Source organism: Tachysurus fulvidraco, chromosome 19 (genome assembly GCF_022655615.1).
Source record: "Tachysurus fulvidraco isolate hzauxx_2018 chromosome 19, HZAU_PFXX_2.0, whole genome shotgun sequence".
NCBI classification, from domain to species: Eukaryota; Metazoa; Chordata; class Actinopteri; order Siluriformes; family Bagridae; genus Tachysurus; species Tachysurus fulvidraco.
The window spans coordinates 7,567,897-7,712,075 of NC_062536.1; the positions used below are offsets into that span (position 1 = coordinate 7,567,897).

Genomic DNA, 144,179 nt, shown 5'->3' on the forward strand with positions numbered 1-144,179 from the left:
TTCCTCGTCTTATATCCAGATCCCTTATTTAAATGCATTTCTTCTTAATAATGCTTTATTGTTATTTATTTATTTATTTATTTATTTATTTATTTATTCATTGTTTGTTTTAATTTGTATTGTGATCTTGAGTGACTTGAAAGGTTCCTAAAATAATAATAATAATAATAATAATTATTATTATTATTATTACTATTTTTATTACTATTATTATTATTATTATTATTATTATTATTACTACTACTAGTATTACTATGATGATGATGATGATGATGATGATTAGATTAGATTAATAATTACCTTTTTTTTTAACTTAACTAAACTACCAAACAGTTTAGCAGTATAAAAAAATGAAAGGAATATGCCTATATAAGTAAATCCATACATCCATATACATTCATATATTTTAGTTTTAATTTGTAGACTATATTCTTTACAGGTTTCTTAAAATACCTTCATCACTGCAATATTGATGTGTCACAACATTTCACCAATATCAAGACTCCATTATCTCCAGTTAAAACAACATTTACAACAAATAATTGTCTAATGACAATACCAATTAATCACATGGGCTCTGCAATTAAAAACATAATAAAACTCTTTCACACACAGATCCACACATACTCAGCTGGATTTTTACATGTTAGTACACTCAGAGCTGAAACGAATTCTATAATCCACATGTGCATGCATACAAATTGCATGTTTTTATTAGTGCAAGTATGTGGAATGGTTTAGACAACCTACAACATCAGATAAAGCTACTATAGTATAGTACTTGCTTTACAGATTTTACTTTATTACATGTCATCTGTGAGCATGCGTGTGTGTGTGTGTGTGTGTGTGTGTGTGTGTGTGTGTGTGTGTGTGTGTGTGTGTGTGTGTGTGTGTGTGCGCGCGCACATCTTTCAGGTGTTCTTAAGGCGAGCCATTCCAGGGTTAATAAAGGAGAAGTTCTTGAACATAGTCTGGTCCACACTGTTGATGAGCGTCCGATCGGCACAGGATAGCCGAGGCTTCTCGTTAATGAACTCCTTATCAAAGTTACTGCAGTCACTTGGTGATTTCTACAAACAGAGAGTAACAAGATCATTAACATTTGTGCTATCAACTGCTGTTGTAGTGTAGTTTGTAGTGTAAACTGTTTATATAGGGTTGTTCAATCTTGTCCACAGAGTGACTGTGTGGTTGCACCCTCCAGTCAAATATAGTCAAATTTAATTAAAAACTATAAAAGAGCACTTTGACAGTGCAGATAGCCTTTAGGCAAATAGTTCAGGAATGAGTCAGTATTGACTTTATTTGACTAAGTACTGGGTGCTTTTCATGATGGCTCATGTCAATGCGATTGGTCTAAAAAGTTTTGTTCACTTCTATTATCTTGTCCTTCTTGAGAATTGAAGTGATACAAAAAAACATTAAAGCAGTCTGGGACCCTGTATAACTGTAAGGAGGTATTAAATAAAATCAAGGTGAATACAGAGACTAATTGATCTGCACAGTGTCGTCGGCTGGCAGGTTTGACACAGGTAGGGCCAGCAAGTTTCCTGATATTCCGCTTACTAAAGAGCCTGAAATGATATCATCCAGCTTCACTGAGTGTGATGGTTGGGTGGAGGGAGAGTGGAAGGTGGTAGATGTGATTGGGGACTATGCAAAGTAGAGATCAATGAGGGAAGCACTACGTATGGACTGTGGCATTGCCTTTTAGTGGGAGATTTACACCTGCATACAGCACTTACTTAGTGACTGGGCACCAAATGATAGACTAATTTACTTAATTAATATTAATAATTTAATATAAATGTAACAGTTTTAAATACGTTTTATTCTCCAAATGATGATGATAGACTGGATATTTTAAAACCCAACTCCATCTTCTTAACAGAATTATATAAATAGTCTATATAGTCTTAAGGAGCTTTAAGCTTACCACAGTGGGTTTGAATGGTGGCTCTATTTGCCGTTTTTCTAGTGCATTCCAGTCGGTGTCCCTAAAGAAAAGATGCTGTCGAATATTTCCCTTCACACCCAGTCTCCGCTCTGGCTCCCGAACGAAGAGCTGTAAACAAACCGTTAAAAAACAATCAGAGAGTCATTTCACCCTTCTTCCACCACTCATGTCAAGTGATTTTTACCTGTGGCATGGTCGGTGTTGCAAGGTGGGTTGGTTAAAGTCACAGTTAAATAATTGTCTAACAGATTTCATTCTTCCCCATGCTGGTGTTTAATGTAGAACTATTTCTTAAACATCTAAAATTATATACATAATTACTGACAGTTGAGTTTAACAATTTTAATACCTTAATGAGAATATCCCGAGCATCTCTGGTCAGCCAGCGTGGGTAACAAGGGTCATCAGTGCGGATGGACTGGAACAGTTCCTCCTCATCATGCCCGTGGAACGGTGATTGACCAATCAGCATCTCATACAGTAGGACTCCAAATGACCACCAGTCCACCGAGGTGCCATATTTCTGCCCAAGTAAAATCTAAAGCAGGGCAGAGTAAACAGTTTTTATCTGGTCTGTTTACCTGTCTGTTTTAACTGAATTGACTATTAGGTATAATGTCTGTTTCATTCGGATTAAAAACCAGCAGCCCCAATGGCAATTTGATGATGCACCTGAAGACATAATGCCATAATTTAATTATCAATTGTAATTGATATGACATTAACATGACATTTCCAAGCACCACATAAACACACACTGTGACAATCTTAATGGTAGAGCAACAAAGGCATTCTGGACAATTCTGTGATTCCAGTTTTCCACAATTGTGTATATTTAGTGTATGAATACATGTTCTTATCTAGAGCATTAACAATATATAAACACTACTAGTGGCAAGATGAGGCTTCACCTCTGGTGCGATGTAATCCGGAGTTCCACAGAAGGTGGAGGTTCGAGCTTCCCCAAGCATGTTCTCCTTACACATCCCAAAATCTGCAATCTTAATGTGACCATCGATATCGAGCAGAATATTATCCAATTTTAGATCCCTGCAAAAAAAAAATAAATAAATAAAATAACACAATGCTAAATCCGTGTGCATACTCTAGATCAAACAGTTTTAATTCTGACACATGACCAAGTTTATTGTGATTACCGATACACAATGCCTCTTAAATGTAGAAACTGCAGCCCACAGATGATCTCAGCAGCATAGAACCTAATATTGTGATGAAAGAAAGAGTAAAGTAGAAATGAAAAATAGTTATGGTGAATAGTGAATTTTTTTTTTTTCAAGTGTCTTTGTGTACGTATAGAATAAGCTGATTGTCTCACGTGGAGCGTGGGAGATCAAATCTGTGGCAAGCCTGGATATGGAACATTAAATCTCCTCCATTTAGATACTCCATCACAAAGAACAGATTCTCCTATTTGGAATTTCCCCAAAAATGAATAGATTAATATCACACATAAATCTACAGTGCTGTTTGACTGTATTTATCGGTCTTACCTTAGTCTGAAAGGTGCAGTAGAGGTGTGTGAGGAAGGGATGTTCCCAGGCAAGAGACAGAACTCTCCTCTCGACCATAGTGCACTCCACGTCATCGTCCATCAGGACCACGTCTTTCTTTAGAGCCTTGACTGCAAAGAACTTCCCTGTGGTTTTCAGCTCGGCAAGAAACACCTACGAAAACACGCACAAAGACATCAAATGTAGGTGCAAATTTAAAGTGCATTCAATTTTTTTTTTATTAAACATGAAACTCATACCTCAATAAAATCTATACATATACCTTGCCAAAGCTGCCCTTTCCTAGCATCTTGTGCAGGGTGAAGTCGTCCAGAGAGACTTTGTGGTGCTCTTTGTGTGGGACAGCATACAAGGGCTCTGAATCTTCACTGAGCCTCAGACTATTGCCCTCTAATGGAGCATTCCAGGCTATACCCTGCTGCTCTGTATGTGGCACACAAATATCAAATCAAATCAAATCAAATCAATCAAATCAAATTTTATTTGTCACTTACACATACATACAGGGTACGATATGCAGTGAAATGCTTTATGCAACTGTTCGGTATAAGAATAAAAAAAAAGATATATAAAAAGTATAAAAAAGCAAGAAATAAAATAAGAATAAAATAATAACAAGTATAAACTATATAAGAAAACTTTATAAAAATATGAAAATATATATGAAGAAATAATGTATATACATATGCATAATATGCATATACTGTACATAGATGTGTATAGTATTTGAAGATTGTCCTTAAAGTGTCCAGGTGCAGTATGGTGTGTAAATAATGTATAAAGTGGCACTGTGCTGTTTACTCGTGTAATGCCTAATGAATCACAGCCTTAGAACATTTCTTATTTTACTATCAGTTTGATTATTTTTAGGCGTTTGAGTTCTCCTTATTAAATTTTAGGCCGTGATGTATTTATTCTACATTCACAGGAGTCACTTTTCAACAAAACTATCCCTTAAACAGAAAAAAGTGGTGAGTTGTAATTAGCTATCATATTTATTATAAGTTAAATTTACTTAACTGAAACTAAAAACAGGTAAACCAGATTATAAATACTTTTCCCAAATAATATTTAGAAATGATAAGCTAAATGGAAAATAATTAATTTTATTTTATTTATTATTTTGGGTTTAGCTATAATTTTTTCCTAGCTTGTATTGAGAAAAAAAGTCAATTTCCACACAAAAAAAAAAGTCCACACAAAAGTGCACATCCGAATGAGTGTTGTATCGGGGGCCGTCCATCAGGAACAAAAGATTTACAAATAATCTACTATGTGGATGAAAACAAGTTGAATATTAAAACACTAAATGGCTAAAGCAGGAGTAAGATTACCTGACCGAATATTTTACTTTGCAAAAGAATGTGAATGGCTCAACATTCTACGAACTTTTACACATTATTGCTTTTGTTGTTTGTAGTCATCAGTGATTTAAGTATGAGGAAGATCATGTGAAGGCATGATATGACATGGGTAGATCTCCTAAAGGGAATTCCCCATCTGATGTGTAATTCAGCATAAGTGGTAGAAAATACAGAAGCTGGGTGTACAATTTGAAAAACAAAACAAAAACAAAAAAACAAAAACAAACAAACAACAACAACAACAACAACAAAAACAACAACAAAAAATGAAAAACACTTTGGTTTGCTTTTCAAGCTCGGGAATTAGACAGAATTTTTTTGCCACATATCTAGGTCTCAGCATTAAACCTCCTCCAGTTTCTCTTCCTTCTTAGATTCCTAATAATATATAACTGTCTCATGTGGTATGAACTCTATATGTATTGCATTGCGTTACAAAAAACAGATGTAGATTACCGTATTCTCAAGTGGAAGTAAAGTTGTGTAATAATAAGCTGGTTGTGTAATTTAGGCTGTGTGTAGTTGTGTACTGTATGTGAACACTTGAGGGGAGTGTTTCTCTCACATGAAGGAAACAATAAAAAAAAAAAAGATTTTGAATCAAAATAATTTTTCAAAATTAACTTTGTTTTTATTCTTAAGTTTCTGTGTAGTTTATATCTCCACGCTACACATGATGTTGGTCAGCATAACGGTTATCTTATGGGTATATGGGTATGCTGTAACACTGCTGCTAATTTTTCTACCAGGTGTGTGTTACCTTTGCGTGGCAGTGGTGGTGCTGGAGCAAGGGTTGGGGTATGGGTTGGTAGAGGTGGCGCAAAGCCCGAGGGCTCTCTGACGACTCCGGCTTGTCCTAAACCTACCGGTCCCTCACGCCCTATTATATCATTATCTCTGGAGCTTCGGGCCTGTGAAACACACCAACACATACAGTATTTATTTATTTATTTATTTATTTATTTATTTATTTATTTATTTACAGTATATAATTACTCACAATGATATTTAGATATATTTTTAAGTCTGTGTAAAAAAAAATGAAGTGATGAAAATTAATATAACGTTCAACCTGTTGAGTGCTCTCAATCATAGCCAGAGCCTCGGCCATGAGCTTCTGGTTGACGCCACACAAGTTTGCCACTTTCTTTTGACATTTGTGATGAACATTCATGCCACATTCTGCACAGAAAATATACACACAATGACAATATAGCGTGTAATATAAGATTTATGGCATTTCTGGCTCACAAACGTTTCTCTGTTCTCCTTTTCTTTGTGCTTTTACTTACAAATGTTCTTAGTTGTTTATGCAAATCACCTCTTAGAGCTGCTTTAAAAAGTCCAAATGAAAGTACATTCTGATCGCATTCCAAACCTATTCCTAAGAGGAATGACTGTGGAGTGATACACCAACGTAACTCAAAATTTAACTTTACGAGACAGAACGCTAAACTGAAACATTTATTTAAACCTTACAACATACTTTAAATCAATATAAGAAGATTGTCTTCTGCTTAATAAATACCACTGGTCATTTAGCTGACGTTTAGCTTTACGTTAAGCATTTGTTCAGTATTGCTATAAAATGTAAAGAGATGTCTATTGCTATATAATGAAAACAACAAGAGAATGAATAGTTTTAGTGTCCTCTTAGTTCAGTCTGACCCTAAGGGGTCACATGACTGAGATTGTTCTGTGGTGTCATGTGATCTCTCACCTTCACATTTGAGGCCTTGGCGTGCCAATCCCCAAAGCAACGTGCCACAATGCTCACAGAAGGTCGGGCTTTTATAGTTATACACTTTGAAGCGGTGTGGCATGTCGATCTTAAACCGCTCTTTATGGATCTGAAACAGACACAGATTGAGTGCTAAGATTCACTGGAAATTCTTACATTTTTATCATTTTACTTATGTATTAAATAGCGCATATTGTGAACCACAACACTGATACATTTCCAAATATGATGGTGATGTTGTTTAATTCTCTATAACAGCATGGCATTCGTTTTAGTTGTCATTTAAATGCTAAGGTTTATTTATCAGTCCATAGTAACAGCTCATTCACAGGGACTTGTATAGCGGATGCTCTGTATAATCAAAGACTAATAAAAAAAACAATTGAAAAAGCAGGTTATTAAACCATCAAAATGTTTAATCATTGATTTGAAAAAGCTATTTGTTATGTTAGGACTTTATGCGTTCGTCAGAGTCTACGGTCAACACATTTTTACTGCGGAAGGGTTTTAAATTAGTGGCTCAAACACTTAAGGGTCTAAGTTACTAATGAAGGGTCAAGGGTTTAAACCACAGCTTGTACTGTTGAGCAAGTTTGCCCTTGAACAAGACCCTGTGCTCTGAGCCCAACTTTCTATGCGAAGCAAAGAATTTCACAGTATATATGACAAATAAAGGCTTCATCTTCTTCTTCATCTTTTCTTTTTCTTTTATTATGTTAGATTGTTATATTAGGAAAGAGAACAACTAAGCTGCTATGAAGCAATTAATAAAAAAGTCACACACACACACCACCCCACCATGGATTATTTTCCTATTACAGCACACCATATCATATTTTATTCCATAAACACTTTTCCTTCCCCTAACAAAGCTCTCATAGTTGCAAACACATGATACAACTATGCTAACTGCAGATAACTATGACTTCATTTTACAGGATGTGAAACAAAATTAATCAACAGACCATATTCTGTTCTCCATTAACTGAGCTCTGGAGTCATCTGACTGAAGACAGAGGTCTTAATAAACAAGCAGATTAAACTAAATGAATAAAAGAATTACCATTGTTTCTTTGCTGTTAATAGCTGAACCTGTACATTTGGCAATAACTTTGTCGATGCACTTCTTATGGATGGCAGCGTTGCATTCTAAAGAACATTATAGAAAAAAGAGAGAGAGAGAATAAGAGTATTATAAAAAAATCTTTATGAAAGTCTATTAAAATGCAGAACGCACTGTATACTCACGTCGACATTGATATCCCTGTTTATTCAGACCCCTGAGAGAGAGAGAGAGAGAGAGAGAGAGAGAGAGAGAGAGAGAGAGAGAGAGAGAGAGTAGAGTGCAGGTTATTACTGCTAATAAACATCCTTCTGCCCTTGACTCACAATCGTTTTTCATTAATTGAAGCATGGATCATCCATCAAGTACCGTCTCACTAAACAGTGTCAGACCGTAAAATTATTCTAAACATTAACCAGTTATTTAACATGCAATAAATAAAATTATTTAACTTTTATCTTCATTTTTCTTCATAACTGTGCTCCATCACATGCTATTTCACTGTAAATGAAATGATGAGAGAAAAAAAACATAAGAGATTAAGATATCAGCCATAAAAAACTAAACAAAACAAAACAAAACAAACAAAAAAAATAAAAATAGATCAGCACCCAGTATGTGTCTCTTTAATCCCCAGCTAACTGCATTCTGATTGAGGTGCATACACATGCTATTTTATTTAATTGAGTCTTTCCTATTATTAGGCTGTCCATTGCAGCTATATGCTACTCCATCAAGTGGTTTCTAACAATGTTTTATTTAACAATCGTTAAAAACATTAGACACACTGATACGAGATACAAATGTGTTCTTCCAACTTTATAGAAACAGTCAGTGGCCGTACCAGACAAACTCCTTGCAGACCGAGCAGAAGGTTGGTTGTGGGAAAAAAGTGGCTGTGAACTCATGACATTTCACCATGTGGACTTTGGCTTGTTTGATCGCACCACGACGTTGATGCAGCGCAAACATCCCCTCTCTCTCTTGCTCAGGCTCTTCATCTCCATCTCCCTCACCATGCCCTGCATCTAAAGAAAAAAACCCATACATTTACACACTCATACAGTGAGACTATAGGCTTCTAAACTAGAAATACACAGCTGCACAATAAATTGAGCAATCGACAATAAAAAGATTACGGATCTATCTATCTATCTATCTAGTAACTAACTATGTTAGTTCCCTGAGAAGGGAACTCGACGCTGCGTCATGGCTGACGCTATGGGAATGCTTTTGTGAGGAAGTTGCGTCTGAAGCTCTGTGTGCACACACGCCAATTTAATGGCTCGGGAAGGACATGTGATGAAGTGATTACGCGCGATGTGATTATTGGGTAGGCACTCTCTGGTCTCTCCCTTTCTGCGTGGTGTCAGGTGGCCGAGGCCTTCCTGTAGACCGCACCTTCCTTCCTGGGACCTCTCTGTGGTCCTGAAGGGGCTGCTGGAAGCCGCCTTTGAGCCCATGGAGCCAGCCTCTGAGAGGTTTCGGACCCTGAAGTTGTCTCTGCTCCTAGCCTTGGCCTCTCTCCAGAGAGTGGGTGATTTGCAGACCTTGTCGATCGCCCCCGCCTGCCTAGAATTTTCTCCTGGCATGTCCAAAGCTATTCTGTATGCCAGGGCAGGATATGTCCCTAAGGTGTCCAGGATGGCGGGTTGTCTAGTCATCCTGCAGGCCTACTGTCCCCTGCCCCATGAGTCGGCGAAACAGGAGAGGCTGTATTTGCTTTGCCCAGTAAGAGCCTTGAGGACTTATGTCCACTGCTCTAGCTTGTGACGTAACTCCTCCGCCCTTTTTGTCTGTATTGGGGGCCAGAATAGGGGTAATCCGGTTTCCAAACAGTGCCTAGCTCAATGGGTAGTGGAGGCCATTACTCAGGCTTATGAGGTGCGCGGTCTTGCCTCGCCTTTCGGCATCAGGGCTCACTCTATTAGGGGTATTGCCTCGTCCAGTGCCTTGGCCAGGGGTGTCCCCCTTGAAGATATTTGTGCTGCGGCAGGCTGGTCCTCTCCGCACACCTATATCAGGTTCTATAACATGGACCCCACTCCAGGGTCCCAGGTCCTGCAAGGCCATTGATGGTCTGTTCCCAGTCTGCTCGTGCTCTCTCACAGCCTCTGGTCATCGACCGGTGTGTGGCGGCATGGGTATTGGCGTTCCCATAGCGTCAGCCCTGACGCAGTGTCAAGTTCCCTCCAAAGGGAACTACACCAGGTTACATATGTAACCCAGTTCCCTGTGAAGGGAACGAGACACTGCGTTGCTGGCCACACCCCAGGCGTCCTCTCGCACTTCCTTCAGACAAATAGAAGCTGGAGTAATGAGACGTAGATGCCTTTATATGGACTTACTGGCGTGTAAACACTTTGTCACATGTCCTTCCCGAGCCATTAAATTGGCGTGTGTGCACATAGAGCTTCAGATACAACTTCCTCACAAAAGCATTCCCATAGCATCAGCCCTGACGCAGTGTCGAGTTATTCAGATTTCTAATCCACTAGGCGAGTATGTATAGGTACAAAAATTTTGGGTACCAGACAGACTCACCCTTTTTTTCTAGGAAATAGCGTGCTTCCATCAGCAGGCGACCCTGTGGCTTTAGTTCCACCTTTATTAACACAGGAACATCGTACACACAGAAAAAAAAAATCTGGAATTACTTTGTAAAAGCAGTTTTTCTAATTACAGTATGCAAATTATTTCCAATAATTGAACTTGATAATTTGTTCACAAAATATTAACATTTTTCATCTTAAAATTGTTCACAGAACTGCTAAGGGGAAAAAAGTATCTCTGTCACTCATCAGAATGACAAATTTGACCTTTTGTTAGCATTTCAATCCTCTTTACACACACATACACACTCACACACACTTACCCAGATTTCAAGCTTGCCATTCTCCTTTTTGCAACGGGACGCGAGTGTGTCCAGCATAACGGTAGCCTCTGTCTTCAACTCAGCTGTTTTGTCTTTCACCACCACGTGCATCACTCTTCCTTTGTGAACATGGGCATCGAATGTGCTGCTCCACGGAGGGTACATTGTGGGCCGCTTCTGCTTATACATCTGACCCTTTTCTAAAGAAAACACATAAACAGTAAATTAGCACATCTACTATTTGTTATAACAGTATTACAGTTCAGTTATTATTTGAAGGTCAGTCTTGCCTATGCATGAAAAAGACAAGAGATTATATAAATAATCTCTTTTATATAATGCCCCATGTCTTGTATTTATTTAGGTTGTATTCAGACATACAGATTATGTGAAAGCTCAGATTCAAACTTCAGGGTTCAATGCTCAGCTTGGGTTACTGTCTATGAGGAATTCCTTTGTATGTCCTTGTCATGTCTTCGGTTCAATTCCGACTTTCTTACAACATGGTAATACAGTAGGTGAATTGAATATGAACTACACATATAATATAAATTACACTCAGGTATGTGTGTGTGTGTGTGTGTGTGTGTGTGTGTGTGTGTGTGTGTGTGTGTGTGTGTGTGTGTGTGTGTGTGTGTGTGTGTGTGTGTGTGATGACAATGACAGGCTAGAAGAAAAAAAATCACGTTTCCACTCATGTCAAGCAGTACAGGCTGGTTGTGTAATGGTGTGGGAAATGTTTCCCAATACTGGCATATACATTAGGCCTGTTAATAATAATGTGCCATAAAACAAGTACATATCATCTCAACATTAAAAATAGGAACCATGAACTGGATGATGAGAACTTGTGGACTCCCCAGTAATCTATCTATCTGTCTATGTATCTGTATATCTTCAAATGATGACTGAAGTCCTACATTTTCTGGAACTTCTTAAACTAGCACTTATTTTCCCTGTTTTATGTGTATATTTTAAGTCTGTATCCTTGTGAACCAGTGTTAATGTTTTCATGATAGAGACTTTAAAGCACTGTTGTACATTGTGCTGGATATGTGTGTCTGCCAAAAGCTTTAAATGTGAATGTAACTGCAATTAAGTCTAAATCCTATAGAGCAGGGGTGTCAAACTCAAATTCACAGTGGGCCAAAATATAAAACTGAGATAAAGTCACGGGCCAAACTGAATATTTATTGAAAAATTAACTGCAACTGATATGTAATGTTCATCATTTTTCATATGGAAACAAACTTTAGTTTTGCTTAAATACAGGATTTGGAACAACCAGAGCTTGATATTACAAACACATAAGAAATTAAATTTGAAAAAAAAAAAAAACACAGTGGTGTTCATTTCGCAAACTTTGACCATACACTTTTTGACAAACTCTCCCTCATTAAAGGGCCGGGCAGATTTTGCAATCTCTGCTGCCACAATAAAGCTTTACAGCCTTTACTGCAGCTTCACTTTTTGATTTTGCTTTCATGAACATATTCTGCCGGGAAACCAGACTTATTTTCATCTCCTCCGCCTTCTGGAGCTTCTGCTTTACGTCAAGGTCCTTATACTTCTCATAATGTTTCGTGTCATAGTGTCTTCTTATGTTATATTATTTTGTTACAGACACATTAGCTCCATTAGCACACAAGACAAACAGGTCTGTCCTTTATATTCGTGAACAGATAATCTGCCTCCCTGTCTTGAAAGCTCCTATTGTCCAACTTTCGTTTGGACATTTTTGTGGAGGGTGAATTAACTTGCCCGATGTGACTGTAACATGGTTGTTAACGACTGTCAACTGAGAATAAGGGGCGCTTGCTGTTTGTGACTACGCGTCAATACAGTTGGAAGGCATTCTGGGATTTGCAGTAATAGTGGAGTATGCGGCTAGCCAGCTGTAATGCACATTTGATATGATCTCTCGGGCCAAATATAATTACACCCGCGGGCCAGAGTTTGACACCCCTGCTATAGAGTAATTATGATATGTAGTAGAACGGGAGATTCACGGCATAAATGTATAGCTGATGAATCTAGAACAATTATACAAAATACAATTACGTCAACATTTAATAAATGTCATGGAATCCATGGCATGGTATGGAAATGTAAGCTTTTTTCTTACATGCAAACCTATTGTAAATCCACACAAATTCACATACAATATAAACTGTCTCAAGAGAACGGGGGCACAGAAGCCTTTATTATCGCCACATATACATTACAGCACAGCGGAATTCTTTTCTTCACATACCCCAACTGAGGAGTTTGGGGTCAGAGTGCAGGGGCAGCTATGATACAGCGCCCCTGGAGCAGGGAGGGTTGAGGGCCTTGCTCAAGGGCCCAGCAGTGGCAGCTTGGCTGTGCTGGGCCTCGAACCCCAATCAACAACACAGAGCCTTAACCAGTTGAGCCACCACTGCCCCTCTCATTGCTTGATGTCCCCTTATACTAAACGTAACTTTTTTCTCTCAGTCTAATTTCATTGGTTTCTGTCACTTGGCTTGTTACAGCATCAAAACAAATATCAAAATGCTGAGGCTGACCTACTTTGACTTACAGGGGAATTTCCCAAGCTTAGGAGTCCCTCTGAGTCTCACTAATATGGAATATTTCATCACCTGCGGTTAAATCAGCTAATCTGCCTGTTAATCCAAATGTTTTTGTGGAATATTGAATTCAGCATGAGTATATCTAGTGTGTTCATTTTCATGCTTTAGACTTTACAGTTTTAGGTATATCTTTACACATGATGTAAATAAAATGCAGTGGTGTCAGGAAAGAGATGTGAAGGTGGATACAAACAAGAAAGAACCATAAAACAATCCAAAAACAATGACTAAGAGATAGGAGAGTGGTGCACAAGATAAACACCATGACAAGATCTTGACAAGGAAACAAAGAGAAACCAGAACTTGAATAGGAGCTAGTGAGGCGTAACATGAAACAGGTGTGAGTGATCAGTGACCTATCACGAAAGACATGAAAAAGGGGGAGGAAAAGTTTTTGCAGATACCAGCCTTTATTCAAAAATATGAGATTTTATTATTATAATTCTAAGACCATGATAGATATTTTCATTGTTTTGATATGAAAAGCATTCAGTACTTTTATACATTTTATATTAATTTATTGATCAAACCAATAGATAGATAGATAGATAGATAGATAGATAGATAGATAGATAGATAGATAGATAGATAGATAGATAGATAGATAGATTTCTATCCATCGCAAGAGAAAGTTCTTCATTTGTTATTTTTTATTAATTATTGTAGCCAATGAGATCCATAAATGTTTAGATTTTATTATTATTATTATTATTATTATTATTATTATTATTATTATTATTATTATTAGTAGTAGTAGTAGTAGTAGTAGTAGTAGTAGTAGTAATTATTATTAATATATTATTATTAATTTATTTGTTACGAGCTTACATTTGTTGTACAGTGCTGGCATCCAGTTCTTTGATGAGAACAAAGTATTAATATTGATAGAAACAGAGTCAGTATTTTATCAAGATAATGCCTGCTCCCTGTTGAATATCTTGTAGCAGATTTCATGTAGCCATTGCAAATAAAATTTAATTATAAAAATAGCCAGAAAAGGAGGTTATCTATGTTTCTTACTTATTTTAAAACTAAACTTGAAACCGATATTTGATTGTTCCCCATCCCCCTCACGTTGGTCATTTTCTAATTTCCACCCACAAGTCAACTTTCCACATCACATGACAGATATGTGTCAGCAAGGGTGAAGCCTAACTCATGCTTCCTCAGAGGGATGTGAAGCATCTTTTCAAACGGCTGCTCATGCTACATCACAGGACAGTTAGACAGACTTTGAGGAAATAGAAAAGTATAAAGTTATATAGAAAACAGAAAACCAAGAAGATGCATTGGCTGGACCTGGCTTGCACTTCTGTTGCAGATAGATTACAGAACTGAAAAAATGATATGTTCATGTGGGTTTAATATACTAAGAAACAGAAACTAGCTGAACCTAGGTCCATTCAGTCAGTAACGGGGGCAAACTCTTTGTATGTGCTGCCAAAAACAAACAAACCTGCAATTTATTTACTTTTATTATCTATTATTTTCTATTATTGAGCCTATTTTCATTAGGTTTCATGACAGGGATAGATACAGTGGACTTATCATTATAAAAATGTATACATGCAAGTTGTGTGTACACAAAATCTACAGACACTGACATATAAAAGGAAAAAGAAGCAAAATGTGCTCAGCTCCTGCTCCATGGAAGAACTTGTACAAGTCTTTGCAGCTGTACTGGATGGATGGATAAACACCATTCTGTGGATGACATGCTCAAAGCCTCTTACATCACATTTCCCCCCACCCGATTTAATGTTGGATATTAAAACTGGATAAGTATAAAATGAGCAGTACCTATTGAAGTGGCTGGAGAGTATATTATATTGAAATAACCTTCAAACCACTCAATGAGCCCTTGTATCCTAAAAATCAGTGTACAGTATACGTCCTTATATTAGTTTCAAAACTCAAATGCACACTCAAACACACACTTTAACATAATTATAAATGCAGCTATGTCTACCTGTAATGCTCTATTCATACCGAAGTCTAACATTAACAATTGTTGACCTTAGTTGTGAAAAATAGGTCTTTATTTGGTCACAATCTAAACTTGTGTACACACACACACACACACACACACACACACACACACACACACACACACACACACACACACACACACACACAGAGTCATACCTGTCTCTACAGACTCCTTCATGTAGACAGCACAGTATGGGTTGAGCACCTCCTCATGGTAAGCGAGTCCTGGGTCCATCTCGAAGCTGGAGAAGCCGATCCTCAAAAATGGAGACATGATCTCACACACACTCACCTTCTCTCTATAGCATTAAATAGTGTGTATTTTGTCAAATTCCCTTAGCAGAGCAGATCACAGCAGTGCCCTTCAAATAATCTTGATGATGGCAGTAAAGTCCATTCCTGGATTTATGTAACGCAAAAAGATTCCAGCAGAAGATGAAGATATTTTTCGAACAACTTCTTAATACAGTAAAAACACCTACAAGAGAGTGTGTGGGAGCATCTGTGCACATGTGTATTTCTGAGCTCAGAGAACTGCCAGAGAACCGCGACCCCTCCAAAAGTAACTCTTACCCTGGACTGGGAGAAGGTGTGGGTGTGTGCATGTGTGTAAAGGTTTATAAAATGTCAGCTTCTGATCCGCCTCTGTGCCCTTCTGTGTTGGGGAGATTTGTGTAGAGAAAGGGATGGTCAGAACACTGAGGAGTAGCTCCACAGATCTCAATCCACCTTTCTTTATGTGCAGAGAATCCTGAAAAATGGGAAAATAGATTCAGTGTTGTATTGGGCTTTGTAATTATTTTTAACCATAATAGAACATTACACAATAACAATATGCTTATAGAGTTAGTATCAGATGTTAGTTGCTTAAAACTTTTGCTACAAGATGTGTATACATCGAGTATGTTATTACATATAGAAAAAAAAAAGAAATTAAGCAAACGGTTTGCAAACAGAATATTTATATATATATCCTTCATAGAATTCATATTCAAAAACTCTCACTCATTTTCTCAATCATTTTCTACCGCTTAATCCGAACTTCTCGGGTCACGGGGAGCCTGTGCCTATCTCAGACGTCATCGGGCATCGAGGCAGGATACACCCTGGACGGAGTGCCAACCCATCACAGGGCACACACACACTCTCATTCACTCACGCATTCACACACTATGGACAATTTTCCAGAGATGCCAATCAACCTACCATGCATGTCTTTGGACTGGGGGAGGAAACCGGAGTACCCGGAGGAAACCCCTGAGGCACAGGGAGAACATGCAAACTCCGCACACACAAGGCGGAGGCGGGAATCGAACGCCGACCCTGGAGGTGTGAGGCGAACGTGCTGCCCACTAAGCCACTAAGCCACCGTGCCCCCTACTCAAAAACTAATTAACTTAATTTTTATATAAAGTGTACGATTCCACTGTATATGAATAAATCATTGTGAGGCAGCTGATCAACTGATTCATATGATGTATCATAGTCTACATATATTTAAAAGTTTGGCAGCAATATATATCTACATACTATATGATCTACTAAATATCAACAGGAAAACAAAAGGGACAATATAATAGTCTATAGATCATCTAGTAAAGTAAACAGTCCTAAAAAAAAGACACAAGTTAAAAATCTATATAATGTGTATAGAGTTAGAAAGCAACAGTAATCGTAAACCGTTAACATATACTGTAACTTAAAGCTAGTTCATGAGATGATTGCCGACAGTCGGCAAAAAATAACTGAAAATAACTGTAGAAAATAAGTGCTACCGTTTGCTCTTAAATAAAAGTGCAGGTTTTTGTTTTAATCATATCTTATCTGAATAAAGGAGGATCCTCAAGTATTACAGTCCACCTTTTGCAGTGATGTGAGGGAGAGAAAAAAACATTTTCACATGATTGATTGTCATATACTGCAATTTGTATCCACCTTATTATGAACTTTTATTATAATCAGATTGATAACAAACAACTAATTTAATAATTATTGAATAAGACCTTCATTATATCAGTAAATTTCAAAACCTGAAATGACAACAAACACGCATGGATTAAAGGGACCAGAGAATTCAGTCACAGCTACTGCCTTTTTTAATGGAGTAAACTGAAGTCAGGTCTCTACGTGAGATGGTCTTATATCCATGCCACTGCTCGCAATACTCCATTTTGTTTTGTACTTTGGATGGTGACTATAATACTGACAGAGCTTACAAAAAGTTGGTTATTTATGTTAGTAGAGTAACTAAAAACAGCTCATCCAAAATTTTCCTACATATGGATTTGCCAATAAAGTGAGTTGGCAAGAAATACTGCTTATTTTCTAGTCTTACATTTGCATTTCTGTACATTGTTTTTTTATTTCTTTTGCATTAACATTGCACATTATTTTATAAAACAAAAGAGAACACTTTTAAATACTATATTTGAAATGTAAATTGTACAATGTACTTCCAGCAATCCAAACAAAAGACAACATAAAGTACAACTAATATGACACGATTCCAAATATAATAATCAACTGAAACAAAATTGTGAAGTATTTTTGATCTTTTGGACTCAATGGATGACATCCTACAGTGTTAAATTGTAGGTTTTTATCCCTTCGTTCGGCATTAAAAAATGTAAACTAACATTGCTAATCTGCTTAAAGCCTTGGAGTTCTTTATTTGTAACAGTGCCGCAGGAACAGGAACAGTAAATTTCACGACGACAAACATTTAACAAACAAAAGGACAATTCTAGATTACCTTTTAGAATGACTGCATACACTGTCCATGTATAAAAAACCATGCTTGCTTCTCCCAAATAAAGCACACAAGGACATTATTGGTTGATTAATGATTGTAAAGAGCTTACCTATAAAGGCTGATTAACCCTAAGTAATATGTTGAAAAATCTGCTTGGTTCATTGAGAGTGTAACAGAGAATACAGGTTAGAAAGTCAGCAGAGAGAGAGAGAGAGTGAGTGAGAGAGAGAGAGAGAGAGAGAGAGAGAGATATTTATAGAAGTGTAATACTAAACTACCACCCAGACTAAAGTTTGCCCTTTGACCCATCTAACTTTTTTCCCTGCACAGCTGTGTATGCATGACTACACGTTATCCTCTACACACACCAAAACATATACGGCAGTGGAAATGTTTGGTTTACATTTAACACCCGAATGAGCACGATGGTGTTGAGCTCTTATCTAGTGATCTATGTCACCTAATTTCCCTCCATTTGTATTAGAGCATCAGGGACACACAACCACATAGCTCGGCAATTAAAAAGCAACCAAAAATAAGATATATACCTTTGGCACAAATGCAGCTAATTACCCAGGGTTCCTTTTTTGAGTCCAGACTTTTTTAGTTTCTACTCATACAGGTATGGAAAAAGTACTAAGATATTATAATTAAATGAAAGTGACTTCTGTGCAAAAATATTAAAAGTGAAAGTTTCCGGCTAAAATGCACTCAAGTGAAACTAACATGCTGCTACGTTTAAATGCGTTTTTTAACTCATGTCTATTGCTAATGTAAAACTGTTATAAGGAGCTGTGAAGTTTTGCCTGAAAACATCATTTAATATCTGTAAGCTTGGTGATCATGAATAATGTAAGTAATTTGCTATGAAACGACCATTAGCATTAGCTACAATTTGTCTTGCTGACAAGCCAGGTATGTTAGCTAGTGGAATAGATCTAATGTTACATTAACAAACAGGCTAAATATAGTTAATATAAGTTATTGTTAAATATATATATTAATATATTATATATATAGAACTATATATTTATATATAGAACTAAGTATTCCATTTAACCAGCACTAGTAAAGTATGAATTCTTCAAAATACTACTTACAGTAAACATAATAACCTATGCATTATTTTACACACACACACACACACACACACACACACACACACACACACACACACACACACACACACACACACACACACACACACACACACACACACATACACACACACACACTATATCTAGCTGCTACACCAGATATCGGCTCAGTGGTGAGGACTCAGGCCTACTTATGAAGCAGTAATCTGGACCATTAACACTCACCTGCTAATCTCAAAAGTTGTTTTTGATAAATAGCATTTGCAAAAAATAAAAAACATAAAAATGTAATATTCCCAAATCTAGCCAGGTCCAGACACCAGGCTGGTTATTCTATTATCCACAGCACTACTTTGTTCGTCTCTGAACACCTCACGTATATCTCCAGGGTATTAGCAGTGAACTTCATACATTACATTAGACTGATAATCCCCAATCATACTAAGCTCCCTAAATAGTTGGAGGATGTGAAGAACAGAAATCAAACACATACGCACAGTAGTATGTACTGTGTGGGAGTCTTGGAGGCTCACAGGCATTAGCACCCACACACATGCAAGCCCATACACACACATTCACACTTTCTGTGGGTGGACTACTTTTTGACTTCTCCAACTTCTGACATCTAATGTGGTGCTCAGTTTATTTTACATATAGATGGTTTGCCTTGTATAACATTTTCACGCTGCGAGACCATATGTGTCTTGATGTGTGCTACTTCCTGTCTTAATGCAATAATTCAAAATACACACTTCCTTTGCCAGACAGGCACGAATATATTAGATAAGTGATTCAGAGGTGGAGCGGAAGAGAGAGAAAAAGAGCAAATAGGGGCCATAATGTCATGGCTCTGTAATTAGACCTTTTCCGCCCTTCTCAGTGCTATATTCAATATTTCATCAAATGCTTTAAGGTGTGTGAAGTCCAGCACTAATCCTCCAGGTCAAATGTTCCAGTAGGGATCAAACACCAATAACCTCTTTCATCAAATAACAAACACTCATACGCAAGCACACACATGCTATTTGGCCTATCACAACGTAACCTTGCTTCTCAGAATATTAGTTACTTCACTGAAAAATAATTACATCAGACTTACTTAGTAATACTTTATTTTTGACTTTCAGAATTCTTTTTTTTTTGTCATTTGCATTATTGTGTAATATTACAAATGGAAAAAATAGACTTCCAACCTTTCATTTTCCAGGAATAAATGTTGCAGAGTATTTATATAATGAAACTAAAGAGTTTTTTTTTTTTTACATGGGCATGAGTAAGCGCTCAGACACAAATATCCAAGAACAAACAAAGACCATGCTGTGTGATGCTTTTACAGCAATTATTGATAACATGCTTTATTGACACAGTGCCGCCATTACTATCAGTTGTTTTTTTAATAACTCTTTATGCCATACTTTGGATGTAAATCTACACACCCAGCTGCGAATATTTCTGGGAGCAATAAACAGAATAATACAGAGCAATATCCATAGTGCGTAAAGTTACATAGTGTAATTTTATGTGTGTGTCAAGTCAATTTATCATCTTCTCCATATACAGTGTTCTCCAAAAAAAGATATTTAATTTAGAATTTGAGAAATGTATTTATATAGGAATTATTTGAATAGGAATAAATAAATAGGAATTTATTTACTTATATATTTATTTCATGTATAAAATTTAGTATATACAGTACTGAATTTCCCACTGAGATGAATAAAGTATCCATCTAGCTATAGTTATGTATACAGTCTATACATTCAAGACACTTCATTATTTCTAGCTCAAACCCTAGATAGATAGATAGATAGATAGATAGATAGATAGATAGATAGATAGATAGATAGATAGATAGATAGATAGATAGATAGATAGATACTTTAAATCCCTAGCTATATACAGTACATAATATTCAAGACTGTGCACTATTTCTAGTTCCATGTTTAAATGTAAGCAATGGTGTGATGTCTGACTTAACAGCTCAGGTTTTCTTTATGTCTAATCTCTTATACTGAAGTGTGTGATCAGACAACACTGATGGATTTGATCTAAATTGGTTTGAAATCCATACCAACTCGACAGTACACTGTCATTAAAGCACAAATAGGACGAACCCAGTCCTAAGAAATCGTTGTATATAATGTAATTTGTAGTGAAAATTGTTGCATTAAGTTAGAAAAGAATATAAGCATTTTCACTATGGCTCTCTGACTTTCAGACTCCACTTTCCATACAAAGTGCCAAGGCTTCAAAACAGCAGCTTTAGTAGAATATTACATGCAACACATGCAAACTACAAGCAAGAACAAGAGTGGCATCAAGACTCAGTAACTGCAGTCTTGTGCCTGTGTGGGTGGATGTGAAAGAGAATTGGTTTTTGCTACATTTTCAAAGTTTGTGAGAGTGTTGTGATGGAGTCAGCGGTGTGTCAGCTCTGCCATAAAATGTCTCCACTTTAAAGCTACAGTGTGATCATGTTACTCACTGTGATACAATCATAAGATGTTTTGACATATAATGTGTGAGAGACTTGTGAGTCATGCTTAGCTTACTCTGACCACATTCGATCACATCAGCACTTTGTGTACAGGGTAACGACTTTTATTCTATTAGCAGTAAACTATAGGTAAAAACACTAATATAGAGGTTTGCCATGGTACCATGGAGATCAAGAAAAAATACAATTTGATGCACTTTAAACATGAATTAAGAATAAAGAGATGCAGGTGTGTTGGAGAAAACACTTACTTATTTAAAGTTTGAGGGAAAAAGTGGATGGAAACTACGTTTGACCTGCTTTGATGAACGGTTTGAGAAATGGATTGTTCCATGTTCAAAAGTTCAAAGATTTTTTCAAAGGATCAAGACGCAGTTCCTGATGAAAAGCGACTCAGTTCTTTGAATAACACTTTGGGCGAAAAAAATATACATAAATACAAAGACACATTTTACATTCATCAATTTGTTTTTAAGTTTAAAGAATCTGTGGAGATGCGTAAATGCTGAAACTGACATGAAAATATCCTTTTACGTACCCAGGCTGAAATATATGTACTAACAATGTCATGTTACATACGTAAGTGAGTGTAGCAGAAAGATCTAATTCAATTCAGACAGACAGACAAATATTTATATTTATCTACCTTAACCCAAACTCAACATGTTATCATTTCAAAAACAGTAAATAAACTTGGATGCAACCTGATAGATGAACATCCACTGAATAAATTGCATTGCATTGCATTGTCATACACTGTAAATAAACCTCCACCTGTCATTTTATAACGTGCATCTCACTAACATCTGGTGCGTTCTCTTGGTGGTGTCAATAATTTGACGATTTGAGATTAAGGGAATATGGATATTTTACAAATAATGTTTAGGAAATTGTTATACATCCACATTTAGGATTTCATGATGAACCTTGTTATATAAATAATAATAATAATGTTGTTACAGATTCAGTGTTTAGTCTGTAGGAATGTAGCAAGGGGGTGTAATAGCAAACTGTCTAACTGTTATTTTGTGTAGTATTCTAGTTGTCTCTTGTTATTTTGTCTAGTATTCTAGACAAAATATCCAAGATGCAAGTTGCTTCTTTTAATAAGAACACAGATGATTGGGTCTAAGCGTGACCATACATCTCACCCAGATAATTGTTTACAATTAACTGATAATGACAAAGATCTTGGTAAAACAGACAGCCACACAGCACAAGTTGTATCAACTAGCACTTCTTTCCTTATCTTTTGCATTTAAAAAAAAAAAAAAAAAAAAAAAAAACCTTTGACACTTTTTCATTGTAACTTTGAACAAATGTTTTAAACTCATGGTATCTTAAGTATCTCATGGTATCTTAACCTAGTAAACCAGCATTAATGTATTCAGTGTTAGAGATTTAAGCACTTATGTACGTCGCTCTGGATAAGGGCGTCTGCCAAATGCTGTAAATGTAAATGTAAATGTAAATGTATCCGTATGTCTATTTTACACAAGTTCTATCAATACGTCTCCACACATAATCTGCTCTTTGTCTTGACACAGCATTCCAGAAATACAACATTTTCAGGATTTTAAAGATAGAATTTCCTCATGGAGAAAAATAAACCTGATGGTTAAGACTGAAGTACACGTGGAAAATCTGGACTTCTTGTCTTCCTGAGCTCTTGAGCCCTGTGTTTTAAATAGCCCACACTTACAGTGCTAAATGATTCAACCTGAACACTTTACAACTCAGTTAAAATGTATTCACTTCTCATATTAAAGACAAAGCAAAACATTTCAATATAAAGAGCATTTATGATGTGTTATTCTCTTTAAAACCGATCCAGTTCATACACATCAAAGACCACAAGACCATTGGAGTAATGAAGCTTTTTTTTAAGTTTTGTGATGTTTATGTGGTTTCCTGCAGTTTCCTGTAAGTGATGCTGCTGGAGAGAACCTGCTACATATTGTCTGCACTTAGCTGCCAGCTTATTACTTCGACTGATACAACCAAAAAACGTGCAGATTTTTATTTTCCCAATAACATTGAATTCTAACTCAATTTTCTACACAACACAAAATGCCTCTACAATATACTTTACACTCAGCATTAATTCTAACAGTCATCTAATCTCTGTTTGTAAGCTGTTCGTACAAAATTATACAGTGCATTTACAGCACTGCAGATGAAAATCCAAAAAAAATGGCAAACCAGTACTTACCAACAGGAATGCTCTCTGAGAAGCTCCCAGTGTTTTGGAAAGCTGGTGAACTTGTCTTGCACTGTGTGAGGCTGAGTGAGTTTGTGAAGCCTGAGTGCACTTGCACGTGTGCAGAACTGGAGGAGGAGTCAAGAAGTACATTTCCTCCAAACACAACAGCATAAACCATGCAAAATATCACTCGGCTAAAGATGAAAAGTATTAAAATCCAAGTAGTTTTTGCAGTGTAACTATCAAAGTATCTGCATTGAAATAGCACACGGCAACAGAGATGTAAGCACACACTTATTCAGTTACAAAATGAGATATATTTAAACAGTTAAGTAATGATTATTTTTACCCTGAGGTTTGTGATCTCTTACTACACCTAAATAAACATGTAAACTAAGTACACAGTGTTTATATGTACAGGATTTACAGATGTACACATAGGAAAAGCACAGCCTCGATTCTAAAACATATATAGATTTAAAAACATTTTATATTAAATGTTATGGATTTGTTCTTATTTTACTGTTTTGCAAATAAATATGCATCAATTCTTAACCTGAGAACATGGACATACATGTGTACACACATATACAGCATAGAAACATGCACTCACACAGCTAAAGGCATTTATTTCAATCTTAGCACCTTTTACAGTCTAACTATCAAAGTTAAATGTAAATTATGCAAAAAAAAAGGACATATAAACACACACTTACACAAATTAGGACTTCAACAGGAAAATTTATAGAGTTAAGCAAAACTTGAGACACGACCACATGAAAAATAGCCTTGAATGTTGTGGCTAAATCACAGTAAGAGCATTCCAAGAAGGATTAAAGTTGTTTTGTGGCCTTACTCATTATTAGCCATTAAGATATTATTATAGCTTTATTTTATGCACACTGTGTTTTTGTTTTTGTATGAATTGGGTTACTGGGTTATTTGAGTTTAGCGGATTAGACCTAGACTTTATTCACCTACAAACGTTTCTTGAAACTTTCTGTTCTCTTAATAAAGTAATAGTCTTTCACAAAGGTATAAATCATGGCAAAATTACTTTTAGAAACTATAATGAATTGTCATAAAAGTGTTGCTCCTTTTAATTATGGTTCATACATAAGTTAAGTTCTGTATATATACTGTACAGCACTGCTTCTGGTCAGTAATGTATTTATAATCTTGTGTAGTTTTTTACAGAATCTCTAGGCTGAAGTACTCTGTGATTTTTCCACTGTGCTTGCTTTCATTTTTACAGTTTCTAGTCACAGTTGTAGTTACCATGGTATCAATTTCAATTTCATTCATTATCACAAAGTAATTTTAGAAAAATCAGATGTGGACCCTTAATGAGGAACTGGGGGACAACATCAGCAAGGGGAACTCTAATCAGAGGAAACAATAAAAGGAAACAAGTGCAACTGATCCTCCTTTGCGTGACATCTGATTGTACTTCAGTGAAATGTACTACAGTACTAGCATTAGAGCAAAGAGTACTATTATACAGTACAAAATGACAAGTTTGTTTCTTATATACAGTAAGTATTTAATTAATAGTATAAGTAATAATTCCTAAAGTTTTGACAGAAAATCATCTTTATTTTCTATGATATTTATTATATTTATTTTCTCTCTCTCTCTCTCTCTCTCTCTCTCTCTCTCTCTCTCTCTCTCTCTCTCTCTCTCTCTCTCTCTCTCTCTCTCCCTCCCCATTGGATCTTGTCTCTTCCCATTTTCAGATCACTGCCACTCATAGAAACATAGAACCTTCCTGACTCCACCATCCATTCATATACAGGTGATTGACCACGCACGACCTCTACACACCTCAAACACCCTAAACCTAAAATGTAGGAAGCCGGGGATTGTAGTTTCAAGAAAATTTCTGACCTTCACTGGCAAGAGGCCAACCCTGTGAGAATAATGAGACATCTAGAGATGTAGCAGCTCCAGTTGGATTCCTCTTCATGAGGATCTTGAACATTTGAGGAGAAGATGCCAACTCCATGTGGTATTTTAGGACAAAAATCAATCCTAATCAATACTGTTAGAGTGTATATAAATTTAGAAAGGACATTATTCATAATAACACACACTGGTGTTAATAACATTTTATAATCACATCCCCCAGTGTCACCCAAATAAGGCTGAGGTTCCCTTTTGAGTCTGGTTCCTCTCAAGGTTTCTTCCTCTTCCATCTAAGGGAGTTTTTCCTCACCACAGTCACCTTAGTCACCTCAGGCTTACTCAATGTGGATAAATACAAATATATAGAAATATGTCTAATATTAATCTTGAATCTTTGTATACTGTTAAACTTTTTGTACTTTTTTGTAATATTTCTTATGATCTGTAAAGCTGCTTTGAGACAATGTACATTGTTAAAAGCGCTCTATAAATAAAATTGAATTGAATTGAATTGAATTGAATTGAATAGAGGGGGGCACGGTGGCTTAGTGGGTAGCACGTTCGCCTCACACCTCCAGGGTCGGGGTTCGATTCCCGCCTCCGCCTTGTGTGTGCGGAGTTTGCATGTTTTCCCCGTGCCTCGGGGGTTTCCTCCGGGTACTCCGGTTTCCTCCCCCGGTCCAAAAACATGCATGGTAGGTTGATTGGCATCTCTGGAAAATTGTCCGTAGTGTGTGATTGCGTGAGTGAATGAGAGTGTGTGTGTGTGTGTGTGTGTGTGTGCCCTGCAATGGGTTGGCAATCCATCCAGGGTGTATCCTGCCTTGATGCCCGATGACACCTGAGATAGGCACAGGCTCCCCGTGACCCGAGGTAGTTTGGATAAAGCGGTAGAAAATGAATGAATGAATGAATTTGTTACCTACAGGGAGTAGTTCAACCAACCGCAGTCCCCTGTTGTGTCCCCAGTCCTCTCACCAAACGTGGTCCTGATTCAAGCAGTCTTGTTCATGCTTATCTCATGCAGCGCTCAGTCATGTCTCCATACAGTCGCCTCTGTTTGCTTGACTTGGGTGTAACCGAAGAGAACCACACCACTGGAACAGTTCCATAGTGCTTGTAACCATACCGATACCCTTCTGTGTGGATTTTATAAAAATCAAATCATGGTTGAAATTTGATATTCACTACTATGCAGGGACAAATTACTCAACTGGACGCAACACACAGTTCTGGATTTAATTAAGATATTCTCCTGATTCTGATGTGCAACACATCTATTCCAGTTTGGGTTACACCAGTTAGTTATCAGTTTCAGTGTCATGTTTCAATGACAAGCATACATGAGAATTCTAAATCCTCATTGTTTGTATGTCAATACCTTTAACCTCCTAAGACCCGAGCTTTGGTTTGGCCTTGCATTTTAGATGCAGTGATGTCCACGTATGTGGACACCAGGTCGTAGGAGGTTAAAGACAAAACAATGATATACTGTAGAGTACGGACTGCCAGTGGACGTGCAAAACCCGAAGGCTGTCCTGTGATACTTGAGACAAACAGAAGTGTTGCAATGTCTTGTTTTGCTCTCCCATCTGGAGATGGACACCTGGACAGTGTCCCCAAAAATATATTTAAAAAAAATATATTAAAAAAATATTGTTTTCCCCCAAAATTGTTGCAATTACAGCTCAACATCATGTTTGCAGATGAGATGCTTACATTTACACCCAACAGAAGCCTTAATAATGCAAATAACAATACTCTCTACAGAGATTCTTGTAGGACATTATCATTTTTTATATCAAGAGTAACTTTATTTGCATTTGTACATGAATAGCAAAGTAACATTCCAGTTTCCAATGATATTTTTAAGCCTGTCCAGGAAGGTTATATAATATATATATATTATAATATTGGATATTTACAATCACACCCTTCAGTGTCACCCAAGAGGTTCTCTTTTGAGTCTGGTTCCTCTCAAAGTTTCTGACCTCAGTCACCTCAGGCTTGTTCAGTGGGGGTAAATACAAACACATTTAAATATATCTAATATTAATCCTGAACTTTTATATTATATTAATCTTTATATTAAAATGTTTTATGTTTATGTTCTCTAAAGCTGCTTGGAGACAATGTCCATTGTTAAAAGCGCTGTACAAATAAGATTGAATCAGTAGTGATGTTTTTACACTATGATAAGTTCTAAATACTGAAATAATGATTGTATACAACCCCAATGTTTGATCAATCTCAGGTGGGTTATAACAATGATTTCTGTCTACCGTGAATGTAATGATAATAAGATATACATGTTACTTAAAAACCTGACCGATATTGTGACTGAACTGTGAATTTCAAATGAATGTTTCATTTATTTACATTCTGCCAATTTTAGTATGAAGTGCATTTTTGAATAAAGTAAAAAAAAAAAAAAAATCGATAATTGAAAAAATGGCACTCAAATTATTCTAACAGCAGATGGAGCTAAAGTAACAAGTAGGTAGAATACAGGCCTCAGTAAAGGCTCAGATGTAACACTATCATTGTTGAGCCATCACTTATCGTACTTAATTAACATGTCCAACTTTACATGTTGCAAGTTTATTACCGTCTATATGTTGAATTAACCATTACATATAGCCATAAAGGATCGATTATCTTTAAATTAATATTTATACCCCATGGTTTCTCAAACATTTTGCTAATATTAAAAACAAGGGAAATACTGTAAGAAGCAATAATGAATTTATTCAAGCGATAAGATGTTTTCTTCCTAAATATCGCTGTTTTAACATCACAATTTAATAATATTTAATATTTCTATATAATATTTATTTATTTATGTTTAGTTGCCTGGTTATCAGGTTTATATGAACCAATTTCTCTTAAAGTGACATGATAACTCGATAATAACAATAAGAACATTTAAACTATTTGAGCAGATTGTAATTTGATTATAAAAACAATCAGGGAAGCCATACGTATACTGGACATCACCTGACACCAGTTTAGGTGGCATGGAGGTAGAAATGATAAAATATATTGTTAGACTATACATTATACATATTACTGTAATTTACATATACAGAAACATTTTGATTAATACAGTATGTACGTGATCTGTTTCTGTAATATAATGTGAATTTACTGAAAGCCTTTTGCATCAGTGATGAGTTATTTGATTGATGTGAACTATTGTGAAAGAATATTTTCTCTTCAGTTCCAGAGAATGTTAATAAAAGGAAGAAGAATGAAAACAGCATGGTGGGCTCAGCCTACAGAGAGAGAGAGAGAGAGAGAGAGAGAGAGAGAGAGAGAGAGAGAGAGAGAGAGAGAGAGAGAGAGAGAGAGAGAGAGAGAAATGTGCCATTGCATGAGGGAATGTTCCTTCACTTTTTCTTTCTGTTGCCAAGGAAACCAATGAGATGATGACTATTTGGGAACATCCCAGATATCGCTCTCTTTCGCTCTCACTCTCACTCTCACTCTCACTCTTACTCATTCACACACACACACACACACACACACACACACACACACACACACACACACACACACACACACACACACACACACACACACACACAGAGAGAGAGAGACATGTATATAGCCAATTTGAGCATATCAGAGTAAATATGATACTAATTATCTGAATGCAATAATTGAAATAATCAGTTGTTTTGGCATTAACGTGAAGAAATAATGTGTATTGTAGCCAATCTCATGCCTTCTTTCATCGTATGCTGGTTCAAATGCATCCTAATTAACACATTTCCCTGTTTGATTATATCTACATGTAATCATTAATTTTCTCATGGATTTAATGCTACATTTAGCTTGATTTAAATGGGCCTGCTAATTAGACTAAAATAGGACGTGTACACAGAAAGATTTTTTATTCATTTACATGTTTATTTGTGACTTGGAGACCCTTTTCGTGGTAATTACATGAGATTGTATCATGTTTTTATGGCGCTTGTCCACTCTCAGGCACATTTCAACAATTTACAGATAATTTCAACTGCAATCAGTGTCATATTTGATCAACTGTATAAAGAAATAATGAGATTATGTTTAGAATGGGTTTAGAACCAGACTGGGCATGTTTACATTTGGTCGATTCTCTAGTGTGACTCATATGTGAGGCAGATTTTCAGCTGATATGAAATAGTTAAATGCAACAATTACTCAAACATTTTCCATCCTAGTCTGGATAGAGCACATAGTTATGCATAGATGTGTGCAGTTAAATAAATTTCAACGCATTTGCAACTTTGAGATGAGAGAAGAAAAGAAAGAGGTTTTTCCCCATAGGTGTTTTCTAAATCTGGTCAATTAACATTTCAATACATGATGTGAAATCTGCAACAGTCACTCTGTAACCAAGAAGGTCTCAGGAAGAGCAGAACGACTTCTGGAAGCTTGTCCACCAACGGTAAACAGCTGAAATGTACACAGGTGTGTATTATATAGCAAAAGCAAGAGATATTCGGAGCACATGGGATGGGTTCTCTGCATGGTTTATTCTGAAATGAATCTTTCACACACATAAACAAAAGGTGCAATAAACCATCGTTTGTATTCACCAATAGTGACTAATTTCAAAATTTCCATTAGAATGCTGGAGCATTCACAATTAGAAGGAATTGTTTCTATTTCTGTAGAATTGTCAACAGCGATGACATGAAAATGAGGTATAATGTGTGCTCGTGATATTCTAACAATAGAAATAATAAAAAAGGTCATACGTTTACTAATAATAATTACTAAAACTGTAATTATTAGTAATAAAAATGTAAAATGGATATACATGTAACTCATAGCAATAAACCAGTAATGTTTTACTGTCTTTAATACATTTTGTATAATGAAATACATAATGCATTACACAGTATACTTGGATGGATTCATTAATGATCCTCTTAGAATTTCCTCTCTCTCTCTCTCTCTCTCTCTCTCTCTCTCTCTCTCTCTCTCTCTCTCTCTCTCTCTCTCTCTCTCACTCACTCACTCACTCACTCTCTCTCTATTACATTTGCATGAACTCTAACTTGATGTACACACAATTTCTTATAATCTTCTTATAATATTTCTTTTTCTTGTGATCACATTTTTTTTTCTTAAATTATACAGAATTTCATAATTTATGAGGAAAACAGTGCCATAGAAAACTCCATGAGGTAATAATGAGAAAGCTTTAAAAGGAAGCAGGACTCTAAAGGCAAGCCGTCCTTTTCAGGCATAATGTAACTGTAATGGATCGCTAATGTACATACTGTTTGCACTAACACAACAAATGATGATGAGAAAAGAACATCAAGAAAGACACTAAGGACTAATTAACTACAGGTCATCCTCCACACCAGCCTCTCACTTAGACATTCATTAATTCATGCATTTTCAGTATAGAATAAACACCTAGGCGTTGTTTAATCCGTACGTTTGAGTTAAACATGTTGAAAAAGATACAAGAACAATCATTAAGAATTCATGCATTTGAATTCAGATCAAAATATACGGAGAATCAAAACACACACACACACACACACACACACACACACACACACACACACACACACACACACACACACACACACACACACACACACACACACACACACAGAGAGAGAGTTTAGACATTTGGGTTTCACAAAGCATTCCTTTCAAAATGAGTCATCTTAGTGAAGTGTGTCAAGAATGACTCATTCCTAGAGGCTTTTTTTTATTTTTTTATTTTTTTATTTTAAACACATATTTCAAGTTGATTTGAAATTCCAACAAAAGTAGTTCTTTACTTTTATACTGGAGATTTGAGGTTATTGTAGGTACCAAGTGATAGAAAATGCGACCTCAATGAATGAAGCACTAGATTGTCATGATGTACGAATACACTTATCGTATCCAATTATCAAGGTGTAGTTAGGTGCATTCATTTCCTGTGAGCCAAGTGTGTGCATGCAGTTCAGTGTTCAGTCTCACAGATTTCATCAGATTTTTAGTGTTAGCACTTAAGATTCACTTTAGATTAGATTAGAAATTGTTAATTGAACACTTCAAAGCTGGGGCTGTTGATGTGGAAATAACCACTATCATAGTTTATCTATAGTTTAGAATTATTCTCAACCGTCTATCAATTCACTCTATCACTGCAAAACATGATATCATCACAAGTGAAAATTACTTGAATAGATTTTTTTTATTATTATTGTAATAAGATTAAAAGAAACCATATAGAGGATTATTATGGTATGGTATGGATACGGTATGGTTTTGATCATGTTGTAAAAGAAGCCAAAATTATCTGCCAGTAGAATAAAAAAAAAAAAAACATTGAAATGAGAAAAATGAACTAAATACCGGCTGGATGATCTCATACTACAGTAGGAATTGATAGAAATATCCAAGAAATATTCATTATCTCTTGTTCTGTTTTGTGTTTTCAATGTACAACAGCGAGAGATACTCACAAACTCTCTCTCTCTCTCTCTCTCTCTCTCTCTCTCTCTCTCTCTCTCTCTCTCTCTCTCTCTCTCTCATGCACACTATATTGCTATATATATATATTGCTCTCATGCTATACACTGCTATAATAAACAACTCTATTAATATTACTATAATATAATCATGAGAGCGTTTAATACATGCACACAGCTACATACCCCAGTAAGGCCTACCAAGCAACAACTCATCTAACGTAAAGCTACTATTGTGCTGGAATAGACAGTCTATCATTTCAGCTGATGTGGCTTGTAACTGACAACACACATCATGTCTTGTACTGATACTGTAGTGAATTGTAGCTTATGGCATTCATCCTGTACTGCACCGAGGTGTATTTATGCATCCATAATGAGAGAACTCGTAAGTTTCTAAGCATTGGATTATTTCTATAATGTTGTGCATAGTTAAAGCAATGGGTTTTCTAGTGCACATTAAAGTCACAGGTTTATTTAATATAAATGTTTCTCTACATGAAATCTATTTATGTTTACACAAGGGGCAATAATTGCTAATCTTGCTTGCACACTTATTAACATTTAAAAAGTGTTCAGTAAGGTTCTTGAGTCCTGTTCATGCAATTTGATTTTACAGAGAAAAATAGACTGAATAATGAGCCATTATTGAAATATGAAAGCATGAAAAGCCTCATTCAGAGTACAAGAAGAAATCAATACAGCTTATTAATGCCACATTCTCTTTTTCTAAATATAATAAATAATCCTTTGTTTGACTTATAGTAGAAATATGCCTAGAACAAATAAATGCATGATTACTATGGACTGTGCCTCTGCGTGAGAATGTGGTTTAACCTTTCATATTCATTGTGGTGAAGTTCACAGGCCGGGTTTTGAGAGTAACCTTTGTTGATTTCCGATATGCATGCAATACTTCAAGCAAGCATTTTTTAAACAGAAAAGAGCCTTAACGGCATTGACTTGTTCCTCCCCTTTTTCAACCCAGTTTTAGGAATCAGTGTTCATCAATAAAGGTATCTTAAAAGGTAGCCATTTGTTCTTACTTAGCTTCCAGTTTAGCCTTGCACATGCCTTGTTCAACATTCTACATAAAATCTGGGCTGTTTGAAAAAAAGATTTGGAAAAATGTCATCTGGTCTTTCTGTCCAGTTCGGGTGAGCCTGTGTCCACTATTTCTTGGCTGTCAGGAATGGAAGGTGATGTTATCTTCTACCGTTGTACTGTCTAGCGTTCCTGACAGTTCTATCCAGTCTGTCTATTCTCCTCTGACCTCTCTCGTAAATGAAGATCTGACACTCAGTTTTTTTTCATACCATTCTGGGCAAACACTAGAGACTGCTGTGTGTAAAAAAACTCACACAGACATTAGCAGTTTTTGACAGACATTACCCAGCCTGTCACTAACAACCATGTCAGAGTTAGACTCACTTGTTAGATCACATTCTTCCTTGTTTTGATGAACAGTATCTGAAGCTCTTGGACTGAATGAATAATTGCATGAACATATGCAGTATTACTACAAAAATTAATGAGCACCTGCGGGCCTTCCCCGCTCACATGGCTAGTGCAGGTACATTAGTTTTCATGAGATCTCACTGTAAGATCTTTGTTTCTTACATTACACAAGATCTTTGAGAGTTTGTTGATAAGAAAGCTCTGAAACATTGCACAAGATAAGTAGTTTATGTTCAGGGTTTCATATATATGGCCAGATGCACCAGATTACAGCTTCATGTGGCCCAGTGTGCATGCTTTCTGGGTTTGTAATATTCAGTGACAAAGGCCATCAAAGTGCACTTAAAAAAATAAAAAATATCAGCAAGAAAATGCGAAACCTCCTCTAATTCCTAATAACACCCCTTTAAACAGTAGAAAGTATTCCTGCCTTTATTTTTATAGACAATATTTGTACTGCATTTTTTTTTTAATCTTATTTCACTTGGAAGTCTCAATTTTCACACTGTTACGATGTTCACTTTTCGTTTGGCTAAGACACCCTGCATATTATACAACGTGAGTACACAGAGGATTTCAGATTTCAGAGCGTGTGTGCTACAGGATGCTACTTTAACATAAAACTGTAAAACATTTCTCATCAATTCTATATAAGTGGACAGCATTACTATCAAACCCTTAGACAGCGAACCCGAAAAGCATGTTGCCTGGCAACGGTATGATGTAGCAGAAGGACAATTTTCCCACAACTTGATTGAAAAAATAATGAATGGCAACACACTCAAGAAAAAAAAAAAAAACAGCTGGAATTCTATCTCTGGAGCAAACTCAGCAGAGTAGAGAGATGACTCAGCCTTACAGTACATACTGGCATTGCACACTCTAGTGCAAAGTGTTAATGAGATCTACTGTGATTTTTCCTGACCAGGATAAAGCAGTTAATTAGAATGAATGAATGAATGAATGAATGAATGAATGAATGAATGAACTTAACTCGTGTGTTCAAAACCATTAAGACAAGCTAATTTTTACCAGTTATCTGTAGAGATTTTTAACCAGGTCTTATGAAAGGAAGTAATTATAAATAACTAAACCAGGTTTGAGCACAAACCAATTATCTTCCATTCATGCCATACCTTCCCAGACTACCTTAACTATAGAAAAACATTTTCTTGTTTTTATTTGACCTTTTCTTTGATGGCTTCAATAATTCTTATATCATGAATGAGCTTATGAAACATCTTATGATATTACTGAGACAAACAATATCGAGTGACGTGATATAAATTAGAAATCAGACGCTACACATGCATTGGTTGATCTGCTTCAGTACATAAGGGGAAAAAGAAATAATGTGAATGTTCAAATTTCGGCTGAGAATAATAAATACACTGCATTCACTTTTCTGTGTGATCTAGATACTCATCTGTGCTTGTTTGTTTCAGCTTATTTAGCGGTTAGAATATTTGGCTTACACCTTCAAGGCTGGGGTTCGATTCGCATCTCTGCCCACTGTGTTCTTAGGGGTATTTCCTGTAATGTGTGCATGGTGATTGTGGCCTGTGATGGGTTGCCACACCCTGGGATAGACTCCAGGCTTCCTGTGACCCTGTGTAGGATAAGCTGTAGAGAAAACAGATGGGTGGATGTTGTGTATCTTTATTACCATATTGTGCTGTATTTTTATGCACCAAGCACTACAGGGCTAGAAAAGTCACTTTTCCTTTATGAACTTATCACAATTCTGCTGAATTTCCACTGCGACAGATTTAGATTCCTTATGACTCAGTACTCAGAACTATCAACTCTATTAGATGTAAATAATTCCAAAGTATTTCTTCAAAAAATCTTGCTTAGCCTGCTGTTTATTTTGCTTTCTGCAGTCTATCATGCGTGTATGAACTTTGAATAGTGCTGTGTCCTGTGAGTCATTTTTAATGTAATATAAAGGACAGCATTTAGTCATTTGATTATTTTAACTCTGGACAGAATTGAGCTCTCCATAATTTAGCCTGTAAACAACAACTGACTGGATTTTTATTAAATGCAAGCCATAAATCATATTTATCATAACAATTCTGTTTTTGTCATTTCCTTTTGTTAACATTCTTCCTGTATATTATTTAGATAAAAAACATCTCTAACCTTTTTTTCCAGAGCAATCTGTATTATATAACATTTTTGTAAGCATTGTACATTTGAAATATTTAATCCAATAATCCTGCATCAGAGAACCATTCGACAGGTGATTTTTACTAAATACTATTATTGCTTCTACATACCTTCACTGCATAAATGTTCAACTTAACTAATCCACAAGTAAGTATGTGACTGTGAGTAAGCATGTGAATGCAACGTTTTAGTTGCATTTAATGCGGCAGAATCTTTTCCTTAAAGGTATCGTTACATTAAACAAATACAATATCGTCATGTGAATACAAAGTCTTAACCATGATAAATTTGTTTAATAAAAATCTGACATAGGTATCTAGCTACATAATCTATATTTTCCCCTCCGAAACTATCGGAACAACAAGGCCAATTTATTTCTTTATGCTATACACCAATGAGAGCAAAATATGGATATGAGACAAAACTTTAGATTTTCAGCTTTTATTTCCTGGAGTTTATCTGTAAATGTGTTGAAAAACATAAAATCTTTTGTATCAGAACACCCAATGTTTAAGTGCCCAAAATATAGTAACAAATAAGACTTGAAGTCAATTCAAATAAATAACACTTAATATTTGGTAGAATATCCCATGCTTGCAATAACTGCATCAAGCGTATATTTCTCCTTTTGTGATGCTTTTCCAGGCTTCTATTACAGTTTCTTTCAGTTGTTTGTTTTGGGGGGTTTCTCCATTCAGTCTCCTCCCCGGAGGAGAAATGCTGCTCTATTTGGTTACGGTCTGGTGATCGACTTGGTCAGCCTAAATATCATTTTCCCTGATAACGTTCTCCTTTGTATTGGCAGTATCATTGTTTTTCTGCCCGATGACGTTTGTCCTAAATTCATTTGGATGCATTTCTCTCTAAATTGGCACATGCCATGACGCTACCACCACCATGCTTTACAGATGAGCTTATACAGTATGGTTTGGATCATGAACAGATTCATTCTTTCTCCTCACTTTGGCCTTTTTTAGAGGTTCCTCTTTGTTTCAGAACCTCTGTCTTTCTGTTAAAATTCCAATCTGGCCTTCGCGATTCTCACTGGTGAGTAGTTTATAGTGTGGTCGCTGTGTATATTTCTGCTGTGAAAATCTGCTTCCAATGGTTAATTGTGACACCATGAATTATGACACGGTCTCCTGCCTCACCTCTGCCCTGTGGAGGTTGTCCTCGAGGTCGCTGACTGTTGTTTCTGGGGTTTTCTTCACAGCTCTCACAATGTTTCTATCATTAACTGTTGTCATGTTCCTGTTTTCGCCGACCTGTTCCCATGTCCGTTTCTCAGTACAACACTGGCTTATTTCAGAACATGTCTATGCCCCAATGCCTCTGGCTGATTTTCCATCTTTCCTCAACTTCAAAATGCCTTGCTTTTCTACCACAAACAGGTCTCTGAACTGACTTTTTTTTTTTTTTTTACATCAAATGCAGTCTTGATAGGTGAAACTGAAGGCTAAAACCAAAAGTAAATGTTCAGATCTATTTACTGTTTAAACAGGACACACCTTGATAACAAGAAACACACCCGTCAGTCACATTTTGTCTAAAAGAGGAGGGGTCCGATACAAAATGTGCAGCCATTAAAACCATCTATATATAAAACCTGAAATTCTAAACTTTCCTCTTAAATTTATCGTTTAATCTCAAACCATTAAAGCTTCAGTCTATAAAAAAATAAACAGTGAATTGGCTTTAAGACTGTATATAACACAAACACTTGAGGTTGTTAAAGAAAAAACTCCATGTTATCCAAAAAGGTCTTCACTATTTTTCGGGCAGTTAATTATTTGCAGCATCATTAATCAATTGTACCATTTTAGTCACATGTGTAAATAGCCACAGGATATTTGGATTTCTATGCCATAGTATTGTTCTTGTTATAATGGTTCTACTTGCGCTGACCTTTTTTTCCCCATTTGGTAATTAGGATATGTTCTGTTTCTAGCATATAATAATAATAATAATAATAATAATAATAATAATAATAATAATAATAATAATAATAATAATAATACATTACAAAAGGGAAATTCCCAGCTCCTTTTTTTCAGTGCATCACAATGTTGTATTAAAATAGTAAAATCTAGTTAGGTAATAAAATTAGTACACAACCTATTTACAAAGAAGTTTTAAAGGAAGCATCATATCATACAGCAAAGTAGAAAAAAATGACCATAGGAAAATTCTTGTTTTTGCATAGATCATATTTCCATACAGTGTCCACTGTTTTTTTTTTTGTTTGTTTTTTTTTGTTTTTTTGTACAAAGCATTTGATACAAACAACAGTGAAGCAATTTGTACTTTGCCATTTTGGAATAAAAAGAAAAAAAATCAACAAAATGAAACAAAAAAAACAAAAAAAAAAAACAATCCAACATGAGAGCACCTGTTCATCAGGCCAAAATAAATATCTCAAATATATTATTTAATTGTATACACTGATCCTTCGAGTGTAAATACACTTATAAATATATTGTTTGTTCTCTGAAGGGGAAATGCAGACAGAAGTGGTGGTGAATCACAGTTTTTAACAGGAATATTGGGTGTTTCTCAATATGTGTTCTTGTTCGTTCTTGTGTACTGCTGTACGCCATGCTCCACTGCTCAGTTCAGTTCCTCTCGTGAAGTATGTAAAAATGTTTAAAACAGCTGGGTGCTTCCCACAAATTAGTGATTCATCAGCTACATGACTAACTTGAATGAACTGAGAGAGCTGTAATTTATTGCAATGCAGTGATGAACAGACATGGCTCAGCTTAGATCAGCTAGCTAGCAATAAAATCCTGTGAAATTAGGATTAGCCAATAGGCTCTTAGAAGTGTGTGTGCATACTGTAAGTAAGATGGTTGGCACACATATTCTGCATTCTTACATCACGTCGATTGTGCACATCCGAAAAAAATATGTGGCGCAACACCCGTGTGAATGCTGCAAGTGTCTATGAATGTGAATTTTCTCTAAAAGATGGTGTTAACAGCTGTATATACAGTTATTTTACCTACTATAAGGCTGCTTTAATTTTTTTTAGAGTATGTTCTGCTTGTACTCTTGTTGTTCAGAACAAGAGGAAGTGGTCAGTGGCTATTGAGGTATGATTTGGCTTTGACGTGGCTCCTAGTGGAAAGATATTTAAATCCTCTAGAGCGTGTGTGTAGTCGTATCCAGAAAGGTCATGTGTAGGTGCAAGTTTTTTTTTAACCAAGAAGAAACCACAGCCAAAATCAACTGATGAACAGGTGGAACTGGTGTTGATTGGAATGAAAACCTGCACCTGCATCAGCCGTTTGGACACCCCAGGTGTAGTATGTGACTAAATGTGCATTGCATTTGTGCTGCATTCACACTAGGATTGTAAATCTCAGGCATGCACGTGACACGATTTGATAAAAATGTTATATTTGACTATGTCACTGAATCTGAAAGGAAACGATATGATTAGTTTTAGAAGACTCCAATCGATATGTGACTGACTGATGATGATCAATGTCACCTTGATAGCCTATTTAAATCATTTACCCTTCAAAATGTGCATTATTTTTACACCTCGGTAAACGTCTCATTTTTTTGGATAATAATCCATTTAAATTATCAATTCAAATTAAAAATGCTTGATTTATGATTGCCTCAGGTCATTTCTGTTAGAAAAAAAAAATAAATAAAAAATTTATCAAGCCACTGCACCTGATTGTAGTGTAGTGCACACAGTCATGACACCAATCTTAGCAAGCTTTAATTTCATGGCTTAGGATGCCAGAAGCTGTAAGCGCTAAAGATGAGCACGCAGAACGTCAAATTGACCCGAGTGAGTAAGATATCTTTGTGAGAATGCTCTCATCGAGAGTTATCATATCTGTTATTGAGAAACACCCTGTTGTCCCGATACTGCTGTTTATAGCAGAAATGATCCTTCCACGCATCTGCTTCAGTAACCTCAAACAAACACGCAGAATATCTGTACTGTCACTTCTTATTTCTTCAAGAGCTGTCATCTGTCGTCCACCCTGACATCCCGTTTCATCCATTCCTCATAAACAGCTGAGGGGTTGGAGAAGTTCTTCAGCAGAAGTTCAACAGCAGGAGTTCTTCAGGAAAGCACTGTGCTTTCAGCTTTGCAGCATATGGCCAGTTGTGTATTTTCATTTATTTATTTATTTTATGACAGGCCCTGAGCACTGTGTATCAAGTGTGTTTATCCACTGAGAGAAATAGATGTTAGTCTGTGTTAGCTTAATTAGCATACTGGGAGTAGAAGGCCACTTTAACACGCTCGATCTGGTGACAGAGTTTGATAGCAGGGCCGAGTTTTAGATCCATACACTCCTGAACAGTAGGGAGGGTCAGCAACAACAAGGCCTGGCCATCGATGTCCTATAAAGAGAAAGAGGCAAAGACAATGAATCTTCATTGTACACACTGTATTTCACATGTGTGTGTGTGTGTGTGTGTGTGTGTGTGTGTGTGTGTGTGTGTGTGTGTGTGTGTGTATACCTGTTCTTGGAAAATCTTGGCTAGTGAGGCACAGTCTGTAGACATGATGAAGTTGACTACATCTGACACGCTCCACTCCAGAGGATTCTTCTCTAGAACCAAGCGGCTCTCTTCCTCTTCTGCATGCGTCGTCTGTATACACACACGCACAAATAGTAATTATATGTACAAGTGGAAATCCTTTTAACGAATGCACTGGTCATAAAGACAGATTGATATGAGTACCAGTATGTTTTTTTTCAGTATGGATGTTCCTCTATGTGGAACTTATTTATCCAAGTTTAATAAAAACTGTGTGTACGAATTGCAGGCAACACACAAGTTACTATGTTGATAAATGCCATTTGTGAAAAAAAAATAAAAATGTGTATGGAACAGCTGATTATTTTTAGTGACAGGCACAACACTCCATAAAAAGCAATGAAAATGACAAAAATGATGAATACAAGCTGAAAGCTGCTTCCTAAATGTGACATGAACTAAATCTTGTGGCTGTCAGCTACTGTACCACAGACACCCACTATTTTTATCTGTGCTATTTCTTTCGAATGTCCTGTTGAGCCCACAACGTTCATCTGAATGAAGTGAATTTGGCATAAATGCTCCAGCTAATGAATTAATCAGTGATATTGTTTCACAAATGTTGATAGTGCAGATAGTTGTCTCACCTTTGTGTGTGTGTTCTTGGCTTCCTGGTTGTGGGTGTAAGAGTGTGAGCGCGTAGATCTGCGCAGCGACGGCCTCTCTGTGGACGTCTCGGTTCCGGGCAGCGTAAGTGACCTGGGTCGGCCTCGCCGTGTAGAGAAGCTCACAGGAGCATCTTCACGCAGCTCTAAGCTGGAGCTTTCCCCACTGTACGACTCCTCCTCTTCATCAAAATCATCAAAATCATCACTGTCCTGTGAGCAGAAGAGCAAAGTTACGAGAATGATTTTCGATTTTCTAGATTTTAGAATTTAAACATTAAATATTTAATTAAATTAAATATTTAAATACTTATTCTAGTAATTAGGTCTAATGATCACATCATCCTTTTAACTATGAGAGTTAGGACTTTAAAATCCATTAAGTTGAATAGAAATAAGAAGAAATAAGAAGTAACAGGATATGATGTGCAACAGGTTATAGGTTACAGTGTAACACAAAGGTTAATACTAATCAGTAAAGTGTACGGATGAACTGTAATAGGCATTTCAATCCAAAAAAAAATAATATTACAATCTAAAACAATTGCTTTTAGTGAGCAGAATGTGAGGTTTGTGTGTGTGTGTGTGTGTGTGTGTGTGGGTGAGACCTGAGCTGACTCCATGGCGTGGTATCCTGTAACAGTAGAGCGCCGCTTCCTCTGAACAAAGACGGCTTTACGTTTTTTTCTGCGACGGGCCGGTTTGACCGTGTCGCCATCCTTGGTGCACTCTCCCAGACTGGGACGGCCCACTTTCCTCTTCTTTCCATAATTATAATGTGCTACAAAACACAGGCATTTTAACTAGAACATTTAAATACTAGAGATGGCAGTACACGTGTGTACGTGTTCAAGTGAGGGTCTTCACAGGAAGGCTGCACAGAAAATAAAACATCGAATCGCAGCATAATTTCATGTTATTTCAGTGTTAATAATATATTTGTAGTAATAGTCCATATAAATGAAATGTCCACAAATAGTCAGTTACTACAAGTCAGCAGGTCATTAGTTCTAGATCAGATCAGAGTGTTTTACTTTATTTCTTCACACTAGACTAGAGCTGATTCTATGCAACTAGACCTTGGAATTTGATTACATTTTAGTGAGTAAACAGAGTAAATATCTGGTAATCTGTGCAACAGATAATACGACATACCCGGTAAAATTTTTGAGAAAGAGATGGTAAAAAAAATCACCTGATATGAGTAGAATAACACACTCCATACCATGCAGTTATTAAAAAAAAACAACCAAAAAAAAAAAAAAATCCACTTCAGGCTGTTTACAGTCTTACACCATCGCAGTATGGATTATTTTCCTAGAACTGCCTCCTTGAATAATGTATATAATTCTTGAGCTGAACTTTTCCCTTTGGAGACATTTGTTTCTACTTTACATAAGAAGTCCCTGGTATCAGAGCTTGCTTCTAGTAAAAGGCAAGTAGGAATTTCTTTAGGACAGAGGACTTCTTAGTAAATAAACTGTCTTATTAACTTAAAGACGGAATAAAAATGGAGGCTGGTGAAGGATTGACAGTTTAAAGCTGTTTATAGCCAAACTTAGAAACTTATGTATAACCTAACAGGACGTTGTTTTGTGGACTTACATGCTCCATGTGTTGTTCATTCATAAATAAACATCGGTAGCGTTTGTAATAATAGTTGCTGATATTCTTTCTGAATCAACACGTCCTGAATCCTTATGCAATATCATTGAACGTTCTATATAACATGCATAATATCATGTGTATATAAAATATATTTACTCTAGATTTGTTTCTTCTTTTTTGTTTTTTCCCCCTCTGTCTCAGTAAACAGCTTTCCTCTCTACTCTCTCTTTCCCTCTTCTCATATCTGTCTATATTTCTCTCTTTCCTAATATATCTGTCTGCATCTGTCTCTCCAAAAATATCCTGTCTCTCCTTTCCCACTCTTAATATGCATCTCCTTCTCTTAATAGTTTTTGTCCCTTCTCTTCTTTCCAGTCTCTTCCACTTAACATTTGTTCACTTACTAAACTTGGTCTTGGTGTGTGTGGAGCAGTTCTCTGGACACTTCTCCGAGATGAGTGTGGGACCGAACAGGTATGGACAGCACTGCAGTCTCGTACACACTCTACGGCAGAAATCTGTCACCTGCTCAGCCAAAGACACAATCCTCACACTTGCGCGATAACTCTTCCCTTTATACCTGCAGGAACACACAAAGCCACAAATCCACTGACTGCGTCCCCAGTATGCTAACAAAGCCGAGATGGAGAAAAAAAAAAAAGCCTGTTGGAAAATTTTGCACTGCTCAAGTCTATTAAATATGTGCATGCATGAGTATGCAAATTGGCTTTCTGATTATGCAAATGATCCTGTTCATTAGAAATACTGTGTTTCTATTCTCAATTTTATTGCACACAGAGACCTACTGTCATGTATAAATAAATATGTTGCAGTGTCTCGAGTGCAATACTGATGCATATTAGTATTGTGTATTTTGTTTGTCACGCCATAGAAATGCAAAGCCCTTAACAATGAAGCCTACTGTATGTGAAACCCAGGACAATTTGTTATGTTGCTTGCTGCATGCTACATAGATAAAAAATAAAAACCTAGCATTTTTTTTTTTTTTTACAAAAAATGCTGAACTGCTAAAAAAATTATATACAGCTAACATTTTAGGATGCAATTAATGTAAGTTGGATTTCCTCTGCCAAACAACAGGTGAGATCTAATTTGAGATCTTATCAAATCCTATAAGCTGAAAAAGAAAAGACAAAAAGACTAACTCTGTACTCTCAGTACAGTAGGAGGCTGGCAGCTTGATGTGATGTGTTTTTATTTGTGATCAGATATATATAGAATCAGCATGCGGATGTTAAGGTTATAATAAGACAAGGCAGTGAGTTAAGCCTGAGGCAGGGTTAGGGCTGTGGTAGGGGTAGGATTAGGGCTGTGGTAGGGTTAGGGTTAGGCCTGAGGCAGGGTTAGGACTGTGGTAGGGGTAGGATTAGGGCTGTGGTAGGGTTAGGGTTAGGCCTGAGGCAGGGTTAGGACTGTGGTAGGGTTAAGGTTAGGGCTGGGGTACAACTGAGCAGACAATTTTCATAATTTCTCATTTCTTTTGATCTTTCAACCAATTTGGCTGTAAATACACTCAATGCTAAAAATCTGTACTTTATTGACTTATTTTATCATGTGATAGTCAGCTGAAATGTTCAAAAAATCTGACAGCATGTCTTCTGTGTGTGTATCTGTGTCGGTCCGTACTTGGCTTTAAGGGTTTCCTCCAGACAGTTCCACTGTGGATCGACCACCAACTGTAGCTCTCTGAGAACACGGCTAGGCTTGTAGGCCGAGTTGATCAACATCGTGAGTACCTGCACAACACACAGCACACAAGGCTTTCTGAATGAAGAATCTCACTATGTTAGCTTATCTCACAAGTGCGCGCGCACACACACACACACACACACACACACACACACACACACACACACACACACACACACACACGTGCACACACACACAAGCAATAAGAATCAGCATGCAGACTTATATCATAACATATATCTTTGTTTATCTCTCCATTGCTGTTTTCCTCTTTCTGACAATTTCATACTATACAGATTCTCTTCCTCTTTCTCACACTCACACACACACACACACACACACACACACACACACACACACACACACACACACACACACACACACACTACACCAGGGACTGCCACTCTACCTCCTTAAGGACCAGTGTACACTTGCCAGGCCCCACAGCTTGTGGTAACTCAGCGATTCTTCCCTTGTTGAGGTATGGCCCAGAAAAACAGTGATGATTCACAAAGATCTGAGAGCAGCAGTACTTTCCATTTACTGAAACTGTAATATACAAATGGCACACATTACAATTCTAAATAGGACTAGATCTGACATGCAGTACATAGATATTATTCTTTTTTAAAATAGAGCAGTAATCAATAACAGAGAGCAAAAAAAATGACTATTGTTCAAAGAGCAAAAAAAAAAAACGCCATTTTTAAGGTTGGGAGAAAAAAGTGTCTGGTCAGATCCACATGCTCACTGTGCATAGGCTAAAAATACAGTAAGAGACTGCATGCGAATCCGAACTAGAGCAAACTGTTTCTTTGCTTTGATGAAATGTTTACTGTCATTGAAGTAATGCAAATGTCAAGGGAAGTGTGTACATATTAAATAGAAGAGGAAATAAAGTTTGCTGGTGACACCAGGAAGTAGTGCTGGTAAACAAAATGGTCTATCAGAGAACGTCTGAAAAATGCTGATCATAAAGAAGGAAAAAAGTAATGATCTGCTGTATATGAAAATGGGTTTCAACTAATTATTATAAAAATAGAATCTTGGGTCCTTAATATACACAATACAATTTTTAATTAAAAATCAGCTTGTGCAAAAGCTGCAGTTTTCCATAGCAACATACATTTACCTCAACTTCATTTATCATAACGACTTTTTTCCAATTGTTTGTTACTTTTAAAAGAGCGCAGCAGTCTGCGGAGACGTGGTGCGTGGTGCTTCATTTGCTATGCTGTTGTTATAGTCATTTCTAAACTTATTTGTACTGTATGTTCCAACCACACACAAGTCACATTCCCTAAATCTAAAACCCGCAAGAAAAAAAAAAAGAAATCACACTTGGCCACACAGACCAACTGAGACACAGATCTTGACATGATCTTCATACAAGGAATGTTTTAATTAGTTTAACTCACACAGTTAGGGCGAATCATACTGTAAATACCTTCCTGTTCAACAATTATCCACTTTACAGTAGCTAGGGCAAACCTATAAGCATTGTTTGTCACTTTACATAATACAATAGATGAACTGATTAAAATTATGAATAAGTCACATAAAAAAAAATCTCAGAGCTAAGAAACATGGGCAAAAAAGACAATCTGGACAAGTTTTTACGAGTGTTTACGAGTTGGGAAGTAATTACGACATCAAGGGTGTTTAAATCGCTTCAGTTAGAGCGAGTTGGAGGTGAAACTTCTCTTAATTATCTTGAAAGAAATGTTTTTATTTCTACTATTGGAAAATAAAGACAGAGAATATGAAACATCTTCCCTCCAATAGTTTCCTGAATGTTAACCAGTTTGCTTGGATTCCTTTAACTTGCTTCATAAACCAAACACGTAACAACTGAAAATAACCGAAATCAGCTTCTGAGACAAATAAACTTGTCTCCTCACTGACACACCCAACTTAGAAACTCTGAGCTCAAAGAAAATCCAAAGCTTCCTACTCGTAATTACAACTTTGTGGTGTCATTAATGTGGCTTCAACTCATGAAATGTGATCCAACATGACTTGAAACACGCTCTAAGATTCAGAAGTGTTTCCCATCAAATTCACGAGACTCTAATTAGACAGATCTTTCCACTTCTACAACACTGTCTTATAACAAATGTCATGTTTGAAACATTAAATAAGAAACAACCTGTGTCCATGGAAACAGACTGGCAGTGGTCCAGAGAGACGGTTTCTTTGGGTGGAGGAGCTAATCTGCAACACAAACAACATGATCATTAACCACCATCCTAACATACTATTAACTAATCAACATCTTTACATTAGCACACGCATTCACAAACCTGTCTGACATTAACATACTAAAGGTGTAAAAAAGTTTATGAAAATGGTTAAACGTTTCCGGGGAGTCCAACTGCGTCTGGGTTTTAGACTGAAAGCAAAAAGCGTCATATTTTTGATTGAAAGCAGAACGCTAGTGTCTCCTGCTGTAAGCGAGTTCGGAGGCCGTAGCATCGAGGGGAAATGAAACAGAACGGTGTTGAGACTGGGATGACTCCGTTACGTGAGCACAGATGCACAGGATTAAAACGCTGATGTCTCTGCGCCATTAATCTTGTAAAACTTAGCGCAAGGGTACGGAGAAGTGGAAGAGTATAAATTATTTGGATATAAATGTAAGCAGAGACGGAGTCTGAACTTTCCAGTTAACTTACTGTTTCTCCGGCTGCACCACAGCAATCTTCTTAACAGACTGACCTAAAGAATGTGACATAAAAGCTATTACATGCATATAAAACATTAATTGCATAAGAATTCACCCCCTCGAACACCCACATTGTGTAGTGGTACAGCCTGGATACGTGCTTGTGATACTTATTATGTCATTATGTGCTGGTCACTCATGAGTTGTTTGTTTGCTTCTCCTCTGCTACCTCCCTTCTTTTAGTAATGAAAATAAAAGTGCTCTACTGGAAGTGCAGACAATTTGGATTCGAATAACCAAACCCTTATCGATACCTTTTTTAAAAAAAAGTTAAGGTTCCTTATTTTGCACGGTATTTTCAACTCCAGAAGTGTTTATATTGAGATCATCTGACATTTTAATTGCACGCAAGTAAATGTTACGTGACATTATGATGGTATGGACTATTATAGGGCTTTCAAAGAAATGAGGGAGAATACTTATGTGATCAAAAGTTGTAGTGTACTTCGATATTAGGGGCAGTGGTGGCTCAACTGGTTAAGGCTCTGGGTTGTTGATCGGAGGATCGGGGTTCAAGGCCCAGCACAGCTAAGCTGCCACTGTTGGGCCCTTGAGCAAGGCCCTCAACCCTGCCTGCTCCAGGGGCGCTGTATCATAGCTGCCCCTGCACTCTGATCCCAACCTCCTCAGTTGTGAAGAAAAAGAATTCCACTGTGCTGTAATGTATATGTGGCGATAATAAAGGCTTCTATTAGGATGGAATTCAGTGTAGATTCATGACATCACAGTTAAGTTCAGTGGGGGTGAATACTTATGCAAACCATTGTATAGTGTATATACTGTCTGGTCATTTTACAAAAGTGGGTGATGGAGGGACAGGAGACCTCCAAAATTTATGATTAGGAGAGAGAGAGAGAGAGAGAGAGAGAGAGAGAGAGAGAGAGAGAGAGAGAGAGAGAGAGAGAGAGACTCTGAGACACTAAAAGGAGTAGAGATACATCTCATACTCACACACTGCCTTGCGTAAAGGTGTTAGAGTGTACACATTAGCTTCACACCAGCCCACAGGAAAGATATCCATACTCTCAACATCCACTAAACACTCAGCTAGGGGTTTGTTCAGGCCTGATGTCAGAGAAAGAAACAAGAAGTTAAAATTAGCTAAATGAACAAACAAAATTATATATATATTCAATGACAATGAATATATATTTTTTTGCACTGACTGATATCCAGTACAGAACAATAAAAAAACGAACTCATCCAGGGAATGGAGCTGTGATCTTGAGTTAGCATTTTAGCGCTTCCTTTTCCAAAGACAGTGAGGTTTTATTAACAGGTTTTTGATAAATGTCTGAAATAAGGTCTGTGCTTAACACAAGCTCAAGATATGTTTATGTTTCATTCTGCAACAAAAATACACCAATAATACTTATAAGTATAAGTATATATAAGTATATATATAATATATAATATATAAGTATTACATATAAAATATATGAGTAAAATATATAAGTATTACATATAATATTATATATATATATATATATATATATATATATATATTTATATATATATATATATATATATCTATATATATATATATATATATATATATATATATATATATATATAAAAATATGATTTATTATTATATTATATATATTAATATTTATAATTTTACAGGTCTTGAAAAGGCAAAAAGAAAAAAACAACAACTCATTACTACAGCCTCATTGGGTTTATATTCACACTTTATTTATGAACCACAAAAAGAGCACAGAATTTTCTGTAAATGTTTGATGGTCATGGGGCTTATTTAGTGTAATATTCCAAAATAGAAAAGTACTACTGACTTTTTGTCGAGGAAATGAGCAGAGGGACAGTGGTGGGAAGTTGATTAGTGGATCAGGGTTCAAGAATTTCACTATGATGTAATGTATATGTGACAAAAATACAGGCTTCTAGTGAAGTGAAGTAACATTCGGCTAAGTACGGTGACCCATACTCAGAATTTGTTCTCTGCATTTAACCCATCCAAAGTGCACACACACAGCAGTGAACACACACACACACACCGTGAACACACACCCGGAGCAGTGGGTGTGTGTGTGAGTATTCTATTCTATTCAACAAAAATACATCATCCTTGCAGCACTCAGGAATGCATATGTACCAACAAGAACAAAACAAAACAAACAAACAAAAAAAAAACTTTACAAAATTCTGTAAAGTGCAGCAAAAAACTTTAATACTAATCTCAATCTAAACAAAAGCACTAACTAACACAAATTACCCAGTTTACCGCAGTGCGTGATGTTAGCAAAGATGACAAAACAAGTCAGAAACTGGCCTGCTGCCTGCGTTGTTAAGATAAACCCTTTAAATTCTCACTATGTCGAGTGCTCGGTCTGATAACATGACAGAAATACACAAGCTTAGTACTTCAGATTTGTTCATAAACAAACACAGAAGAGTGATTACTGCTTGTGTGAAGTTTTAAATTTCCTTCTGTGTCCATGTGGGTTTCCTCTGAGTTTTCTGGCTACATTCTACCGCTCATAAACATTAAAATACTGTTTAAAAGGCTGGAAAGCTTCTCTCATAAACCCCAGGTTTGAGAGTTGTGAAGAGATGAAGGAAATGGTGCAACAACTGACATCAGTGCTTGTGTTTCATATTTACAAATCAACAGCCACTTTTAGTTCATTTCACATTATTACTATAAAAATGACCCAAACAGTTAACACCAAAGAAAGCAGCAAATATAGAGAATGACACACACATACACACACACACACACACACACACACACACACACACACACACACACACACACACACAGACACACACACACACACAAAACAGCTCTTACCTTCATATCGTAGCCAGAGTAGCCGACCTTTAACCTGAGTGATGCGTGCAACATTGATTTCAGCTGGCTGAAATGGATTTACAGCTTCCAACCATGTGTCCTTATGGAAGCCCCGACTCTGTGACGCCTACACACACACACACACACACACACACACACCAGACATATATGCAGGTAGGAACACAAGCCCCACACACACACACACACACACACACACACACACACACACACACACACACACACACACACACACACACACACACACCAGACATATACGCAGATAGGAACACACACACACGCACACACACACATACACACACACACACACACACACACACACACACACACACACACACACACACACACACACCAGACATATACGCAGATAGGAACACACACACACACACACACACACACACACACACACACACACACACACACACACACACACACACACACACACACACAGGAGAAAATGGAATTAATAGCAGTATCAAAACAAAATGATTTCTGGCAAGACTTAATTACTCATCCTGAATCAGATACAAGAGAAACACAATAACTGTTTAGAGGAATTGGCAAATAATTCTAATTAAAAAATCGAAAACACTAAGCCTACACGTTCATAACAGACCCACGCACAACACATTTGAAAATTGTTTCTTGGGAAAGCACTTGTGGAAAAATGACCAGGCATGAAGAGTGTAAATAAAAACTGTGCTCAAGTGTAAGAAATGAAAGCAAAAACCCCCACCGAGCTATCAGAATAAGATCTAGTGTATTGTCAGAGGTCAGATTTGATGAAGAAGAGTGTATAAATAGAGGTATACAGAGGTGCACTGTGGGCCAGTAATAGGGGAAATCCTCAAGCATCTTTATATAATCCCCAAAGTCTAGATGAAAATAAAACACACACACATATATAACACATCACAAATATACTACTACTACATGTCTCTAGTGTAGGATTGAGGCAGCTAACAAAATGGGGTCAGCTGTAAAGTTGGATGAACCTGTTAAACGAATCTAGATACAAGTTGGTGTAAGTGATAAAGCAACAGCTCTGTGTGTGTGTGTGTGTGTGTGTGTGTGTGTGTGTGTGTGTGTGTGTGTGTGTGTGTGTCAGAGAGTGTTCTTACATTGGGGAAACAGGCATCTGGGGCAGCCTCGGTACCTGTGTGCTTTAGATAGTCTGCCCAGTCAAAGTCCTGAGACTGGACACCTGAGAGAGAGAGAGAGAGAGAGAGAGAGAGAGAGAGAGAGAGAGAGAGAGAGAGAGAGAGAGAGAGAGAGAGAGAGAGAGATTATAATTTCTAATTTATAATATGTTTATATGGAAACTCAACCTTATAAGTAATTGATTTGTTATTAAGAGTTCTTGTCTTTGCCATAATGGTTTGTCAATACTTTAAGTATATGGTCATGGCAAAAAAGCTTAGGAAAAAAAAAAGTGTGTGTGTGTAGGGGGGACAGAGACAGAGAATTGCACACACACTCACATTTGAACAACAAGAATAAATTGACCAGCAATTAATCTGGGCTAAATGGCAGTGTGGACTCACCCCTAGGCCTCTGCAGACTAACACCATTCTTTAAGCACCACTGGATTGGCAGGATGCCTGGAGAATCGGCATGACACAGCACCGAGCAGGGCGGGGCTTCGCCGCTCAGGTCGTCTACAGTGACCTGGAAGTAGTACTCATTATACACCTAGGAGATTTATGAGAAACACAGAGGGAAAGGATAGAAGCTCTTGGTTATTCAGTTCTGTTACAACAAACCTGATTACTATGTAAATGATCATATTTTATTCAAAGCCTATTCAAGTTTATATGGACAGGGTGAAGTTGGTTTGGTGTTGACCCTTGTGGTCGAAATCTCGATGGTATGCCGTGTAAAATTGCACACGAAGCATACGGAGGAAGAGAACGGCTGTCAAATTGGGTATAACAGGTTAACTGTTTACAGAATTTACAGTATTTACCCTGATTTACCTTGTATATTTTGTGTCATGAGGGTAAAAAGGTTAAAAAAAAAAAAGTTGATGTAATGCACCTTAGAATAGAGATAAATATAACGTTTCATCTGAGATAGTGTTAAAGTACACAGGGAATCTAAAGAGACTCCATAAATAGGGAAAATGAACAATTTTTAGCAAAAAAACTCCCAAAATTGTTGAATAATTTATTTACTGTGTATATTATATAGCTTTTTTTCAGAATGCCTGTGACAAAGTAAGACAGTAGCAAAAATCCTTCTTATGACTGGATCAGGAAGATGTCGCAAGGTTGCGATGAACATAGAATTACATGCGGAACACCAGATGTGTGAACACGAGTTCATCATGCCAGGGAATGACGACTCTGTGTGTAGGAGAACTGTTTATCAGACCCACCCCAAAGATTAATATTTGAATGCATTTGAATGTTTTGGAATGTATTATAAATGTTACTGTGTGTGTGTGTGTGTGTGTGTGTGTGTGTGTGTGTGTGTGTGTGTGTGTGCGCGCTCACTTTAGTAACTGAAACAGGGCAGATGTGGAAGGGTTCTTGTGGTGATACCATCTCCAGCTTCATCCCCGTTTTGAATGAGTGTTTACGTAAATCGGCATGATCCTGTAACACACACATGCACATACACACGTTCATTTTTCATGCCTGATGTGTTCACTTCGTTTAATGCTGTGATGTATTTCCTGTCATTTCCTCATTTCTTCTCCCTCCACCTGACCACTAACAGCTCCCAGATGCCTTTTCCCTTGTGTCTCCCAAGTCTTCATTGTTATGTTCATCTGTTGTTCATTACACTTTGGATATATACAGTATACTGTACACCTTGTTAGTCAGGTTTTACCACTTTACTTTGAATTACTCACTCGTGTGCTGTCTTTTTACAACTTACCTATTAGTCATTTAACGGACACTTATCCAGAGCAACTAACAAAACATGCATTGAGGCAACAATGACAGGAAAATCTAAAATAATTTAGTTTCTGAATGATTAGAGACTAATGCTGACACCACCACTAGTGCTCAATTCACCATTACATGCAAAAATATTCAGAAAAAAAATCATGCTGAATTGATTTGCAGATTCTGAATGAAATGGTAATTATCCTGAACTCTCTGCAGAATATTTTCATTTATGTTTGTGTAAAATGTCAACCAAAGTTATGTGCAAGAAGCTTGAATAAGGTTAATGTGTTATTAATTTAATTTAATTATTATTTTATTTGTTTGCAATGAGTTTGAAATAATAATAATAATAATAATAATAATAATAATAATAATAATAATAATAAAGAACCATTCAAGATTCTGAAAAGAAACATCAGTCGATAATCTATGGCTTATTTCCCTACAAGTGTACATGCTCAGCTACCTTAAAGACCTCCAGAGGCAGGGGTCTATCCAGGGCTTCAGATGTGGCTGTCTCTATAGCCTCAGTCCACTCTGTAGTGCTCCTCAGGTCACGCAATTCTGCAGAGGAAATAGAACAACACTGAACATCTACTACTGTGCTTAATCTATTTTTCTATCACCCCATCATTAATAGTATATTTCAGACCTCGGAGCTTTCGATTTTTCAAATCTGATCAGAAGCCTTTATTTTTTTCTATAGTAACAGTTCATTCGCATAGTGAACTCCTGACATTATTTATAGATGGTTTAAAAACATGCACTGTTATTGAAGAAGACTCAGATGTCAGTGCTTTGTAACAGCTATAGGAAACGCTTCACTAATTAAGTAAGGTAAGTAAGGTAATATAAGTAAGGGTAAAAGAGAGACCCCGGTGAGCGAAAGACTCTTCATAGCCCTTATAATGTAAGCAATAACAGGAACTTTTTGCTTAGCTTTGTGACTATACATAACTATACACTTTAAAATATTCTTTAATAAATAAAAATAGTTATCACTGGTAAATTCTGTTCATGTATCAGGAATAAAACACTTCTGGACTTGCTGTTATAGGTAAATATTCAACTTTGCGAGGGTAAAAGCACTGTAATTACTTACATTCCTGTGACAGCTGGGTTTTATTCTATAAATATATGATATATTACAGTACATAAGGTGGATATCTAATATTATCCAAGATTTTGGTCACAGTTATAAAGAAGATGAATAAAGATCTGTTTTTCAGAAAAACAAGAGAATGACTCACTCCCACACCCACCCACTCACAGCACATGCACACACACACACATACACACACACTCACAGTGCTTTTGGTGATTTTCTCTGAATGTACAGAGTCACAGCAAACTGATTTTCCCCCTTCAGTTATAATGTAATGTGCTGTAGTGCTTATTTCGACAGAGCAAGAGACAAACTAAAGGATTGTGCATGGTGGGAATGGAGCAGGGAAACGCTAATCTAATAAAAGTTCACAGTCTAACACTACAGGGCTATTAGTTACAATTCCCATAGGAACCATAAACTACTGTATGGTATATTATTACCCAAACTAACTGCATTGTATTTACGGTAATTACTGCAAGTGCATGAGCCAAATACATGAAAGCTATTATCGAGTGAGTAATGAGGTTAAGAAACAATAAACCTCAGCACATAACTATTCATTTGTGTAGCATGTGTACTTTACACCTAGACTCTGTGAGCATTTGTCTTGAGACGATAAACATCAACGACTGATATTCCAGGGAAATTTATGCATGCCTTAAAATCAGTCTAAAATAATCTATGGCTTATTTCCCTACATGTGTACATGCTCAGCTACAAAATCTGATCCGACACGTTCATGATTTTAAATACTAAAAATCTTTCGTGGCTGAGGATGACAAGCTGATCTTTTGACAAGCTGACAATTGCTGTGGTATAAGAGGAATAACACTTGTGTTATTATTTGAAAATGATAGACTTTGAGGTGGTAAGCTATAAATATTCTTACCTTTTGGTGGTTCCATTTTGAGACAGTTCTCTTTGGCCCAGCCCAGCGGACGAAGCCTGACGTCAAGGTAGAAAATCCATATGTTGAAGGCAGGCTCTTCCAGTCCCACATAGCTGAGCCAAAGACGTCCACCGACGTTTCGCTGCACTCGCACTGCCCAGTATATAAACGGATCGCTGGCATCACGGATCTCTAACACACACCCAGGCACCATTAGATCCACAGTGTTCTTACCCCTCAAAGGCTGCAAGAGAAAACAAAAACACGTGTTACTGCCATGCAGGATTTTATAAAGGTTTGATCAAAATTAGTTATTTAGTCTTATATAGGTAAATAAATTTAGAAAAACTGATTTTAGTTCATCGGCTAGTTCCTGCTTCAGCACTGATACTTTCATGTAGCTCGGGAAGTAGTGGAGCTTATTATACTGACTGTTGGTTGATGGGTCAAGTGCAAGCTTCATAAAAGGACCAATTTTATTCTACTATCAAGTGCAAGCTTCATAAAAGGACCAACTTCATTCTACTATCTTCAGCAAATACAAAGGATTCTTTGATGTAGGAGACGGCACAGCAAGAACAAATCAGAAAATGAGATCTAATTAGGACTATAACTCTGATTATAATATAATATATTGTATATTATATTATAATATAATATGACACGAGCTTCTATGCTTTCAGTTCAAGAAATAAATTCAGCTGAGTTACTTTATCCATATGAGTGCATTTTAATAATTGCCACATCCTTAATTAATGCAATAAGGTAGACAGGTTTATTATCGTGTACATTTACTGCACTGAGTTAGAGTAGCCTAAAAAGCATTAAAATACAATTTGTTGCAGATTATTTACCGTTATTTTGGCAGCCTTTTTCTCAACTAATAAAACCTAAAATGACAATGTCCTAAAACAGGTTTTGCTTCAAATATGAAATGACTTTTTTTGACTTAATTAAAAATTAATTGTCACACAACCACTAACCCTTAACAAGAATAGTCTTTTTAAATCTTTCACTCTATATATATGTACTGTATATCTTCTGTATATCCTAAGTAATGTATATATTAAGCCTCCACATATACAAACCCCTTCAAGCAGGTTAGCTGGTGCTGTTCGTGAGCCTGTGAGTTCCTTGACCAAAAACTCAGTCCAGTCGCTGTACTTCTCTTTAATAGCTGTGAAAGAGATGCAAAGTTAAAACCTCTGACTCAGTTACTGCGAAAAGTAGTTTATGTGCATTTGTGTGAGTGGGGATACATTTCAGTATAATCAAACATCAAGGGACATGTTCTTAACACGTAACGCATGCATGACTCTCGTTCGCATGATTGCACAACGTATTTCAGCCACTCAAACAGCTGCAAACCCATAAATCAGCTCACTTTTCCTTCTGCTTCAACCTCTAACACTCAATAGCACACAATAATCACCATGGGCAGCATGGGTGGATCATTCCCAAACTACAGACTGTCAAGCTCAAGGCAGCTGTTGCAAATTAAAAATCATTACCATGACACTTTTAAATGCAGAGTTTGCTAATCCTGATCCTGTCCTGATCCTGACCCCTCAATGCAATGCTCAGTCTTGCAGACATGGCATAGAAGAATGATGAACTGCTTTCTTGTATCATGCTGAAATAACCAGCTTGTAAATGTTTTACAGCCAATAGTACTGTCAACTCAGAGCACACAGGCTGTTCATAATAATGCAGTGACCCACCTAGAGTACAGTACAGTACAGTACAATAAAGAAATATACTTTATTAATCCCCGAGTGGAAATTTGCCACAACACAAGAGGGAGGACTAAGACTTAACAATTCACAAGGCTTTAACAGTGCACAGTAAACTCACAATACACCACAAATAAAATTTATATATATGAATAACTATGTTATTTACAAACGTTTCTGTACAGATTAAGTATACAACATATATTACAGGTTGGATGATGAGTTGTGTGTCGGGGCATTGTGTATACATTAGTCAAAAAGTGAAAAGTCAACTCATAAATAAAATGGCTTGTCCATCTTCTCCAGTGTCCACTTGGTTCCCCAACTTCACTGTTGACTGTAGAGAAGAAAAGCATGTCTTCTTGTATTTTTTTCTGTTAAAGTAAGGTTGCCCAAGTCTACTGGAGAAGCACGCTTTGCCATTATCCATGATTTTATATTTTATATTTCTCAATTTTATCCACCTTCTGCCTTTCCATCAGCATCCCCAGGGTTTCCAGTCCTTTCTCGATTAGGACAGCTTTTCTGATTATCTCATTCAGCTTTTTTGCCTGGACTGGTCTGATGTTGTTCCCTGAGCTAATTACAAAGACTATCGTACTTGCGACCACAGACTGGTAGAGTGTAGAGGATACACGGCAAACACTCCTTATACAAGCTATACAAAACACTGTAATGTCTAAAACACATTTGAGAAAGTGTTTCTCATTGATTTAAAGGTAAAAGCATTTACTGTATAGTCGAGAGGCTTAAATCCTTGTATGCCCCGGAGTCCAAAAGACCATAACTAGGTTGTAACTATAGCATTAATCTGTCTGTCTATTAGAATAATTCTAGTCACTTGTGAATACACAAGAGGGCAGTTAGTGTCTCCTTCAAGCATATTTATCTTTAGCATCATTGCTCCCCAGTTCACCCATCATTCGCTAAATCCAGCAACTGGCACTTGCTTGATAAGTTTCCTTGCTTGATACTTATATTTATGTTCTTTTTTTCCTTTTCTTTTAACTCCATGTACAGCACTTTGGCCAACTCAGGCTGATTTTAAATGTGCTTTATAAATAAAATTGAATTGAATTGAATGGATACAATACTAAACAAAGTCCAAGGACACTGTCCAAGTATGCCAGAGGTCGGAATCCCAGAGTGTCCGATTCCAGTATTCACTCCAAAGTATTCAACTAAACTCTGAATATGGCCCATAGTCAAGAATCTGTCCTCATGACAAAGTAAACTTTGGTAAACTTTTCTAATGCTCTTTAACCATGGACCTTTGTTTTCCTTACTTGGCTTTTGGGAATTTCATCCACAGTATAAAAGTCATCTTTTTAATGTAGTTTAACTGCTGCAATTCTAATAATTCCTAATTGTGAGCAAATATGCAAGTCAGTCACAGTCGATATCTCTGAGTAGGAATCATATGAACAATAATGCGCCTTAATTATTATCCCATATACATTACAGCATAGAGAAATTCATTTCTTTTCATATTCCAGCTTAGAGAGTTGGGGTCAGTGCACGCGGTCAGCTATCATACAGCACCCTGGAGCAGAGGGCAAGGCTCTAACTCAAAGGTCCTACAGTAGCAGTCTGGCAGTGCTGCGACCTGAACTCTGACCTTCCAGTTATCAACAGAGAGCCTTAAGCACTTGATCCACAACTGCCCTAACAGGAAAGGGAGTAAGTGAGCGAGAAATATGCAAACAAAATACACATATAACACTTTGGGAAAAATTCACATCTAAACCTTGGGAAAATTAATAGGACTTAATATTGATACAAGATTTGAAACCGATCACTCAAATTGTACCCAACAATAATTACCGCTAACACACGCTCACATTCACCTCTCATGAGCAACGGTCTGGGGAGATAAACACATTGTTTCTCCACATATGAACTCCTAGTATCACATGACAGCATTTACAGGGTGTGCCCTGAGAGAATGCGCTGGCAAACAAATACAAGAGGAAGAGGAAACAGGAACAATGACTGGACTTAATTTGTCATGATGACTTCTGATGGTGCTCTGGAAAAACTCAACATTTTAACACCCCCCACCCCTACCCACCCAATATTTTGTGCATTATGCATGAATTTGGAAGAAAAAAAACATTTCAAATCTGTCATTTTACAGTGGAAACCTTCAATATTAAAAACATTAAATGTCTCTCTCCGTCCTGTCTCTCTGACTAATTTCTTCCAGACCCAAAAAAAAGATCTAGTTTTCATACATGTACTTTACAGCAGTCATCAAACCCTCAATAAGCTCTCAACGCTCAATTTACTCTGTATACCCCTACCACTTGTTTAGTTTTGATTGGCAGTGAGCCATTGGCCTATAGCTTCTGTCACCATGACTACTGCCTCCACCCCCACTTCCACTTTCAGCATTTCTCTTCAAGCCAATTTTAAACCTGCATCATATTTGTTTGATTTTGATTTTCTTCTCCCCTTCCAACCATTGATCTGGACTGGCTTTAAAAAATGCATCATCTTTCACCTTGCGCAATGCTTAGACGTCATTCTTATTTGAATATTCATTATGAAAAAGCACAGGTGCTCCAACCAACTACTGGAAGTTCCTTGAGGAGAAGCACAGTTTTAAAGGGATATAACTTTTTTTTTTAATCACTTCAAGGAACGTGTTCAGAATAAATTTTGGTTCAAAACCGTTTAATATTGAAAAAATGCAGAAAACACAACACCTCCAGAGAAACAGGAGCACTAAAAGCCACTATAGTCTTAGAAGCACTTTGCTTGCACAGATGATGAAACTTGATAAAACACAGATGACGATCCTGTTTCTCTGCAAGTGTTGTGTACTACGTGGCATTCTTCCTACACCGCCTATTCTAACCGAAATACACTACTGTCACTTTCTATATCTGCTCACTGATCACTTTATGAGGAACACCTGTGCACCTGCACATGCTTGCCATTAACCAAGAATCAGCCAGTTATGTAGCAGCAGCAGGGACGAATAAAATCACAAGCAATACACGTCAAGAGCTTCCGTCTCACAGATTGACAGACTGACATATACTCTACCCTAGACTGGTTTGATTATTTCAAACTGCTCATTTTGTAGGATTTTCATAACCAACAAACAAACAATGTGTGAAAGACAAAAAACAAACAAACACTCAGTCAGTAGCAGTTCTGTGTGTGTTGTTAAATCTGTGTGTGTTGTTAAGTCTTGTTGATACGTAAGGACAGAAGAGAATGAAGAGGCTGGTTCGAGCTGACAGGAAGGATACAGTAACTGAAATAATCACTATTTACAACCGTGGTGGTCAGAAAAGTATTTAAAAATGCATAACATTGGCTTCTTCTCCTGTCAGAAATGAACAGGACTCTTAGGCTACAGTGAGTGAACACTGGGAAAACCTTTTTTTTATCTTCAACTGCCCAGTTTCTGTCATGATAAAGTGATTACAGTGATCACATAAAGTGATTTACTGATTATAGTAATAAGTCTAGTCGGATAGTGGAATAGAATGAATGTGAAATTGAATTGAATTTTGTATTCTGTGGCTGTAAAATCCAGGAATAATAACTTTAGACGTTGTTTATTAGCAAAAATGTTCCCAAAAGGTCTAAGACTAGTAAAAGCCCAATGACAGATTTTAATTTGTAAAGGCGGTTCATGAGATACTCATTTAAAGCTGCAGCTGATAAAAGCTCTACATTCACAAACACACTTTGCTTGGAAGGCTGAGGTTAAGCTAATAAGCTGGTAAAAGGCTTAAATGTATGAAATACAGCAGACATTTCTTGCTGTGGATTACATCAATATGCTGAATTACTCACATTCATAAGGACTGAAGCGCAGGAGATTTCATCATAATATATTTTTTTCTTATTGAAATCTTTTGCTAAATAAAAGATTGTGAGTTGGGGAAGGGACTGGGAAAAAAATACATGTTTAAAACATAAACAAAATTTCATTCCAAGAAAATAATAAGGACTGACGGGTTTAAACGCCATCTGTAAGGCTGAAAGAAGGCATTTTTGACATGCATTAAAAAATGCTTTACATGTATGCATGTGACTTCCTGTCCCAGAATGCCACAGTGTCACTCAGCTTGTAATCACCCCAGCACATGTGTGTGTGCGAGCAAATCACTTAAGCAGCAAGGCGGTGGGAGTGTGTGGTTGTTACCATGCCAACAACCCCCTGCCTTCCCCAGCAGCTAAGCATTCTGGTTAGGCTTTGTGATTTGCACGCTTAAGTAGAACATGATCACTTTATCACATTAGCTCAGAATAATACACCATGCGTGCACACACACAAACACACACACAGTGGCACAAGATATTGGCCAGTTTAACAAACTGTGTCAGCATGTGAATTTCATTTTTTTCTTTACAGAAAACTACAGCTTTCATTGCTTTAAAAATGCGGCCATAATGCATCAAAAATATTGGAAATAAATATGAATTCTAAAAATGATTCCTATGACTAGATTAAATAAACTTGGCTTGAATTTTGCCTCTTTCTGTTATTGCCACTTGCACCTCTATAGCTGCATTTATTTAGCTGTTTTTTGTTAGTAGCACCATGTGTCTCTACACATTCATCACAATGTCAGCTAATAAGGCTCTCTACACTGTAATTACACACTGTAATTCTTAGTCCGTAATCTCTGCTTGGCTCTGGTGCAACCTTCCATTGCCAAAAGATTAGAAATGTATTTAAGTCACTTTTATGTACAACGGCTAGGACCGGCTCAAGACGTTTGTGGGCTCTTCTCTTTTTTGTCTCAGCACCATTCCGAATAAAGACTAAAATAGTGGTAGAATAAACAACTAGAGATCAAATGCTCAGAGATCCCAAATAATCATAAAGGAAAGAAAAAATAGCCCAGGCCTTACAGATGAAGAATGCAGTGTTCAATAAACAGTTGTTTTTTTTTACAACCCACACAGATATTCACCACCAGTGAAGCTATGCAGCTGGACAAAATAACATAAAATCCTGTGGTCTAATGAGTCCAGAGGAAGAAGAAGAAGAGCAACAACAGCAAAAAAAAAAAAAAAAAACCAAGAAGACAAAGATGCAGAATTATAAGGAAGAAGAAAGAAAGAAAGAAGATAAAGTAGAACAACAAAAAAGAGCAAGAATAATAAGAAGAAGCAGAAAAAGAAAAAGGAACTTCACAAAAAGCAAGAAGTAAAATAACAAGAAGAAAATTAAGAAGACGAACAACAAAGAGAGGTGGAAAAAGAAACTTTATTGCCAAGTGTGCTCACCCAAACTGCTCCACTCACACACACACACACACACACACACACACACACACACACACACACACACACACACACACACACAGAAACTCGATTTAGTACATGAAGCTTCCAGTACATACACATAAACTAAACAGAATTATGAAAAAAAAGAAAACATGTATAGAAGACATAATAAAGGCAGAATAAACATATGACAGATGCTACATACAGCTATGCAAAGGGCAATGCAATGTGGTGAAGGGGAGAAATATACAGGTGATACAATAAAAAAAAGCTCTGATTAAAACACTGTATTGAACCTGCCATGTGAGCTGATACTAGGCTGCACTAGGTTTCTCTCAATGCTGTGTCAGAGCCTTCAAAGGAGCCATGCAGGCAGGCTGTGCTATTCACCCAAACCAGTTTGAGTTCAATGACCAAAACAGCACGATATTACAGTCAGTCAACAATGATAAATACCAAAGACATGCTTCTTCCATTTTAATATTGAAGCTATACATTCCTACATTTTTAAGATATTCTAAAGAAGGCCAGTAATTTTAAGGCAATCCATAAATGCGGGCAAATAGACAGCATACATGTTGCACACGAGTCCATCACAGACTTGTACACTGAAATCCACAAATATTGATTTGCTACTATTCACCATTTGCTGGAAGACCACTTCACTTTCTCTGTCATGTGATAAAGAAAAAATACCTTTTGAGAACCAGCTTGTACTGATGAAAATGCCATCAAAATACTGTTGTAGCCGACACGGTGCTTTAATCTGTCTGAAGCTGTGGATTTCAATCGGAGAAATGTGTTCTGTTATACAACATGTGAAATATAATATAATATTCTATATAATTCTTTTAGTATTTGGTAGCTAAGTCTAATGTATCATGTGCTACAGGAACCGTAATGTAAATTGTAAAAAGCTTTTACTTTAAAATGTTACTGGGAACTTTAAAAAGGCAATATTAAAAACAATGAAAAAACTTCTCAGCAAAAAAATAATATATTAAAAGATCTTCTCTTCTCTCAATTCCTACAAAAGTTTCATTTGAATTTTAACTACTTAAAGATGTTCTATTTAGGCTTTTAATTTCACGCCAGTGCAAGCATAATTTCCTGGTTAATGATGGTGTGATGCCAAGCGCTTTTGTATTTTGTTTGCTATTTTTGTGGTCATATATTAATACACTGTGCTGATATGGCAGCGGCAGCATAAAAGGGGGTGTGACATTTGAAATCTACCAGCTCAGTGGGATTTTCAAACCTTTTTCGGGTCAAAAATATGCATGCAATACCACCGCCTGAGACCTTCACTTACCATATGCCCGTATGAATAAAACAGTCATTTTCAGACTTCACACAGCTATAAGTCCTGTCCCTGTAAAATGCATTGAAAAGCAGGACACAAGTGTATAAACACAGCGTGTGATTTATTTAGCACCAAGCAAGAATCACAGTCTAAAAGTGTAGTGAGGGGCAAGACCCAGGCGGTCAGCATGATCACAGGCATATATGTAATAATAGATGGTGACACTAAATAAAAAGAAAATAAATGCATAGAAAATAAATAGGGTATTTCTAAATGTAGAAAGATACTAAACATAGAACAGGTGAAGACAATCTGACAACAAACCACTGAGACAGAAATCATAACGCACACATAACGCACACGTGGAACTCCTCACCATGGAAACCGCAGGTTGTTAAGAGTTAATCAGCAGGCACGACAGTGTCATTTCATTTCATGTTCTTATCAAGTAATCGCACTTCAACAAAAATAGGCTCCTTCACCCCAAGGAAAATAATCAATACCACTAACTTATTTTTTTTTCCAACGACGAGCCCAATTTGAACAGAAATATTGAATGAAGCATGCTTCAGTCATAAAAATTATATGCTTTTTTATCCTGTGTTTAAATCCAGGTACACTGTCAGTCAGAGACAGAGCAAAAATGCACACGTAGCTTTCACTTTCGCATTGTGTACATTTAGCATTGGCTCTTACAACAACATATCAACATCACAATGATCCAGAAAACCTGAATAATTACAAGTGGAAAAGTTTTTCATTCGCATGGATTGCTGTAATTCATATTAATTACAAATAACACAGAAACAATTCCAGCATCTTATTTTCTTTACGCTTGACCAGTGGATGTATTGATCCAAGACTTGAGTAGGATTCACACACCCCCACCCCACACACACACACACACACACACACACACACACACACACACACACACACACAAATATAAGCTACATTTTAGACAATTGTACATATTTACTGCAAAGTTTCAGATTATATATCTTTTCGTTCTACTACATTCTACTACACTTCTTAAAAAGCTGAGAGAGTGTGTGTCACAAGGATACACTCGAGGGTGTGTTGTAGAACCGGCCAGACAAAGAAATCACTTTTCATATGACCTCTGAGCTACTTTAATGAGGTGAACCTCAACTACAAGCATGCATGCAAATTTTCACTCATACACACCCATGCAGATAGAAAAACAAATTTACACACACACACACACACACACACACACACACACACACACACACACACACACACACACACACACACACACACACACACACACACACTCCACCCCCCAACACACACACACCCCAAACCCTCTCTCACTGTATGAGGCCAAGTACTGTATGAGGGCTACTGCTGACACTTCCTTAAAAGAAAATGAGGAAAGGAATGAGAGAGAAAAAGCAATAAACAGAGAGAGAGAGCGAGAGAGAGAGAGAGAGAGAGAGAAAGCAAGAAAGAAAAAAAAGACTTGAAAGAAATTAAACAGAATGAAAGCAACAAAGAAACAAAATAAGAAATCTAATTAAAGTGGTGAATTTAAATGAACTCTAAGTGTCAATTCAACAAACTATTATTTCTCCATGAAGAGATTGATTTAGAGAGAGAGTGAAATAGGATAAGACATTGTGTGTGTGTGTGTGTGTGTGTGTGTGTGTGTGTGTGTGCACGTATCTATGAGAGAAAGAGAGAGAGAGAGAGAGAGAGAGAGAGAGAGAGAGAGAGAGAGAGAGAGAGAGAGAGAGAGAGAGAGAAGCTCAGCTTACCTGTTCTGAGGTAAACGTTATCTATGAAATAAACAGACAGGAACACAGATGACTATCAGAAGCTATACCCACACACACGCCCACCTGCCCACACACACTATTTTTACATGCACTATGATAGCAGAGTTCTGTGTGAAATTTCAATGCTGTAAAGTAAATTCTTTTAAATAAGATAAGAATAACATGTAATAATTACTATTGTCGAATATATGTAAAATAACAGGAAACATGCACATGCCCTTCATGACAGGTAATCATAAACCAATTCATACAGACTTTATTCCAACATGCATAAAGATACCATAAAGGTTGTGTTTTCATTCATTTGTATTAAAAATGGCATAATGGTAGAGTGAAGAAATCCATAATACTGGATGTAAGACTTTATTACATCCAGTATTATGTATTAAGTATTACATTACAGTAAGACTATATTTTAGAGCCATTGAGTTAAGGGAACCTCATACTTCAGTTTGTGAGATTTATGAAAACCTGAAAGAATCTGATGACACCATAATAAGCTTTGTGTACACTCAGGTCATTAAACACTTAGACAGCGAGAAGGTTAATGTTATTTAGCTTGATTATAACAGTACACTGGAGTTGAAATTAAGTAACGAATATGTAAGTAATAGGAACGTTGTCTGCTCAGCTTTTCCATTGCTAGGTGTGTTATTCCTTCATTATTCCACTTACAACTAAGCAGATAAAATGTTTAGAGTTGATATCAAGTATAGCATTTGCATGTTACGTTTATTACCATTCAATCTCAATATAAAGTCCAAGAGACAGTGAATCGGGATCATTAAGCATCACTAGATAACAAAACCCTTTCGCAACACTTCCAGGTGCCAGTAGTATCTGTGCCAAAGTCAACAATCATTAGAATGCTTAACCAGAGTTGAAATAGAAAGTAAACAATAAGATCCAAGCTTCAAAAACAGAACCACTAGATTAATGTTTGCCAAAATCCTCTACAGGTAACAACATCCTTTACACATCATATATATATATATGACCAAAATGATGGGAAGAGAAGAATATGGAAAAGGGAAGGAACATGGGGCCGTGGCCACCCAGAGACCGTCATGCCTTCTTTGAACCAATGTTGCGTGAGTCAGCTGTATGGTCTGGTCTTTATCGGCAATCATTTTAATACTTTGACAGGAAGGAATTAGTCTTGTGTCCGTGGTGAACTCAGAGTTTGCGTTGACCCTTTAGTTCCTCAGGAGATCTCAGTTGCACTATTATAAACTGTTGTAGAAATGACATTATATACATTTACATTATTTACTGTCCAGTTCTTCTTAAGGTTTTTTCCTCATGTCATCTCAGGGAGTTTTTCCTTGCCGCCTGCTCGTTAGGGATTGGGATAGATATGTAGTATTTAAAATTTAAATTTAATACTTTTAAATTCATTTGAAATGTATGTATTCATTTATTAGTTTTTATTATTTATATATATATATATATATATATATATATATATATATATATATATATATATATATATTATAATTTTTTTTTCTACTTCTGTAAAGCTGTAAAGTGCTATACAAATAAATTGAATTGAATTGAAACTGCTCACAATCTGAAGCTCACTCTCATGAGGGCATATAACAACTGCTTCCCTGGTCTTTACTGCTGATGGGATTGATGACAAAAGCAGCAGGATTAATTGGACTGGAATTACAAAGTCCACATGCACAATAACCTGCAGCATACTTTGAAAGCAACCCAAGATTTTCTAAGGCAGAGAATTTTCTCTAAAGGCCAAGTGAACAAGGGATCAAGCAGTAACCGAAGAAAGCTGCTAATACCATTAATATACCAGGATGTTGTAGGAGACAGACTCTTAACTGGAGACATTATGCTTATCTTAAGGACTGAATTATTTATGGATAAAATTCTCAATTGAAACGCACAGAGACCACACCTCCTTCTCTAGAACTGAAAAGCACAGAGACTGCACCAGTTAGAGAATTTTCACAGCTGTATTCACACTCATTAATTCCTGTACGGTTCACTGTTATATATTCCATAGTACATGTGTAATACGTTTCGTTATTAACTGATTTATTCTAAATATATGCAGAAAAGATCACTGTTGCTTATTATTTACTGTGGTAATTAATTAAATCTGTAAAATGTTATGATGAAAACAAAATCTACAAGTTCCTCTCTTTATCCTCACGCACTGGCATCATTCTGTCGCCGTACCATTTGAGGCTGAGTCCTCTCTATTCTATTTTTGTTTCTAAAGCTGTCGTTGTTCTCAGGAAGACAAACAGGGCTTTCATATATTGCTGAAAAAAAATCCCACACACAAAAATCACCAATACACGCATGGAGACAAGACAGCTAGATATTCCTGCTAATAGACAAATGTCACCTGTAGCCATCATTATTGCATAATAATAAATGCATAAATATTACTGACACTAAACATCTGAATGTTGTCAAAGATATCACCATATGCATTAAATAGAAAATATTACCAATACGTGAGCCAATGGCCAAGACGTGAGCATTTCATCGATTACTTGCTGGGATCCAGAAACTGAACTACCGGTTTTAAGCAATGAACCATAAGTGCTGAGTTTCCTTTGTCCCAGACCTGCCATGTTGAGTAACATCATTTACTGAACTTATGGAAAATGGCAGTTAGATCTGAATTAAAGTGAGTGTGTAGTAGGAGAAATTAGAGCCAGTTTTCATCTGTATGAGTCAACTGATCATTATTGCTCAGTGACACTTCATTATTCTCCCAACTGGAAGCTCATAAACGTTCCAATTCTATATATTAATCTGTCGTTGGTACAAAGGAAACAATCCTGTGGTGAACAGAACCTCCAAAAAGCTTGTGTCATGGGAAAGTGTTGTGCGTTATACGTCATATCTGTGTGTTTAGACTGTGTGTTTGCTGATATTAAATCTATCTGTTTATGTATTTATTCATCTCCAGACAAGTCTAACCTTTTATGAAAATACTGAAAAATATTATTGATCACCAAAGCTACTTATTTATTAACCTCAGCTGACCATAACCGTGCACATTTTTCCACACAAGATTACTGCATGCCAGTGTGGCCTATTCTTAAACGGCAAAATATTTAAAAGTGTTGTCAGTAATATGGAGCTTGTTGAATATTATGAATAATACATCATATAACACCAAAATATATGCGCATGCCTGACATTGTGTGTGGTTTAAATATTAAATATAATACGTACTTTACATCCATGGGGAAAAAACAACATTGTGATTATGGCATCTTGACTATGTTCATAGACGGGAGCAGATAAAATACACAATGTCAAATAATGTAAATGTCAATAACCCAAACTCTGAAGAGACAATAAACTACTCATCATGCATGGATACATACGTTATGGTACATGCGTTCCTATATTTAAATGAGTGTTATTATCTCTATATGGCAGCTTTATAACACCATCAACTAATAAAATAATTACACTCCATATGAAGATCAAAATCTAACTAGAACTAAGGGTGTTTTCACATATAGTTCGTTTTAAAAGAACCAAACCCAGTTCACTTGAAGTGAACCAGAAAAGGAACTAGCCGAATGTGACCTCGGTCCGTTTGGTGTTCACAATATAGTGGACTCAAAAGAGAACCCCGTCCTCTTTTTATTCCTCTTTAGTATTGAAGTGATCTCAGACCCTTTCGTGTTCACACCTCAACTTCATAAGAACTCAGAACCCAGAATTCTGTGCAGCAATGGATTTTGGGTATTCAAAAAGGCATCTTTACAAGTTGTCATCACATGGCTGTGGTACATTTTAAGCAGAAGACAAGAAGAGAAAGTGTGAATATATGGCGTTTAATGCCATCCTCTTTCCACATATCAATAAGTGCACAGCTTTCTTCATAAGACCACACGACTCCGCGACCTGCCATGGCGAAAGGTTTCGTGTTTTCAGCAGTCACAGTGACGGAACACGGCTGCAGGGACGGAACACGGCTGCAGCCTCCAGGGACATTTGGCGAAATGAAACGCAAAGCGGACCGGGACCTCATTGCTTTCACATGTCACACACAAATCGAACCACAAACGAACCCACAAACAAACCGTACTCAGTTCACCTCCGCTTCTGGGTCCTTTTAAGGGGTCTCAGATCACATGGTTTGTTCACAAATACACACTGAACCGCTCTGAGAGCGTTTGGAGGGCTCAAACGAACTAGGTGTGAAAACACCCTAAGTTAAGTCGTGACACAGAGATTGGCCTCTAACGTCATATAAACTATTACATTAAATTTTATTTAGATTTGACTGAAGCAAGTTCTGCTTAACAGACACTCAATTTTTTGACTCCAGATAATGAATCAGTAAACAGTCTGTTTGTAGACATTCAGGCAATTGTTGCATCACAGGAAAGGTGTGTTCATCTGCTTGCTTTTTACCCAAATTGAACCTTCTAATAACTACAGCCAGTCCTGACGAAGAAGCTTCAGATTTAACCAAAAGGCCTAAATATACCACTCTCCAAGGAAGAGTAATGTGTAACCAAACACTACATTAAATTTAATCTCTAAATTCATCTTACACGATCTTATCTACATGAATTGTTTATACTAAGTTGCATATTAAGTGTTACATATTAATCTTAATACCACTTACTGCTTAATCAGTGTTTACACCACGTAACACTACCAACATTATGTTGAACATTAAGATGCTGCTTTCATTTTAAATGCTTTCATTTTAAATAATTTCCTTATTATTCTTCCCTGAGCTCCAGTTTCTCTAAACACTTCATCTTGTTTTGTGTTTTTATCATATCAACACCAGAAGATGTCTCAATAACAGAGTTGACATACGGGTAACAGGGTTGATGACAACAACAAACTTTAGCATAGAAATGTTTACAATAATGGCCCCTGTGCTGCAAATAGAGCACTCTTTGTTTTCTATTGTATACACAGATAGGTGCGTTAGTTCTTATTTATTAAAGGTGTACCAAAGGTCATTTTGGGGCAAGTCGTTGCCTAATGGTTAGAGAGATTGACTCGTAATCCTAATCCTAAGGTTGTGGGTTCGAGTCTCGGGCCGGCCACAACTGAGGTGCCCTTGAGCAAGGCACCGAACCACCCAACTGCTCCCCGGGCACCGCAGCATAAATGGCTGCCCACAGCTCCAGGTGTGTGTTCATGGTGTGTGTGTTCACTGCTGAGTGTGTGCACTTTGGATGGGTTAAATGCCGAGAACGAATTCTGAGTATGGGTCATCATTTGTCATGTGATATAACTAGAACAAAAAATTATTTTCTCTTTAGGTAGCAGTGCCAATTTAGTCAATTTAACTAAAATAAATAAACATATAAACATACACTATTTATTTATTTATTTGTTTATTTATTTACTTATTTAAAATGTGGTAACCATAGTGATTTAAGTAATATATGACCTTTAGGAAACAAACAAACAAACAAATAGACAGATAAATAAATAAAGCAAATAATAATAATAATAATAATAATAATAATAATAATAATAATTATTATTATTATTATTATTGTTGTTGTTGTTGTTGTTATAATAATGATCATAATAATAATTCTTTTTCTTCTTCTTATTATTATTATTATCATCATTATTATTGTCATTATTAATATTAATGTTATAATAATAACATTAATATTAATAATGACAATAATAATGATGATAATAATAATAATAAGAATAATAAGAATTTATACAGCATAAATAGATGAGTACAAAAGATTTTTATTTTTTTATGATTCATTGTTACATAAGCATACACTACTATATATATATTGTGACGGTTATAATCTTTCTGAATAGGGATGTACAATTTTCTTTATTATTTATTTATTTTTTTTATTATTGCTACTACAAATCTATTTATTTATTTATTCAATGTCATATCCTACTTAAATTACTAGTTACTACATTTCAAATAGAGACGTCTCTCCTAATTATTATCATCTCTACTTTAAATGTCAACCTTATTACTGTACATCCTGACTGGGTTATCTTAAGTAACATTTTCCCGCTTCCAATGTCTGTAGCTTTTACTGATAACCAGTAAAAATATATGTTAAAAAACATATCACTGTTATCTATTTTATTTTACTTTCTTACTGAATACTGAACCATTTTTCAGAGCTTGTCACTGTCTAATTGGTTAGTGAGCAGCTCTGGCTGTTAAATATTTTGATTAACATCTTGTACGTTCCACTGTGAGTCATATTAAAATTAAAATCATTTACTAAGTGGAAATTATGTGTAGAATAATCAATCCAAACTGCGGATGAAGGTCATTGGTCCATTGGGATTACTGGCAAATGTGAGTTTATTTAAGAAAGATATTTCTATATTAAAATAGAGGATAAATGGAGAAATAACAAAGTAAACAAATGTCACACAGCTAAGGCTAAGAAACCTACACATGGACAGAAAAGCTGTATATAATTATCAACAAAATATTGCTTTATTATTGTGTGTGTATGTATAAATATCCGGTTTATGTAAATATGCATGTATCTGGGAGAATATCTATACAGTGCCTTCTGACCTTCTCTCATATTATCAAATTATAAATTGTACACTGAAATTGAATTCTGATGGATATTTTATTTAAAAACATTAAAACTCAAAATCAATTATTGGCATTGTGTTTTTGTTGGGAAATATATATATAAAAAATAATAATTAAATATCTAGTTTGTGTAAGTATTCAACCGTCACATATTAATATTTGGTCTTTGTCTGTATGAGAGTGTGTGATACCTTCAGGGGGCTGTAGCAGTTTGTTGTTCTGTGCACACCAGCCAACAGGATGCAGCTCTGCAGTCATGACGTCACACCAGAAGTCAGCGCTGCGCTCGTCGCCGTAGCCACAGTAGCGCAGCAACAGCAGCTGGCCGCATGTCGTGATGACGGTAGCCACCCAGTATGTGTCAGCATGAGTCCTATCGGCCACCTCCAACTTCATCCCAGCCTGGAAACTGCTCTGCAGGCTCAGTTCCACCTGAACAACCAAGAAAAGATTTCAGCTTCATCTTATTCCTAAAATGAGTGTATAATCTCAGAAATTATGTCATATCTGTGCCGACCTGGGAAAACCCTTCAAGTGGTGAAATTTTCACATTTGCATCTACAGGCTTTTCTGAACCGAACTGGATTTCCCTTTTGCATGCATTTCAACCACACGTAAAGTTTAGACATTTTTAAAATCTGGTTACTCCCACAAGAGAAAAAGGAGAAAATCACATTTAAAAATTCCACTTTGAGTTCAGAGCAGGAACCTCACAGTCATTTCGACAGCTGTTATCTGATGTGGAACTGAAATGATGAAGAATGGCAAACAGGTACCCAACAATCTGATCAAAGCATGAGATTCTCACTGAACCAAAACAGGTTTAAAACATTAAACAATAGGCAGACTACTGTGAATTATTATTATTTTTTTTTTACTATTGTTAAACTCCTTAGCTACTGTGATCTTTACAGGAAGCCACACTGTAAATCAGGGGTGTCAAACTCAAATTCACAGTGGGCCAAAATATAAAACTGAGATAAAGTCATGGGCCAAACAGAATATTTATTGAAAAATTAACTGCAACTGATATGTAATGTTCAACCTTTTTCATATGGAAACAAACTTTAGTTTTGCTAGAGCTTCAACCAGAGCTTGATATTACAAACACATAAGAAATTAAATTTGAAATAAAAAACACAGTGGTGTTCATTTCGCAAACTTTGACCATACACTTTTTGACAAACTCTCCCTCATTAAAGGGCCGGGCAGATTTTGCAATCTCTGCTGCCACAATAAAGCTTTACAGCCTTTACTGCAGCTTCACTTTTTGATTTTACTTTTATGAACATAGTCTGCCAGGAAACCAGACTTTTTTTTTCATCTCTTTTTTTTCCATGCTTTACATCCGGGTCCTTATACTTCTCATAATGTTTCGGTTCATAGTGTCATCTTATGTTATATTCTTTCGTTACAGACACGTTAGCTCCATTAGCACACAAGACAAACAGGTCTGTCCTTTATATTCGTGAACAGATAATCTGCCTCCCTCCTGTCTTGAAAGCTCCTATTGTCCATCTTTCGTTTGGCCATTTGGTCAAGAGGACACATCACAGGGTGTCCTCTTCTCTTAGGCCTTTTGGTTACTAAAAACTGTTTTAGTTAGACTTAACTGTTAACTCTATAATTACTACAAAAACACTGAGAAAACTCCTCAGACCTGGATGAGAATGAGCAAACTTCTTTATTGTGGTCAATCTGGCAACAATCTTTTAAGAGAAGATGCCAAGTTGAAAGTAACAAATGAAAACCCCCAAAAAGAGCATGTCATGCAAAAATCAATCAAGAAATGAATTAACTTACCCGATGTGACTGTAACACGGTTGTTAACGACTGTCAACAGAGAATGAGGTGTGCTTGCTGTTCGTAACTACGTGTCAATACAGTGGCAAGGCATACTGGGATTTGTAGTATAAGCGGAGCATGCGGCTAGTCAGCTGTAATGCACATTTGATATGATCTCGCTGGCCAAATATAATTACATATTTCATCTACAGCAATATCAGACAGGTTCCTCTTCGAACCTGCTACACATTCCTGTGCTTAATGAGTTCTAACTGCCATTAATACAACAACAACATGGGAACTGTACTGAATCCACTCAGAGGGCGGTAGTTTTATCTGTGTGTAGCACATGCTCTTTCTGTGACCGTTTGTCATCCCTAGTCTTGTCATTTGAGTGTCTCCAGATAGTACCATCTGTTTTCACTTTAGTTCCTAGTTAGTATGTCTGTTTATACTCATCTGTGTAAAGTCTTTGTGAAGTATCATTCAGTATATATGTCAGTTTTGTCTTGATTTCTGATTGTTCTTTGATTTATAATGGATTTGACATTCATTATGCTGCCTACCCATGGAGTGACCATTGCTCTGGACTTTCACTATGATTCTTGAATTTTTAAATCCCTATAAACCTCTAAAATCATGTGCGTCTTTTTAACGTGTGTTACAGGTACGAGTGTAAGTGTAACAAGTAGCTAAGATCAGTCTGCAGCTACACTGTGACCCTGATAGGAATAGAGCACTTATTAAAGGTGAATGAATGAATGAATGAATGAATGAATGAATGAATCGGGGGAATTTGGATCTTTAGATGAGATCACAAGAAACACTCACAATCTCTGCTTTTGTTTTATGAATTTCTTTCCGAACTTAACATTTACAAATATTGCTTTAACCATGACTACCGAGTTTGTCTCTTTCTATGACTATATTAGCTGAGCAGCACCAAGAATTTCTAAGCCATTAAACCCACTGTAAGCTGCACAATTAAAAGACAGACGAAAGATTCTTAAGGCTGCAGCTTATGATGGTGAAACATGCCTATTATGTGATCAGTAATGGATACACTGTGGTTGTTTTTTATAGACAGATTTGGCAGAGAGGACCAGCACACTTACACGGTGTACTTATATAGCACGAGTTCCTGATAAATAGGTCAATGGGGGTATGAAACCTTTGTGGAAAAACCTCTAACCCAAGGCATAGAAGAATCCTGTGAATTCGTTAAGTCATTCCTGACTAAAACCGGGTCGGCTTAAAACTTTAGGTCAACCCCACATTTGTCCTCCAACATTTCAGTTATTAAAATGCAGCTTCATTTTTTTTTTTGATAAATGAAAAGTGAAAAAAAAATGACAAAAAAAAACACTTCCTTTGTCTGACAATATCTAGTGAATACAGAACTGATGGCTGCAGCGTGTGTTTTGATCTGATCCTGGATTACACTGAGACTGGTTTCCAAATTCAGCCGACCTTTCTCACCTCTATAATCTGACGTGTGTGTGTGCGTTCATGCGCGTATGCGTGCGTGTGTTTGTGTGTAGTGAGAGGAATGGCTTAGCAGCATAGTGCTTTCTGTGCTGTGTACACTAGTCAGAACTTACATGTTTGAATGAGGTGTGTGCAGCTGCTGTGGCTCCTGTTTCTTCCAGATACTCATCCCAGTTAAAATCCAGTTCCTCTTCTCCACACTCCATATCTGAGAGACGGAGAGAGAAAGACAGGGAGAAAGTGATCATTTGGACAAAAAGAGAGAAGGAGAGAAAGAATAGAGAGGGTATATAGAGACATGTAAAAGAGTCAAAACGAAAAGAACATTGGTTATAAATAAATAAAGCGTGAAAAGAAGCAAGACAGTAACCACACTACACTACACTACCGTCTATCTGTGAACTATCTATTACCCTAATACTACCCTAACTACCCTGTACTTCCTACACTACCCCAACCGTTCTTGTCTTTCTTCTTTTTACGAAACAGTGTAAGGGATGTGGGCAGTGCAAAATCTCGCAAGCCACACATGTTTATCTATAAGTGCTAAGCCTAATGATGCACCCAACTGTGACACCCAGCATTAATCACACATTAGTCTGGAAAGGCTATGATGGTAAATCCTCAGGATTCCTAGCCACTGTTGAAAAAAAAAAAAACTAAATAAAGAAAAATAAATAAATAATTATTTTCCATATTGAGCTTTTCCTGCTGATTTTTTATTTTCATTTTTAAATATAAATAAATATGTGTCCTGTGATGCACTGGTGCCCTAATGCAGCATGCATTATTGCCTCACACAACAGGACAGGCTCAAATAGGGTCATCTCATAATCTTAGCTATTGATTTATTACTTTTTTAAACCATTTATTAAATTATTTAGAAATATCACTTAATCGTTTATCCATGACGACCGGTTTTGTGTGGTAGTGAAATGTTGCTAATGGTCACATTCAAATAAGCCATATTAAAATGAACAGTGTTTGTCCTTTTGGGGAGACATGGTGGCTTAGCGGTGAGCACATTTGCCTTGATCCCCTGAGGTAATTGGGATGCACTTGGGATTTCAGAACAGCGTAACAGATATTGCGTCATCGGGCAGGCATGGCCTATTTGATAATCTAACTCTAACCCTAACCGTAGTTTTTGGTTGTTTATTTGTTTTCGAAAACAGCTTAACTGTAAGATAATAAAGCATAATAGTTATGAAATACAAAATCTACCTGTATGACTCTTCATTATCCATCGAAGGTATGCTCTATTTTTTTGAAAGAGGGTGTTTTTCCAAGACCTCTAGAAACACGCCCACTTTACGTTGTGCTAACGTGGAATTTAGTGAATGCCGAGGTTAATTTTCCAACCTACACACTGTGTGTATGGAGTTTACATGTTATCCCTATGCTTTGGGGGTTTCCTCTGGGTATTCTGATTTCCTCACTCAGTCCAAAGTTATGCATGACCGCCATCTCTAAATTCTCTATAGTGTGTGTTTGGGATTGTGCTCTGTGATGGCCGTCCACTCCTCTAAGTTTCCCATTCCTTTGGGCTATGAGTCTCAGGGGACAGATAGGTTCCACAGATGTGTACAGAAGATTGATGGTGGGAGGTTCTATTTTAGTCTTTTCAGTTTTTTGACATGTAGCATGAATACAGGAATTCAGAGATAAAAATCAACAAATTTCCCCAGCCATCTACTTTCAGTCCACAAACTTAACAAAGTGTCATGTCATTTCTTAAATGACATACTTTCTATACCATAAATGAATCCTAACACTAACTACACACCAATCAAGTGTCTTAATTTTAAATATAGCCCCCAGACTCATAATTATGTCTATTTTGTTTACCAGTTTTCTGGATTTTCTAGAGTGGTAAACATTTCTTAAAGTGTTTCCATATTAAAAAGTTTTCATATCACTCTTCATGCGAAAGATTATTTATATGCTAAACATTTACAGTTTCGACTTGGAAACCTGACAGACAAGGATATACTGGCTTTGACGTATTGTCTAGTGTATATCTATAAGATGAATATCTATGTGAACAAACAATGCTGCTCATGTTGTTGCTGCTTCTGCATATATATGCAAGGTCACGCTTCAAGTATAAACCAGGCCTCTCTGTTTCATGCTGAGTTGTTTCCCACAACCACTGTCAGGATTATTTCCCTACAATAACACACCCTGTCATGTTTTGTTACTTATTTTTGTTTGAAGGTGGATATGGCAGAACATTTCCAGAGCATCACAGTGCCTCCACCGGCTTCCCCATCTCCCATAGTGCATCCTGGTGTCATCTCTTCCCCAGGTAAAAGAAATGCATGCATCCACTCATGATTCATCACAGCAGGTCACCTTCTTCCATTGCCCCATGGTCCAGTTATAATGCTCATGTGCACAATGTTGCATTTTCGGTGGTGGACAGAGGCCAGCATGCTCAATCTGTGGCTACGCAGCCCCATACGCAGCAAGCTGAGATGCACTGTGGTCCTCAAACCTGTTTATCATAACAAGCATTAACTTTTTCAGTAATTAGTGCATCAGTAGCTCTGCTTCGGGATTGGACGAGACAGACTAAGCCTTCGCTTCCAGAGTGCATCAGTAAACCTTGTTATTGTCCCTGTCACTGGTGAACTTTATATAAAGTTTTAGTTTAGTAGAAGGCAACAAGAAACGAAATACGTAGGCAATGAAACACTATATATTTTAGGTAGCTTGTGAGCAATATTGTGATAGACATTCAATGAGAGTTTCGATTTTAAAATCACCTCTGTTGTTTTTTTCATACATGCCTCATAAATGCAGTGATGATTCAACTTAACTCGAATCAAACCGAATTCAATGTAACAGTAGGTGTGCGTAGTTAAAGGTTGAGACTACCGCAGGTAGGTTTATCAGGTGTTTAGGTATTAGGTACATCCCCTGCCCACAACCCTCAACAGCGGGAGAGTGCATTGTCATCTTGTGCAGGAACTGTCATTTCGTGACTGTTTTAGCTGTAAATATTGCTGCTTCCTGTTGGTCTATGACAGCAAACACACCAGTTTGATGACATCAGCACAATGTGATGTTTTGAGTGTTACATTTGATCGTGTGTTTGTTTTCAGTGATACTGAAATGGCGGTATGCCGGACGCTGGTACACACGGTTCTAACACACACAGTATCAGTGCTTGACATTTAAAACACTGCAGAAACTTACTGCCCACTCTATTCTCCGGTTCCACTATGTTGTAGGTGTTGTGGTAAAGACTCTGGACTTTTCTGCACACAGTCTGTGTGGAGTATTCTCTACCCCTGCATCACCTGACCATGTCATTGCTACACACTCAATAGTTTTAGTTAGTTAGTAGTCTGTTTCTTAACTCAGCAATAACACTGAGGTTTGAAGTAACTCAGGCTTTTAAAATACAGGTAAAATTGGCTTTAGCCTTGGCCACAGTTTTCCTTTTTTTTTTTTTTGCTCTTAATGCGTAGCAAAAGTGTGAAAAATAGGGCCTGTTTTGGTTGACACTTTAGTCATCCATAATTTTAAAAAAGGGTGTATCTAAAGTACTTAATGCTATGGTTGGTTTTGTTTTCTCAGTTATACACCACAGAATTTCTGCATGCTTGCATCACACCCTTCAATACATAAGCAAGTGACTGGACAAATTACCACTTCTCCTTCTGTCAACCCCTCTTATAGTTATAATCTCATTACATCATTACAGTGGTCATGACATGACTGGGTATAACAAGCCTAGGCTCAAGGTGTACACATACACACTCACACAATTCCTTCTGCACATATTATTCCGTGGTAGCTGTTGTTTTTTTGTTGTTGTTGTTTTGTTTCTATTTTTGTCTGTTATTGAAGTATATATCTGTGTCTGTTCTCATTGGTATCACTGGTACGTGATAAGTACTGTAAGAGCCAAAAGTTCTTTTCCAAACCTGGTTAACAAAATTCTTAAGCATCAATAAGATCATTCTCTGCTAAGCATTATTCGTAGTTTATCTAGAACTACAAATAAACAAGCATCAAATCCTTATAATTCCTGAACAATATTTAGTATTTCATATTAATATTTAATATCTTATTTACTATTTTCTGTAATATGACCAAGACAAACTAATCGGTTTTACTAATGTAAAATTATTTGTAAGAGTTCTTGACTAATCACTATTCTGATTGGAGTCTGATTGGCGCACACACACATTGGAACCTCGGGCAGACGTTGAAAATGTAACAAACTTGACTGACATCTCAAATATATACTGATATGTTTAAGTGACTGATAATTGGTTAAGAGGTTCCACTACATTGAGAAAAGAAGCCAGGCGTATTGAAAAATCATGTGTTCGGGAGCTCACTGGTCAATATACCGAGAAATATTTTCAAACCGTCATTCGACCGGTGACTCCTAGTGAATCGGTGCGTCTGTATGAGACCTAAAATGACAGATTACACAAAAGCTTGTTGTTTAATGAACATGAATCTTTTCTCTCATAAAAACAAAGCGTAATTTAATCTGCTATAAGAGCCCAATGAAGTACATGCAGTTCTATCACCGATGTCTCTGGGGCTTTGTACAGTAGGAAGCTGATCTGTCCAGTGAAAACAGTTTGCATTAAATAAAAGAACAGCATAATAATGCAGTGCGATAAAGTATTTCATCATTTGATTTGCTTGCATTATTTCACTGACTGTTGAATAGAGACGATTGTACATGTAACATTTCACCGGCAGATTACAGGACTGACGCAGGTCTTAATGAGTCACTGATTTGAACCGCTATACTGGTCTCAATTTCTGTTTGTTACATGAAGAGAGTATCACAAGTTTGTGACCTGTTTGCGTTTTATTAACCAAGAATCAGGGTCAGAGGTCCAATCAGGGGTCAAAGTACAGGTGGACAGGGTAATTATGGACATATCTGAGTTTCTAGGTCAAATACACAAGTGCTGGTCAAAAGCAAAGGCTATGATAGGCTTAAAAACCTACAGTATGTGACTTAAACGTATGTGACTTAGGCCATGTCCACACTAAACCGGATATATTTGAAAACGGAGTTTACGTTTAAAAACGCTCCGCTTCCACATTACCATTTTCAAACGTTTTCCAAAAGTTGCTCATCCACACTGAAATGTATGAAAATGCTTACATCTCCCTACTGCGCATGAGTAAAGCTTCGACCTGCGTCATTCCGCTAGGCGTTTATTTACTTTCAACTGCATCACATGACTAAAAATGCGTCATAGTATTCAAAAGCCTCCGTCTTCACAGTCCACAATAAGACGCGAAGACGGCGTTTTCAAATTTATCCGCTTTGGAGAGCGTCTTCAAACAGCTACGTTTTCGTTGACTTTAAAACGCCGTCTCAGTGTGGACGGAAGGCCAAAACGGAGAGAAAAATATACGTTTTCAAACGAAAACGTATTAGTTTGGACATGGCCTTAGACACATGAGTATAATTAGACATACAACAGGTGATCACAATAAGTAACAGACTAATGAGAGAACCTGAGAGAAGGAATCATGATTGTATCTGATTAAATAAAAAGCTCAATACTGAATTACAGTGCTCTGGATCAACTCTAAACCTTTCAAGCAGTTGGCTGCTTTTACTGTTTATTTATACATCAGATGATGTATCAGGTTTCATATCATCCCAGAAAGATACACAGCCACTCCTAATCTTCAGCAGTGTACACTACACTTATCTAGTGCCTGATAAACTGCCAACTACATGTAAGTAAAAAAATGTGCTTTCATATTCACTGAAAGCGGCTGAGAATTCATACAACGCTGCTCTGGAAACTCATAATTATAACCTGTTTTCACGTAAACAATAAGAAACTAACAAATTACCCAGCTTCTTTTAGTGTATGTCCATCGCTGTAAGGGATGCTCAATAAGTTATTAATGACTGACATGTGCTGTTTAACTGTTTAAGGAATGCATGTCTGTGAGACTCGAGTTTTCATGGCAGGAGAAAATGGCACTTTCTGGTTCCTCTGTAACGTGAAACAGCATTTTGTGTCTCAATAACTCTGAGAGAGAAACAAATGTCAATTACAGCACACTTTAATTTGTTATAAAACTACACTTTTAGTGTAATAACCTGGTTATTATTAGATATAGATTATGTGGAGCATCCAACATATCACTGTTTATGAGCTCACCGTTTATGAGCTGTTACATGAACCTCAAAGTATCACAACGAGTGTGTTATTATACTGCAAAAATATTGTTTATGTTAAATAAATAAATAAATAAATAAATAAATAAATAAATAAATAAATAAATAAATAAATAAATAAATAAATTCAAATAAATTCAGTCCAAGACAGGAAAATAAAAATTATTCGGAGGGAGAAGTATGCAGCAAAATTTACAGTTCTACAAAAGTTCTACAAAAAAAGTAGAAGCAAAGAGAGAGCAAAGAGAGTGTGAAAAGAAATAAAGTGAGAAAGAGAGAGAGAGAGAGAGAGAGAGAGAGAGAGAGAGAGAGAGAGAGAGAGAGAGAGAGAGAGAGAGTAGACTCTAAAGTTTTTGTTTTTGTTTTGCTAACCAATTAGAGTTTTGTCTTTTACATGTTCAGTACGTGTTCAGGTTTGTCACAGAGTAAGGCGGTGATTTGAATGCTAGGTCAGGCGAAGCAATTTATTAAAGGAGAGGTAGAATAATCCGAACGTAAATCAAACTCAGGAATGGTAGACCAACAGAGGTCAGGTGATCAGCAAACAACACAAACACAAACACACAAAACCAGGAAGTGGAACATGGATAAGAAGTGGTGCATCGTGACACAAAACACACGTTGCGGTAAAGTCTAAACAAGACAGTAAGGAAGACGAGGAAGACACACGAGGAAGACGACAAATGACAGTATAAGGGCGGGGACAGGACCTGTATCAAAACAAAAACACACGTGGAAACAATGTTGTTCACCTGGAAGATGAGATTCCTGACAAGGTGTATCAGCCTCACCTGAGTGACCGTGTTCCGCTCTCCCATTGGACGGGCTCTGTGTGCTCCTCCCTGCTGATGTCATCATGAGTTCGTTATGAAGGCTGTTGCCTTGGAGACGGAGAGTCTTGATGACCGTTTCCCACTTTGTCAGCTCACAGTGATTCGAGGCCTGCACTTAAAAAACATTGCAGTCAAGAGTCAGTTTAATCAATTTAATGACTATATACTACGTTCCCAGAAAACTACTAATTTCATTCTAAAGGAAGTTTAATGTGTTTAAGTGCCATTCAAAACAAATTCAAATGGATAGTCATCCAGAGATGTCATAAAGTGTTGAAATGTGATTCTGGTGACTCAGATGCCACTGTAAATGCAGTTATGCTGCAGATTTTACAGCATTACAGCAACTGTACACAACCAGTCTGACTTCAAATTATACCAAATCCATACGAAAATCCCCAAATCCTGATATTCACAGGGATTTGATAAAGACTTCTCCTCTGTATCCCATCACAATACGATGATAATTATATTAGTCCTTTGCATAATTATATAGCATTAAAAACTCCTTGAGGTCAGTCCGTGTTCAGTGAGAGACTGGATCGCAATGTGTTCTGAATGAAAATAAAATCAAGACAGAGTCGGAGTATATCTTGTCTCTGTCCTTGACTCTTTGGTTTAATATATAAATATAGTGCGGTATAAATATAGATGTTGTTCCAAACTGTATTTCATTTTCCTTTTACTTGGCTGCAGCGATTATGCTATTAAGTGAATCCTGGTACTGATCATGCTCTTCCCTGTGGTTAGTCTTTACTGTGTGGGGATCGATCATGAAAAAGTGACAGTGATTATTAATCAAGACAACACAATAAATGTGTGGACAATTTATTTCTATTTTTTGGGTGATGGAACGTAACACACTGTAATCCGGGACCAAACCACAAAACATAAACCGTATAAATAGTCATAATCTTCATTTTAAAATGTTTTGCGTTCATTTTTAATATTACACCGGCTTTAGATGTGGGAACGTATGGCTTGCACTTATTAAACAAATGACACACGTGAGTCTGAAGCCCTGAAATCTTATATTCAAGGCCAAAATTTGTACCGACAAGTTAGATAAATAGATGGCTTTATATATCATGTAGCGTGTGGAACGACTGATAACATTAAGGCAAAATGGTTAATAAAAAGCAAAGCGAGTTGCCCAGGGTTGTTGTGAAGCTGTTTTAGATGCAGAACTTACTACAGTCAGCTAATGGTTAAGTGGGTGTGTGACGTGTTAATAGACGTTGCCAACAGACTGGCTTGGAGACTTCTGTAATTAACCTCAGTCTCTCTGAATGGAAAATGTTAATTCCCCAAGATTTGTTAGGTTGAAATGACAATACATGAGGCATTAGTGTGAGAGTGCAGTGTGTGTGTGTGTGTGTGTGTGTGTGTGTGTGTGTGTGTGTGTGTGTGTGTGTGTGTGTGTGTGTGTGTGTGTGTGTGCACATTAAGTGAATGCTAAAGCCTCATTTGAAATTGCTCCTACACTCAAGTTTACTATTCAGTATAAGTGCAGGTCTTTATAGAGCACTGAGCAATGTAACAGAGCAGCAGTGAGGGAAACACTGGACAAAGGTCAGATAAGATTTAATCACAATAATCTGCCATTAAATATAGTAAAACCGGCCTGAAAGTAAAGGAATGGTAATGATGTTGATACACAGCTAACAACTGCCTGGCAGGTTTAGTAGACATGAAACCCTTTTAGTTTGCATGTAAAACAAGCGTGTGGTCAATAAAAACAGACCCAAAATGCTACGCAAAAGGTTGTTTCAAAATTCCACAGCTTTTAATATCATTGCCAAGTACAGGAAATATAATCTTTACTAATAACGGTTAAAGCACAGTCTCTAGAATTTGTAGACTAAGATGGCACCTTTCTGTGTTTGTGTATTTTTGCATTTCAAATATAGTTCATTTGGGCAAGAGCTGTTCAGCTGAAACTCATATTCACACTTTGTACACCGTATAAACACTGTGTACCATTTTGAACACATACGTTACACAGGAGAGGAGATGATGAAAAATATGCGCTCGTATCTGGTTTTGATGAACATGGTCAGTATGCTTTGGGAAGCTTCTAGAAAGAGCTGGGCATTTCTCTGAATGACAGCTAAGTTACTTTTGGTTTCATTCATGGTACACAATGAAACATAACACAATGCTGCCTGTCCCGCAGCCTACACCATGTGAATAAGGTTACTGAACAACAACACAACGCCAGCTTTATGTTCAGCTGCTACTGATCCTCATGGAAAATAGGTAGCATTACACCATTAAAGTGTAAATTTGTATACACTTCTGTAATACTGAAGAGGAGAAGCGATAACGGCAGCAGATAACTACATCCTAAGAGTCATCCTCAGTGATGGACATTTCGCACATGGGCTGTGTGCCAAACCGCAGTCTACCCAACCAAACATTATGGTAATGCACCAATGGTGTAATGGCTATTTAAGCATCCAATTAAACGTGCACAATGCACAAAGTATTCTCATTGAATGTGTTATCTGGCACTTACAGTCATCAGGTTAATCCATGTGGTGATGAAGGACACGGTGCAACACATGCTGCCACAAGAAGCTTGCAATTTATCAGCTTTAAGTACTGTAAGACTGTATCTTGCAAGTACAATGCAAGTAACATACTGTAGTGCAAGGCTGCCTTTAAGTACCATTCCTCATAATTATGCACATAATGTCAAGTTACAAATAAAGACTTGGATCACATCCTTTACCACAGTCAGACTGTGGTAGAATGATAGCCAAAGGCTTGCTGCTCTTAAGGCAAACATTCAGCAGGCTCTATACAAAGGGTTGTTCTGAGAAATCCCCTCATTCCCTGGGAATTTTAAATACTCTGTTACTTACTCATCTTTCCTGATGACTACTTAAGTTGTCAAAATGATAATACACATCCTTATTCCAGGTAGTTACCCATACTGTTCTGTGTAGTCACATATACAGTCCACATTGAACACAGACTACATCCGAACACATAAGCAGCAAAGACTTTAATGGGTAATTGCATCCTTGAACAGGAACAAAATGATGAAGGTATAAGACACATTTCTGCTTGTATATGTATGTATGCCATACTCTAACTAACTAAAAAAAAAAAAGTCGCTCTGGATTTCTTAATATTAAGAAACATAACAGCATTACAATGTGTTCTCATACAATCCCGTTGTAATGAAATGGAACAGCAAGTGAAATTGATTAAAAAAAAAAAAGGAAATTAAATGTGAATAGAAAATCTTCTGCCACTGATTATTCAAATTGTGGCACTGAGCTGTTGCGCCAGTGATCTTGACTACTTCGCATTGACTCTGAGCTATTGATGACGAAGGACCACATTTACACTGACACTGTAGCTTCTAAACTGTGAAAACAGGGGCATTTTTCTTTCATTTTTTACTGCAGCATACTGTTGTGCGGTATATCTTATGCTTTTTGCCTTGGTTGTCTTTATCAAAATAATGAACCCAAATTTTACAACCAAATTGTACTTATATACAAACTTATATACAATATCGTTTGTGTAAAAATAAATAGACAATACAACATTTAAACTATATAAATTTAGTTGACCTTTATCAACATTACGAACACAAATTTTACAACCAAATTGTACTTATATACAAACTTATATACAAAAACATTTGTGTAAAAATAAATAGACAGGACAGCATTTAAACTATAGAAATACTATTTATATAACTGGATTTATAAAGCATTTAAAGTCTTCACTGATAATATACTGTAACTACATGGAAAGCAACGTAATTTAAGTTAAGCATTAACTTAACTATTTATATTTGTTTTGGAAACGGTTCTCCACAATTAGCACACAATATCACAGTAAATAAAAGGCAGGGTGTTTATTTAAACCAACCTCCCAGCATTACAAATAATGAGTACTGGGTAATAATGGGTTATTATGGTGCCACCCCAATGAGATTTTTCTTTTTTAACCCAATGGGTGAGGTAGAGGGAAAAAAATAAAACGGCAGATGCTGTATCAAAATTAGCTGGATTAATAGTTGGACATTTCTCAAGTGAACTTTTAGTGAGTTTGTATTAATAGAGAATTCAGGAGTGTGTCTTTACTACAGCGTTATTTAAAGAACTGCAAAACACCATCTGGACCGTCGGAGATTAATGAGTACTCATTTGCCAAGAAGCAGTGTTTATAACAAAGTGTACTCATTTTAATTTGTCATAATTCAAATCTCTCTTGATCTTGACTTTAGAGAGCAACATTTAAATTAAGTTCTCTTGTTCCACTCGGATTTTCTGTACATTCCGAGCTTCGTGGACTTTTATTAATGAGCTCCATGATGGCGTAAAGACTTTTTGCAGAATTTCTGATTCTAAAATGAAAATGTATTTCTTTCAAATAAAAGAAGGCATAGATCATTAGAAACTGAGCAACGAATGAAGAATTTCCATGTCAGCTAGACTAAATCTACAGGTTTTGATTATGGTGATTAGGTCGCTTGGGAGGTACAGTGACTTTGCATGAAGTCAACTGGCACAAACAGGAATACATTGAGAAAGATCCATGAAATTTCTGTTATCCTGTAAATAGATTCTGTGTGAGTAAGTGTGTGTTTTGGCTGCCATTTCCATGGGAAAAATCACTCTCTGTGGTTTTAGGTCACACTTCATCAGAAACAGCCTGAGGATTCTTTATCCAGTTCAAAACAACACAAACCTTATTGGCCGTCCATCATACAGGGAGAAAGTCAATGAAGCGAGACGCCATCGACGTTACGTTCAAAACATTTCCAATTGTATGTGAGTTCAAATCTCTGAAAGTGGCTGTTCTGGCTCTCAACATCAACCGCTCTGTGTCTAGATTCTGTCTTTGCTTGTCACTTTGGATAAAAGTTGCTGCATAATATCTGACTCAGAGATAAATATTTGCCTCGTCCAGAAGAGTAAAAGAAAGGTTTCTAAAAAATTCCACTTAGTCAATAGTAAAACACCCAATATATGGTTGGGGTTTTTCTTGGGTTATTTGATCTCATTTTGCTTCTCAGTAAAATTAGCCCAATCACAGCTCCATTGTGAAAGCAATCAATGGCCAAAGTGTTCTATTATCTGTAAACTATATTATGACATTTCAAATGCAAGGCTATTAGATTATTCAAACTCTAAAGATTCAGTTTAAGTTCAATACATTCGTTACTGTAAAGCATGATACAAACTAATATAAAAAAAATTAAGTAAAAAAACAATGAACTAAAAAAATAAAACTCAAAGAAAAAGAAAAAAAAAGATACCTTGTAGAGATTCTGGTGAATAATCTAACCTAATCTCAGATATGGCCTGTTTCAGAGGCCTTACGCAGCTTTTGAGATCAATTAGCTCTGATTGCACCAGATGCTCTGAATGCAGTGTTTGTGTGTGTGTGTGTGTGTGTGTGTGTGTGTGTGTGTGTGTGTGTGTGTGTGTGTGTGTGTGTGTGTGTGTGTGTGTGTGTGTTTTTAATCTGAAATGCAAGTTTTTTTTTAAAGATTATGCAAACACAACATAGTGCTTTCTTTCTTTGCATAGTAACAAATGTCTTTTTTCCAGACTTTATTTAATAATCTACTTTAACTACACCACTCTGGGACAAGTGAAATATCTGATAGTGTATTCTGTCATCTCTTTCTCTGAACAGGAAACAAAGTATCATAAATGTGTTTAGCCTGAAATTTGCATAATGCTGTTTTTCTGCAAGATTCACCCCACACACACACACACACACACACACACACACACACACACACACACACACACACACACACACATATATACACACAAAAGCACACACATATACACACACCCACACACATATACGCACACACACACATACACACACACACACACACACACAAAAGCACACATACACACATATACACACACACACACACACACGCACATATACACACAGACACACACAAAAGCACACACACACACAAACACACACGCACGCATGCATACACACACACACACACACACACACACACACACACACACACGCATACACACACACACACAAACATAATAGCTCTTCTAAGTCACATAATGAAAGTCGATCTGTATAAAAGGGGTCTGCCAAATGCTGTAGATGTAAATGCAAATGTAAAATCAATACTCAAAAGACTCTTCATTCTTGTGGGCATATCATTCGTGGGCGTGTCTCATTCCCATTTCTTTCTAAAACATAACTCTATTATTGCTGTTTAGGGAATTGATTAGCTGACTTTTTTCTTCCAGTTTTCTGTACGGTAATTAAGTTTCATTAAAAAAACAGAGAGTTTGCTGGTAACATGGTAACTGAGGAAGGTAGAAACTAAAGGAAAACCACCAACAACAACAACAACCAAACAATCGCTCCTAAGAATTTTCTAAAAATCTTTCTTTTAGATTTGTTGAGTCACAGCAGCATAACCCAGTTACATAGAATGGAAAATTTTATATTTTATTTGTCACTTACTGACAAAACCAGAACAGAAAATGATATTATATGGCATTAGTAATGGTGTATAAGCTTTAAACTATATTATATATTTTATATAGTAAATTCCCATGCAGTTCAGTCAGATGTGCTATATATAACCACATTAACTTTACATGTAAAAAAAAAAAATTACAACAACCAAATTACCAAACCTCAGCCAGATCATTTAAAAGATAGCCAGTCACCCAATCTCCATGACCAGAGGACAAACGATCTGATTACTGGACCTCATCACATTACCACAGAGTAAGTTTCGCAATGTTACAATGTGCAGTCTTTGCAGGTTTCAATTCCAGACTTTAGATTCACTTTCCTAGATGTATCACTCATTAATTATCGTGTTCACCGTGATTACATTAATAAACATTAATCTCAGTAAACCGTTTTAGACCTTTTATGAAACGTCATTTCAAGTTGTAAGTTGTCAAGATGTAAAAATAATTTGCAGAAGTGAGTCAAGGCTTGTAGACCAACACCAGGCTGTTGAATCGTTTAAACCAGGCACTTCTTTCAATTCTCTCCTTTCTGTTTAAAGGTGATCGCTCTGCTCACACTTCATATTTACTGGTTAATGCCGTATCCGTGCGAAGGGACACTATATTTCAACGGAATTGGTTGTGTTTAAATCCCATGACTGCCGAGGCCTTTAATCCTTAACTGCTCAGCTGTATGCTTGGGACGAATCGGATTGGATTGGATGTCACCTCTCTTGGATAAAACCATCTGCCAAATGTAAAATGCTTCGACTGAAATTGAAATACTGAGAGAGGAAGAAAAAACCTCACACATCATAAAAGAAGCACTTCCTAGGCCGACAGAACGAGTGCAGGTGTATGTGCTTAGAAAATCGAGAAAAAAATTTAGAGGAATTTTTTTTTTTAAAGCATCAAGATATTAACAAATAAAAATGCAGTTATTTTAAATGCAAAGCATAAAGTTGTGGGTGTGGGTGTGAAGGGAGGAGTAAGTGTGTGTGTGAGTGTAAGTGTGTGTGTACAGTCTGCAAGGCAGTAGTAATCATGTGTGGGGGTGGAGTAAAGAGCGTGTCCTTTACAGGTGGCGTTTAAAATCTTCAAACACAAAAGCACGGATTCTGGGTTTATGTTCTGGTTTTTGCTTTGGTTTTTCTGTCATTTACTGTAATTGTGAGTGCAATTTAGAAGATATAAATTAAGCTAAGTGGAATGTTTTCTGCCTTCTTTTGTAAACATTGCTGTAATTTTAAGGTTTACAGACCATTAAGCTCATTTACAATGTCAACTGCAACAATGTTAACTGATCTCTATCAAATTTTATAGTAATATTTACATTTACGTTCTGTTGAACGTGAGTCAACACTGAAGCGGTAACAGTGTAAGAGTTCATTAAACATTTAAAATGACACAGTACTGTAAGACTTCAATCATCCTTGTAAGACTGAATGAAACACTACAGCGTCATTCCGACTGCCGTGTGTACTGTACTCTATCAGAAGGTGCCAGAAGTATTATTTCATATATTTTGAATTATATTCATTCTTCTTTTTTAAACAGGACACTTTTTATTTTTCTAAAGCGTGAGCTTTCTATAATCAGGCAGCATACATGACATTTTACTTGCTTTGTTATAGAAAGGTAACATTTTTTTGTTCATGGATCATGTGTTCAGAAGGATATGATTACGATTTCAACCTTTGTTCATGCTCGAAATGGATATAAAATTTATTTGATTACATTTAAGAGGACTTTTTTTTCTGGATGTCTACAATTTTACAAAATTCTCCAATATCTGAAAAAAAAAAACAGATCACATGTCCATGTGTGTGTGTGTGTGTGTGTGTGTGTATAGACAATGATTAGTCGGTGTGTACTTTTTTTTTTAGTCGGTGTGTACATATTATTAAGAGTCTGTACACTGTACGCACGCGCGCGCGCGCACTCACACACACACACACACACACACACACACACACACACACACACACACACACACACACACACACACTTTCAAACTATTGCAGCAGAAAAAAACTCCCTCGGCTTCTCCTCGCCTTCATTTCGTATTTTATTCATTAAAGGTGGTTATGGGGCAGTTAAAGAAACAGAAACTGTCCTTTTCACATGCGCTGCTTCATTTTTTCTCTCTTCAAACATTTCGTGTGCACTTTAACCCACCTGAAGCCGCCATGTTTCCGCGGATTGACGGCGGTGCTTTCGGACTGTTAAAGAGTCTCTCTCTCTCTCTCTCTCTCTCTCTCTCTCTCTCTCTCTCTCTCTCTCTCTCTCACTCTCTCTCTCACACACACACACACACACACACTCGCGCGCGCGCGCACAGGGAAGGTTTCCACCTAACACATTTAATTAATTCCTATTAAGGACGCGAGGGAACTTTTAGGCAATTTACACCATTATTCCGTCCTTCGAAACGAAAACGAGGTCAAAACTGCGCGTAATAATGAAACCATTCCAGCTGCCCGAACCCCACACAATACGCTGAAACACGCACAACACAACGCATAATGAACTGTAGACTGATTTCACACCGAATGGTCCACAGTTCCATCCCGAGTGCTGTCACATTTCCTCCGAACCGAAAGTGCTCACGTTCTCCACACTGGATCCTAATAACAACACGATTTCTCACCATGGAGCGACTGCGGCTTGAGTTCTTTAGTTGTTTAGTTCTTTATTTCGGAGAAGGAAAGCGGAAAAGCCTGTCTGTGCGGACAAAAATGTTTTTAAATCGCGGGGAAAAGCCGAAGTGTAGGCGGAAATCCAGCGAGTGAAAAGCGCACAATCAACATTAAACACACCGCTATTTATTACTAACATCCACCGCTTTCTGCTTTACCTTAATGAAGTTTCCTGGAGCCTGTGAAATTCGGCGAATCCCCCTTTTTACCTCCGCAGACTGAAGCTCGCTCTCTCTCTCTCTCTCTCTCTCTCTCTCTCTCTCTCTCTCTCTCTCTCTCTCTCTCTCTCTCTCTCTCTGCAATATGGCATCCCACATCTGCGCATGTCCTATACAAAAATCTTCACATTATGTTTTTCAGAGCTCCCGCATTAGACCTCGCGAAAGAATATTGCCCAGTCGATTATAAATAGAAACTGGGCGAAATGCCTCCCTCCTCTTCCTCCTCCTCCTCTTCCTCCCTCCTCCTCATCCTCCTCTTCGCGCTGTGCGGGAAACTTGTTTTTTTTTCACCCGAACTGCACAAATGTGTCACAACACAAATCCAGGTTCTTTTACTTTGACTCTATACGCGTGGATTTACCAAATAAAATGTATTTGCAATACTTTTGCAATAATAATAATAATAATAATAATAATAATAATAATAATAATAATAATAATAATAATAATAACAACAATACTACTAATAAAATATTAACAACAACAACGATAATAATAATAATAAAAATAATAATAAAAAAATAATAAAAATAATAATAATAATAAAGCTGACCTTTATGGCAAAAGGGTACAATTTAATTGTGATTAGACTCCAAAGGGTTAATAACACATCTTTATCGTGTCTGTACACACACACACAGAGAGAGAGAGAGAGAGAGAGAGAGAGAGAGAGAGAGAGAGAGAGAGAGAGAGAGAGAGAGAGAGAGAGAGAGAGAGAGAGAGAGAGAGAGAGAGAGAAAATTAAACACCCCACTCAAGGGTTCTTTATTTGTCCCTCTGAAGAACCCTTATAGTTTTCCTATATCCTGCTCCTATATTCTTTTATAACTCCACAACTGTAGGGTGTTTTGCTCATGAAGAACCTACTCATTAAGCATGGAACCCTGAACTATAGAGACTCCATTACAGAACCCTTGGCGATTTCAGTAGAGTTTAAGAAGAGCTGATTAAAGGGTTCAAAGTGTAAAATCTCATTAAGTGTGAACTCATAATTATTAAGCTCAATTCCAACAGATATGTCTACAATGTAAATGCCGATTCAAAAGGAAGACAACATTTTCTATTTGTTTACAGTTGGAAGAGTTTATTTTATGCTAAAACATTAAAACTTCAATCTGACAAACAATACAAAATGGTGTGATTTTAAAGGTTTCAGTATTATTTAGTTATTCACCTTAATGCATACTATTCAACTACAACTGCAACTCATTTAGTAACTACAAGGAAACTTACAGTTAAGTTAAGGTATTAAATAATACCTTACCCTTAATACAGTGTACATGTGAAACACAAATGCAAATGTATTTAATTAAGAGGGTGTAACTTCAACAGAGTTGCCTTTAATTCAATTCAAATAGTCGATTAAATAAATTGCACAGTGTAAATCTTTATATGGTGTTCATTTACTACTGTAACAGTTGATTCACTTCTGTAGTACTTTTGTCAACACAGCAATTTCAACACTGTAAGAGTGCATTAAAGATTCAAACAAGCAGTGTAGTGTATGTCTTGAATCAATCCTGTATGAGTCCAGCTTGACTATTTTTATAATTTGGTCACCACACCGCAACATTTTTATATCTATCTGTGTCCACTATAGATATAAAAATGTTTCGCAAGTTTGTAAATAGGCCTCGAACAGAGTCAACATGTGAAATGGCAAGAACTGTAAACAACGAATTGCCACAAAACACACACAAACACTCTCACATTCACACACACACACACACGCACACACAAAAAAAACACAGAGTCAAAGTCCATGCATGTAAATTGTGTCCTTCTAATCACAGAGAGGATTGTTTAGTCTTTCAGATCAAACACATTTGATTTGGAACAAATAAAAAAATATATGAATTAATGAAATACATGAAAAATTAATGACAGACATCCACATATTTAGGAATTTGCTATATATTTACTTTAAATATTAAATATCTATTTTGACTTCCATATCCAGCTTAGAAATTGCTCCCCAGATGATCCTCTAGTACTTATCACACACTGCCCTCTAATGTTGACTTCCTCCTGAGTACTTAACCAACTGCAGTGTTGATGCATGAGCTGTAGTCCAAGCTGATGACTTTAGAACAACCTTGGTGATGACTTTTCTTTCAATTCTCAGAAGGAAACTGCCCTGGCCATCCATACAGTTGTAGAAACAAAGATGCATCTGCAGCTTTTCATTTTTTCTATTGAATTCTGTTATGATTTTCCATTTGGTGTATTATTTTACATAATTACACACACACACACACACACACACACACACACACACACACACACACACACACACACACACACACACACACACACACACACACACACACACGTATAACTTTACCAAGGCATGCTTACTTCAATTCAATTTCTTTTCGGTTTAATTAACCAACTACCCACTGTTTGAATTTAAAACCAAGTCAATAATTTGTTTTCTAAAATGTTGTGTTGTTGTACTGTTGGGAGTCAAAATCAGAAAAGTGTTCACAAACACATTCATTTTTACGAAATATTATGAAATCGGACAGCCAACAGGAGACGTCATGGTATGTGAATGGTTTATGGGTTTACTAGGAGAGATAATTGGTCTGTCTTTGCAGCACTCATTTTGTTACAGCTAAGACAATGTAAGCTAAGTTGGTGTTTAACAGTCTTAGCTTGCTAGATAGTTAACACATATCATTTATATTGTGGTAAAACCTGTTATTGTGTTGTGTTATGCTGTTATATTGTGGATTTCATGGACATGTTCTTACTGAGGACTTGCCTATAATTTATATTTTTTTGCTAGCAAAAACTTACTTCAGCTTAATAATGAGTTTATGGCAGTTACATATTGAACATTCCAACAAACAAGAACGTTGTAATGATCAGTGAACTTGTATTCCTTACATTTCTGTCTAACATACATGCTTGGAGTTTCTATTATGGTCTGTAAGGTTACTATAGGCTAGGCCACAATAATTGTTTATAATTATATTAGCATTTCTGATCACCATTGACAATAATGCAGTCACATGATTTTTGAACCTGTATTTAAAATAGAGAAAAAAAATCAGTTTATTTTAACCTTATAAGGCAAATCAGTTGATAAATGATATCTGCTAGTATCTGATATCTCGAGCTATGGTGTATAATAAAAATTCAAAACTGCACTTTGATTACAAAAGGATTTAAGATGAGAGAGGAATGAGAGAAGGTCTTACCATTGCTGATCTTACTGCATGTAGCTTTAACCAACTTTCAAATACACATATACCTTGAAGTGAAGGATTCATCGGCGATCAGTAAAAACTGTCGTTAGATCTCAGTTACGAATCCATATCAAGTAATCCAGTAATCAGGTGTTCTGCTCCTTTCTCAGTCAGTAGGAAAATGTCAGAATTTTTGCCTGTGGTAATCACATACAGTATAGCCTGCAATACAGATGATGGTGTATAAGCTAAAGCTGTATTTCATTGAATCCTTGAACTCTTTGCTTTTTCTCCAATTGTCTGGAACTTACTTACCTGTATGTTCAGTTGCTAGATACTTATTTCAGAAGTTAAACTTGGTAAGTGGAGTGAATGGGTTGTAGATGTCCTCGTTTAACTTTTATCCAAAGTGGCTGCCAAATGAAAAAAAAAAATTTAAATGAGAAGGTAAATGTGGTGATGTGGCACTCACCTTCACCTGTGAGGAAAACACAAATATCTGGCACAGTGTTGTCGTGGCACAGTAAGACATTTTGTCCGCCTTGTGCTTCATCTACGAATCGAGCCTATTGTTACTCTGAGAAAAATAGTCTGTCTTCTAAAAACAGACAGGAGTGAGCACATTTCTCAGTAATGTCTTTTCCTTGAACCACTGGGACAAAAGTCTCGAACGCATTTCACTTTAGTTCACATGGGGTATGAACTCATGTCCCACAGTGCTGAGAATCTGAATGGTCAACAACCGTCAGGTTTCCAAGACAGGATGATTCAAGATGAGATTGAAAAGTAGAAGTAGTCGAAAAAGCCTCAACTGTGATTCTTCCAACACTGTTAGAAAATGCTGCATGTTATATTCACAAAACGTTGTCAGATTTTTAAATTTATAATGTAAACGATGGCCTAATATTTATTGTTTTTTCACAATGGATTTTGTCCCAGAGCAGCTTTACAGAAATCTATACATTTTCATTGGTTAAATTCATTGAATATATTTATCCTTCGGATTTATATGAATGTAGAAAGGACATTATTCATAATAACGCTGTCCAGTGTTTATAACGGTGTATAATCATACCCTCCAGTGTCACCCAAATGAGGATGAGGTTCCCTTTTGTGTCTGGTTCCTCTCAAGGTTTCTTCCTCTTCCAGGGAGTTTTTTCTCACTTCAGTCACCTCAGACTTGTTTATTAGGAATAAATACAAAAACATTTAATACAAGTCTAATATTAATATTGAATTTTTGTATAACATTAATCTTTTTATAATAAACCTTTTGTACTATATTTCTTATGTTCCTTAAAGCTGCTTTGAGACCACGTCCATTGTTAAAATCTCTATACAATGAAATCGAATCTTTAATGCACAAGCCAAACTGCCCATGTTGTCTAGGTAGGAGGGATAACAGGCTACTTTCTGTCCTCTGTCAATCACAGTTGGGGAGTGAATCAGAGAAATTGTAGTAGTAGAAAACAGTATGTAAATATGATTTTTTTAGTCTGTTCATTGTTCTTATAGTCGTGACAAGTCTAAATGTTTGTAGCTGCGAAATATTTTGCAAAATACACAGCAAACCAAAACGTTCTTGTTTATAAGTGTGAAAGACGACTTTTACACTGTCTTCGTCTAAATGCACTTTCCATCAGAGGTGTGAACACGCTGTGGACGTCTAACATGAAACCCAGCTTTTGTTGCACTTGAGTCATCATTTTAAGACATTTTTTTCAAACACTGAGGCATAAACTTAACACTCATAAACTAATTATTACAACTTACTGAATGCAATTTGTTTTGTCTTCAACATTCAACATTCAATACAAATATAATCTGCTTTTTGATCATAATCATATTTAAACACAATCATATGAATAAATCACACTGTGAAGAACAAATTCATGTTTTTTCATTGACTATTGACTCTGTTCATTGGTACTTTTAGGTAGAAATCCCCCAAACTGCATAGTCACTGATGCAAGAGTATTTTTTCTTTTTTTGTGTGTGTCTTTTGTCAAGTTTGCACATGTTTTTACACATGCAACCTCACAGGAACTGATGTGCTATTACCAGAAGTACCTGTATGCAGCTAAGAAGAAAAATGTAATCAGATATTTTAAAAAGGCATCAAGGAAATCTATTCTAAGAAGAATACTTTAAAGCAGAGGTCATACTGCGTTATTCTCAGGGGAATGCACATATTACTGCAATGCAAGGCCAATGTAAATTATTTATACAAATGTAACATACATTCATTTTGTTTTCCCTAAAATTAAATATGTCTTGATCTGAACATTGTAATTCATTATAATTAGCAATGAATGTTGTCTTGCTGACTGGCTAACAATGAATGATCGGTATCAAGACATCATCATTATATTCTGGAAGTCAGGGTTGTTGAAAACAACTTTCTCCCTTTCTATATCATCTCTCTTTCTTTTTTGTATCATTCGATCTTTTAGCTACTCAACATCAAATATAATTGACAGGTAGCAGAAAAATATATCAACATGCTATTTGTTTAAAATAATAATATGTTTACCAACTTGTGTCCAGTTTGCAGTGCATCATGGGTAATAGTTACTCATATTATTAAAATATGAGTTTGGGACATGGTTTCTAGGATTCATATTTTATTCAAAATGTACTTGTAACAATCCCTTTTACAAGCAAGTTTCAGTAAATAAGGCAGCACAATAATGTAAAAATCACAGGCAACATTCTGCAGAGTGAAACACGTCGTACTGAATAAATCTGCTTCATCTTAAAACCTAATCATGAGATTAAGTTTACAAAAACAAATTGTAGTATCTTTGGAAATTGATATCAGTCCTAAACAAATGACAGAAGAATCATTTTAGGATGACTGTGCTACTAATCTCTAATCTTTTTAATCTTTTTATTCTAATTTTTTAAGTTTTTACAATTTTTAACTTCTAATGTAATATTAATCGCTCTATCCCTTATCCAAATCTACATATGTGTGAATGAATCTTCTAACCAATCATGGAATATTTGGGATGCTATGATCACCTTGCCCAATATGCAAATACATATGTGCAGCATGTAAATTATATGGAAATGTACAAGGATTAACATATTTTAATATGCAAATTTTGCCCTCAAAGCCAGAAATGTACTACCTTTACCTGACAGGATGTCGATTCTCTGATGAAAAACGGGTAACACAAATAAGTATAATATTTTTTAAACTGATGTTTAAATAGTAATGATTTTTGTTCCTTTACACATAATACACAGATACATTAACATCTTCTGATTCGTTCCTAAATTTCCATTAATAACGGTAATAGCTAACTCTTTACGTAAATTAACGCCTCTTTATACACTATAAAATTGAACCCAAGAGATCAAGACACAAGAACACCATAGCATGTAAGTAATATATTAGATCAACCATTATACTGTAGCAACATATAATAAAGAACTACTGAGCAATTATAACAACTAAAATAAATGTTTATTGTTTACTGTTTTTTCTCCATCATGATATATAAGAAATGTAAACATGTATCAGGTATTTCTGCTCAGTATTTTTAGATTGACAGCTCCTAACCAGATTAGACCTGATTTACTGTGTTTCATTTTATTATTGTTATACAAACATTAATTAGCACACTGTTGACTACATGATTAAATGTACAATTTAAAAAGAGCATGTGTATTTACAGCTAGTTCATTTTACAGCTGATGGTTTCCCAAACTCGACATTATGTCTATTTCGGGCAGTCTCTGACATTGTGCGCATATTTTCTTTGGCATGGTGGTGTTAGCATTGCTGTATCACTTCTCAAAAATAGTGGCTACTCTAAAATGCCCCTATGTGTGTGTGTGTGTGTGTGTGTGTGTGTGTGTGTGTGTGTGTGTGTGTGTGTGTGTGTGTGTGTGTGTGTGAGCTCATGGTGTCCTACAATGCAGGGTGTGTCTTTATCAAAATTCTTTATCCCAGAATTCCCATAAGATGAATAAATACATTCCTGTTTCCTGTTCAGGTTTGATGGTGTATCGTGCTTCTACCTCAGCATACCATCGCTTTTTCTTACTTTTCATGCCTGTGTGTAGTTCTCTTAGTTTAGGTTGTGTATGTATGCTGTGAACATATCTAAATCTACAGTTCTCACAATGCTGTCCAAAGAGCCCCATCTGACCATGAAGTATATTATATAGTTTAATCATTAGTATATAGTATAGAAAAGAATAAGACATAATAATTACCCAGTATTGAATGATTGGGTTGGTTATTTATTTGTTTGTTTGTTTGTTTGTTTGTTTTTGTTGTTTGTTTAATATTTTTATATTAAAAAGAGTGCAAAAACCTTGAGATGGCTTGTGCTAAGCATTTTGGAGCTGTTTGCTTCAGTTATCTTTGTAAATAGTTTGACGGTACGATAGTGAGGTATGCAGGTGTGCAATTTTTTTCCTTGTTTTGTAACACTTTCCTCATAGTTTTGGTTACAGTTTTAAGCTTGTCACCATTGCCTATTGTATTAAAAACATGCAAAACAGGTAAGCATTTTAACACCTGTATGTGTTCACTAAGTATGTAAGCTTACAGCAGATACAAATCTATATAGTAACATTGTAATAGTGGTTGTGGACATGGTGTGATTAAAGAGGTATGAAGCAAATGTGTGAATCTACAGCTTCAAAATTTTGTTGTTGTTCAGGATTAACTATGCAAAATAAATGGAAAAGTTTTGGCGCTGATTTTGCAGAATCACTCCAAGCAGCTCAAGAGCTCATTTTATACCTAATATAAACAAAATAAACCATAAAAATCCAAAGAGACTAAATAATAAATACAGTATGTGAAGAAAGAATTTCAATGTGCTGTTATGTACTGTATATGTACCTTTGCTCTTAAACTGCACACTTAATTTTGAAGGCTTATTGATTATATTTTCATTTTAAAAAAAAAGACTATTGCAAAGAAAAACTGAAATAATTCGAGGATATAAACAGAGGACTTCTGATATTTGTGTTATGTTAAAATAAACTGATGTTATCGCATTAACGTCAGGCTCGTCTGACCAGTTGTCAGTGTGAAGGTGGTTAAATCAGTGTTGGTTAAGAGAAGTGGTGGCTCAGTGGTTAAACTTTTGAGTTACAGAACAGAAGGTCATGAGTTTCATCCCAGCACCGTCAATCTTATTATATCCTCTTTCTCCTGCCAGTAATTCATTATATTAGTAAAAATGTATATGACAGGAAACATACTGTAGGATCAAATAATTATAGACGTAATTTAAATTACATAAATGTAATTAATGTACATAAATTACAATCCTCAATTTTTTAAATGTACAGAACTACAGTCCAATTCAAACACAAACACATGTCGGTAGGTGTAACCTCGCACGTACACTAAATACACAGAATAGCAGCAGTGTCAAGATTGCAGAAAAGTGCAAAGCTTTAGAAAACCGACCTGTCCATTCTTATCATATCCAAACAGACCTACTCTGTTTTTTACTCTTTTACTTTTTGTGCTTTTTTTTCTACACTGAAACACTACAGGCACATATGTATGTATGGAAAAAAACCAACTGCAGTCCTGTGACCTTTTCATACATGTGCATTACTATGAAACTGTAGTGAACTTTGTCAATCATTAAGCTACTGAGAGAGAGAGAGAGAGAGAGAGAGAGAGAGAGAGAGAGAGAGAGAGAGAGAGAGAGAGAGAGAGAGAAGCCTGAGTCATCATTTCCACAGGCTCTAAAGTCTAATATAGTATTTTTCTAATATAGAGTTTTTGAGCATGCTCAGTGAGTAGGAAGCACTGAGAGGCAGCAGCCACTACATACCCCCTGATTATTTAGAGTGTGCTTCCTGCCTCCGCTCAAACATGTTTTTGTGTTTTGAAAGAACTTACTTCCTCATTGTTCGTCCGGAAATGTCTCGCCTTTTCTTACATCATCAGTATTTCTTTTTCGACAAAATATTTCTGCCAAGCCCATTAATTTGCTTTGCTAGCAGCTACTGACCCACCCTGTATTGTAATATACAGTAAAGGAAAGAATAAATATTTACAATCACTAGAAAAGTGAAGTCTCAATTGATTTCAATCATCTAAGATGTAAGTAATGTATAGGGCTCATGGGGCTCACTGAATAGTTTACTGAGGGTGAAAATAATATAAATCCTTTAATGGCTGTACAAAAATGTGCATATAAAATGAATCTTAGATATATACCATTAGGTCTGCCATTGTAGAAATACACAAAGGTATGATATACTGCCTGCAAAAAAAGGATTGAATGTGAATAATGTGAATAATAATAATAATAATAATAATAATAATAATAATAATAATAATAATAATAATAATAATAATAATATAGTAGTAGAATATATATAAGAAGAAGAAGAAAAAGAAGAAGAAGAAGAAGAAGAAGAAGAAGAAGAAGAAGAAGAAGAAGAAGAAGAACATACTGTATGATGATACTTTATTTAATATATTTTAATGGTAATAATTTATTTAATACCAATAATGATAATGACTTTATTTAGAATTTGTTTATTTAATATTACAAAATAAATGTATCTAATTTTTATAAAAGGAAATATTTAAAAATTATAACAAACACTACCAAATAATACAAATTTGAATCATTTATGGATGAATACATTTTACAGTTCTAAAGAGTAAATAGAATTTTCCAAAGAAAAAAAACATCTACTTCCATTTGTTTTTTAATTATTAAATAATAATAATAATAATAATAATAATAATAATAATAATAATAATAATAATAAAAAAGATTGATGAAAAAGATATCCATAATATCTTGGAAAAGTATATATTTTTATATATCCTTTTTAATGCTATTGTCATCTCACACAGCCTTAAACATCACTGTGCAGTTTCATTAAGGAGATTTATTGAAAATCCTCTTGTTTATCAGAGACAAGCTTGCACTGTTACACAACTCCATTACAGTATGTGGTAACTCCCTTATGTGGGATGTGGTTAAGGTGCTGAACTACTAATCGGAAGAATGTGAGTTCGAATCCTTTTTCCACCAAGCTGCCACTGCTTGGTGAGGCCCTTAACCCGCAGTTGTATAAAATTAGATCAAATGTAAGTCACTTGGGAAAAGTGGATCTGCTAAATGCTGTAAATGTACAGCTGCTTACTTATTTGTTTTCCTACTACTGCATGTGAGTATTAATATGTTGACTGTATGAAGGCACATTAATACTTCATTTTAATATGCACTCACTGTCCATTTTATTAGGACCTGGACCTTTATGTACTGCAGTTTTCAAAATCAAAATAAGAGAAAATGTGATTTCTGTGACTTTGAGGATTGAAGATAAAAAAAAACTTGGTTTAGTGTCAAAACTGTTCGGTTTGTTCATACATTTACATTACATTTACAGCATTTGGCAGACGCCCTTATCCAGAGTGACGTACATAAGTGCTTAAATCTCTAACATTGAATACATTAATGCTGGTTCACTAGGTTACATACTTAAGATACCATGAGTTTAAAACATTTGTTCAAAGTTACAATGAAAAAGTGTCAAAGGTTTTTTTTTTAATGCAAAAGATAAGGAAAGAAGTGCTAGTTGAAATGTTTCCTGAATAAGTAGGTCTTCAACCGCCGCTTGAAAATAGCCAGGAAAAAGTGCAAATTTCATAGTAGTAGTCCATCCACCTCCAACACAAACTTTTCTTTCACAAACCCTTTTTTTTTTACACCATTTTGTGTATATTCTAGAGACTGTCATGTTGTGAACATTGCAGGAGATCAGCAGTTTCTGAAATACTCAAAACAACCCTTTCTGGCACAAACATCCATGTCACACTTTTTTTATTCCGAGGTTTGATGTGAACTCTAACTTGACATGATCTGTATTTGCATGCTTTTCTGAAAAGTGCTGCTGCCACATGAATAGCTGATTGGATACCTGCATAGGGGATGTGGTAACGTAGTGGTTAAGGTGTTGGTGATGGCAGGTGGAGAGTTCTAATCCCAGGTGCGCTAAGCTGCCGCTGCTGGGCTCTTGAGCAAGGCCCTTAACTCTCAATTGCTCAAATGTATAAAAAAAATTAAATAAGAAAAATGTAAGTCACACTGGATAAGGGTGTCTGCCAAATTCCATAAATGTGATGCATAGAGGTGTTCATAACAAAGTGGACAGTGAAGGTATAAGGCCTATAAGTAATACCGGTCTCTATCAGATTTTGACCAAAACTTACATTAAAGCTCATTTTAAATGCTTTGTAAGTCGGTTTCAGTGTTAGTTAATTTAGTATTTTGTGAATATCATGATTGTGCACTATGAAGCAGTTAACTTGGGATGAAATATATTTAATATCTTGCCTTATTTGTGCAAAAGTATGCATTGTGTCCTAGTGTTTGTGTTGCCCTTAGGGATGTGAGCTTATTCAGAACATTCTGTACAAATGGCCAAACACACCCCCACATACTCATAATTACACATAACTGGGGAAAACTCTATCGGATTGTTTATTAACCTAGCCAGAAAGATTTATTTCTACACCTACACCCAACCAATAAACTTAACCTCAGTATCTAAAGGAAGCCTGGGTGCAATGGGAATATGTAAGAGTTTTGACCTTGTGCAGTCATTGCACATGAAGAACACTGAAAGAGCAAGGAGGTTTCTCTGATTAGGCTTAGGGTTAGAGACAGGAGTAGTATTGCTCAATAAGTAAATGGATATGCAGATGTTAATGGAAATAAACAGCCTGCACTTGACAGCAGAGTTCCTGAGTAATGGAAATCATTTGATATTATATATATATAATATCATAATATATATATCATAATATATATAATATATATAATATTATCCTAAGAATGAAAAACCTAATGAAAGGGCCCGGGGTTTCTAGATTTTGGATAAGAGCGCCCCATAAAACATGATATCTAGCGATATTTAATACCTTAAGTGAGCTTTCTACCATGTAAGAATGAAAGTAATTAAAAAATATAAATGAAGTACTATATGAAGTATATGAAGTAGTAAATAATATTACCTAGAGCAGAAAGTCACATTGTTATGTCTAACAATGGGTGGGTTAGTGGTTTGAATGTTCTCCATACTTTGGGGCTTTCCTCAGAGTATTCCTCCTGTTCCCTCAGTCCAAAGACATGTCTTTTAGGTGTATTTTAACCCCTTCCAGGGTGTCCTCTGCCTTGTGCCACAAGTCCCTTGTCATAGACTTCAAGCTCCTTTTGGCCCTGTGTAGGATTAAGCAATGCAGAAAAAGAATGCATGGATGGATGGATGGATGGATGGATGGATGGATGGATGGATGGATGGATGGATGGATGGATGCATGATCAATGGATGGATGTATGGACAGATGGATGGATGATTGTTATTGTAATCCAGCCATCTTCTTTGCTTATAGACTGAATTGCTCTTGTTATGTGGTCTATCCAGATAAACACCTAGATACTAATTTGCAGTTTACATTCACAAATCTGGTAGAAACTGAGACAAATATTTGTGCTGTTCACTGGGCAAAGAGCTACATTTATCTGCATAAAGAATAAACAGTATTATTCATTCATTCATTCATTTTCTACCGCTTATCTGAACTTCTCGGGTCACAGGTAGCCCGTGCCTATCTCAGGCGTCATCGGGCATTGAGGCAGGATACACCCTGGACGGAGTGCCAACCCATCGCAGGGCACACACGCACTCTCATTCACTCACACACACACTCACACACTACGGACTACGGAGAATTTTACAGAGATGCCAATCAACCTACCATGCATGGACCGGGGGAGGAAACCAGAGTACCCGGAGGAAACCCCCAAGGCACAGGGAGAACATGCAAACTCCACACACACAAGGCGGAGGCGGGAATCGAACTCCGACCCTGGAGGTGTGAGGCGAACGTGCTAACCACTAAGCCCACCGTGACCCCCAACAGTATTATTATTAATATTTTATGTAATCCTGTATGTAGAGCCTTTTTGTTGTTAGTATAAAAATATTGATGTTAAAAAAAACAGATTACAAGATTTTTACATGAATTAAAAGAATGACTGAAAGAACAATTAAAATACAAATTAAAACAGTGATCAAAAATATAACAAATATAATATATAGTGTCTAAATATATGTTAAAAAACAATGTTATTTGTCCTGCTGAAATGTAATAGTTTTGCCATTCGAGTTACTAATACAAATGCAAAAAAAAAGAAGAAGAAGCTTAGCAACAATATCATGCTATATGTGATATCAAAGACAAATGTTAAAAAGGGAAACTAAAGCTAAAGAAATTATCAACTGTATATAATAATATATTTTACGTATAAGTATAATAAAAAATGTATTTTCTTTCTCTTTCTTCTCTGTAGTCTGCTGTAGTATTCCGAACAAGCTGTAAACTGTTCTGCTGTTTTACTCAAATAAACAGAGCATTTCAGAAGTCTAAGCAACAGAAGATAAAAGCAGAAGCATGTCTATTCATTGTGGTGTATGAGAGCTGCCGTATCACCACCACCACTAGAGTGTGATATAAACATAATTACAGGGGTTTAAAACTGTGATTTCTTCTGGAGAGCTTGTGATGACGCTCTGCTGAGAGAACCAGTCATGATAATATCTGACCATGCCTTCAAATTATTCCATTATTATTATAAATTATAGTAAAACAGAGAAGTTTCATATTGTTACTTTTTCATATAAATCAGTGTGATCAGAAATAAATGTAAAAATCTCAAGTACCACTATCACAGCATGGGAGGCATGAATACTCCATAATGTGATACCTATCTCTTACACTAGACCAAGTGTCCAGTCCACCTAGTGGCATGTTTATTTGTTTGTTTGTTTGTTTGTTTGTTTGTTTGTTTGTTGTATAGAGTTAGATGAAGAAAGCAGATACTTTGAGATGCTTTTAAAAGGCAAGGCTATCTGGCCAACACACAGCACAATGTTCATTAGAGAATAATAGACTATATTAATACCATGTTATTGATTATAGTATGGCGTTGCAGTGACACCTATTGGCGAGAAACAGTATGAGCATTGAGCCATTACAGTCAGGAATACATGAGCATTGAGCTATTACAGTCAGGAATGTGCTCAGATGTGTGGGCAGCTTACTGGGAAAGTACTTAATACTTACACAATCAAGATTTTATATTGTTAATAAACATTTTTTTAATTACAAATGTATAATATAATATAAACCAATAACTATGAAGTTCAAGGAGGTGAATACTTATGCAACACGCTGTGTATAAACAGTGCATGGACATGGTAATACATTTGCAGTCTGTTCACTTGTTTTGTAGGTGATATACTTTATGGCCAGTCTGTTTAAACATTTAGAATGGATTTTTCAGATAAATGCGTATAAATGAAAACATTTGTGAGGAGCATGCAAACAAACTCTTTACCTAAAATTAGACACCCATTAGGTAAGATTTGAAAGTTACCTGAGCCCTCTACTATATAACCTGTAGTTCAACCTGTGCTTCATAAAATATTGTGATTTTAATAAAAATTGAAAATACAAAATGCAGATATGTTTTTACATTTTCACCTAATTGAGCCTTACACAAGCTTCTCACAGAACATCACAAAAGAGTTTGTGGCCATTCCTCCAGACAGAACTCAACCCATTCATCTTTGTGGGCCTTCTTGCTCAAAAATGCTCTTTCAGTTCAATCCATGAATTTTCTCTAAGATTCAGGTAACATCTGTGTGGTGATGTTTTCACTATTTACACTGTTTGTCTTTAAGTTATTTTGTAACACCTTTGGACGTATGCTTAGTATTATTATGCTGCTGGAAGACCCAGCTGTGATTGAGTTCTAATTTTCTGGTTGATGTCGTTTTATTTTACAAATTCTTCTTCTTCTTCTTCTTCTTCTTCTTCTTCTTCTTCTTCTTCTTCTTCTTATTATTATTATTATTATTATTATTATTATTATTATTATTATTATTATTATTATTATTGTTCACATTATTCACATTATTCACATTATTCAGTGTTCTCTATTTTCTGAAGTGCACCAGACTTCTTTTCCAGTAAAACAAAGATACTTTATGATGCTGCCACCCTCATGCTTCACAGTGATGGTGGGATGATGTTCTTTGGATTAAATAGCTATTATTGCTTTATTTAAATTAAAGTATTTTTCCCATGCTTCCCATCATCAAGACCTAGATGATCTATCTATCTATCTATCTATCTATCTATCTATCTATCTATCTATCTATCTATCTATCTATCTATCTATCTATCTATCTATCTATCTATTATGTGATAGTTAGCCATATTGACAGTATATTAGCTTTGCGTCCCTTGGATACAGTTATACTTGAATCCATTCTTTAATACAACAGTGAATTCTGTCGATGATACATTTCTGTCCAAACCCGAAATTTTCCTTTTCACAACCACCCCAAACCTCTCTGGTGACACCAGGGTCTCAATACCATTAATTGATTCTTAGTCTAAATAAAATAGACGACAAAAAACACATTTAGGTTATGATCCAACTTCATTTGTGCATAGATAGCCATTGTAGCCAATGTATGTAAATAAACAGAAATAGTTAGCTTGTTATTTCACAATGTTTATTAAAATAACTTTGGATCAGTGACAGTGTAAACTGACTCACATTAAAGTACAGGATGGTGAATAGAGCACAGTGCTACAGTACATGGTACTTTGATCAGTGTGGGAACAATCTAGGGAAACACATTGGTGACTAAGATCAGCTGTGTGTGTGTGTGTGTGTGTGTGTGTGTGTGTGTGTGTGTGTGTGTGTGTGTGTGTGTGTGTGTGTGTGTGTGTGTGTGTGTGTGTGTGTGTGTGTGTGTGTGTGTGTGTGTGTTTGTGTGTGTGTGTGTGTGTGCGTGCGTGTGTGTGTGTGTGTGTGTCAGTATGTTCCGGGCCCCTGCTTTTCTCTTCACAGCTGTTGTTCAGGCTCATATTTTCCTGCAGTACATGCTGTATTTGATGAGACCCAATAGGGAAATTACATCCTAATCTCATCTGTAAAATCTGAAGGAATTTACCCATAACCACGAGGGAGAAAGAAAATAGTAAACACCTAAAAGGGGAAATGAGTTTCATTTATGGTATCTTTGCTATGTATTGAGATCACATGTGATAGATAGATAGATAGATAGATAGATAGATAGATAGATAGATAGATAGATAGATAGATAGATAGATAGATAGATAGATAGATAGATAGATAGATAGATAGATAGATAGATAGAATTTCATTACTCTCTATCTATCTATCTATCTATCTATCTATCTATCTATCTATCTATCTATCTATCTCTCTCTCTCTCTCTCTCTCTCTCTCTCACATGCCTAATTCATCCGCCTAATTCATCCTAACACTCTGCTTCTGTTCTGAACTTCTTTCTTCCTTACTGCACTTCTACCTATTTACTCCCATGTACTCACCTGTGTACTGCACATGTACACCTTCTAGTCTACTGCTCCTGCTGCTGCAATAATAAAGACACATATACGCCTGGCAACCTCCAATATGAGACTAATTACAATACAGTCCTCAGCACAGTCATTATGATAAGTTGAAGGTAGCATATTGACATGTATGTATTTCAGTATGTCTGTGTTCTCCAATCTGACCCAGCTCTCAACACATTTAAGTTGTGCACCTTGTTTGATGTGTGTTATGGGCTTGTATAGTGTTCGCATTGTCTGTAAAGACTAGTTCAGGAAACGTAGACCAAAAATGTTGAGTTTTTTCAATTACCTTGAGTGTTCAGAAAGACGCCTTTAAATAAAATGTATTATTATTAATTATGCACTTTTTTGTATGTATAAAACATCTGTGGAGTGGTAGGTAAGTGTGGGGGCATGTTTTTATGTCCTGTTGTGGACCAAATATCTCCACAAGGACAGGAAAATTTGACAGTCAAAACTGTTTTATTTCTGGAAAAAGAAAGACAGAAAGAAAGAACAATGATCTCAATAGAAGATCCTCAGAAGTACAGTAGACTAAACGTGTATATATGTGTGTCGGCATGTTATCCAAGTGGCTTAGCTCCAGGAACAATGAGTCATTAGGAAAGCTTTATTATTAGACTCATTGTTTTAACATATTTCTTTTAATCAATTTGCAAAATGACACTTAAATATAAAATTTACATTTTGTAAAGTGACATGAATGAAAAAAAAATTAAAATAAAGTTTCGGCTTTATGTTTTTAAGGTTTTTAATGTTTTTATATTTCATTTATTACAATGAACATTGATTCCTGTAGTTGATATTCATCTGTATCAGATCATTGTGCTACATCACTGTATAGCTCCAAATTCACAAATTCAATGGTATTATTGTGTAACTGTGAGCGCACTTATAGCACAGAGCCACATTTCATCAGGAACAGTTTCTTCCCACAGTGTTTGTGTGTGTGTGTGTGTGTGTGTGTGTGTGTGTGTGTGTGTGTGTGTGTGTGTGTGTGTGTGTGTGTGTGTGTGTGTGTGTGTGTGTGTGTGTGCTTATGTGTGTGTGTGTGTGTGTTTGTGTGTGTGTGTGTGTGTGTGTGTGTGTGTGTGTGTGTGTGTGTGTGTGAGTCATCGCTGTGACCTAAAGAGACAAAGATCATTCCATTCCATGGGGGTTATGAGAGGGATCTCGCATCTTTCTTTGTTCTCTTCCTCTCCTCTCCTCTTTTTTCTTTATGCCCTCTTCATCTCCTCCTCTTCTCCTGGTTGCAAGCCAGTTCCTCACAAATCATCTATTTATCTGGCATGAGCCATGACATTTGGAACATGTTTCTAAAAGCTGATGTTATGGAGAATCAAACGTAAAGGCACCCAGTTGACCGATGACATCTTTTGTGTGTGTGTGTGTGTGTGTGTGTGTGTGTGTGTGTGTGTGTGTGTGTGTGTGTGTGTGTGTGTGTGTGTGTGTGTGTGTGTGTGTGTGTGATTTTTGAGATAAACAGAGAGTGTTTAATGTGGAGAGGAAGGTTAGGAACTTCTTGACAGATGACATTCAGTTGTACTAAAAGTGTCAGTGTAAGTCATGTGGGATTGGTAGAAATAAATAAGCTGGACTTTAAGTGTGTACTTCTTTAAAAGTGTGAATTTTCTTAGATTTAGAAGAAATCTGCACTGGTCTGCATTTTTAATTATGAAGCTTTTATACATAAATTCTCAGAAGCTTTAATATATGAATTCTCTGATATACTTTATGTGGGATTGAGTCAATAAATGTAAACTGTCTATAATGTTATGACTAGATTGTGTATTAGCAATTGTTTGCCATACAGTTATTAGTGGCTGATGAGCAGTGAAATTCCATAGAATGACAGAACTTATTTTATCCTCCTTCTTTACATAAAAATGTAAAGATAATGGATGTCTTGATAGATCTATCTATCTATCTATCTATCTATCTATCTATCTATCTATCTATCTATCTATCTATCTATCTATCTATCTATCTATCTATCTATCTATCTATCTATCTATCTATCTATCTATCTATCTATCTATTACACCTTATTAACTTTGGTGTATTTTACTCTATAAAGTTAAACTCCCAGCTTTCCCAAATTGATCTGCTTGTACAATACATTATTTCTGGGTCTGTTCCGTATGCCAGAGCTCATGAAATGTTTTGTATTCATGTGTATGATCACATGCATATGGAGGGGCAGATGAATGCCTTAGATATGAAGTTTTTTTTTCAACACAGATCCAACATTACAGCTCATAATGTATCCAGAGAACCCTGAGATTTATAAGCAAGAGAAGATAATTAGTAGCACAGCAGTCTTGAATTTCGAGCAAAAGATGTTAACTTTAACCGAAAACAAAGGTTTATACATGATTATAGGGTTAGATGTGATTTCGTCAGAAGCATTTATATAAAAGGAGAAAGTTAGATAATAAAAGACAAGGGGTTTAACATTCTATTTAATTAAAGACTACTCCAAGTTCCTCTTAACTAGCATGTCACCACATCAAACCAGAACCGACTACAGTTCAATTTCAAACTTGTGTCCTATTTTAGGATGCTACGATCTACTTTCCTGTGATTTGGAAGTGTGTAACACCCACACTATTGGCCAAGAGGAACACATATTTTTATAATAGGAACACATTCATCATCCATCCATTTTCTGTTTCCTGCACAGGGTCACAGGAATCTGGAGATTCTCCCAGTGAAATAATTACTGCGCACCATCACACTCATACTGTACACACTCACTCAAACACCACAGACACAAACACATCTTTTTTACTGGGACGGACCAAAGTACCTGAAGCATTGAATCCGTCAGAAGCTTGAGGTAAACATGCAAACTCCATGCATACAGAAATGATTAGATTAGATTAGATTAGATTAGATTAGATTAAACTTTTTGTCTCTACACATGCACGAACACAAAACAACGAAATGCAGCTTGGCATCTAACCATAAGTGCAGCAAGTGCAAGTATTACAGGATGAACAGGATAATATACAGATGAATATGCTATGGACATAATATACAGCATGTTATATATTATACGTTATAATGACATAATATACAGGGGTCATGTTTCAGTAAATAAACAGCCCTTGGGGAAAAAGTGGTTAAAAAAGGATTTCCTATTTATATCTTGTTTTCATGTGTTATTTTGTATTGTTTTGGTTAAATGATCATTAATGAGTTAGGGCTATTAGCAGTGTCACTGTTGTGTCACTGCTAATAGCCCTAACTCATTAATGATCATTTACATTTCTGCTATTTGGCAGAAACCCTTATCCAGAGTGACTGAGCAATTGAGAGTTAAGGGCCTTGCAAAGGGGCCCAGCAGTGGCAGCTTGGTGGACCTGGGATTCAAACTCATGCCCTAACAAAGCAGTAATCCAACACCTTAACTAATGAACTACCACATCCCCATTTCACCTGTTTTGAGATTTCCCTATAATTGATCTGTCTATTTTTACACTCATATGCATAATATTCATGTTCATAATATTCATAATATTCGGTTTAAGATACATACCTGTCAAGACCAAGCGTTCTGTCTGTGTTCAAAGTTTCTGAGTCTTATTTGATCGTTTCTCCATTCACTGTTTAATCTTGCTTTGTCTTGTATAGTCAGTTTGTTGATCTCACTGTTTATTGGATTTACTGTAGATTCGGGATTTTGGACTGTCTGCTACTGGAATTGTTGCTGTTGAATATTCTTCACCTGCACTTGTATTTACTTCTGCGAATCCATGTGTGATACCTAAAGATAACCAATAAGCCACCATGCTAACAAACCAACACATCCATCAGTTGTGGTAAAAACAAACATAATGATTATACGATTATAAACGAGTGCAATATTTTCTTCAAGAATTACCAAGTACAGTTTCAACGCTGCACTGAAGTACTTCTGTTGCTTTGTTTGGTTAGCCTTTTACTTGAACACTTGTTTATGTTCTGCATTTATACCTAGCTTCAAAGCACACTTTGATGGGCTCTGTTTTATTTATGAATTTCTTTTTTTTTTTCCCCTTCAATTTTATATTTGCATTTCTTGGACCCCGCCTTCACTTTCCTACGTCTCTTTGAAATGGTTAGCCTTTTTATCTTTTGGCCGCCGGGTAGCACTTCAAGAACACATTGTTTTAAGTGCACTTTGCCTTTTATTTTAACAGAGGCTGAAGTGTGGCTCCTTGTGGAATTTTGCCCACCAGCATCTCAGGATGTTTATTCAGTAATTCTGCTGTGGCTACAGATAGCATTCCTTCATCATTTTTAGCTAGATTTATTTATAGCTTCCCAAAAAATACAAGTTCAAGAATGATGACAAAGCTATCACATGAAATGTTCCATATACTGTATATGTATTATCTTGAAATGCCCCATAGTGGGAGATAAAGATTAGATCACGTAACTCCAGATTAGTGGAGTAACATTATTATTAATGTAATTCAAGGCTATGTTCAGTTATTATGCTGTTGGTGGATATCTGTAAATCTGTCTCAACCTTAGCTTATGTGGATCACTGTATTTTATCAATATTCTCTATTACTCTGTTGAAAACTTACGAGTATAAAGCAAAGCATCTTGCATATGTGCAACAATAAGTGCAGCCTATAGCTAGACTATAGAGACATATGGCAGTACAGTAGGGAAAAAATATCATGTTTACATTTACAAGACACCCTTATACAGAGTGACTTACAACTGAGGGTTAAGGGCCTTGCTCAGGGGCCCAGCAGTGGCAGCTTGGTGGACCTGGGGTTCGAACGCATGACCTTCCGATCAGTAGCCCAACACCTTAGCCACTGAGCTACCACATCCCTACATCACTTCTAGTGAATGGTTCGTGAATTCTGTCTCTGACATTTGCTCAGTTTCCCCTATATCACTCCAACTCATAGCTGGTCTCAGTATCTTCATGTAAAGATAAAAAGATTAGTGTCTAAAGATTAGGTGAGCTCTACACATGATTCTTATGTGATCAATATAATTTCTATTGAGTGACAGTCAGGGACAAGACCCCTCTTACTAAGGATAAATAAAGGTCTTTTTCCTTCAAGCATCTGATCATCATGCTTGTTTATAAAAACCTGCTGATCATGCTAAATTGTTCAGCTCTATTCTCCAGATGCTTTATGAACTTTTCTGGCATTTGCATCTGTTTCTGTTTAGAACCAACCTGACTGGAAACCATTTTCAAGCAGAGAACCTAAACCCCCATGCAAACTTGAGCTGAGAAAATACCCTGGTACTCTGAAAGTGGTTCTGTCTTCTGAGTCCTGGATCTACTGAGGCAACTGGAAACAATCTCCATATCAGGAATTCAATGCCACCTTCTCTGACCTTGGCACTGTGCCTGGAACTATTGACAGGATATCTGGTTAAATCCAGAGAACTATACTTTTATATTGTGACTATGGAAGTTTACATTCAAGAGGCACTTACAGTAAATAACCTCAAAGTACAGTATGTTTTAACAAATCCTTTTACATAGGAATTCTAAGGGAAATGAACAGGAGGAGTTATTTGTGAAAACAGGTGTTAAAATGTTGTAATGACTGACTGTTGTAGCACAAAAACAAGCGAATTTCCTGGAAATTATCAGGAGGGTTTATGTAGGAAGAAAAGCCAATGCATTAGTGGGAAAAAAAGGTACTTTTTTGCTAGATAAATTGAAAAGTTCAAGAATGTCATTTATAAACTATAGGAAAATGTGGCAGAGGAGTGAATTCACATATCCACCATTCCCTACACCATTTATCCAGCTGGGTCACAGGCAACCTGCACTCTATCCCATGAGACTCAGGGCACAATCGCACACATTCTCACATACTATGGACAATTTAAAGATGCCAGTCAGCCTACAGTACATGTATTTGGACTGGGAAAGATAACCCACGAGGAAATCCCTAAAGCATGGGGAGAACACACACACACACACACACACACGACAGAGGCAGGAAACAAACCTCCAAATATTTGTAATGTAAATTCCACCACACAGAAGGCCTGCAAGATTGTCTATAATTTACATTGGACTTGTTTTCAGTCACTTTCATTGTAACAGCAGTTTGAAAATGAAAAACCTAATAAATCCTTGAGAATCATTATTTATTTGAGAACCTAATCAGATTACTGATCATCCTAATGGTGTTGTAGTGAGCAGAGAGAGTCTCTGAACAGTTTTCAGAAGACTTGCATGGTATTTTGTCAATATTTGCTTAAACTGTCAAGGATTTTTTTGAGGACTCGAACTATAGTATTATAGTATAATTCATTACAAAAGCTGCATTGTCCAAAATATAAATACATAAATGTATTTTACCAAATTGCATTGTGTTTATATATATATATATATATATATATATATATATATATATATATATATATATATATATATATATATATATATATATATATGAGTATACAATATGAGTATACATGTACAGTATGTACACAACTGTAATTTGTTAGTTTTTAGTAAGTGAGATCATCTGACTGAGCCAAGGGTCACAAAATGTCACCATTCTCATAGCAACTATCACTGAGACCCTGAATTGCGACATGAAGCCAGTACACTGAGGTTGAGACCCTCATCCCATCATTCTTTTCTTGTGTGATATCAGCTTGGGTGAGGAGCAGCATTAAGTTAGATGTAACCATAATATGAGATATATAATGAGCTATAAGGTTTTGACTGTAAATATACTCAAGAAATAATAGAATCATACTATATAATAAAACTATTAAGCTATTTAAGGCTAAAATTAAGTAAATAAATAGTCCAATATAAATTCATTAATTAATAGTTTTGTCCACACGCAGCACAAAGAATATCAGTGGAGACATTACTTATGTCAAGGACTGATTTTTTGGAATAACGACAGTTAATTAACAATGAATAAGCAAGATGGCAACTTAAAATAGAATCAAAAAGAGCAATAAAATAACTTAAATCCCATGAACAGATTCTCATAGCTTTATAACATTGTGAGCACAAGTAACTTTGGTGTGCAAACAATAAATAAATAAAATAAATGCAAAATAATAGGATAAGTTGGATTGATTTTTTTTTTAAGAGTCCATGTCCATATTTGGTTTGAATCTGAATACAGACAAATATTTTGAGCAGTAAACAGTTATAGATATAAACAGATATGGATTGATGTTAATGTAGATTCAGATACAGTCACTGGCATCGCATTACACCACTAGACTATCTGGTAGAGGAAAGTGAACTTTTAAAATTCCTACATAGCATGTCTAAAAGGGCTGTGAAAGCAACTATCAAATTCATATTAGTCTAATTTTTATTGTAAACATCATATAAACATTGTCATAGTTAAACGCTATTATAGTTGCCTTTCTATGCGTAAATGTTCAAAAGTGGTTCTTCTGAAAAAGCTAAATAGTTTTATTTAGCTTCTATAATGTTATAATTAAAATCCCATTATCAGAATAGAATTCTTAAAACAATTAGAAACACACAAATAAACAAATAAATTTTAAGTACAAAGTACAAAAATGTAAAATTTTTATAAAGAGTTATGCAGTAGTATAAAGAGCCAATATTATTCAGATATAATGCACACTACACTGAATATAGAATTTTTAAAGACCTGTGGTAAAGAGGTTTGGCTTTTTCCTGTGGATTTGTGCATCAATACCTGATTGTGCTATTCTGTGATTGTGTGTGTGCGTGTCTCAGTGTCCATTTGCTCCATGAGGCCAGTCCTCCATGTCAAACATGTGAGCCACTACATAGTCCTTGTATTGTCCATCAATCAGATTCGCAGCATTATTCCTGGCAAACCAGCAGTGGACAGTTTGTGTCCCAGAATAAATATGTCTGCTCTTCTTTACCACATCCACAGTGCGCTCCTTCACCCTCAGGGCCATGTGACCTGTCTCAGGGTTACCCTGGGTAATGCTCATTTCGTGTGGGTCATTTCCTGTTGCTGCTGTGATGTTTCCAGGAAGCTGTATTAGTGTGACTTCTTCATAGATAAACTGACCTAAAAGGACATATTAACTGTGTATGAGTGTCAAGGAAAACAATCTAGATTACTATTTTAGAGTAACTACATAATAGGCAGTTAAGAGTTAACAACAGTATAGACTCTGGATGTAATATTGTTCAGTTGTGCTCATGTTAATATCATTAAACAGGATTGCCAAGTTTTAGTAAAATGTCCCTCAAGCTCTTGCTGTCAGGACTCAGCCTGGACTTCGGCCATGTGCTTTTTGTTTATGTTCCTCGTCACGTGTCTGCCCCGCCTTTGTCTGCTCCTCCCGTTTCCACACACCTGTTATCCATTGTCATTATCATTGTCTATTTAACTGTGCCGCGTTGCCTTGTGCAGCGCGGAATCTACTGTTGTCTTTGGTGGTTTTGTTTTGTCGTCCTGTCTCGAGTTATGTGTTAATGTTTCGTGTTTATTTTGCTATCCTGCATCTGGGTCTGTTCTATCCCACGATCATGACACTTGTATTGTATCTTGTCTCAAATGCAACTCATTTTGGATAAAATGTAAATGTATTATATTTTATTTTGTTAAATTTATGCTTTAAAATGTATTTGTTTCATTAAAGGTTAAAATGATCAATTTGTGTTTAATATATTATGTGAATGACAAATTAGCGTTTTTTTTATTTAATTTTGCTTTCAGAGCAAATGTCTTATCTTTTACCGACATATTAATATTTCTTTAAGCAGACATTCATTTTACTCATAAGCACTGAAACTGTTGCATTAAATAAAGTATGTTACACATATCCTTTGTCAGTTTAAATGCCTTGTTGGGTTTATGGGGTCTTGTGTTCACAGCTGTTTAACATTCTGCCCTATTGTCTAGAGATTGCAATTTTTTATGCAAGCTGGGAAGAGTCTTCGTCTCTCTTGTTAGTTAGAGCTGTACAATTCTGTACCCAGTCTGCTTTATATATACACAAACTTGGACTGTTCTTCTCAACTTGGGAAGCAAGTTCAGCTAAAGTGTTAATACTACTGAGCGTTACTGGAGTCTCATGTAAATTGGTTATGATACAATTTGGAGAAAACTGAATTATAATTATAAAGTAAAAAATGTGTGTAAGGGTGTGAGTGTATGTTTACCTAAAAGTCCGTGTGTATCCTTGCTAAGTCCCTTGCTCTCGGCTATGTAGAAGCCCAGATGATCTCGCTGGTAAGGGGCTGGGTTTTTATAAATATGCATCAAGATGATGAACTGGATTGTTCCCTGAATTGTAACCGTGACATTGGCATTAGCAACTATAGCCACTGAGAAGTGTTTGTTTTCCACCGCAGCACTGGAGCTGCACGGAAGGATGAGACGATCGAGGCCGTCCATGATAACTTTACGTGAAGTCACCTCGATGTACGAGCGCCTCGGCTTGTCAACAACAATAATGATGGAACTAAAATATGTTCGCTGCTGCTTATGACTGCCAGGAGGTGCTGGAGCGCCAATCAGCTTCCCATTTACAGTTACACCTTAAAAAAACAGAAGAAAAACTCGATATCAAGACCCGGATATGGGATACTCGTGTATTTAAGCGTAACATAAGCAAAAAGCATATTGCAAAGCATTTCAGCAAAAAGCATATTGTATTCTTGTACTGTATTGTCTATCTATGTCCATGTTTTTGATTGCTGATCCCTTTTCTGCTTGTGATTTCTGGATTAGCTACTAATATAAACAGTGCGCATACCTCCATTTATAGCACATCTGATCAGACAACAGTGTGTTAATATTACTGTTACACTGTAAAACATTGCAAACCATTAATATTTTTCAAAGTGACTGTTGAGCAGAAGGTTATTGGCTTACCAGAGTGTTTGTGGTCGGTTACTAAGCGGAGGACGTCCCCAGGCTCTCCATTAATGTTGAAACAGACAGCAAGTTTACTCATAGGGAAGTCAACCACAAAGTGAGGATCTCCATCCGCTAGAAGGGGCAGAGACACAAATCTAGTAAAATATGACATTTTTAAACAATTTACTGTGTGTGTGTGTTTGTTTTTAAATAAATTATATTCTTCCTTAATATTAATCAAAAACAGAATATGGCTGAAGACAACAATAACAAATGATAGGAATAAAAGCACATTGTAAAGTATAAAGAATGATAACAACAGAGTCAATATAAGGTATTATACTATTAAAATACGACAAAAATGTGTTTAGAAGCATAATCGATTCATCATTTAAACTAGTGAATTCACTGATTGCACTAAGATGGAAAGACAGAAGCTCCTGTGGATTTTACTGTATTCCCACACAATGAATCTCAGCCATGTCTTTACGGCTGTGTTAAAAGCACATCCTCTCATTCTTCTAATGCTTTTATCTCTAAGAAGCCATTTCTAATTGCCACTTAAATTCGGCCATTCTTCTTCAAAAGGCTACTGTCTGCAACACACAAACACACACCAATGCATGTAGCCTATCAGCCCTAAACTGCATACCACAGCACATGACACACAAAGTTCACACACATGACCCCATAATCTGCAGCTTTTTGACCACCCTGACAGCAGTGTCACAATTAGAGGCTGCAGTGAGCACTTAGTAGTGTTTAACTCTCCTCTGTCGTAGCCCCCTTTTTGCTCACAAGAGCTAAATTACAAGCTGTTTTTTAAGACAGCAACTAATTATTTTCTACCGGTGACTACTTTTTGACTCCTTGCTACACAGACAGACAAGTGATTAGATGACACATAGCTGAACAAAGGAGGGAATTACCTGATGTTTTGGATAGAGTGACAGACTTTTTGGCCGGTCTTTTAAGTCCGTCTGCAGACAAAACACAAGGGACAACAAAGTTACAGAGACGGTTTAAAGGAGCCGTTAAAAATGTGTTAGCTTGCACATCTCTTCATTTCTTACTTAACCTAAATATAGTTGATCTGTCTAGACATGCTTGCTCCTTTTGTTTTGCACTGGAGCTATTTTTGATATAATAAAGTAGCTAACATTTGCTAGCAAGTCTACATGTATTCCTAAATCTACTCTATATTAGAAATGGTTACACATGTATACATGGCATATGTTGATTTTTAACAATTTTCTAAAATGGATCATAGTGATTCAAGTGACCTCAGTTCAACCCTGAGCTCAGAGGTGGCATTAAGTGTAAACAGGGGCGCAACTAAGTGAGGAAAAGTTAGAATGATTCTAAGGGCCCATGCACTTTTTGGACCTGCGGAGGATTGTATGTTTGGAGCGAAATGGGTGTGGTAGCGGGCCCAGTCTCATTTTCTTTCATAGAGCCCACAATTGCTAGTGGCACCCCTGAGTGTAAATGTGTGTACATAAAAGATTTAGTGGAAATGACTGAAACATCCACTAAAAGTAGTTATCAATAAATAAAAACTATAAGGTGTTGATCTTTCATACCTTAAAATTTGTTGAGGAATAAAAACACTTTAAGAGGAAAAACAATCCACTTTGAAGTGAAAACAGCGTCATACCACTCTGTTGTTTTTTCCCCCTAAAACATGCCCCAGTAGCTTTTATTCTTATGATGGAAGGAGGAAAGGTGGTGTAGTGCAGTGTAGCACAGTGTGTACAGGGTACATGTCTGTGTTCCCTCCAGCTCTGCATGTGATTCCTCCACAATAAAATGCTTACTGGTAATGGTAAGATGAATGAATTAATGAATCAATCATTTTCTGCTATTTTATCCTTGTAGTTCCAGTGTTGTAAATGATTGACTGTAAATGAAAACTATTTACTAAATGTGATTATTTATATATTAATTTTCCCATTTTACACCACAAATATTGTTCATTTGCCGGTTTTCACCCACTTGCCAGCTCCACTTATAGCTACCAAGCATCCATGCGTAACATTCTCAGATGAAAACACTATGTTCCCTCTTTAGCATGCTAATATAGCACACAGTTGGCCAGTGCTGAGAATGACAGGGGAGTAAGAATATGCCATCACCCAGAGAACACAGACAGTTTTGCTCTCCAGACTCTCGAACATAGATCACTGAAGCATTGTCAGGATTCATACAATACATGCAATCTCAAAATAGTAGGTTAACTGTTTCTTTTGTGACCCACCAAAGCCAATAAAAATTTAATTTCTAGCCATTTTTTCACTCTAAATAAAAAATAAAAATACTAAATAAAAGCAGATTTGCTTTTTTGTATTCAGAGGATTGAACACATCTCACTTGTGGCCTTGCCAGCTGTGGCCACTGTTGCTGGTTGTTCTTTATTTCTGTGCAGGCTTTGGGGTGTTTCTCCCATCGGCTCCTCCTCTGCTAACTGATTGGCCAAATCTGAGTGTACAGATGGGGTTTCTGTAGGCTCAGTGTCTGCTATGGTTCCATCAGCAAGCACTTGTGGCGTCTCCACCTTCATTTGTGTTAATGGCGTGAGGAAGTTGTAAGAAAGCGCGAGTTCGGTGGCCCGTTGAGTAAAGTTCTCTCTTTCAGAGCTCGTGTGGCTGCGTAAGCGACCATTTAGTCCATCTTTCACACTCAGAAAGCCCCAGAGGCGCTCGACGTAGCCATCCGCATTTGCACCAGCATCGGCCTCCTCAACACGCCGCTTTGTTACATGCTCTTGCTCACTCAGAGAGATGTCCTTCTCAATTACAAGGCTGCGATCGCTGTTGGTGGCTTTCACCTGCACGTGAAGGGAATCTGAGCTACGATTGGTCAGCTTTCCAGCTACAACGATCTCAGAGCCATTGAAATAATTGGGGAAGAGGTTCTGTGTGACGTACTCAACAGCATCGTTTGAATATTCAACATGAATATCCGAGAGCAGAGGGGTGCCGATTTCTGCATAGAATCTAGAGATAGAGATACAGAGAAACGAGAGCAACTATTAAGTTGTTATTAATAATTAGCTGTTTTAAAAAAATAGCTGAGGCAGCTGTCAATTTCCCACAGTTTTACCGCCAACCAAAATATATTAAAAGATAATGTCAGATGAATAAACAGGGAATTAAAGTTAGATTTTAGGATGTCTGTAGTAGCTTATTTTAACACAGCTGATGGGTAATGAGGTGACATTAATCACGTCTCACCAGCAGTGTGAAGCAAAGGTTCTAGGAATATAAAATATAACAAATGAGTTTTATTCAGACTAATCAAATTAGTATCATCCAGAGATTTCATTACTGAGTCATTATTATAAACTAAGTTCAAGTATTTATTAGAACATGATTATATATTGACAATTATTGCATTCTGTAGAGAAATGTAGGCTAATCTCCCAATACTGGTTTAGTAGATTCAGTAGTTCAGTACTATGAAAAAAACAACACATTTTGTTGGCTCTTTCACATCACAGTTTGATGTATCACAGGCACTTAAGCATCCCTTCAACCCCTTGATATGAGACTTGCTTATTAAACCTCATTATTGGGATTTGGTACAAACCTGTTGCTGCACCAAACCTTTGGTGCTGGATCTCTGACCTTTGAGATAAACATCAGTAGGTAAACAGCACATAAGACCACAAGCCATACTCTGTAAATACTTTACATGAGACCTTTACATGAGACCTCACTCTTTCTTTACTGTCTCAATCTCTCTTGGTACATCAGTGCCAATTCATACGTTTGTTATCTCTTTCTGTTTCTCAAGTAAAATTGTGTATGTATCGTCCATTTTACTGTAGGTATACGTGGAGCTGGCCAAAAATCAAAAGCTTCATTCAAATTTAAGTTAGCAAGAGTTTTTATTTGTCACACATTACAGTATGTTAAATTTGTTTCTCAGCATATTAGGAAGTTTGTTGTCAGAGCACGAGGTCAGCCATGATACAGCGGCCCTGGAGTAGAAAAGGGTCTTGTTCAAGTGGCCAAGGGGCATGAAACCTTTCTGATCAGATACCCAAAGCCTTATTGTCAGCCTACTGTCACAAGTTAAATGTTGTGACTGATTTAATCATAGCATGGTTTGCCAGCAGCCAATCAGAGCAACTTTGGGGCAGAGACCATTAAAAGTAGCAATAACCAAAGAAAAGAGAGATAAGGAGGGCTTTACTACAAATTTAAATAAACCTGCATGTCGGCTTAGCCTCATGATTACATTAAAGTGTTTTGCAAATGAACTACATAGAACCATAACCCCACCATTCTCACCCTTTCAGCATGGTGTTAGCATCAGCATCTTCTGGAATTCTCCTCATTGTGCCACAGTTCTCCAGTGCCATGCGATCCAGGAGTTTATAGTCAACGTCGTTGCCCATCCCAATAGTAAAGATGCAGAACTTCTCCTGCACGGCTGCCTTTGCGTTTCCCAGAATGAGTGGCGTCTGGACCACTCCCACTGTGGGCCGTCCATCAGTCAGGAAGATAATGAGTGACACTCTGTTGTGATTTGACTCCTCCTGTTGTGACAGGTAGTCTCTGAGCAATGACGAGCCGGCTTGCAGGGCACTGTCAATGTCTGTGCCTGGAATTAGAGAAGGGTTGTGAAACATGGTGGTGGTAACATCATGCTGTGGAAATGCTTTTCATGCTTTTATGGACTATGAAGTTGGTCAGAGCTGAAGATGGAAAGATCCAAATTCCACCCAAGCAGAACAGTTGGCATATAAAGCTGTGATTATTTTGCTTTGTTGACATTAAGGACAGATTATTTTTATGATTGCAAGATTCATGTAATCATGTACTGTATGTCATATTACATATAATGTACACTATGTTTGTAACACTGATATACAGTAAGTAATAGTTATTTAGTACATGGTGTAGCAGTAGATGAAAAATGGTGTAAGGTGTGGCACCTCCAGTGGGTGAGATCATGTAGATGAACTTCTTGGCATCACGAACACTGTTTGGTGTAACAGGCACCAGCTTGCCTGGCTGCCACACTCGCACACGGTTGGAGAAACTGACGAAATTAAAGTGATCATTCGGACGCAAGTCACCCAGGATAGTGAACAGAGCTTCTTTAGTCTTTTGGAGAAAAAAATTAGGAGTATATAGCAAAAATATTGGCTATACTTAAGGATAATCTGACAGAATTATCGAGAAATGCACACACACCCATACACAGACACAAACTGAGTCAGTAGATCATCTATCGCTGTATGTTTTTGTACAAGACATGAGAGATCATTCACTAAACGGGCTGATACACATACTATCACTCCACCTAATGATACTTTGCTAACAAGCATTAGTCAATAACATCATCAGAGCTCTTAGCTCAATATGTTCTAGAGCAGTGGTCCCCAACCTTTTTGGACCGGTCAATGTTTGATAATTTTACCGCGGCCTGCTGGGGGTGGGGGGTGGGGGGTGGGGGGTAGCGGCTATACAATGAAATTAAAATTAATAATTTTAATTTAATTCTATTTAAACATGCCTTTTTAACTCACTACAACGTTAAATCAAAGAGAACCCTGAGCTTGTTTCTTTGCAGCGAGATGGTTCCATATGGGGTAATAGGAGACAATGACACCCGAAGTGTGTTGCTTATGTCCAGTTTATTCCGTTGTTTTGTTTTGGTTGCCGTCACTGCAGAAAACCCCGCTTCACACAGATAGCATGTCGGAAATGGCAACAGGGATTTAAGTGCTGTGGTGACAATCTCAGGGTATTCCGCCATGACTTTATAATCCCGAACACCGGCAGAGTTTCTAACTTTCTAACGACGTCTGTTTTGTACTCATTTTTGCTAATTTGTGGGTTAAATTTGAGCAAACACAATATACACGTACACCAAGCACTGTTAAACATGAGAAAGTACCGGTGAACAGAGAGAAGAGCGATACACACCTTCTCTCCACCAAAGCTACAACGCCACTGCCGCTTGCAGCCGCTCAGCTCCAGACATCACCTAAACCCTGATATCATGATATTTTGTGCATCCGCGGTATTAGTGAGGCTTTAGGTGACGTCTCTCAGCTCCCGGTTAACCTCTCGTCCATGGAAAGTCGTACAAACCCGAGAGAAATACACCAAACTAAATAAAATGGAAATACACCTCTTACGGGTCGCCGTGCCGTGCACGGCACGGAAGTCAAAGTGACCACTAGGGGATGACCCAGAAACAAGCTTCATTTCATCTTTAAAGCATCAAATCCTCTAAAAACACGAAAAAACCTATTTACCTAGTAAAGTTTATACTCACCAATATTTTTTAAGCCCACACACAAAGCATAATATAATTCACAGCCTTCATACTATTAGAAAAATTTTTTGGAGAAAACTGACTAGACCGCTGGCGCTAGACCGGTTTTTCCCTTACCTTTAGACGTGTCCCTTTCTTCACTGGGGTAATATATTCCAAAACAAATATTCCACAAAAATCCACACAGGTCCAAGGAACTGGAATCTGTAAGCCTTTTAATCCAAAACGCTTTGGTCACGCCGCAAATATTCCGTTTGTGTTCCGAAAACTGGAAACGGTAAGTAGTGCGCCATCATGTAGTTTTGCCGCTCTAACTTCTCATTGGGGTATTCAAATTCTAAATTTACGTGATACTTATAGCCCAGGGCCTAATGAATCAAACAAGCCCTCACTTGAGCCAATCGGTGCTTGTATTGCAGAGATAGACGGCTGGGAAGCCAATGATGTCATGACATCATTTTTGGGAACCCGCCTTTGACTGCCAATTACTCCTTCCAATAGCAATGAAATAGGCCGGGACCTATACAGCTCTTTAGCCAATAAGCAGACGATTCCAACGGTATGAATCATGCTGCGTCTCCTCTGCCAGGATCTGCGTGAAAAAGCTGCGCAGAAGAATTCTTGCTTAATCCTTGACCTTTTGTCACTCTCACAGCTCAGGGTGTCAAGTTACAGGCCTGTTTTCACACCAGAGTAGTAGACAGAGAGTCTCTGCTTGGCCTTTCAAACTGAGCATGCAGTCTTTTAATTCAAAGTTATATAGTAAACGAGTACACAAAAACGCTGGACCAGACGACCATATCCGTAGAAAAATATTTTTATTGAAGCCATTTTTGGGTCTTTTGACTTGAAATTTTTTTTGGTGAAAGCCGACATGTGTCTATGACCCTCAGTTGTTATTTGGTCCCTAACATGTTCCAGAAAAATAAGATTAATCAGTTTATCAGGTAAACAACCCAGGCGGAAATGAAAATCTTCAATTCTAGCCTCTGTAACTTTGTGCCAGTAAGGACTCGAATCAATCTGAAACTAGTTTCTGAAACTAGAGAATCTCTTCTTTCCAATTAGACCAGGCACACCCCTGTGTGTCAAAGTATGTGGGGGCTGTACCACTTTTTGTTGGGTAGGTCATGTAGGCGAAAAACCTGCAAAAAGGGGGCTGAGGCATTGGGCGGCCCGATACCATTTGGTCCACGGACCGGTACCGGTCTGTGGCCCGGGGGTTGGGGACCACTGCCCTAGAGGGATAAAATATTTTTTCACACCACAAACTCTACCTCTCTTCTATCAAGAATAATCAGTACACAATGATTAAAATATGAGTAATATAAGTTTATGATTATAAACTTATGACTGGTTTCATTACAACAGGAGTAATGTGTTATATGGACTGATCAGTCCAATAAAGATGAGCCGTCATATAATGGCTCATATAATAGTTGTTAACTTTCATTTGGTTTATAGTTACAAACAGGATATCACTTTTCAGTACAGAATGCATCATATAGCACAGGAACAAATTTAATGTAAAAAGATTCTGTCTGATTAATCAATAGTAAATAATATAGTAAATTTTATGCAAAAGTGACCCAGTTATTAAAAATCCTTGTGTGACTACAAGACAAAGGAAGAATGCCTTATTGTCGCTTCCTGGCTCAGCCTTCCATTAAGATCATCAAAACAAACAAAAAAAAAACAGTTTGTCTGTTAATTCTGTTGGATTTGTTGTATGATATACTGTACTGAGACACTGAGACAAGACTTTCTAGCTTTTACATCACCTGTTTCATTTTGGTCCCCAGCATGGAGGCACTGGTGTCAATCACAAATACAACATTCTTGGGTACAACAGGCAAGTCTTTGGGGGCGAAGTAATGCACAAAATGTCCATCCAGCACCTAGACAAAAAAAGAGGTGTTCAACAACTTTTGCCTGCACGGTTGCATGCATGTGAAGTGTGTGTATGAGCTCAGAGCACTGCCGTCCAGCTGTGGGTGGAAGTGCGTCAGGGGATAAGATGTGCTTATCCCCTTAATGTGCTTTCTGGGCAGAAAAATAACAAAAAAATATGTTTTGTTAGGCTGTGTTAGTGCAAAGGAAAGAAAAGAATATATATACATATATATTCACTATAATTTCCTAATATGACATACACTATTGGTGTAATGTAATGACTATCTGTATGTGTGTCTGTTTAGTGCTCATCACATTTGTATATACAATTTGGATTTAAGCCAGAAGTGGGTGTGGTCTAGACCTAGACCCACTTTTTACGTTACACAAGTTAACTGGTGTCTATCAAATGCCTCTGTGGAATATTCTGGACATTTTCCAAATCATTGTTCAAAACAACATCATTCCGAAAGTAAGGTCCTGTTGACAACAGTTTTGGGTTCATTAAACTCCAGAAAGATATAAATATTGCAGTGCTGCTGTTAGTCAACATGGGGTCCTTTAAGAGGCATTTCATAACAATGCATGTTGAATTTTCTGGTAAGATTTCTATATTTACAAGAATAGAGAATGAAATCCACACAATGCCTGTAAAGTTGAATGTGTATCTGTACATAGTACAATGGGTATTAGTATTTGGTTACATTCCTTCTATATGCATATTAAAACATCTACATCTAACACATTAGATGCCACAATGAGGAAAACACAATCAGTGTGTGTGTACCTGAATGTCACCGATTCCCAACTCTCTCTCCACATCATAGCGCACAATAAAATCTCCTAGCATGCCGTTGTTAGCGATCCTGACCTGCTGAACGATGTTAGGGTTAAAAGTGATCTTGCAGAATGTCTCATTCTGTCGGACCAACGTGGAAGGGGGCAGACCCGCGTTACCTGAAGAGAAGGACGGATATGGAGGGTTTAGTAGAAGTCAGGGAGCAAACTTTAGTTAGGGAGATACATGGAGGTCTCCACATGATATGCTGCCACATATGAGTGTACATACTGTAATGTTAGTAAAGAATAATTACAACTGTGTTTAAGGAGAACTTGACAGATGCACAGCTGGAAACCTTTTGCACTGGATTCAGACTCTCAGTATTTGGGTGTGGACAGTCCCATAAGAGAAGGTTTCAGGATGACAGAACTTGCATTAAAGTATGGTGTAAGACGATGTCATCACAATATGAGGCAATGGATTACTGTTTCAGGCATGCTGGAAATAATTCAAGTGTGTGTTGGAGCATTGTAACATTTACTTAAAACATTTACTTTTTTTAGCCCAACAGTCAGTATGCATCATGATCAATAAAAAGGTTTCAATAAATTGTGTGGCAAGAACACAATGAATTATATTATTATCATGAAGAAAGTCTTAATTATATTATAATCATAAAAAGTCTCTAACAATGATCCTAAATGGGTTGAATAATCGGAATAAACAACTTAGATAGTTGTTTTAGCTATTAAAGTGCATAATTTTCCCAGTAAACAGTTTGCCAGCCATGCACTGTAGTGTGTTAACGGTAGGCTATGGTTGATCAGCAACATGACAGACAAAGCTTTTATTTTATTCTATGGACACTATGATGATAGATTTCAATGAAAATCTGGTGCATTCACACTAATAATTAGATTTTAGAAGCAATCCCATCCATATTATATAAGACATTAAAGCCAGCTAACTGAGAACTTTTAGAGGTTTATAGAAATACCATCTGTCTTGCTGTTGTTCCTGGAGCCAGATGTTTTGCTTCTGCGCAAAGGGAGAACCTCGAGGTGCTTGATGCGAGAGTGCTCTATGATGGTAATGGCCACACTGAGCTTGCTGACCAGCTGCATGGGCCTAACACTTGTCATATGCTGGTAAAAACCCAGACGTCTCTGCAGCAGCTCTTCATACGTCAGAAGAAAGATGGCACGGTTTCGCCCAGGGATTTTCACAGGCATGCGAAACAACTCCATCTCACCCTCACTAAGAAAAAAGAACGAGATGGATTGAAATGGAAAAAGGAACGACCATTAGATCAGCAGATGATTCAGTAACTGGGCTGGTACTGGCATGTTCAAACACAGTTTGTATTGTAGACTCGGAAAATTCAACAACTTTCTGTGTATGCTCTGTCCAGTTCACTCTCACATTACCATGGCTATGCTTTCCACTGGTAGTGACTGCAAGTAAACATCCTTCTGTCTAGAGATGAAAACTAAAAAGCATTTAATTTTATTACTATTTATTTATTTATTTGTTTATTTGCTTATTTATTTATTTATTTATTTATTTATTTATTTATTTATTTATTTAGAAACACAGTATCAAAAAATTATGTAAAACAGATAATAATCTTTTGTTCATCTGTTCAACGTCTGCACGCTGTTATTGAATCAAAATGAAATCATTTAAATGAACATATTTTACTTTCAGTAAATCACAACAATTTGCCAAATAAAATTTAGTGTCATTATTAAAGAACAAGGAATATTTTTTTATCCATTTATAGTTAGATTTACTTTTGTGAAATATATTACTTCCTTTGAGAGAGAGAAAGGGAGAGAGAGAGAGAGAGAGAGAGAGAGAGAGAGAGAGAGAGAAAGGGAGAGAGAGAGAGAGAGAGAGAGAGAGAGAGAGAGAGAGAGAGAGAGAGAGAGAGAGAGAGAGAGACAAAGAGAGAGACAAAGAGAGAGAGAGGGAGAGAGAGACAGGGAGAGAGAGTGAGTGAGAGAGAGAGAGTGAGAGAGAGAGAGAGAGAGAGAGAGAGAGAGAGAGAGAGAGAGAGACAGAGAGAGATTGAGAGAGAGAGACAGAGAGAGAGACAGAGACAGAGACAAAGAGAGAGAGAGAGGTTAGGGAAGGATTATTTATTGCTACTGTAACATGCTGTATGTAATCAGTAGAACTAACCTGCTTACAAAAAACACCATTATTAAATTAAAAATGTATGGAAAAAATGGCAAATCTCAGTGGTATAAGAGTAGAAGAGGAATCTTATAGGGATGTGAAGTTATCAGATAGTGATTAACTCTGTGGAGTTAAAAATCATTCAACTGATTATCACACAAAGATCAATATGAATATGTAAAATATATTACTGAAAACAAACATTTCTATTCTTCCAAAAACACACTCTACTCTCCTGCTACTGGGAATTTAGAGGACCATTTAAAGTAACTGTCTGTCAGTGGGGCTTGTTTAAAATCTGTTTAAATAACGATGCACAAAAATAATTGTATGAACTTTTTTTGGTTTTCAGATCCATTTCAAACATCCACTGTAAGCATTCGGCCTTCAGAGTCCACTGCAAAGGCTTAAATAAATCTCTTTGGACTGTACAGATTCTGTGCTTACCTGTGCTCTGCTGAGTCCTTGCTCTTTGGCGTGCCATTGTTCTCCTTCCTGTCCTTTTTCAGTTTCTTTTCCTTTGCCTTGATCTGACTGGGGAAGACTCTCCCTCCCACAATCCTGTGGTGACACAAATCAGCTTACTATAAACTCCTTGTATTCATGACAACAACAATTTATTCTGCAAACAAGTCCCCAGTAGTGTTTGTAAGTGTTTGTGCTATTAATTCTAATCTAAACTATCACAGGCCCTGTGTTAACCTTTCTTTAAGAACAAGTCCAAAATAACTTATTCAGTCATGGAAGAAAACAAATGTTACAGTATGAAGCCATTTAAATGAATTCAACAACAAAAATGATCTAGAGAACAGGGTTTTAACGATAGTTAGATGTCAGATGTTGCCATCTTTTTGTTTAATTGTACCATTCTGTATTAGACTTGTTAGGTTCTGTACAGATTTAAAGTAAAACCAAGTGTTTTTTTTTTTGTGAAAATACCTCACAGCAAATTCTGACTAGTTTTCCAATGAATAACAATGAGCAAAGCACACTGCACGCTAAGAAACGTACGGGTGTGCTCTGTGTTTTCATAGCTCTGCTTATGATTACGTTGGAATAATTTGGTAAAGGAAACATGTGCACCCTTCATCCTTCATGATTAATGACTTAACTGTTACAGTTTTGAAGGATCTCATTTCGATGCTTAATGAACAACATGTTTAGTCTGGTTAAAATTGACATAAAACTATTCAAAATAAGAAAGCGGATACACAGGAATAATATAGACACATAAGAATAGTTTCAGCATGCTTCCCCTGGCTGACCCACACTGTGTAATGCTCACATTGTAAAGTTGGAGATGTAGGCAGCTGCTGGGATGTGAAACATGAAAACTGCCTCAGATGCTGCGCTGAGTCTGTTTATCATGGTGCAGGACACGGCAGTGAAAGCATAGCGGGAGATGATGGTGCTTGACACAGAGAACTCCTGTATGTGTGGCTTAGTTTCCTAAAAGAAACGAACAACGTATATTTAATCTCATCAGATTACATAGTCTGTGTTCTATAATCCAGTTGTAAGCAAACCTGTCTGTGAAGCTCTACCCAGGTATCTCTCTCATGCAGAAAATCAGTTTCATTTCAATTAGTTCGATCAGAGATAGTAGTAAAAGCTTAAACAATGTGATAGTAACATTTAGGTCCTATTTTTTGTCTTGCCATTTTGGGGATACAGAGAAAATCCATACTAGATAAATTCATGTAATATATAAGACTGTAATAAGAATACATTTGTTCATATTTTATCAAACCATAGCCCTTCAAAAATGATGTATTTCATGAGGAACTACTTTTTTATTATCATACATTCATTCATCTTTAGTAACTGCTTTATCCTGCTCAGGGTCACAGTAGATCTGGACGCTTTCCTGAGAACAAGGTGGGAAAATACCTCAGAGCTGTAAAGCATATTATTAGTGCTAATAGTGGTGATCATAGTAGTTGAAGTAGCAGTAGTGGTAGTAAAAGTGGTAGTCATAGTTGAATTAGCACTTATTTAATATGTTTTAACAAAATCCCTTAACCTGTTTGTTTTCTTTTAATTGCTGTACTACAGTAAGTTAACACTAAGTTTACATGGTTTAACTCGATGGTACTCATTAGTCCGTGACATGTCAAACTTGCATGAGGAAATGTTTTACTAAGTCTGTCTGAAAGGACATGTTCTAAATCCTGTGAATGTAAATGTATTATAATTAATAGTCTTACTGCAATTGTGAAGCTCATTATTAATTACAAGCCAAGTTGTTATGGTCAGTATAAAATATAAAAGGAACTGGTTGGTTCCAGCATGAGAAAGGAACTGGTTGGTTCCAGCATGAGAAAGGAACTACGACATGGTTTGCCAAGGTTGGAGCGGAAGAATTTGATTGTCCTTCACTGAGACCCGACTAAACAACAACCCCATCGATCACCTTTGGGATGTGCACCAGATCTCCTCACTTGTAATCAGGGTCTGATCTAAATCCAAACAGCCACACTCCAACATCTAGAAAAAATCTATTATACTGTAACAGTAAAGCGAGGACCAACCCCTTACATGCCATTGTGAAGTGTCCACGTACTTTTGGCTTTTTAGTGAACTTTTATATGAAATTGAAAGACATGTGATTCAGCCATGCATTCCCAATATTTTATAGAACTAGTTCTATACATGCAGCGTTTAGTGCTTTATAATATAGCCAATGATAACGAGAACAAAACAGCAGCCGTGCGTAAATGCGCGCACTCCAACTCTTACCCTCCTTAAAAATGTTTTCACCTGCCGAGGGACTCTGCGTGGTGCCTGGGATAAGAAAAAGAAACACAATTCTAAAAATATATGTAAAAAAAATTTTAACAATGAAATAAATTAAAAGCAAACACACAAACAAACTCACCGTGCCCAAGTCCAATTCTGCAATTAGATCATCATCAAGCTCGACATCCTCGGAAAGATCAGCTGCATACTCGTTTTCAGCAAAAGCTGCGTGGTTACAGCACAAAGCGATAAGAGACACGAGGAGCAACATTTCAGCTCGAGATGTGCGCAGATAGAGCAAAGCGCACGCATCTGTATAATCCAGAGCAGAGAACTGTGTGCAGTCGTTTCCCACCCAGACTATACTCGACCATGGTGAAAACACGCGCGCGCACACACACACACACACAAAACCACAAACACCCACGCAAACACACACACACACACACACACAAAACACACAAACACACACACACACACACACACACACACACACACACACACACACTAACAGACACACACTTACTCACACACACACACACACACACACACACACACACACACACACACACACACACACACACACACACACACACACACAGAACGAATCACTGTAGGCGTGTCTTAAAAATGTCATGACACAGTATGATTATAATTTTTAAATGCCTATAATGCATTCACTGATTCTTAAGTCTTTGCTTATAAATAGGCATCCTGATGCAATGTTAATGATATATTTTTGCAGGTTTGCTAGGAGATAAAAATAATGTTGTGTGATTAGTGATTATTATTTTGTGTCACATTTCGTAGCCATCCCAATGCAATCATTAATTCTAATATAAAATCACTTGTCCACTCCTTTGCATGCAGTAGAACACATGAAGCTGACACTACAGTGTACCACTCAAAGGGTATTTAACATTTGGGCTGAACACTTTAAATATACCACATAATAGCAGTGTTAAGGAGGAATCTGGAAATTAAAATGTGAAAGAAATTTCCTCAGATATGTTTCACTTAGGTGAATACTAATTTCTGTGGCATGGTGTGTTGTGTTTTCTAATAGAAAAGAGTTTAACTTGAGACACTGACTCTCACTGTGATTAGTATTAATGCCACCTGGTGGTTGGTCAGGGTAAAACACTCCAGTGTAGCTTCCACAGTAAGCTTATGCTCGTCCTTTAGCAAAGTGACTGCCCCTTGTTATTATCAAACATTTTCCCTCAACCCTGACCAGTTTCACCTTGTTCTTAATGTGATGAGCGGTGCTGCATTTTGCCACAAATACTATTTTTTTTATTCATTTTTGGTTTCATCAGTTTGGAAAATCTCTTTCCACATATTTTGGAAAACGTCATAAGGATTGCATGTGGCTTTCTTTTCCAACACTGGCATTCTTATCATTGCATTATCTGGTGTAATTTCTGCTAATTTTGTTCTGTAAACTGCTTCTGACATCTGAGCTGTGGATATCTCTGGCTCTTTCACAGTTACCTTTCACCACTTGGTTGCTTCTCTGAATATTTACAATTACAGCATTTGGCATACACCCTCATTCAGAGCGACTTACATTATCTAATTTTTTATACAACTGAGCATTAAGGGCCTTACACAGGGGCCCAACAGTGGCAGCTTGGTGGACCTGGGATCGAACTCACAACCTTCCAATTGGTAGCCCAACACCTTAACCACTAGGCTACCACACACCCTGAATATCCTTTGTCGATGGTCACAGACTTTTGGTGGACAGCCTCTTTAAAAAAAGAATTATAGTTATATAATATACTATGTTCATTTCATTAAAAAATAAAAATAAAAATGGAAGCATTCCCACAGATAGACAAAGAAATAATTGTTACCTGTTCTACATTATTCACATTAGCTAATAGAAATCGTTAATCTAATCAATGTGTTTGTCTATAAGACTATTTTAGATGATGAAAAAACTATATGAGGGCAGATGAGACTAATAAGCTGTCTTTAAATTATTTCTAGTCATTTTCGTTATAGGCCTGAATGAACCAAATGTTCTACATGTTAACATGACAATTTGTTATCTAATAATATAAAAGCATTAACGCACAACTTTTGATCATGTAGACAGAAGATTGTGTGTTTGACGCTGTTCAGTTTGCTACTAGGGTTAAACTTTGGTGACTTTACTGTCATCTACTGGTTGGGCGTAATTGCTCATTTGACACATGGGGGACCAAATGGAAAGTTCCATTTTTACATTATTTTAAAATAATAATTCATTAATAACTTAACAAATAATTACTCCAAATGCTAATTCAACACTTCAGAAGTCATAGCAAGAGAGTGAATGTATATGAGTGTGCATATTGCCCTGCCATGGACCTGTGTCCCATATTCCAGACGAATTCTCCTGCTTTGTGTTCTGTACATTAAATAATCATGGAAATATTAGACAATTTCTGAACTATTTGTCAGTATATGACATGGATATTATTTTTGTTCTTTTAGGAAATACTTACTAATTTAACATTTATTATTAAATATATTATTAAAAGTTTTTGAGTAAACCATGATGTGTACAGTATTCAGCATTTGTCTGTCAGGAAATACACATGGGTTGGCTAGCTGCAATTGGGGATTAATAATGTCTGACTTACAGACATTAGTTTGTTCTGCAAGCTTATTTTGATCACTTAGACCAGAGATTGTCTGATTATCAGACAATGTGACTAGTTAGCAACAGAGCCTTTGTTTACTAGCTTATCTGCTAATGATAAAACATCAAGCCCTGTGCTATGCCTTATTCCTGAAGTAACAACAAAACCTACTAAGAACTGAAAAAGGCTATGGATTGCTTTTAATTACAAAAACACACCATGGCTGCCATGATCATTCTGCAGTCAGTACATTGACGGTACATGTCCATAATCACATGCTACGTGTCCATTCAGAGGGATATAACTGATTGATTTAGGCCAATGATGAAACGTTTCTATACTGATGGGAGTGGTTTCTTGAACAGCGACTCCGGCCCATCCACAAGACACGAGGCCACGATGGGCATGAAAATGTTGTAAATCATATGCTATATCCTTTACACATGTCAGATCTCAGTAGAATCTCTAATAATCCGTTTTTCTGTTACAATTCTCTCTCAGTTTAGCAAGAACGGTATTTATCCAGTGGCATTAATACAGTTCCAGCGACTAGTAGAATTTATGTACAGTAAAGACTCAGTGAAGGTGTTCGGATGTCACAAATATTTTCTATTTTCTATTTATTTATTTTATATTTATATTAATACCAATTTGCTGTACGTGTTGTGATGCTGTATGTTTTCTTCAATGACGGTAGTTCATGATAAAACAAATAGCACATTCTTTTGGATAGTAATGTACTCATACTGTATCACTTTACAAATTTCATTTTGAAAGCAACTGAGTCAATACAGCTCACGGTAGTAGACTAAAACCTTTAAACAACTGTACTGTAAAACATAATTCTAAAATGACTTCTTTTTTTTTTTAATTAATATTTATTACGTCCATTATGCGTATCAACGTCAATTAAAGTGCTAATCAGTTGTAAACATTCAGTTCTCTGCAGCTACACTATTTACACTACACAGGTCAAGTTTCAAAGGTTTCCCCTTCACTTAAAGCACTTTTTTGTGTCATACGCAACCTGACAAATATTGATGAGGCTCAGAGGGCTGGAGTTTGCTGGCTGATAGTTTCCCTCGGAGTGTGTGAGAGTGTTTGAGTGTGAATCACTGGCCATTTTGCCTTATTGCTGGACAGATTTCTCTTCGGTTTGGCCACCATGAAACTCCCAGCACTGCTGCTGGTTGCCCTGCTCGTCGTACAAAGCTTGGCTTTCGAATTCATTATTGATGGAGAATGGGAAGATGATGTGGTGAGTGTGAGAAGGAGAGACTTTCAGAATTGAGTACTGGCTCTGTTTATGTGGCAGATTTTTACATTGTTGTGTTTTCCTTCTTTCTCTAGTCAGATCATGATCATCTTAAAGAAAGTCCCAGATTCAGAGTAAGGTTTTTTTTATGTTTTTATTTTTGTACTTTCTACTTTATTATTACTGTCTGTACAGTGACAGAAGTGATTGTAGACAAAATACTACAAAATATAATAATACAAAATCTCATCAAGTAATGATACTGCAATATTTAAATAAGATGAATGTGTTTTATATAGTACAAGAATCATTCCTTGTTATAGATTGTATTACGGAGTTGCTGAGGAGTCATGGCGATTTTAGTTTAATAAGGCGTGGCCATGAATTAATATATTTACAGGTCACAAACTATTCAAAGTTCATCAAAGCCACAACCTATAATATAGTCACGAGATACCAAACTCCTGCCAACAAATTATGTAACTTCAGTGTATTATTTTGCAGGAAAAAAGGTATATTTATTTTGAGCATGCACTGATCTGTGCTAATGATATATCCATGTTGATATATAAAGAGATTTTCTGAAGTACATTACCGTATGGGCTCAACATATAAATCTGTAATCACACCATATTAAGATATCACCTCGGCACCTCCGTTATCGTTATATTACAAAAGTATTAACTGCTTATAAAGTCTTATCATGGTCCTGATTATTACTGAAAGATTTCAGTCTTTTTTTAATCAAGTGCAAAAGTATATGCACTACAAATAACTCTTTTTATTCCATCATTTATCGATAACAAATTCGGTGTCAATTTGTCGGATTGTATTTCCGATACAAAAGTTATATTAATTATCTTTAATTAATAAGATTAACAAGATACTGTTAAGTAGCACAATAGTGTCAGTATTGGTGATAGTCGTTAACAGTTCTGTTTGTTTTCAAATACTGCATTTTCTGATTATCACCTGAGTATTTTGTTTTAAAAAACTTCTTGGTAGCGCAGTCAGACTTTTGGACCCGCAGCTTGACAGCAGTCGTCAATATGTTAGTGTTCACAACACAGACCAAGCACTGATTATAGCTGCTAGCAGTAGCTTAATGAGCTCAATATACACTTCAGAATGTCACAGCTTATACCTGTCTGTGCCTGCTTTCCTATTTGCAAGGAATATTTTATGAACTTTGGTGTCTTTTGCTTTTTTTCTAGAGAAACGTATTGATCAGTGAAGAGGAGGAGGACTTTGAGGTAGCTGTCATTTTGTCGTTTGACCTCGTTTCTATGAATCTCTCTGTACTAATGCACTAATCGATGGCCGTGTTTGCAGAGCCCTGAGCATCACGGCGGTTATTGACTTCTGTTCTGTATCTTTGTAAAGATAACATTTTGAACCAGAACCACTTCTTAGCTTTAGTTTTATTGGCATGTTATATGTTATTTAATTGTGACAAAAGAATTATGCTTATTTATTGGGTATGATGTGTGAGGTTTAAGTTGCACAGGCTGACCGGTATGACTTTAACAATGCCTACACTGATCGAGTTGAATTCCATTCGATTTGAATAGATTTGAAACTTACATTAAACTCATGACCTGCCAGTTTGTGCAGAAGATATGAAGTGAATATATCATAAGATCATTATGTCTATTTCTGAGAATTATTGACTAATATTAAGCTTTTCATTGGCTTGTTTATTAGCAGCTAATTTAGCTTTATTTCTAGAAATAATAAATACTTGAAATAATCACTTAAAGTTAATTAATTAATCACATTTATATTTAAATAAATAAATGAAAAAATAATACATTGAAATTATCTACCAATAAAATTAGTTCATCTGAGAAAGAGAAATATTTGTTACATTTTTCTAAATTTAAAATGTTTTTGCTAAGATTTTTTTTTTCAGAATGAGTCTATGTGATATATTTTATGGCTATTTTTATATACTCTGTGTGTCTGTAATGCTTGTAGGCTGTTCGTGGAGATGATATCACGGTTAAGAGCTATATGGTTGAGAGCAGGATCACATCACGGTTTGCTTACACCACTGTTAGGAGCTCGGTGGTGAACTCAGGGCCCAATGCACAGAGTATCGGCTTCAACGTGCAGATCCCTAAACAAGCCTTTATCAACAACTTCACCATGTAAAATGACTTGCACCACCCACACACAAGCTTTTTATATTGTGTATCGAAAGAAAAAAACATGTCCTTCACTACATCAGCTGCTATATAAATTATACAGCTCTGTGGTATCATTAATTTTCATTAACTTTGTGACCCTTGGGCAAGTCTAATATTTTACACTTCTCACTCATAATTACATCCTTTTCATATTATCGTCAATGCAGGTACTGAATAATTCAGTAGATACCTCACATCATACAACCATATTATAATAATAAATAATGAATGAGCTGTGATTTTTAGGGGTTAATCAATTAAGAATTTACATACATATACTTTACATCTCTCTTGTCCCATTTTGTTATATTATTCCATTCTAAGTTGATGAATGCTAAGATGATAACTGTTAAATATTTTTGTTCTGTCGTGGACAGGAGTGTGAACGGGATCACATTTGTCGGCTCAGTCAAGGAGAAAACTGTTGCTCGTAACCTTTACGCTCAAGCCAAAGCCCGTGGCAAAGCTGCAGGCATAGTCAGGTATTACGCACAATACACCAGGGCTAAAAGTCCTACATGTCTCACTCAGATTTTCTTTCTATTCCTGATTATTCTTCTTTCACTCCATCCTGTTGTCCATCCTTCAGTACTTACATTGATTTATCTCCTACTCTGTCTACTTGGACATCTATCTAATTATCTTTAAAATTTAATTCTTAAAATATCCATTCATCTATCTACTGTATCTATCCCTATGTCTCATTCCTCTCCACACATTACCACATATATATGTATATGTATATTAAATATATGTGTGTGTGTATATTGCTCCATTCATTCTGCCATCAATCCTTCTATCCACCCACCTGTTCATTCATCTATCCATAAAAAATCATCCGCATATCTATACCTTTCTCAATCCTGTCATCCATCTATCCATCCCTCTGTCTTTTTTCTCATTCACTCACCCATCCATTAATTTATCCATAAAATGTCACACACAAATTCATTCCTCTGTCCATTTTGTTATACATCAATCCATCTATCCATCAATCCATCCATCTATCCATCCATCTATCCATTGCCACTCACACATGTAAATGTTACATATGCCAAGGATTGATTTGTCCCATCCTTCCATCATCTCTCTCTCTCTCTCTCTCTCTCTCTCTCTCTCTCTCTCTCTCTCTCTCTCTCTCTCTCTCTCTCTCTCTCTCTCTCTCTCTCTCTCTCTCTCAGGACTAACTCTCAGGCCATGGAGACTTTTAAAACGGAGGTCCATGTACCAGCGGGCAGTAAGGTGGAGTTTGAGCTGCACTATCAGGAGATGATGCAGAGGAAACTGGGTTCCTACACACACACTCTGCACATACAGCCAGGTCGCCTTGTGCCCCACCTGCAGGTCTCTCTCTCTCTCTCTCTCTCTCTCTCTCTCTCTCTCTCTCTCTCTCTCTCTCTCTCTCTCTCAATCTCTCTCTCTCTCTCTCTCTCTCTCTCTCTCACACACACACACACACACACACACACACACACACACACACACACACACACACACACACACACACATACACACACACACACACACACACACAGAAGCAATGCATATTTTCTGTCCAGTTCTCGATGATATCTATAAATAGTTTTGTAAATGGTGTTTTCTCAGGTTGATGTTTACATATATGAGCCTAAAGGCATCCAGTTTGTGGAGGCACCAAATACACTGGGTGAGCATTTTAAAGACCTGACTAAGATTACACACACAAGGGAGAAAGCCCATGTGGTGTTTAAACCTAACCTGCAGCAACAGCGCAAGTGTAGCACTTGTACAGAGAGCGCTGTGGATGGCGTATTTACTGTCCGATACGATGTGGAGAGGGAAGGCAATGCAGGAGAATTGCTGGTAAGGAAAAAAATAATGTCTTTATAATTAATATATGCATTCATATAATATACATGACTTTCAAATCAAAACTATGTAAGATTCTGACATTTCTTTTAATATTATGTGACACATTTTGCAATAAAATGTTTACTCATTATTATTATTATTATTATTAATTTTGTTTTTTATTTTTTAATTACACAAAATATAAAAAAGAAATATATATAATTCTCTGCCTCTGTATTCCCTCTTTCAGGTGTCTGATGGACATTTTATTAATTTTTTTGCGCCGTCTGAACTCTCTTCTCTATCCAAAAACATTGTGTTTGTAATCGATGTGAGCGGCAGCATGTGGGGCCTGAAGATGAAGCAGGTGGGATCACTGCGTTCATAACACAGCACACTGTGTACTTTGATACATTGACCAGGGAATACAGAATGTGATACTGGAGCCTCCTTGGGGTTGGAGTGCAAACTAAATTTGTTAGTAGAGCAAAAATAAGGCCATTCTGTATATATATATATATATATATATATATATATATATATATATATATATATATATATATATATATATATATATTGACGGGTCATGAGCAAGGACCTTATACCTCAATTGCTCAGTTGTATAAATTGAAAAAAATAAATAAATAAATAAGTGACAATAATTTATTTCACATAAACCAGACATATTATTACAATGACTGCTATAGGTTTATATGTGTATTTACTAAAGAATCATTATTTACCACATGCTTAACAGCTCCTAAATCACACACTGCTTTTTCATAATGCCTACATTCACACATCACAGTTAATTACACATGGTGACATTTGGGTGACAATATCTTGTGTCACAAATTCCTGTGTTTAGTTGATCTTTTCGGTATTTCCTTGAAATTTCTCATAGACAGTGGAGGCCATGAAGACTATTCTGGAAAGCCTGACTATGGATGACTCTTTTAGCATCATTGACTTCAATCATAACGTTCGTTGCTGGAGTGAGGATCTGGTCCCAGGAACCACTATACAAGTGGAAGAGGCCAAGAAATACATCAATGACATCAAACCGAATGGAGGTGAGAGAGAGAGAGCGTGAAAGAAGTCATTGCCTTTTGCTTATCCTTAGCTTGCTACTAAGCCAATGGCGCAAGGACCATGAATTTGCTCATCACCTGACTTCTTGGCTTGTATTTGTAACCATTTTTAAAAATTAAGATTTTAAGATATTAAGATTAAGATATTAAGATTATAAATTTTTTCAATCATTGCTCTAGTTGTTTATTCATTTAAGAATTGTTTTTTTCCTTAAAGAAGGTGAACATCTGTAGCTGGAAAAGTAAAAAAAAAAAAGTAAAGTAAATAAATAAATAAATAAATAAATAAATAAAAGACAGTAAGTAATTTTAAGACAGTAATTTGAAATTAAATGACCAATAAATGAGGTGAAAGTCAATAAAAGTATCTTAAATAAATAAGTCATGAAATTTCTTTATTTCACATTGACCTCAGGCACCAACATCAACGAGGCTTTGCTGAAAGCAGTGCAGATGCTTGTGAAGGCACAAAATCAGGGCTTGATCGATCAGCGCTCCATCTCTATGATCATCCTGGTGTCTGATGGAGATCCCACAGTGGGTGAGGATTCTTCACACACACAGCACACCCCTATGTTGTGTGTACAACATACACACATTTAACAGCTTTACAAATGCCCTAACAGTTGCATTCTTCTCTCACATTCCACCTGTTCCATTCCATGCAATGTAGGAGAGATAAAGCTTAGCACAATTCAGAAGAACGTAAAACGTGCCATGCGTCAGGATTTCTCTCTCTTCACTCTCGGCATCGGCTTTGATGTGGATTTCGATTTTCTGGAACGCATTGCCATGGAAAACAGGGGCATGGCCCAAAGGATCTTTGCTAATCATGACGCTTCAGAGCAGCTGAAGGTAACAAGAGCCACTTTTTTTTCATCTGCATAACAGCATGTTATATCACTATATCTCTGTTAGCACTGTTTTAGCACTCTGTTAACACTTTGTTATATCTCTGTTATAAGTTAGAGTTTTTACCTTCACTTACATTATAGTTGCTCCAGTTGCAGTAGATTCTACTTTACCAGCCTTTCTTTTTTTCTCTCTCTTGAAGTTAATAAGACAAAATAAATGCAGACTGTCATGTTGTGAGAAACTATAATGCACAAACTCTTCTATCCTGTCTATTCTCTCATGGTGGAAGACATACTATCTGTTACTAAGCACACGATTATATCATTTTCTTTGTTAATCAGCAACCCATTTGATAATCTGTTTATTATTAAACCTTATTTATGCTGGAGCATCTGTCATACAAGTCGCTGGTATATATGAGCTGTTAATATAGGAGCTGTTAATATAGGATTAGAAGTTTCACATTAATATAAACCTATACTTTTTATTACAGCTAGAACTAATGTTATGGCCATGTGATTAATAAATCCACTCCTTCTTATTCGAGACTTCAGCCACAGTGTGATCTAATTATATGTTTTGTCTGACTGTCTGTAGACCTTCTACAGCCAGGTGTCATCACCTCTTCTGAAGAGTATTACTATCCAGTTCCCCGAGGACTCGGTTACGGACGTCACTCAGAATCAGTTTGACAAGTTCTTCAAAGGCTCAGAGCTGGTCGTTGCTGGCAAACTCAAGCCCAGTGGGTCACCTACATTGCAGAGCTTCACCACTGCCTCAGCTGTGAGCCCCCTTTTGACTCATAACTAATATTTTAGCACCAGGGGCCTATAGTGGAAGAATTAATGTATGTGGTCAGAGAAAGAATATTGTTTATAACAGACTTGTTAATAGAGGATCACACACAGTCCCGTAGTTATCAAAGCAATGCAGAAATATAATTTTCTTTCATTTACAAAACAATAATCAGACCATTTAAACAGATTTTTAGCATATTTACAGTAAGCAGCTAGCCTGTTGTCCCTGCGAGTAAGATCATTCTGTCTTTTCATTTACATAATTATCAGTCATTAATAATATCCAGTGTATTTCCAAACCATGTCGCAAAAAATCTGAACCAAACCAAAATCTGCCTAAACCTCGCAACCTTTCTTCATTTTTGAAATTACATCAGCTAATGTTGTAATGTTAAAGTTGTAATAATACATGTACAAGTTCACCGTTTCCAGTATTCTTGTTTCACGTTTCCAGTAAGGTTTGTAGATGTAAAATTTAATATTTCTGTCCTGTCAAGGCCGCCATTGACCTAAACATTGAGGCAGAAGCAGACCTCCAGGAACTTGACGCGCTGCTCAGCCAAAATCAGCATTCATTTGCTGGCTTCGCCCGCCAGATGTGGGCCTACATTACTGTCAAACAGCTGATGGCCGAGCGGTGAGATGACAGCAGTGTTAATGGTTTTTTGTTTTCTTTGGTAAACACTGAGCCTAATTAGTTCATGTGAATGTCTCTGTGTGCAGCTCTGTGGCACCTTCAGCGTCAAAGAAGAGGAAAATCACACAGCGGCTTATTGCCCTGTCCGTGGAGCATCAGTTTGTCACTCCTGTTACTGCTTTACTTGTGGAGAGTGAAGACGACCCTGCTGAAAGACTGCTGGCCGACTCACCCAGGGACCCGAGACATGGCTGCTGCCTTGGCGTTAATAGTATTGATCTTATTGTTATTAATAATCATAATCATCCTCATAATCTTTTAACGATGATGATTAGTTTTACACATGCATATACTGTATGTACCGTATACTACTCATTAACTCTATTTAACATTTTGCAAATGAAACAGTACCTTTTAATTTGTATATAATCTTGTGTCTATCAATGTTTGGTAAGTACGCATGCAAATTCTGCTCAGATGTGATTCAAGAACACCTTACAATACAGTTTCACAGCAGCACACAAGAAATCATTGTCCCTTTTCCTCTTTAGTCCTTGACTGTCTAAAATAACAGAACTCTGACCCTGTGAACCTCAGAGGAGACCTAAATAGCTCATAGAAATGTTTATGTTTTAGATACTGAGGTATTGGAATAGAGTTATATTAGGTAGAAGAGCTCTAGGTGAAAAGTAAGGTTTTGCATTTTAGAATGAATATTTTTTTTTAGTAATAAGATAGGTGTTAATGAAGAACTACTCATTATTTGCTGCTTAGTTCCTGTATGTTACCTATGAGTTTATGGTTTATATGAGCAGTTTAATTTAGGATTTCTCTCTCTGTAATTCTCACCCCTCTCTTTCTTCCTCTGTAGGTGTACCTGTTGTCCACAGGCCGGATAAACAAGTGCTTGTGCACGGTAATCCTCCTACATCTCTTCCTCCATGGGCAGTCCTTAGTGTAACACCAGGTCCGAGCCAAGTTAAAGGAGAGAAGGAGACAATCACTTCTGGTACGTTTACTTCATGGTGACTACATGGAATACATGTTAAGGATTCCACCGCTTTAAGAACAGGGATATGGAGAATGCAATCTTTACACAGATCATTGATGTACTCTTTATTATGATCACGTTATACTAGCCCTGAATTTGGAAGACATGTTTAAACACTTGAGACAAAATCTGATGACACAGTCCCATTAGGATGTGATTCCTTTAGGATTCAATTCAGGATATTAATACTGTACCTCATTTAAATGTTGCTTATATGTTTGTTTTGTATATCTGCTATGTATCTGTTTGTTTTGTTTGTAACACTAAGTACTTTACCATTAAAACCATTGGTGCTAATAAACCTGCTGTTTACCTACTGCAGTGGAGAACGACCCTCACTTCATTGTGCATTTGCCCCAAAACAACATGGACATCTGTTTCAACATCGACTCCAAGCCGGGACACATCCTCAACTTAGTGTCCGATCCTGGAACAGGTACTACACTCAAATCTTGAAGTCAGATTTATAC

At 36.6% G+C, this 144,179-nt stretch overlaps 4 protein-coding genes across 7 annotated transcripts in view; 1 reads left to right on the forward strand and 3 right to left on the reverse strand.

Annotated features, from left to right (window-relative positions):
• Nucleotides 1–823: 823 nt before the first annotated feature.
• On the reverse strand, nt 824–23,823 carry prkcq (protein kinase C, theta). 2 transcript variants are annotated; one of them, XM_047804120.1, is made up of 18 exons: nt 23,692–23,823; nt 15,290–15,884; nt 10,533–10,732; nt 10,202–10,262; nt 8,502–8,685; nt 7,843–7,874; nt 7,658–7,743; nt 6,574–6,703; nt 5,926–6,035; nt 5,614–5,764; nt 3,752–3,912; nt 3,469–3,642; nt 3,294–3,385; nt 3,115–3,177; nt 2,869–3,007; nt 2,307–2,495; nt 1,937–2,065; nt 824–1,070 (listed from the first exon to the last, which is right to left on the reverse strand). In XM_047804120.1, the coding sequence occupies exons 2-18, from the start codon at nt 15,405–15,407 to the stop codon at nt 912–914; spliced, it is 2,178 nt and encodes a 725-aa protein (XP_047660076.1). In that variant the 5' UTR covers nt 15,408–15,884; nt 23,692–23,823; the 3' UTR covers nt 824–911. The 2 variants fall into 2 exon arrangements, with proteins under 2 accessions (XP_047660076.1, XP_047660077.1); XM_047804121.1 differs by lacking the exon at nt 23,692–23,823 and adding an exon at nt 17,995–18,111.
• A 12,292-nt stretch (nt 23,824–36,115) lies between these two features.
• On the reverse strand, nt 36,116–91,173 carry sfmbt2 (Scm like with four mbt domains 2). Of its 3 annotated transcripts, none has more exons than XM_027153918.2 (22): nt 90,932–91,173; nt 81,548–81,698; nt 74,686–74,780; nt 71,491–71,731; nt 64,711–64,731; nt 55,726–55,814; nt 54,638–54,881; nt 53,107–53,204; nt 52,239–52,340; nt 51,288–51,435; nt 50,865–50,947; nt 49,726–49,852; nt 47,862–47,975; nt 46,861–46,903; nt 46,335–46,399; nt 44,595–44,734; nt 44,123–44,232; nt 42,880–43,055; nt 41,476–41,648; nt 40,850–41,080; nt 40,182–40,313; nt 36,116–40,061 (listed from the first exon to the last, which is right to left on the reverse strand). In XM_027153918.2, the coding sequence occupies exons 1-22, from the start codon at nt 91,088–91,090 to the stop codon at nt 39,921–39,923; spliced, it is 2,883 nt and encodes a 960-aa protein (XP_027009719.2). In that variant the 5' UTR covers nt 91,091–91,173; the 3' UTR covers nt 36,116–39,920. The 3 variants fall into 3 exon arrangements, with proteins under 3 accessions (XP_027009719.2, XP_027009722.2, XP_027009721.2); XM_027153921.2 differs by having other exon boundaries at nt 81,548–81,703; nt 90,932–91,054; XM_027153920.2 differs by lacking the exon at nt 64,711–64,731.
• Nucleotides 91,174–114,624: 23,451 nt separating this feature from the next.
• On the reverse strand, nt 114,625–131,811 carry itih5 (inter-alpha-trypsin inhibitor heavy chain 5). Its single transcript, XM_027153987.2, has 14 exons — nt 131,511–131,811; nt 131,372–131,416; nt 129,918–130,081; nt 129,080–129,193; nt 127,449–127,708; nt 126,458–126,627; nt 125,559–125,675; nt 122,426–122,597; nt 121,779–122,091; nt 119,854–120,479; nt 118,413–118,463; nt 117,499–117,615; nt 116,784–117,161; nt 114,625–115,683 (listed from the first exon to the last, which is right to left on the reverse strand). Exons 1-14 carry the CDS (start codon nt 131,640–131,642, stop codon nt 115,373–115,375), a joined length of 2,970 nt encoding a protein of 989 aa, XP_027009788.2. The 5' UTR covers nt 131,643–131,811; the 3' UTR covers nt 114,625–115,372.
• A 3,238-nt stretch (nt 131,812–135,049) lies between these two features.
• Nucleotides 135,050–144,179, forward strand: part of itih2 (inter-alpha-trypsin inhibitor heavy chain 2) — a 13,938-nt gene continuing 4,808 nt past the window's right edge. Inside the window, exons 1-16 of the mRNA XM_047804357.1 lie at nt 135,050–135,262; nt 135,355–135,393; nt 136,474–136,512; nt 137,237–137,409; nt 137,826–137,930; nt 138,630–138,792; nt 139,054–139,290; nt 139,529–139,645; nt 140,183–140,351; nt 140,785–140,910; nt 141,043–141,224; nt 141,822–142,007; nt 142,519–142,658; nt 142,745–142,929; nt 143,530–143,667; nt 144,032–144,145. Of these exons, the coding sequence (XP_047660313.1) occupies nt 135,170–135,262; nt 135,355–135,393; nt 136,474–136,512; nt 137,237–137,409; nt 137,826–137,930; nt 138,630–138,792; nt 139,054–139,290; nt 139,529–139,645; nt 140,183–140,351; nt 140,785–140,910; nt 141,043–141,224; nt 141,822–142,007; nt 142,519–142,658; nt 142,745–142,929; nt 143,530–143,667; nt 144,032–144,145 (2,206 nt within the window). The 5' untranslated portion in view covers nt 135,050–135,169. The remainder of the gene's footprint in view (nt 135,263–135,354; nt 135,394–136,473; nt 136,513–137,236; nt 137,410–137,825; nt 137,931–138,629; nt 138,793–139,053; nt 139,291–139,528; nt 139,646–140,182; nt 140,352–140,784; nt 140,911–141,042; nt 141,225–141,821; nt 142,008–142,518; nt 142,659–142,744; nt 142,930–143,529; nt 143,668–144,031; nt 144,146–144,179) is intronic.

Coding starts and splice junctions, on each gene's coding strand:
- sfmbt2 (XM_027153918.2), bottom strand. CDS start 91,090: ATGTGGGATGCCATATTGCAGAGAGAGAGAGAGAGAGAGAGAGAGAGA. Junction 47,976..49,725: donor ACTCTGGCTACGATATGAAG/GTAAGAGCTGTT, acceptor CTCTGACATCAG/GCCTGAACAAACCCCTAGCT. Junction 43,056..44,122: donor GAGGAAACCCTTAAAGCCAA/GTACGGACCGAC, acceptor GTGTTCCTGCAG/GTATAAAGGGAAGAGTTATC.
- itih5 (XM_027153987.2), bottom strand. CDS start 131,642: ATGTTGCTCCTCGTGTCTCTTATCGCTTTGTGCTGTAACCACGCAGCT. Junction 125,676..126,457: donor TGGGAATCGGTGACATTCAG/GTACACACACAC, acceptor TTTTTTGTCTAG/GTGCTGGATGGACATTTTGT. Junction 122,598..125,558: donor TGGGGACCAAAATGAAACAG/GTGATGTAAAAG, acceptor TTTCTCCAAAAG/ACTAAAGAAGCTCTGTTCAC.
- prkcq (XM_047804120.1), bottom strand. CDS start 15,407: ATGTCTCCATTTTTGAGGATCGGCTTCTCCAGCTTCGAGATGGACCCA. Junction 8,686..10,201: donor CTATTTCCTAGAAAAAAAGG/GTGAGTCTGTCT, acceptor TTTTTTCTTTAG/ATGCAGGGCATGGTGAGGGA. Junction 6,704..7,657: donor TTAACAGCAAAGAAACAATG/GTAATTCTTTTA, acceptor TGTCTGTTTCAG/ATCCATAAAGAGCGGTTTAA.